General features: G+C 33.6%; 2 protein-coding genes across 2 annotated transcripts; both read left to right on the top strand.

Moving 5' to 3' along the window:
- The first annotated feature begins 20,190 nt into the window (after nt 1-20,190).
- Nucleotides 20,191-25,693, top strand: LOC126883589 (uncharacterized). Its single transcript, XM_050649240.1, has 2 exons — nt 20,191-22,021; nt 25,524-25,693. Exons 1-2 carry the CDS (start codon nt 20,191-20,193, stop codon nt 25,691-25,693), a joined length of 2,001 nt encoding a protein of 666 aa, XP_050505197.1.
- Nucleotides 25,694-61,578: 35,885 nt separating this feature from the next.
- On the top strand, nt 61,579-143,931 carry LOC114324817 (acetylcholinesterase-like). The gene is made up of 6 exons (XM_028272688.2): nt 61,579-61,677; nt 91,772-91,855; nt 111,115-111,418; nt 124,509-125,736; nt 128,440-128,568; nt 135,826-143,931. The coding sequence occupies exons 3-6, from the start codon at nt 111,131-111,133 to the stop codon at nt 136,581-136,583; spliced, it is 2,403 nt and encodes an 800-aa protein (XP_028128489.1). The 5' UTR covers nt 61,579-61,677; nt 91,772-91,855; nt 111,115-111,130; the 3' UTR covers nt 136,584-143,931.
- Nucleotides 143,932-144,179: the final 248 nt, after the last annotated feature.

The raw sequence follows: 144,179 nt of genomic DNA, 5'->3' as shown, positions 1-144,179 counted from the left end.
TCGTAGGCTGCTAATTTGTGTTGTGTAGGATGGGATGATGAATTGTGTATAGTTGTGTCAGTATGGGTAGGTTTATGATATACGGAGAACTTATGTTTGTTGTGTAGTCTGGTAATCGTTACATCTAGAAAGTTTATGGAGTTATTCTGTTCTGTTTCTATTGTAAACTCAATATTACTATGAAGTGAATTAATGTATGATAGAAATTGGTCAGGTTGTCTGTTAGTTCCTGTAAAGCATACTAGTATATCATCCACGTATCTCCACCAATATAAGAACTGTTTAAATACAAGATGTTTAGAAATTGTTGTTTCAAGTTGGTTCATAACTTGAGAAAGGCACTCTGCCGAAACAGCTGTAGTCATATAGTTGTAATAAGTTTTGTGGAAGTATAGAAAACAAACGTTTTCAGTGTTTTATTGTTAGATTTAGAAATGTACTTCTTCAATAATAAACTAAAAACTATTAAATTTTTTATTTTAATAACTAATTTACAATAAAATAAAATAAATCAAACTCATAAAACATAGAAACTGCTCAAGGTACCATCTGTCAAATGCCAATTGTCTTTTATATAAAATGATTTGACTGAATAACTTTAATAATTTTTCTTGGATCTGATTAAAAGGATTTGCCCTTTAATCACACACAAGGGGCACTACAAATGTAGTTAATTTACATCGTGATATATGGTTTGTTAGTCTCTTTTCGTCTGTGCAGTTAATAACCAACTTTGCTTTTGTCATATATTTTTTGTGTTTTTTATTGCATTGCACTAAAATAAAATAAAATAAGCTACTTTTGACTTCTCTCACACAAACTTTTGATTTGTGAGAGTAAAATCTGAACACCTAGGCAACAAAGTCACAGATTTGGATTTCCATGAGAGTTTGAAATCGAGGAACACACTGCCCAATGTTACAATTAAACATCACATTGTATACTGTATATTTCTTGTACTGATATATAAGTACCAATAATATCATTGTTAATACTTTATATATCATAATATACTGACTAAAACAGTTTACATCAGAGTAGTACTTACTGGTCTATTGGAACACCATTGTGAAACTTTCTATCACTTGTTTATTGTTAGACTTAAACCTATAACTTAACCTAAGATAACTGTATTTTGTAACAGATTATTCATTTTTAGCTTGTTCAGTTTATAAAGGGCCTGATGGCGTATAAACTGTAAACGCCGAAACCGGTCGCCCGAAATCTGTTTAAATAAAAACCTTCTATAAGATTGTGAGCATTAGACTTTCTATATCCTAACATTTACACAATGTGCTCATATCAGCAACTTTTTCATCAAATAAAATAAAATTAGGCGAACGGGCATTAAATTTTTAAATTCTCGAACTCATCCCCATGTTTATGTTTTAGCTGTAGAATATTTTCTTTAACTGCCAACTCTAGTTTCATTCTATCTAACAATTTTAAAATATCTCTACTTAACTCTTCCTTTTCTTTTCGAACTTTAAGAATTTTTAAAATCTTTCTTCTTCACACTTTTTTTTTGTGATGTGGGACTCCCAATACATAATTAGGTCTTTTACACTTTTCCGGTAGTTTAACAAATTCATTTTCAGAGCATTGTTCAAGACTACCTTGACCCTGTACTTCTTCAGCAACTTGTGCAACCCCACCTTCATTACGAAGAAGTTCATCAAATGGAGCGGCTGCGTTCCACTAGTACTCGCCATAGAATAAATATTTCTCCCCAATAGAATCTGTCTCTTGAAATTTATTTGAACCACCACCGGTTTTGTAAATTTCCACTTTTTGATTGGCCTTATCTTTTTTGGCTTTTCTTTAATGATATCATAAAGAAGTCTTAACTGGCCTGCATTTATTATTCCACTTTGTGCTGTTGCATTAAACTCCTCTCGTGATAAACTCGTGACAGAATCCTGTCCCATTAAATCAAAAAACTTCAATTAGAAACTCATGTTACAAAACTATCAATAAATTCAAAAATAAATATATTCCATCTGCTACTTCTTCTAACTTATCTAATGCATATATCTCATCAAATAATCCTAATAATACATCCTCATTCAATCTACCACCTACTTCTCAAAACACTTACTTCACCTCTTCTTTTCCTTCACTTTCAGATAAGAAAAATTTAGACCACCTCAACACCCTGACATCTATTAAAAACAAAGTCAAATCCAACAATCTTATCATAAGTAAAGCAGACAAAGGAAATTGTTTAGTGATTCTAGACCAAAATCTTTATCATGAAAAAGTCACTACTTTTCTATCTGATAATAATTTCACTCTACTTCATGAGGATCCTTCCAAAAAGTTCATAAACAAACTTAAAGACAACCTCAAACCTTTCACAGAATTTTTTTCAGAACATGATGCACCTTATTACAAAACACCCAGCAATCCTTTGACACCCAGACTGTATGGTTTACCTAAGATACACAAAGAGGGTATTCCAATTCGTCCAGTGGTTAGTTTCATAAACACTCCAGTGTCAATCCTTTCTAAATTCATACTTAACCTTATCAACACTATGACGAATTTTTCCCCTCGTTTCTCAGTCAAAAACACCAATCATCTAGTCAATAAACTTCAACAAATTAATCTTCATCCCAACATTACTATTCTTTCATTCGATGTCAGCAACCTTTTTACTTCGGTCCCCAAACAAGAAACTATTAATCTGGTACATTCTCTTCTTAGAGCCAGCTCCATTACTATGTCTACTACCAATTCAATCATCCAATTATTACAATTTTGCTTATCTCAAGATTTCTTTGTATTTAATAATACATATTACAGGCAACCTGATGGCCTAGCTATGGGTAGTTGTCTATCTCCTCTCTTAGCTGATATATTTATGGATCATTTAGAATCCACACAGATTATGAAAAATCCTGAAATTCTACACTGGTTTCGATACGTAATTGATTGTCTAGTTGTCTTAACAGGACCCTCCACATCAGCTGAGCTATTGCTTTCTAAAATTAATCAAATCCACCTTAACATTAAGTTCACTATGGAACTTGAATCATCCAATTCAATTAACTTTCTCGACCTCACCATCACCAGATTGAATGACCATTCGATTTTAGTATTTATAGGAAACCAACACAGACTGATCATGTCATACCCTTGTCTTCAAACCATCCAATGTCACATAAATACTCTGCCTTCCACAGTTACATACACCGTCTAGAAACTATCCCCCTATCTCAATCTAACTACACTAAAGAACTCAACACTATCAAACAAATTGTTTTCAATAACGGTTACGAACCAAACCTTATAACCAAACTCCTTCATAAGAGACAACTGAGGGTTCTGAGGGAGGCTGCGTTTCCCAGGGATCTGACCACCAGACCCATTTATGCTTCATTACCTTTCCATCAAGAGAGCCTTTACGGTGATATCAGTAATATTATCAAGAGAGCAGTTGACAACATACACATATCTTTTAAAGTTTCCAATAATTTAGGACAATGTCTTTCCAACTCCAAAGACCCTATCAACTACATGAATCGTAGTGGGGTTTATAAACTTCAATGCTCTGACTGTGATGCTACGTACATAGGAAGAACTTGTAGGTCACTAGCATCTCGTTCCCTTGAACACACAAAAAGAGAGAACACTTCCACCTTTTCTCAACATTTAAAACAAAACAGTCATACTCTTAACATTCCGGAAAATGTTTCTCTAATACACAAAATACCTCAAAAGAATTTCTTAAGACTGGACCTATACGAGGACTTGGAAATAATTAGAGAAAAGCAAAGAAGCCCTAACTGTGTTAACCGCCATGTGTCTTTCAATCGTGACTTCAATCCCTTACATCGTCAACTTTTTTCTTAACCTAAATTTCCAAACTTCTTTGCTGTTTCCAAACTCTTTTTCATTTATATTAACTTTTCCTCCATATTTACTTATTTAACAGATGACATTTCTAACATCAACTCATTATCCCTTAACTTCTACTAGTCTTCCAAAATAATCTACTTTAACTTTTTCCACAGTTTTTATTAAATCGACCAGTCACAACTCTAACACTATTTGATATCTTCCACCCAATTTCATAACTTATTGCCATTTGATCAGGTTTTCGTTATAGGTCCAACTAAACTTCAGAAAAATATTTATAAAAGGTTTTTATACTAATTCTTCCACTCCCTTATCCATAGGATGTGGGGTCTGGTTTCTGGGGCGCCCAGCTTTTTCATCACACCTCATTACAGTAAACAATTCTGATATCAAATCACAAATTATTCACTACCTTCTAATTTTACACATACTGCTTGTTTTCCAATACACCTTCATACATCCATCCAGTTTTAAACCTTTTCAATTCAACTCGATAACTTGGTATAAATAAAAAAAAATAAAAAATAGAAAAAATCCCTATTTCATAAACATGTTTAGTCCTAGATGCCTATGTTACATAAAAGGACCTCATACTTTTGCCAGGTTATTAGTTCAATTGATATTCTTCTTCACTTCCAATATCAACACTCAGGTACCTTAACCAATTAATTCACATATCATTATATCATATCAGTTTCCTCCTCTGACTCATACAACTTATCTTAATTTCAACACTACTTTAATATCAGACTTCCATTTACTACAGACTCTCTAATTTACTCTGCCATTGGTACAATTAAACCAAACACTCCTTTTAATTCATAGTAAATTAAATTTTCAACAGCACAGTTGGACTTACTTCAATTTGAATAGGAACATATATAGATGGCTGCATAGATTCTGGCTATTTCTCATTATAAAAATCATTTCATACTTCACGTTCATCTTACATATTCAAGGTACTTACTTAAATGTAATTATAGCCACAACTTTGTTGATGTTTGTTATTACTATGTAAATTTTCATTAAATATTTTACTAACAATTAGTTGGCTGTCGTAATACAGGGTAAATTCCACGTCACGTTGTCCATCTGTCTTTTGACACCTTTCAGAAACATCACTCATTTCGCATTCAGTTGCCATTAAGTCATTGAAATGTGATCAACTCAATTTGGATTCCACGTGTTGGGAAACCTGTATACTTTACCTTAGGGCATTATCCTGTTTGCCATGTGACCATCACAGGCCTTTTTATTGAAGTATGCACTTTTAAGGCATCTATATTTTATGTAAAGGGTTTTTACCCAGATATTTTTCTTTTGTGGCTCAGCTAGCATCCAGTTTGTAAGTATAACCAACTTGCTCTAACCTTTGTCAAAATTTAGATAATAACTTTATATTCATTAAATCGGTTATACTTATTTTTAGATCGAACACTGATGATGATTTTTTATAATAATCGAAAACGTTTTGTTGTGATGTAGCCCTTTTAAGGGATTTTTAATAAAAAAAATTGTATACCTTTTACAAAGGATTTCTTTCCAAACCCCTTTATAATTGCAACAACATGAAATACATATGCATAGTACATCTAAGTTACGTAAAGTTTTATAGAGTATTGTTCATTTCTTTCTAAAAAACTCAGTCAAACTCAGTGAAAAAATGTTTTGTCTGATGAAAATCGGTCCGGGTTAGTTGGACTTCCGGGTTATCGGAGGCCGACTTATCGGGGTTCCACCGTACATATTTTGTACACCGCCATCTGTAATTATACTAAGAAACTACAAACAGTTTTCAATAAATATGTTATTCATCAGTTAGTTATTAGACGAAGCAACGAAGCACTAAAAAGCCCAAAACCTAGGAATTTTGTGCAGTAAGATGAATCGTCATGGAACTTTTTGCATTCGATTAGAGAGAGTGTCAGGCAACTTTGTGAACTAAATTCATCTAGGGCAAAAATTTTTGTGCATAAGAAAATGCATTTTAAAAGTGCATCTCGAAGAGGTGAAAATGAAAAATTTAGAACTTGAGAAATATTGACGGACATGAGTTGAATTTTTATACTCGGGGGTTTTGGGGATCACTGAGCACGAATTTCATATCGACGATGGTCTCCAAGGTACCTGGTGCCCACGGTGGAACTCGTCGCCTAGAGTTTTATGTTATAATCATTAAAAATCAGTCAATATCCATTAGTCGGGGGGTTTTTGGGGTCGCCGGCCACGAATTTAATGTTGGCGATGGCATCCAAGATACCTGGTGCCAGGGTGGAACTCGTCGCCCAGAGTTTTTAGTTCTAATTATCCAAAATCAGCCAAAAACTATTACCCTGGGGGTTTTGGGGATCGGTGAGTACTAATTTCATATCGGCGATGGTCTCCAAGGTACCGGGTGCCCACGGTGGAACTCGTCGCCTAGAGTTTTATGTTATAATCATTAAAACTCAGTCAATATCCATTAGTCGGGGGTTTTTGAGGTCGCCGGCTACGAATTTAATGTTGGCGATGGCATCCAAGATACCTGGTGCCCAGGGTGGAACTCGTCGCCCAGAGTTTTTAGTTAAAATTATCCAAAATCAGCCAAAAACTATTACCCTGGAGGTTTTGGGGGTCGCTGAGTACGAATTTCATATCGGCGATGGTCTCCAAGGTACCTGGTGCCCACGTTGGAACTCGTCGCCTAGAGTTTTATGTTATAATCATTAAAAATCAGTCAATATCCATTAGTCGGGGGGGTTTTGGAGTCGCTGACCACGAATTTAATGTCTGCGGTGGTCTTCAAGATACCTTGTGCCTAATGTGGAACTCGTCGCCAGTAGTTTTTAGTTATAATATATATTCAAAATTAGTCAAAAACTATTACCCTGGTGGTTTTGAGGGTCCCTGAGTACGAATTTCATGTCGGCAATGGTGCCCAAAGTACCTGGTACCAAGGGTTGGAACTCGTTGTCTAGCGTTTTATGTTATAACCATTCAAAATCAGTCAATAACCATTAGTCGGGGGGTTTTTGGAGTTGCTAAACACAATTTAATATTGTCGGTGGTCTCCAAGGTACCTGGTTCTCAGGGTGCAACTCGTCGCCTGGAGTTTTATGTCATAATTATTCAAAATCAGTCAAAAACCATTAATCTGGGGGTTTTGGGGGTCGCTTAGTACGAATTTCATGTCGGCGATGGTCTCTAAGTTACCTGGTGCCTAGGGTGGAACTCGTCGGCTGCAGTTTTATGTTATATTCATTCAAAATCAGTCAATATCCATTACTTCGGTGTTTTGGAGGTCGCTAAATATATTTTTCATTAATAATTTTTCTTAAAACACTTTTATATTTATCCTAAAAAATTGCATATTTAAAAATTATTTTAAAATTTTGTCGCTTTTAAAGAAGTTGTCGTTAAATTTTGACACTAATCTAATGACATTTATGAAATTTTGACATAATTGGCATTTCAAGGGTAATTAAGTTATATCAGCGATTTTTTGTGTGTTTCTGCAATATTATTTTAATTTTTACATTTCTAGTCTGCTTTTATATATAAAAAAAGTGGTTTTTAGAACTCTTTAGCGACGTATTAGTATAATATAATGTTGATGGATTACCGTCGAAGGCCGATATGATCAACCAAAAAGGAAGATGTATATGGTGATTTTTCTATTGACTTTGTTGGGTGTGAATCTGTCTTTTTATTTTACTGCTCCTGGTTTAAATACAAAGCATAGTATATAATATTTGAATACCTCCAAGCTACACTTTTATGTAGTTCTGTTCTTTTAAAAATTTTTTATTAATTATAAAATAACATCTAAAAAGTGATACCGTATTTAAAGCAAAGTAAGATTTTAATGTTGGTGTTTTGAAAAAGTCATATATTTTATACTTATTAGTTTTGTTGATTACAGAATAAATAATAATATTATAATAACAAGCTGTTTAAGATTAGAATTAAAGAAATTTTCATTATCTACAGTCTATAGCTGCGCTGTTTTATAATTTTGATTTTCGAAATTGCGAAAGAGAGAAATTTGTGAAACTTCAAGTAAGTAAATATATTTTTTTATTTTATTTCACTTTTTTATTAATTTTTTATTATATTATACAAATAAATTGATTATGAATACGTGCACTAACATTTAATTTAACACGTATTTTTAGATTATTGTATACCTACCTTGAAGACCATCGCCAACATGAAATTGATGCCCAACGACCCCTAAAACCTTCATAGTAATGGTTATTGACTGATTTTGTATGATTATACCATAAAACTCCAGGCGACGAGTTCCACCCTGGGCACCAGGTACCTTGGAGACCATCACCGTCATGAAATTCATGTTCAGCGACCCCCAAAACTTCCCGAGTAATGGTTTTAAATGATTTGTAATAATTATAACATAAAACTCTAGATGACGAGTTTCACTTTGGGCACGAGGTACCTTGGAGACCATCGAACACATGTAATTAGTGTTCAGCGACCCCCAAAATCCTCAGAGTAATGGTTATTGACTGATTTTAAATGATTATAACATAAAACTCCAGGCGACGAGTTCCATCTGGGCACCAGGTACACAGGAGACCATCGCCGTCATGAAATTCGTGCTCAGCGTCCCCCAAAACCCCCCGCGTAATGGTTTTAAATGATTTGGAATAATTATAACAATACTCCAGACGACGTACTCCACCCTGGGCACCAGGTATCTTGGAGACCATCGACCACATGAAACTCTTTTTCAGCGACCCCCAAAACCCTCAGAGTAATGGTTATTGACTGATTTTTAATGATTATAACGTAAAACTCTAGGCGACGAGTTCCACCGTAGGCACCAGGTACCTTGAAGGCCATCGCCGATATGAAATTCGTACTTAGCGATCCCCAAAACCCCCGATTAAAAAATTCAACTCATTTCCATTAATATTTCCTGAGTTCTAAATTTTTCATTTTCACCTCTTCGAGATGCACTTTTAAAATGCATTTTCTTATGCACAAAAATTTTTGCCCTAGATGAATTTAGTTCACAAAGTTGCCTGACACTCTCTCTAATCGAATGCAAAAAGTTGCATGACGATTCATCTTACTGCACAAAATTCCTAGGTTTAATTCTTCGTTGCTTCGTCTATATTTACTTGGTAGTTTTGCTTTATAATACGGAATTAAATTAATTTGTCGATTTAGTAGTAGAGTAAATTTAATACACAGATACTTATTTAATGATTTATTTGTTATTTGTAGTACCAGCCATAATAATAATTAAATATAAACCATGTAACATACTCGGCTAGATTTCTACCACCTTTTCTCTTTCTACCTATAAAACATTCAAATATGTTGACCTATAAAACTTAAAACGTTAAAACAAAACGAGATTTAAATTTTCCAAACCTCCTCTCCCACCTACACATCCAGAGTCGCTTTCGTCAATGCCTCAATTTCCCGAAATAAATTATAACCAAATAGCATTCATGCTGGTATCGATTTCCATGAGTTTATCAGATACATCCTGGATCGGTCCGGGAACTGTTAGCACTGAAATCAGATTTTCCATTAGTAGTTACATTCCATTATAGTGCATGAGCATATTAACTAATTAATAACAAATACGTTTTATCTGATTTAAGTCAATTAGAGGTGGAGTTTTAACAATTTATCCAAAAAGCTCACTATATTTTTTGTGATTGGTGTCGATTTTTTTCACACAGCTAAGATTATACATAGTTGAAATAAAGTATAGAGCCAACCAAATATCTTTGGAACAAAAAGACGCTTGGTAAAAGATTGGTTCAACGTTTGGCTCGAAAACGATAAAAGAAATCCAAACAAGCTGCTACGAACATAAAATGTTTATGAAAAAACAAAAGATGTAGATCTTTGAAACACACTCAGTGATCAAAAGATCCACAGGTACTGGTTTGGACGACCACTCGAATAATGTGTAATAATAAAAATATATGTAATAATAATATGTAATAATAATAAAATAATAAATAATAATAAAAAATAATCCCAGCCCGAAGTAGTGGATGTGTGAATTGTTCGTAAGGGGATTTTTCAGCATTCTCTATTTCATTTGTTTGTTTTCGAACATAAAATGGTTTTATATGCACTATTCATAGATTCTAAGCAGGCCTATGACAAAATTAATAGAAAAAAATGTATGAAGCCCTACGGCAAATGGAAATACCAGAAAAACTAATCAAGTTAATAAGAATTACCTTAAATATGACATCTAACGAAATAGTGTGGAACAGTCACAAATCGGAAGAGTTTATAGTCAAAAAAGGACTTAGACAAGGTGACCCTCTATCAACTGTGTTATTTAACCTAGTTTTGGAAACAATTGTAAGGAACAGCAGAATAGAAACACAAGAAACGATCTACCGTAACGAACATCAATGCATGGCCTACGCCGACGACCTTACACTGCTAGCAAAAACTAATACCGAATTAAAGAAAATCATGAGAAGATTAGTCAGAGAGGCAAAAAAATTCGGCCTAGAAATAAATGAAGAAAAGACGAAGTATATGGTGCTAGGCAACACAGAAAGAGAACCTGTAGATATGCTAAAGTTAACAGCGTTCGATGGAAAAGAATATAAATTTAAACGAGTAAATCACTTTACATATCTAGGTGCCATTATAGATGAAAAAGGACACGAGCAAAACGAACTAAAGCACAGGATAGTTAAAGGTAACCGAAAGGTCGGCAGTTTAAAAAAATTATTAAAGTCAAATTACGTATCAAGAAAGACGAAAATTAGAATATACCAAACTGTAATAAGAGCAACAGTCACCTACGGATGTGAAACATGGGTACTAAACAAAACAGAAGAAGAAATGATAGAGAGATGGGAACGCAAGGTAGTGAGGACTATTTTCGGGGGAAAAATACGGCAGATGGTTGGCAAAGAAGAACTAATCAAGAATTAAGGATGCTTTACAAGGAACCAACTGTAACAAGATACACAAAGGCACAAAGAATCAGGTGGGCAGGTCATGTCGAGAGGATGGATAGGTCAAGAATGCCAAAGAAGATACTATTAAGAAAACCAGTTGGGACAAGGAGACGAGGTAGACCAAGAAAAAGATGGCACGAAAAGTTTCAAGAAGATATAGGATCGATGGAAATTACAGACTGGAAAGAGAAAGCGAAAAACAGGATACAGTGGAGAAACATAGTGCAGCAATTTTTACATAGACATTAAATCAAATTATATAATAAATATAAGACATTAGTATATATTGTCATTTGTATTATGTAAAATTGTTATTGTTAAGTTGTAAAGCCCTAGGCCTCCAAGGCCTGTAGAGCATGTTAAATAAAATAAATAAAATAAAATTCCATTATAGTGCATGAGTATATTAACTAATTAATAACAAATACGTTTTATCTGATTTAAGTCAATTAGAGATGGAGTTTTAACAATTTATCCAAAAAGTTCACTATATTTTTTGTGGTTGGTGTCGATTTTTTTCACACAGCTAAGATTATACATAGTTGAAATAAAGTATAGAGCCAACCAAATATCTTTGGAACAAAAAGACGCTTGGTAAAAGATTGGTTCAACGTTTGGCTCGAAAACGACCATCAAAAATGTAGGAAGATGAACAATAAATTAGGATGACGGTCTTACTACCATTAGAGCGGAATAAGCAATGTAATAAATTACAAAAATTGAAGAAAAAGATCTTCTGTGTAAAAGGTATATTAGTTTGAAAACCCCAATAAAGGGCTACATTAAAATACAGAACGTTTTCGCTCTAAAGAAAGCATCATCATGGTTCTAAGCAAGCTCTACATGCTAAGCCACCAAAAATACATGGGTTAAAACCCTTAAAATGCCGACCAAAGGTCTTACATTGGCATATTATTTATTAAACCCTGGCGATGGGTGAAATTTAAAGGGTATACCTCAAGGCACCACATGACTATACCACAAGCATGTGGGTGGTTGAGTTGATTTCTCTTTTAGATGAAGCAACGAAACATTAAACCTAGAAATTTTGTGCAGTAAGATGAATCGTCATGCAACTTTTTGCATTCGATTAGAGAGAGTGTCAGGCAACTTTGTGAACTAAATTCATCTAGGTCAAAAATTTTTGTGCATAAGAAAATGCCTTTTAAAAGTGCATCTCGAAGAGGTGAAAATGAAAAATTTAGAACTCGGGCAATATTGATGGAAATTAGTTGAATTTTTATAATCCGGTGTTTTGGGGATCTCTGAGTACGAATTTCATATCGGCGATGGTCTCCAAGGTACCTGGTGCCCACGGTGGAACTCGTCGCCTAGAGTTTTACGTTATATTCATTAAAAATCAGTCACTATCCATTACTCGGGGGGTTTTGGGGTCGCCGGCCACGAATTTAGTGTTGGCGATGGTCTCCAAGATACCTGGTGCCCAGGGTGGAACTCGTCGCCTGGAGTTTTATGTTATAATCGTTCAAAATCAGTCAATAACCATTACTCTGAGGGTTTTGTGGGTCGCTGAACAAGAGTTTCATATGGTCGATGTTCTCCAAGATACCTGGTGCCCAGAGTGGAGCTCGTCGTCTGGAGTATAATTATTCCAAATCATTTAAAACCATTACACGGGGGGTTTTGGGGATCGCTGAGCACGAATTTCATGACAGCGATGGTCTCCTGTGTACATTACTCAGGGAGTTTTGGGGGTCGCTGAACATGAATTTCATGATTGTGATGGTCTCCAAGGTACCTGGTACCCAGGGTGGAACTCGTCGCCTGGAGTTTTATGGTATAATTATACAAAATCAGTCAATAACCATTACTATGAAGGTTTTAGGGGTCGTTGGGCATCAATTTCATGTTGGCGATGGTCTTCAAGGTAGGTATACAAAAATCTAAAAAATACGTGTTAAATTAAATGTTAGTGCACGTATTCATAATCAATTTATTTGTATAATATAATGAAAAAATTAATAAAAAAGTAAAATAAAATAAAAAATATATTTACTTACTTGAAGTTACACAAATTTCTCTTTCTTCCGTAATTTCGAAAACCAAAATAATAAAACAGCGCAGATATAGACTGTAGATAATGAAAATTCCTTTAATACCACTCTTAAACAGCTTGATATTATAATATTATTATATATTCTGTAATTAACAAAACTGATAAGTATAAAATATATGACTTTTTCAAAACACCAACATTAAAAACTTACTTTGCTTTAAATACGGTATCACTTTTTAGATGTTTTTTTATAATTACCTAATTAAAAATTTTTAAAAGAACAGAACTACATAAAAGTGTAGCTTGGAGGTATTCACATATATACTATGCTTTGTCTTTAAACCAGGAGCAGTAAAATAAAAAGACAGATTCACACCCAAGAAAGTCAATACAGAAGTCACATCTTCTTTTTTGGTTGATCATATCGGCCTTCGACGGTAATCCATCAACATTATATTATACTAATACGTCGCTAAAAAATTCTAAAAACCACTTTTTTTTATATAAAAGCCGACTAGAAATCTAAAAATTAAAATAATACCGCATAAAACAAAAAAATCGCTGATATAACTTAATTACCCTTGAAATGCCAATTATGTCAAAATTTCATAAATGTCATTAGTGTCAAAATTTAAGGACAACTGCTTTAAAAGCGAAAAAATTTTAAAATAATTTTTAAATAGGTAATTTTTTAGGATACAATATAAAACTGTTTTAAGAAAAATTATTAATGAAAAATATATTTAGCGACCCCCAAAACACCGAAGTAATGGATATTGACTGATCTTGAATGAATATAACATAAAACTGCAGGCGACGAGTTCCACCCTAGGCACCAGGTACTTTGGAGACCATCGCCGACATGAAATTCGTACTCAGAGACCCCAAAAACCCCCGAGTAATGGTTATTGACTGGTTTTGAATGGTTACAACATAAAACTCCAGGCGACGAGTTTCACCCTGGGCACCATGTAACTTAGAGACCATCGCCCACATGAAATTCGTAGTAAGCGACCCCCAAAACCCCCGGATTATTGGTTTTTTACTGATTTTGAATAATTATGACATAAAACTCCAGGCGACGGGATCCACCATGGGAACCAGGTACCTTGGAGATCACCGCCAACAATAAATTGTGTTTAGCGACTCCAAAAACCCCCGAGTAATGGTTATTTACTGATTTTGAATGGTTATAACATAAAACGCTAGGCAACGAGTTCCAACCCTTGGCACCAGGTACCTTGGGCACCATCATGAAATTCCTACTCAGGGACCCTCAAAACTACCAGGGTAATAGTTTTTGACTAATTTTGAATAATTATAACTAAAAACTCCTGGCGACGAGTTCCACTTTAGGCACCAGGTATCTTGGAGACCACCGCCCACATTAAATTCGTGGTTAGCGGCGCCAAAAACCGCCGTGTAATAGATATTGACTGATTTTTAATTATTATTATAACATAAAACTCCAGGCGACGAGTTCCACACTGGGCACCAGGTACCTTGGAGACCATCGCCGACATGAAATTCGTACTCACCGACCCCCAAAACCCCCAGGGTAATAGTTTTTGACTGATTTTGGATAATTATAATTAAAAACTCTAGGCGACGAGTTCCACCCTGGGCACCAGGTATCTTGGATGCCATCGCCAACATTAAATTCGTGGCTGGCGACCCCAAAAACCCTCCGACTAATGGATATTGACTGATTTTTAATGATTATAACATAAAACTCTAGGCGACGAGTTCCACCGTGGGCACCAGGTACGTTGGAGACGATCGCCGATACGAAATTCGTGCTCAGCGATCCCCAAAACCCCCGAGTATAAAAATTCAACTCAATTCCGTCAATATTTCCCAAGTTCTAAATTTTTCATTTTCACCTCTTCGAGTTGCACTTTTAAAATGCATTTTCTTATGCACAAAAATTTTTGCCCTAGATAAATTTAGTTCACAAAGTTGCCTGATACTCTCTCGAATCAAATGCAAAAAGTTGCATGACGATTCATCTTACTGCACAAAATTCCTAGGTTTTGGGCTTTTTAGTGCTTCGTTGCTTCGTCTATTTGTGAAGACAGAAAAATCAACTCAACCACCCACATGCTTGTGGTATAGTTATGTGGTGCCTTGAGGTATACCCTTTAAATTTCACCCATCGCCAGGGTTTAATAAATAATATGCCAATGTAAGACCATTGGTCGGCATTTTAAGGGTTTTAACCCATGTATTTTTGGTGGCTTAGCATGTAGAGCTTGCTTAGAACACTGATGATGCTCTCTTTAGAGCGAAAACGTTCTGTATTTTAATGTAGCCCTTTATTGGGGTTTTCAAACTAATATACCTTTTACACAGAAGACATTTTTCTTCAATTATTGTAATTAATGGTATGCACAGCCAGCTACAGGAAAATTTTTCCTTATGGATTTTAATAAATTACAATTCAAAGGACCACCAACTTGGCGTGGGAATAAAAGAATACAAGCGTTCTTCTCAATGTATGATATGAGGGAGGATAAAGGATTTCTTTATTTATTATTATTTCTTTATTATTATTTTTAAAAGCAAAAACAGTCCGAAAAAAACGCTGGGGCAAGGTGTTGTGTGGCCTGTGTGTTGCTGGACGGTGTTGGTTCGGCTGGCTATCAGCGATCAGAGAAGAAAGTTTGATGGAATGTGGTGTTCTTTCCATTGACATGTGTGTACTGTTTGTGCTTTGCCTTCGAGCAATCTCCCTAGAAACCATTGTACGCTGGACAGGCAAGCCTGCAGTCTTCGTCGGCGGTCAGGAGGTGGCTTTAGACATTGCGTGGACAATGAGCGTTCAAGTGGTAGAAAATAGTTGCGGCTATTTTCTTAGGACGAACAGGTATAATTGTGCAATGAAGTTGGGAAACCGCAAAAAACCAACTTCTCCCTGTTCGGGGAAGGGAAGAGGAGTTAGACAAGGAGGGTACGGTAGGCTAGCGGGATAGCCTCGAGGATTTCTTCGTATTCTGACGGGAGTACGTCAATGCATGTTTGCATTAGAGCAGACGGTGGGTAAAGTTTTTTCCGTTCGGGCTTTCGGGGACAGAATACGTAGCCGAGAGCCATGCCACATTGTTTGATTTGCTTGTCTAGATAATGTTTAGAAGAAATGCGTTCAATGTGCTTCCCCGTTTAGGATTTTGTCCTCTTCAGGGTTTGAGGTGAATGTATTGTGTTGGCAGCAAAAGCAAACAGTCCGAAAAACACACTGGGGCAAGCGCCGTGTCCTGGTGTTCTTGGATCCTGGGTTATGCCGGACGGTGGTGTCCAGAAGGCCAGAAGTCAAGAGAGAAGAAAGTTTGATGGATTGTTGTTGGTTCCATAGACATTTACGTGTACTGTCCGTGCTTTGCTCTCGACCAGTCTCCCTAGAAACCATTGTACAACGACAGGCGAACCTGCGTCCCTCGTCGGCGGTCAGGAGGTGGCTTTGAGTTCAGCGTGGACAGTGTGCGTTCGAGTGGAGAAAATAGTTGCGGCTATTTTCTTGGGACGAACAGGTATAATTGTGCAATGAAGTTGGGAAACCGCAAAAAACCAACTTCTCCCTGTTCGGGGTAGGGAAGAGGAAATGTTAGAGGTGGGTACGGTAGGCTAACGGGGTAGCCTCAAGGATGTTTTCGTACTCCACCGGGAGTTCGTCAATGCATGTTTGCATTAGAGCGGACGGTACATGAATCTTTTTGCGTTTGGGCTTTCGGTGGAGTACGTGGCCGGAAGATGAACAGGAACATTTGAGAGATTCTTGTGTGTCGGAAGGGGGGCCGTTGATTACTTTGATTGTGAAGTTCCTGTTCAGAGAGTTTATTCTCTCGGTGATTTTGGGGGTGTTCGAGATGTTATGGATTTCGTTTGAGGGATATCGCCAGTGCTCATAGTTGCATCTACGCAAGATTCTGCGTTCTGTTCTCAGCAACCTCTCTTGTTTTTGTCTTGAACAAAGAGAGTAGATACATGATTTGTACTCCATGACGGGTCGAATAAAGGTCTTGTAAGTGTGAATGAGAGTCTTCTTGTGTGTCTTGCCAATTTTTCCCGAGAGAGCGTTGAGAAGTCTGGCCCTGTTCCTTACCCTATCTAAAGTTGCCTTTAGATCTGCGTCCCAGTTGAGAGTCCTGGTAAACAGTACTCCCAAATAGTTCGCAGTCGGGCTAACAACAAGCCTTTCTCCCAACAGTCTCAGTGGATATTGGTCGTCTTCATTGCGTATGATTCTATTTGACACAGAAGGGGCGCGAAACACAATTGTTGTTGTTTTGTTCGCGTTCAGCGTGACTCTCCACTTACAACACCATTCGCCGACGCCGTCCAACAGAGCCTGGGCTCTTCTGAAGAGGAGTCTTGGGTTGTATCGAGAGGTTGTTGAGAGCAGAGTCGTGTCGTCTGCATAGAGAAACAGCCGAGTACCTGGGATATTTTGGTTAGTGATGTCGCTGTTGTAGATGATGTACAACAGCGGTGCTAGGACTGAACCCTGGGGAACTCCAGCTTGTGGAGTGAAGGGGGTGGACTTTTGATCGCCTATTTTAACTCTGACAGTACGGTTGTGGAGGTAGGAGTGTACAATTTTGGTAAATTTTAATGGTAGCCCGATGTCCAGAAGTTTCCGAACAAGCCCGTCGTGCCAGACCTGGTCGAAAGCCTTCTGCACATCCAGAAATGTGGCTATGGCGAATGAACCATCGTTGATGGTTTGAGTGACTTTGGTAGTGAAATCTATTAATGCATGTTTAGTAGATTTACCTGACTGGAATCCATATTGGAATTTTGGTATGATATTGTGGTTTTCGAGAAAGTCATTGAGCCTCTCTTTTAGGATTAGCTCAAGAACTTTACCCAGAGTATTGATTAATGAAATTGGTCTATAGGATTCCACGTCGGTTGGGGGTTTGCCTTTTTTCAAAAGCATGATGGTGTTGGCCACTTTCCAAGGAGTAGGAAAGTGGCTGTTTTTGAGACATGCATTGAATATTTTAGTTAGAAGAGGAATGATACTCTCTGGAAGTTTTTTGAGGCACCTTCGGTTGATGCCATCAGGTCCGGGAGCGCTGTTTTTGCCGATTTGGCAAAAGCTCTCCGTTTCCCTGTCTGTGAGGGGGTCCATGATAGGATCATAGACTGGAATGTAGTGGTTGAGAGTAACATTTACAATGTATTCTGTGTTGAATTTAAATATGCGATCAAAGTTCGGGTTATCTGAAGTTTGAAAATTGTTTTGAAGCGAATTTCTGAATGCTTCGGCTTTCCCTTCTGGGGAATTGACTATGTGATTGTTGACCAACAGATGGGATGGTTGAGATAGTTTTTGTTTTGTTAGGACTTTGAATTTTTGCCAGAATTTACCTCCGTCTCTGTAGTCCAGTTTTGAGGTAGCATCTTCCCACCGGCGAGCCGTTAGGACAGATATCTCCCTCTTTATCCTGGCACAGATCCGGTTGTACTCTGTTTTGATTAGTGGGTTTCTGTTGGCCTTGTATTGACGTAGAAGACGTCGTCTTTGTTGGATTTTGGCAATGATGTATTGTGGAAGTGCCGGTGATGTATAGGTTATTTGTTTGAGTGGAATTGCGTGCGTGATCGCCTCAGTGATGAGGTTCTCGATATCGGTTGCACTGGTGTCGATACTATCGTTAGTATCGAGTTCGCCTATCATAGGGAGATTTTGTGTGATGAAGTTTTGGAATTCAGTCCAGTTAGCGTGACGATAGTCTCTTGTAGATCTTGGATGGTTTGGTTGTTTTGGAATTAGTATGTCGGTGTCGACAAGAAGAGGTAAGTGGTCTGACGTTATTGAATCTCCTATGTGGCATCTATCCCCGAACCGATCCAGAATGTTACTAGTAACTAGGATGTGGTCGACAATAGAGGCCCCATTGGCGTTCATAAACGTGAATTCAGTGTTGGTGATTCTTGAAATGGGAAGGTCTAGTAGATAATCCGTGAGGCGGATGCCTTCTGAGTTTTGACGGTGATCACCAAACTGTGTGTGTCTACAATTTAGATCGCCCATCAACACAGCTTTGCCGAGCCTCGAAAAGTACTCTAGCAAATGCCTGTTGAGTGGTTGATCCGGGTGTTTGTAGTAAGAGACTATCGTGAGGGTTTCGTTATTGGGGATATGCACGTCAATTGCCAGGAAGTCCACATCAGGTGGACGAAAATTGTGTGGGAATATGTGTGTGTTGTGCGGTATTCCGTGTTTCACGAGAATACCATTCCCACGTGAAACCTGACAGCGGCTTCGATGGATGATCGAATATCCTGCGAAGTGTGGATCGTTTTTCGACAGAGTATCTGTGAGTGCGAGGATCTGGATGTTGTGCTTCGACAGGATATTCTTGATGAGGGGTCTCTTTTTGGAGAGACCCTGACAGTTGACTGTGCCTAGGGTGAAATCCATAAAGGGAGGGTGTTTAGTGGTTGGAGCGGAATGTCACCGTGACATTGCTCCCGTACCCGTGGACCACTGTCGAGTGGTCGTAGACTTGGCTAATCAGATTAGCCGTGATTGCTGTTAAGTACATTGACTTTGAAATTTATTAGACTCTGCCAATTATTGTACAAGTGCGTATTACCGAAGATTGCCGAACGAAGTGACCCAAGTTCATTTGCCAGGGTTACTGGGTGACGAAAAAGTACATAACGACGAGAACACACAAAACCAACGTTTCGATGAACGAACATTTTTACTCCTTACATTCAAGTTATTGTAATTTGTTTTAGATCTGTTGTATTAAAATTTACGTGAAATTCTGAAAATTCTTCACCACATCCACAACTATTGGTCCTTCGAACTGCGAATCTACAGTGCCAGCAGAACTACAAAGAAAATAGCAGCTTTACATTCTACGAACCGACGTCGTACTTGACCCGCTGTATCAACCCCAGGAAGCTACATTTACAACACTGAATACTGAATCCTTTTTATAATTTCACATTTTTTCAGTCTCTATTTGATAAATATTTTAAGTACATGAGTTTCAATCTAAATTAATATATTTATTTCGAATAGTGACATATTTGACGTTTTACCTACTCTCGTATTCATTGTGAATGTGCTAGCTGATTTTTTATTTTATTCTGACAGATCGTAACTAAACGTTAATAATAATTCTTACGTACATAATAATTGAATTACAAAACATTTATTTCCGTTTTCTGCACTTGAATAAATCATTTCTTTTTATTTAATTACATTCATCGAAGATCAAATATTTATTTCTTTAAACATCAAACACATTTTGATTGTTTATATCTGTATAATAATATACGCCACATACATACATAATATTTAATTATTTTGCATCCTCATAAATTTTGGTCAAATTGTCAAAAATGTCAGACCAAAACAAAACAAAGAGAATGGCCACTAAAGGTGCTCTTACACGTTTAACAACATATTTTCGAAGTATAGAAAATAATGAAATTATCGACCTCGTAGATTTAGAAATGCGATTATCCAAAGCCGAAGAGCTTTTAGATGTTTTTAATGAGGTTCAGCTGCTTATTGAAACTGATGATCCTGACTGCGAGGAAAATTATGACACATTACATGCCATTGAAAGGCAGACTTTTGAGGACAGATATTTTAAAATAATATCTGACATCAAAAAACTTATTTTATCTAGACGACCTACTGAAACGTCTGATTCACGTAGTGTCAATGGTTCAATAGCAGCTAGGCCTACAAATACAAGCAACATTAAGTTACCTCCATTGAATCTAGCTACATTTGATGGATCGTTTGATCAATTCCTCTTCTTTCGCGACAGTTTTAATTCTATTATTAATGATGATACTTCACTTTCAAATGTACAAAAGTTTCATTACTTACGTCTGTCATTACGTGGCATAGCTGCCGACACTATTAAATCTTTGCAAGTCTGCGATGCAAACTACGACATTGCTTGGAGTTTATTGATCGAAAGATTTGAAAATAAACAGTTACTTGTAAACAATCACATTAAAGCTCTCTTTAACCTACCACTAGTTACAAAAGAATCAAATCAAGGTCTCAGACAACTTCTAGATAATACACAAAAACATTTACGTGCTTTAGAAGTTTTAAAACGCCCCACTAAACACTGGGATGATTTGATTATTTATTTGTTAACAACAAAATTTGATAACTCAACAAGACGCTCTTGGGAGTCACAAAATTGTAAAGACAACCTACCAGTTTTAGATGATTTACTGAAATTTTTAAAAGAACGATGTCGTATCTTAGAGTCATTAGATAACTACAATGATAATAAACAGGATCAAAATTCACCACGATACAAAGGTAATAAGTCTGAAACAAGAGCCTTTGTTTCTAACACAGAGAATAGGTTTAAATGCAACTTTTGTAATAAGGAACATAAAATATATTATTGTCCTGACTTCTTAAAACTAAATCCTACTAATAGGTTAAACAATGCAAAACGTCTACGTTTATGCCTTAATTGTCTTGGCACATGCCATCGTACTAAGGATTGTCGTTCTACTGGTTGTAGAAAATGTGGAAAGATCCATCACACTCTGTTACACTTCGAGAATTCACAATCCTCAAATTCAGTTTCCACAGAAAACAATTCTTCTCAATCTTCATTACCTTCCAATGTTCCAAACACTGGGCTGCAGTCAAATAAATCTACTTCTACCTCTAACTTCTCTTCAACACATCATATAAGCTCAAGTGTTCACACTGCTATTAAACCGTATATTCTACTCTCAACTGCTGTTGTTAACGTTTTTGATAAGTTCGGCAACTCACATAAATGCAGAGTACTCTTGGACAACGGAAGTCAATCCAACTTTATATCTGAGAAATTTTGTGATATTTTACAACTTTCAAAGGAAAAAATCAACACTTCGATCTCGGGAATTAATCAATTAACTCACAATATTAACTTCCGGACATCACTAACATTTAAATCAGATATTAACAATTTCTCGAAAAAAATATCTTGTCTAATTTTGCCCAACATAACAAGTAATTTACCTTACATACAGATCAATCGTTCCCAGCTCAATATTCCAACAAAATTACTTCTAGCTGACCAGAATTTTGAAAAACCTGGTCCAGTAGACCTTCTTATTGGAGCTGACACATTTTGGGATATTTTAAGCGTGGGACAAATCAAATTTGGTCCTGGGTTACCGATCATTCAAAAAACCACTCTTGGTTGGATAATTTCTGGCCCAATTCCAACAAATATTCAACACCATCCCCAACATAATTGTTACTTTTCTTCTACCAGTGAATTAGATTCACAGCTCACAAAGTTTTGGGAACTAGAGGAGTGTCCTAAAACTAAGTTTGTTTCCGAAGAAGACATCTATTGTGAAAATCATTTTAAGCAGCATATTTCTCGCCATTGTGATAGTCGTTTTATCACTACTCTTCCACTAAAGGAATCTCCATCAGTTTTAGGGGATTCTCTAACTACTGCCAAAAAACGTTTTTTAAACTTAGAGAGAAAACTTGAAAATAACATTCAATTGAAATTAGAATATCATGACTTCATACGTGAGTACATTAAACTTGGTCACATGTCCCTAATAAATGACACTAATGATAATTCTGGATTCTTCTTACCTCATCACTGCGTTTTAAAAGAAACTTCAACCACTACAAAGTTAAGAGTTGTATTTGATGGTAGTGCGAAAACTACCACAGGCTACTCATTAAATGACATCATGTATGTCGGCCCTCATTTACAAGATAATTTATTTTACATTTTACTTAGATTTCGTCAACATAAATTCGTACTGGGTGCAGATATAACTAAAATGTATCGTCAGGTTTTCCTTACTCCTGAACAACGTTACCTTCAAAAGATCCTTTGGAGATTTAATAAAAATGATGAAATTTCTGCTTATACACTGAATACTGTTACCTACGGTACTGCATCAGCAGCGTTTCTTGCCATTAGGTCTCTTCATGAAATTGCTCATCGACATATTTCCGAATACCCAAAAATTTCCTCTATAATTTTGCACGATTTTTATGTAGATGATCTATTAACTGGTTGTGACACATCGGAAGAACTCCGAGAAATCAAGGAAACTATTTCATATTTATTATCTTCCTACGGTTTTCCTCTGAGAAAATGGACTACCAATGATTCGTCTCTACAAAATCATTCTGATCCTGATTTTTTGCATTTTGGTTCTGACGAACATAACAAAACACTAGGATTACTTTGGAATCCGTCTTGTGATTCCCTACAATATTCTATAAATATCTCCACAATTAACTTAAAGATTAGCAAAAGACAGATTTTATCCTGTACAGCACAAATATTTGATCCTTTGGGGTTACTTTCACCCGTAACAGTTACATCGAAAATTATTCTTAAAGAGCTCTGGAAACTCAAGATAAGTTGGGATGAATCTGTTCCTGAAAGTATTTACACACTTTGGTCGAAATACTACTTCGAACTTACAAAATTAAACACTTTAAAAATACCTAGACATGTACTTTCTTCTAACCCAGTTTCTGTTCAACTTCATGGGTTTTCTGACGCCTCGGAGGCGGCTTACGGTGCATGTATTTACATATGCTGCACAGATACATTTGGAAATTACACTTCAAATCTTTATTGTGCTAAAACTCGAGTTTCTCCTATGAAACTTGTAACCATTCCAAGACTCGAACTTTGTGGGGCATCACTACTTTCTGAACTTGTCGAAAAGGTCACTTCATCTGTAAATGTCTCCTTTAAAAACATTACGTATTGGACTGACTCTAAAATTGTTATTTCATGGATAAACACCTCTCCCCATTTACTTAAGACTTTTATAGCAAATCGAGTCTCACAAATACATAAACTGACCAACCCTGAATTTTGGAAATATATTAATACTTATGATAATCCAGCAGATCTACTGTCACGAGGTATAAGTCCTTCTTCGCTCAGTAATTCCCACATATGGTTTCATGGCCCTTCTTGGCTCACTTTGCCTCAAGAAGAATGGCCTCAATATACAAAACATCAAGAAGTTTGTATAACTTCTGAATTACCTGAACTGCGTAACAAAACTCTTGTGTTTCATCACATCAACAACGAATTTACCTTTTACTACAAATATTCTTCATTAAATAAACTAACACGCGTCTTTGCTTATGTCTTAAGATTTAAAGACAATCTGTCGATTCATAAACATTTACGAATAACAGGTCCCTTGACCACAATAGAACTCAATAATTCCCTTTTAACCTTAATTAGGTTCGTACAACGTCAGTCATTTCCATATGATTATGATGCACTTTCCAATTCCAACCAAATTGACAAAAGAAGTAAACTTCTTGGCCTAACTCCATTCTTTGATACAACAACAAAATTAATACGCGTTGGCGGTCGTTTACATCATTCGTCATTTGATTTTAACAAGAAACACCCCATAGTCCTACCTCAGAAAGATCACCTCACGATACTCATTGCTCGCCATGAGCATTTGAAACTTTTACATATTGGTCCTCAAGCACTTCTTGCTTCCTTAAGAGAAAATTACTGGCCAATATCAGGGCGCAATTTGGTTCGAAAAATTGTTCGTGATTGTGTCCGATGTTTTAGATTTAACAATAAACCCGAACAGTATCTTATGGGCAATCTTCCGGAGTCACGAGTTACCCCTTCACGTCCCTTCACGGTTTCTGGTGTCGATTATGCTGGTCCCGTTTTATTACGAGATAGAAAGGGTCGTAATTACAAAACTTCTAAAGCTTATATTGCTCTCTTCATTTGCTTCGCCAGTAAGGCTATACATTTAGAAGTTGTCAGTGATCTCACGACAGAATGCTTCTTAGCGGCATTACGCCGATTCACGGCACGACGCGGTAAATGCTCCGAAATCTTTTCAGATAACGGCAGCACTTTCGTGGGAGCAAATAACGAACTCAGACAATTTTTTAACACAAATGCTGATCACATTATTACAGACCTCTCAATCGACGGTATTCAATGGCATTTCATTACTCCACGTGCTCCCCACTTCGGTGGATTATGGGAGTCAAACATTAAATCAGTTAAGCACCACATGAAACGTGTAGTAGGTAATGCAATTTTAACATTTGAAGAATTTACCACGGTTTTATATCAAATAGAGGCTTGTCTCAATTCTAGACCACTCTATCCTCTTTCTAATGACCCAAATGACCCTAACCCTCTTACTCCTGCACACTTATTAATTGGATCTTCATTGACGAGTATACCACAACAAAACTTAATGGACATTAATGAAAATCGTCTTTCAAGATTCCAAAGGGTGCAACAGATATTACAGCACTTTTGGACAAGATGGTCCAAAGAATATGTATCCCATCTTCAGCAGCGGGTCAAGTGGAAGGAGAATTGCCAACAGCTGATCCAGCCTGGACGCATGGTTCTAGTAAAGGATGATGGACTTCCTCCCTTGAAGTGGCAGTTAGGCAGAATTTTAAAAACTTACACCGGAAGTGACAATATTGTGCGGTCGGTTGTGATAAAGACAAACTCTGGTGAGATTAAACGACCGGTTGTGAAATTATGTGTTCTGCCTAACCAAGATCAATAACTTTTGTTTGAAAACTATAATTAATATGATCTTTGACTTTTTCTTTAAGACTTTTTATTGAAACCCGGTCTTTGGGGTTTCAAGGTGGGGGAGTATATGTTAAGTACATTGACTTTGAAATTTATTAGACTCTGCCAATTATTGTACAAGTGCGTATTACCGAAGATTGCCGAACGAAGTGACCCAAGTTCATTTGCCAGGGTTACTGGGTGACGAAAAAGTACATAACGACGAGAACACACAAAACCAACGCTTCGATGAACGAACATTTTTACTCCTTACATTCAAGTTATTGTAATTTGTTTTAGATCTGTTGTATTAAAATTTACGTGAAATTCTGAAAATTCTTCACCACATCCACAACTAATTGCAGCGATATGTTCACGAAGTTCGGGCAACAAGTTCAGCAACAGAGCAGTCTGAATCGACAAGATGTTCTTTGTTTCTGTTGGGAGTTCGAAAGGGGGGAATGATCTTTCGATCGTTAGTGGCTGTATTTCGTGTTGGGCGGAGGGGATGGTGTGTCTTTGTGGACACTTGTTGGAGTATGCGGGGTGGTCACCGCCGCAATTCGGGCATTTGGGTTCCTGCTGTTTGGTGCAGGCGCTGGATTTGTGGTTGCCGCCGCAGTGGGGGCAGACGAATGCTTTTTGAGGGCATTCGTCGATGGAGTGTCCGTTAATGCAGCATTTGCTGCAATATTTTGAGGTGGGGATTGTAGGGTCGGAGCCATGAGGAAGTTCGGCATTGTAGATTTCACCATCTAGAGTTATGCCTCGGCTCAATGCTGACGTGAATTTCTCCAAGGATTTGGTCACCACCTTGATCACTTTAGAGTCCTTGCCTGTTTTGTAAGCTTTGACTCTCCACAGTCTTTCGACTGGGAATTGCTGTTCTGTGAGCAAGTCGGTGACCTCCTGCTCGGAGTAATCCACGTCGATTCCAGTAATGCAGAGGAGGTAGGTGGGCTCTTTAGTGGAAGTGTTAGCATTTCTGCTACGGCTGTGAACCGTAACCATGGTTTGGCCAGTTGCTGTGTGGATAGCTTTTTCTATATCCCCTGCATTTATCGGATTGAAGAAAAGTCGAAGGTGTGCGATTCCATGAGAGAGTACTTTGCAAGAATGGATTTTGTTGGCTAAGAGAGTGGTGGCATTTATTTGCCGAAAGAAGGTGCGTTTGTTACACAGATCTTTTGGGAGATCTTTGATGAGATATTCGGACAGTGTAGGATCGTTTATGGCGTTAATGACGTTTTGGTTTCTGGCTTGGGTTTTGGGGCGTGGATTGGCTGCGGCGTTGGCATAAGACATTGTCTTAGTTGTCTTCTTTGGAAGACGAAATCGTTGGGTTCAGGATTGTTGGAAGTGCTGATGGATGCTTGTTGTTGAGAAGAGGGTTGCTGTTGCGTGGGTTGTTGTTGCGATTGTTGGGGTGCTTGTTTAGACGGTTGGGTTGGAATTTTTGGTATAGCACCATGCCTATTCCGAGTGCTCTGACGCTGAGGACCAGCCTGTGCTGGTGTCAAAGGCGGAAAATCGTTTGCATATCGCTGCAGAAGGGGGTTGGAGGCGTCGTCCCGCTCGATGCGGAGGTAGGCCTCGCGATACTTATCGCGGACGATTTGCATCTCCGCGCTAAGCGTCTCGAGGTCCAGCTCCGCCGTGACACGGTTGTAGCCTCTGGATGGGGGTACAGTGCCTTCCTGTTGCAAGGAAGCGAACTGGTTGGCTGTATTGGTGGCTGTAGTGGTGGTGGTAGTGGTGGCAACTCTTGTCGAGGTCGTCGTCCGAGGACGAAGCGACCGGGTGGAACTGACGGACCTTACAGATGAAGGCATGACAAATGGGAGGATGCAAGTCTAGCGATCGGAGGGCACCTCAGCCTCAAGGTGTTCTGGGGGGGGTAAACCCCAGGGATAAAGGTGGCTTGTCCACCCCTCCGTACTTTTCCGGCGTTAGACAGTGACTATTACTACCTGATGGGTGCAGTTTACCCTGCTGCTGGTGGGTCCCTCGTTGAAAGCCTTTTTCGCGGTTAGTTTGGCCCCCTTACTCGCACTTGTTCTTGGGTAGCCGAGAGAAGAACAGAAACATTTTATAGATTGTTGTGTGTCAGAGAGGGGGTCGTTGATTACTTTAGATGTGAAGTTCCTGTTCAGAGAGTTAATTCTCTCGATAATTGTGGGGATATTAGAAAGGTTATGGATTTCATTTGAGGGAAATCTCCAATGCTTGTAGTTTGCTCTACGCAAGATTCTACGTTCCACTTGAAACAACTTCCGTTTTTAAAGTCTATTGAATAGACAATATAGACCTGATTTATACTCAATGACGGGTCGAATGTAGGTCTTGTAAGTGTGGATGAGAGTTTTCGTGTGTGTCTTGCCAATTCTCCCAGAGAGAGGGTTGAGAAGTCTGGTTCTATTTCTTACCCTATCTAAAGTTGCCTTTAGATCTACGTCCCAGTGGAGAGTCCTAGTAAACAAATAAAGTTGCCAAATAAGTTGCAGTCGGGCTGAGCAAGAGCCTTTCTCCCAACAAACTCAGTGGGTATTGGTCGTCCTCATTTCTTATGATTTTTGGTGACAAAGTGGGTACGCGAAACACAATTGTTGTTGATTTATTCGCATTCAGCGTAACTCTCCACTTACAATACCAATCTCCCAGCGCGTCTAACAGAGCCTGAGCTCTTCTGTGGATGAGTGGTGGATTGTATTGTGAAGTTGTGAGCAGAGCCGTATCGTCAGCATAGAGAAACAACCGGGTGCCTGAGATATTTTGGTTTGTGATAACACTGTTGTAGAGTATGTACAACAGTGGTGCTAGATCTGATCCTTGGGGCACTCCAGCCTGTGGAGTAAATGGGGTAGATTTTTGATCACATACTTTCACTCTAACAGTTCGGTCATGGAGATATGAATGTACAATTTTTGTAAATTGTAAAGGAAGCCTGATGTCAATTAACTTCTGAACAAGTCCGTCGTGTCAGACCTGGTCAAAAGCCTGATATACAAGCGTTAAGAAATATTAATTACATAACGAGTAACGTTGTTACTGTAGCTAAATTATTAAGATCTGGTTAAAGTTCTTTCGTAGAGTTCTTATATTTAAATTAAACCGCCGATTCACTGTTCCATTTACAATAGTCCGCGAAACACAAACAAAATAGCATTGTTACAGTTTAAAGGTCACTAATTACAACATGAACTAAGGATGTTTTTTTAACTATAATATACAGCCAATCACTGGGATTTTCCCTTTAATTTGTAAGGATGTTTTCTTTAGTTTTTATAAACTTAATTAATAATAAGCGTTTGCGAAACGAGTAGCTTTTAGACTAAAAGTTAGACACACAATAACTATATAAAATTCGCGAGAGTTTTCACTCTAAACTAATTACCTACAGCATCCAGACATCGCTGGATTTAAGTGAATACTAACTAATAAACGCAGTGTCCACTCTGGGTGGATTGTAACTTCTGACTTCAAATACGCGCGAGAGTTTTTCATCCAAAACTCTAAACTAAAGCGACGTCCAGCTACTCTAGATTACAAATTGATATTGACTGCGTGACTTCTTAAAATTATAATTATAATGCCTGCCAGGGGGTTGACAGGGGACAACTTAGAAATTTGTTTTAGTTAGATAAAACCACCTTTTGAATGTTTGTTATCCTGGATTTCCTGGGTACAAGTTTTCGGTGGGTAAAAACATCTTTTGAAGGTAAAAATTATTTTACTACCAGAGTCGTAACAACACTTGGATAAATTTCATACATGAATTTTTGCATTCAAGTACAATTCGGATTTCACCGGAAATACCCTCAACCTAGTTAATTTAAAATGGGACACCCTGTATATTTTTGCAGATTTTAAAATAACTGTTCCTAATTCACATATACCAAGTTTGAGAGAAAAATTTGTTAAATCGAAAAATAATGCTTGGTTGCACCAACAGATCTTAAGCTTAAGACGTGCCTTAAGCTTAAATATAAATATAAATCCTTAAAGTATCAGCTGAGCTGCACTAAGCTGGAGCTTAAGATCTGTTGGTGCAACCACGCATTATTCACTTTACAATTAAAGAATAGGTGAATTTATTTACTAAGACCAATGAGAATAATAATTTTAAAAAAATCACTTCAAGTGTTTATAATACTCGTTGTTTACCTCCTAACAATATCAAAGCCTATTATTAAATTCGTGAGTTACTATTTCTAGGATTTTTCACGAAGATATTAGTTCACATTCATCAATAATTCTTTGCAAACTTTGAAATCCTGCAAACATGTTGATCGTCTAATGCAGCGTTTCCCAAACTGTGCTCCGCGGGGCACCGAGTGCTCCACGAAGCATCTACTGGTGCTCCGCTATATGGCGATAATAAACGGTTCAACATTAAAAAAATAAGAGTTTCAGAATTAAAATACTGGTTTGAAATGTGCTCCTAATATTCTACCGGCAACGTTTCACGGTCAAACGGCACTTCTGAACTGGTTTAAGACCGCCATCTCCTTATTAAGCCAAACAAAGTGTATTTTATTAATACCTACGGAGTTGCGGACGGAAGTGATTAGTAGATTAGTCATGTTTCATTCTTGTATTGTGCATTTGTGCGGCCACTCGATCCTTGCGGTGTCAGTTTAGTTCGCGCAGTATTTGCAGTTATTCGCCACTTGTTATTTGAAAAAAAATCTTAATTTTGTTGTTCAGCAATTGATCGCTGGTTGAAGACTGGATCCTTCAGAAAAATAGTTAACACCACTGACACAGTCACTCCAGTAGATGCAGTGGCTTCAACATCGAACAGGTATGTGTATTATGTTAAAAAGTTAAAAATATGGATATTTTGATTATCCAGAACCAGATTTGGATGATACAATTTTGGATGATTCAATTGCAGTGTTCCCACTTCAGGGAAATACAATAACTGTCTTTAACGCCAATGATAAAATACAAGTGTATAGGAAGAACATAACTTATTGGACAGAATCGCTGAAAAATACAAATTTGGATAGCTTTCCATTTATCACAGAATTTAGAGAAGAACTAGAATCGGACATACCTGAAGCTGTCCTTAACGAGTTCCACACTCATCTGCTAAATTTACTTGATTATTTCATTCATAGGAGATTCTGACCAATAGAAAGCTACAGACATGCAAATTAAGGTGATAATTTTTGATAATCTCCCATCGTTAAGCATATTACGTCAGATGCCCTTCGTTGCTACGAAAAAATACATTCAGTGACATTAATGACAAATGTTTTAAAAATTATAAAAGTGATGACTTTCAACCGTCAAATACATATTTATAACAACTGTGTGTTTAATTTCACTAATTGGTACTTACATATATAAATTACAATAAAATTTTGGTTTTGAACAGTTTTATTCATGAAATAATCGCAACAAATTGCACTCGAACTCTAAAATTAATATATAGTATTTTTACTACAAAAGCGATATTACGTAGGTTAAAATTTTAGAATGTGACTTTCCATTATTGTCATGTTTATTATAAACATGGCAATAATGAACAGTTACATTCTAATATTTTGACAGTTCTCTTACGTCAAAAATTTTGACCTACGTAATATCGCTTTTGTAGTAAAAATACTATAGAAGTTTTGCCCTCGTGACACTTTGACATAATTTCACTCGCCTTCGGCTCGTGAAATTTAAACTACCAAAGTGACACTCGGGAAAAATTCAATAATTTTAGAGCTCTTGTGCAATTACTACTGAAAACTTCCATAATTATTTTCCTGAGTAATTCCACGACAAAATTAAAGAAAACTTCTGGGTTGCAGATCCATACCTTGGAATGTTAAAAAAAACAGCTTTCTTAACATCTCAGCAGTATGATTGCCTGATAGATTTGACATCGGATTCTGCGATAAAAAAAACATTTTGAAAGTAAATCGCTAGTAGATTTTTGATGTCAACTCAAAGACGAATTTAAAATTTTGTCAGATAAAGAAAAAATTATTCTTCTCCCTTTTGCAACAACATACTTACAATAGGAAAAATGAAAGAATACCCATGAACGAACATATAAAACACGCTGTATTTTCCTGTCACCGTGTCACACAAAAAATTGGCCACCGCAAGTACATGTAATAATTATTGTTACAATATGTATTACAAGCATAAAGGGACATTATTGCTTTCGAGTTATAACCGCGCTCTGCTTCGCGTCGCGCGGTAACTATTATATTACTCTCAAGCAATAATGTTCTTAATATTATATAAATAACTATTATATTCTAAACGCTCGTTCATTAACCCAATTAAAATGCATTCACTTAACTTGATTTCTTTAAAAAAAAGTCTTGGAGCAATCTTTGTGCAAAGAGTTCTTGGCGTATCGACTATAAGCGGCCCTCTATAAATGGACAAACAGCAACCGCAACGCTCTCAAAGCCTCGCCTCGCACATTTTAATCGCCAAATTTTGCCCTTTTAACTAATTAAAAACCGCAACGTTTTGGTTTTATAAACGTGTACGCCTCGTCGAGATTTTTATCGAAATTGAAAAACCTATAAACCGGCAGTAGGAAGCGTACTTCAAAGGGGTACTTGCTTTTATATTTGGTTGAGAAACTAGGATAATAAATAATATTTGAATTTTAACCTTTTAAATGCCAACGTTCCCATTTTGGAAACACAATAAAAAATATGTTGGTTTCAAAAAGTATTGAAATATTTAGTACCAGAGAACGGCAGTTCTCGCAAGTGGCGCACAGCTACACCCCCTACACGCGACACTATATATACACGAAATTTTCGATTTTCTAAATCTGAAGATTGAATATTGGGCCAACTCCCATCTTAAAGTTCAGTAAAAGACTCACCCATTCATATGCCAACCATCCATTTTGGTCCAAGGGTGTGGATTTTACGGCCCTTCCTATTTAGGGTCTGTTTATCGTTCTCGTCCCCAAAACTCCCAAAAACTTCGAAAATTTAACTCCGAACTTTGCGGCTTCTAATAGAAGCGATCATTACCTTTCCAACGCATGTCTAATTTTGAAAATCGGATATACCGTTCAAAAGTTACCGAGCTCATAAATATGAGTCGGTTTTTATTTAAAAAGGGGAAAATGTTTGTGAATATTTATGTATGTATGTGTGTGGAAAAGTTAAACCGATCTGAATTTTTTTTCTGTGTTTGAAGAGGGGGTGAGGGCCGATTCAGAACCGGTGTAGTTTGTGAGTTTTGACTACCCATAAGCCAGCTATAGGACTTGGTAGGTACAAAACGGCATATTTTTGGCGGTATATATCTTCGGTTCAAGAAGAGACCGAAGAACAGTAAATACACCAAATCAATAGTATTGAGTTAAGCTTTCAAATGGTGTCTTAGTTGTCAGGATCAGACATACACACGGCTCAGTATAGCCGAAAAACTGAAAAACTAAACTTTGAAAATTTTGGTTTTTCGACAATTACTCAAAATTTCAACCCACGAATTACGCCAATAACTAAGCGTTTGTAGAAGGACTCTAGACGAATCTAACAGTGTATACTTCTAATCCGGGAAAATTCGAATTTTTAAGTTATAGGCTTCATAAGTATGATCAAATACATTTCTTATGAGAAAAACGTTTTTCAAGCTCAATAATTCCTGTAATAGTTTCAGTTATCATACTTGACCTTAGATGCATAAGATACTACTTTTCAATACGTTTCAAACTTATGTTTAGTGAACAATATCGGTTAAGCCGTTTAGAAGTTATTATGCTACAAAAGTATAATCCAATTAACGATTATTCCCTAAATGGTTTATGTAGTTGTAGTGGTTACGACGCTAATTTGATCTGGCAACGGGCAATCCGAGTTCATTTACCGGCCATCCCAATATTTTTTTCAATTTATTTCGAATAGAAAAAAAATCTAGTGTACATTCGATGGACACTAGATCATTTGGGAGATAATGTGACAAAGGCGACCATTTATAAACCTTAACGTGTAATCGAGAAACATTGCATTCATACATTTAATTTATAAATAACTTTGAAAAACTCCTGATACAAGAATAAAAAACCGCTAAACGCCGTAAAAATGAGTGGCACATACAATATTCCAGCTACAAAAGTTCTGATATGAATATTGCGTGGGGCAAAAATGTATTTTCATTTTGATCCAAAACAAAATTCTTGTTTTATTTTAAAAGATTTTTTCATAATATTTGCTAAATTTGAAGTAAACGCGCCACACGCGTTTGTGCACACACAATGTGTATGTATATACTGGTATGGGTAATACACGTTACGATTGTACCCGTTGCTAGTGTTACAATTGTACCACAACGACATGCCAATGGTTTGTCAGAATTTTATAACACATCACGAAATCTAATCTCAATTTAATAAATATATTGATAAATGTATACAGTCGGAAAAATGAAAGAATACCCATGAACGAACATATAAAACACGCTGTATTTTCCTGTCACCGTGTCACAAAGAAAATTGCCCAGCGCAAGTACATGTAATAATTATTATTACATGTACTTGCGCTGGCCAATTTTTTGTGTGACACGGTAAAAGGAAAATACAGCGTGTTTTATATGTTCGTTCATGGGTATTCTTTCATTTTTCCGACTGTAATATGAGTCAATTGTTATGCCACCCTTTTTAAAAAATAACTCTAAAACTAGAGCGAGTATCCAAAAAATACAAAACGTAATTAAGTTTACTCGCGAGGCGTAAAAACCAATATTTTTCTCTAACAACTTGACTCCCTCACTACGTTCAACATTGTATCACTAAACCCTTTCTCACATGCACCGTTGCCAGCTCTAGTCGACCAGAAACAAGATGTTTATAAGTAATGTTACATTTGTACCGCATTACAATTGTACCCGCTCTCCCCTACTAAACTTATATTAACTTCGTTTTTATTTATTACACATATGATAACTCTTTTATTATTACTTTTACGAAAAAAAGGTATTCTTTATAAAAAGCTCTGTATGTCCTAAGACCTAAGATGCAACTATCAGATATTACATTTTATTAATTTTATACGAGGTATGTCAAAAAATATGAATTTCACTCATAAGTAAAGTACCAGAATTAAAAACTATGTTTCAATATGCAAAAACATTCTTCTGATTGAAATATTGTGGAATATAAAGGTAAAATTCATATTTTTGACACACTTCGTATAAACTTAATAAAAGTTGATATATCATGGTTGTATCTTAGATTTTGGATCATGTTGAGCTTTTTATGGAGAATTACTTTTTTCATAAAATGAATAATAAAAGAGTTATCATAATTTTTATAAATAAAAACGATGTTGGGTATTCATAAATTTAAGAAAAATTTGTAATTTTTTTAATTAGAAGCATGTAATTGCATATTTGGTATTAGTTTTTAATTCCAAACAACTTTTCATAATAAGAATGTTCGATATTCAAAGAAATAAAGGTTATTGATCGAAATTCATATTTTTTGACCTACCTCGTATAATACTGATAAAATTTGATATCTGATTGAATCTTAGGTTTCAGAACATGCAGAACTATTTATGAAGAGTAACTTTTTTCGTAAAATTAATAATAAAAAAGTTTCCCAAATGTTTCCAACTTAAGTAGACACGCTGTATACATATTCGACTGCCTCTTATACCCATAGGTGTCGAGGTTTCTTCTTTTATATGCTACTCTCTGCAAATTTACGTCACTTTTTCCTATCTGCTGCTAAAAATTTTGCTTCTTGCCACGATGTTCCTATTTTCTTAAGTATTTCGTTTACACTAGTGTTCCAGCTTTTCCTAGGTGTGTCCCTCGTGCTTTTACCCACTGCTTTGGCCTCCCGTGCCATTTTCACTTGTCTGTCACCACTCATTCTTATCATGTGTCCAGCCCATTTTAACTTCTTCTTCAACTTTTTCGTTGAGCGATTTCATCTGTAGTTCATGTCTTATATCTTCGTTTCTTCTTTTGTCTAATATTCTTGCTCCCACCACTTTTCTTAAGTATCTCATTTCTTTAGGCCCTTAAGATGGTAGAGATGACAATATTGAGAAGAATTGCTGGAAATACTCTGAGAGACGCAAAGAGGAGTGACGGCATCAGAAGTCCATGTAACATACAGGTAATAGACCAGTGGATACGAAACGAAAAAGAATTGCATAAGTGTATAAGTAGTATAGAAGACCCCACTATGGTCCAAGTAATAGGAGCTGTTCACGTGGGCTCAACATGGTTTTTGCCCAGTATCCATGTACTTTATTTTACCGTTTAGCAATTGCTCTTCTATGAAGGTTTTATAAGAGGACGAAGCTCTGATGATGACACGTTATGTGTTGAAAGTACTTAGCTGATAATAAAACATTTTTTACACACTATCAAATTTTTTTGAGAACATACACCTGTTTGCCGTTTTGACCTACTTAGAAGTGTGTACAAGTCTTACAGTCTTTTCCAATTCAATAAATTAATAAGAGTCAAATCACCAACCATATCTAGGACACATAATGCGCCATAGGGAATTTGAGCAGCTTCAGGTAATATTAAAAGGCAAAATCGAAGGTAAAAGGGGTATAGGAAGAAAGAAAAAATCCTGGCTCCGAAACATCAAAGATTGGACCCACACAACAGGGAATGACTTAATCCATCAAGCCCAGAACAGAGAGAAATTTGCCATATTGATCGCCAACCTCAATAGAGAAGGCATTTAGGAGGAGGAAGAAATCATCAACCGGTACAAAAAGTATCGGCTGACCAAAAGATGGAGTGACCTTATTTTATAAAGAGGTTAGCCAGGCAATAAACAAGTCGAATTGCTTATAACGGGGAACAAGAAAAAGCATAAAACAGATTGGATTGAGACTTCAGATAAAGAGAATGTCAAATATACAGAACTTCCTTTATTAACAAAGTTTTCAAATGAAGTTCTTGAACCTTCTTTCATGAAGACAACTTCTATTGAGCCCCTTTATGTTGAAGCACTTGAGCCTCCAATTTCTCTTAGAAGACTTTTCCTGGCCGAAAAATTTTTACTGAAAATTAAACACCAGAACACTTTCCTTTATATCGAATTAATAAATTTAAACAATTATGATTTAACGAATAAATATTGGATAAAGAAAAACTCTCCAACCCTATGTGAAGCTCTTAGAGAAAACACAGTTTCTGGTGATGAAGCTATTAACTTAAAATCACACACAGATATAAATGATTTTGAAACATTTTTTTATGACGTTAAATTTATTAAACCAAATTATGTAAACACTGCAAGAGCAAATAACAACATTATAACAAGCATCTTATCCAATTGGGATTACTACAGTACTATCTACACGGATGCCTCCAAATCAGAAGACGGTACAGGATGTGCCTTTTACATCCCCATGGAAAAGGTAGAAAAAATGTTCAAATTAAAAGCAAATATTTCCATATTTAGTGCGGAAACAATTGCCATATATCAAGCCCTAGTTTTTGTTTGTAACAGGGAATCCTCCGTTATTATTGTTACAGATGCGATGTCAGTTCTCACAGCTATTAACCAACCTTTTTTTCCAACCACATACTCCAATCCCTATATAATATTAATTAAAAAATTGGTGAAACAATTTAAAGAAATTAAAAAAGATGTGATATTTATATGGGCCAAAGCACACAGTGGGATTAAACATAATGAGCATGTGGACCAATTAGCCAAATTAAGTATTTATTCAGGGGATACCACAGAATATCTACCAAGTATTTCTGATTTGGTTGCCACACGTAAGGCAATCTTGAAACATAAATGGAGTGATCTATGGTCTGATTTTTGCTTTACCAAACCAAATAGATACACTTCTTTACACACAACTGTCCCTGTTTCACATTGGCATAGAACCTATAATGTCCCTAGGCGTTATATAACAACTATATCTAGGCTAAAGTTTGGACATGCTTGCTTTCCTGCTCATCTTGCAAGAATTCATGTGGTTGAGAGTAAAAACTGTCTGGAATGTGGAGGAGAAGGCGACCTAGATCATGTAATTTTTGGTTGTGCCAAATATAATCTGGAATCCACCTTATTATATAGGGTGTCCCAAAAGTAGTGGAACGGTCGAATATTTCGCGAACTAAACATCGGATCGAAGAACTGAAAAATACGTGTTCAATCATTTTCAAAGATCTATCCAATGACACCAAACATCAACCCCCACTACACCCCCTGAAAGTGGGGTGGGGGGTAACTTTAAAATCTCAAATGGAAACCCCTAGTTTTTCTTGCAGATTTGAATTTATTACGTAAAAGTAAGCAACTTTTATTCAAGACATTTTTTCGAACTGTGGATAGATGGCGCTATAATTGGAAAAAACGATTTATCCTGATACCATAGGTAAATTATAGAAACGATCTAATATCTCGAGAAATACACTTCCAAATGAGAAACCAAAAAACAGGTTTTTAATATTTTTCGAAAACCTATCGACAAACACCAAAAATGACCCTCCAACCCACCCCCTGGAGATGGGGTGGGGGGTAAATTTAAAATCTTAAATAGCAATCCCCACTGTTTATTGCAGATTCGAATTCGTCATGAAAAACTAAGCTACATTTATTCGAAAAAATTTTTAAAATTGCTGGTAGATGGCGCTAATAAATCGTATTTTTCCAATCAAAGCGCCATCTATCAACAATTCTAAAAAATGTTTCGAATAAGTGTTGCTTAATTTTTCATGACGAATCCGAATCTGTAATAAAAAGTGGGGGTTGCTATTTAAAATTTTAAAGTTACCCCCACCCCACCTCCAGGGGGTGGGTTGGAGGGTCATGTTTAGTGTTATTCGATAGGTTTTCGAAAAGTATTAAAAATCTTTTTTTTTGGTTTCTCATTTGGAAGTGTATTTCTCGAGATATTAGACCGTTTCTATAATTTTCCTATGGTATCAGGATAAATCGTTTTTCTCAATTATAGCGCCATCTATCCACAGTTCGAAAAAATGTCTTGAATAAAAGTTGCTTACTTTTACGTAACGAATCCAAATCTGCAAGAAAACTAGGGGTTTCCATTTGAGATTTTAAAGCTACCCTCCACCCACCTCCAGGGGGTGTAATGGAGGTTGGTGCTTGGTGTCATTGGATAGATTTTTGAAAATGATTGAACACGTATTTTTCAGTTTTTTGATCCGATGTTTAGTTCGCGAAATATTCGACCGTTCCCCTACTTTTGGGACACCCTGTATAATAATATAGTTCATATTACTGGTAAATCTCCGTTTAACGTTTTATCTGCCCTAGCGACTCAAAATAGATTAATTTACGTCTGCATAATCCATTTTTTGACCAAATGTAATATTTTTCTTTAGTTGAAAAAAAAAAGAAAATAATAATAATAATAGTAATTTGTGTTTACTGTTTACCTTTGTTTTCTCTCCTTTATATGTTTAATCCTATTTACTGTGGCCTAGTTTTCCTGTGTATGTTTTATATTATTATGTCCTGATGGGCCCCTGGACGTGAAGCGAGTGACCCATGTTAATGTGTAAGTATATATATATATATATATATATATATATATATATATATATATATATATATATATATATATATATATATATATATTTTTCTCTTCTTTTCACAAATTGTTGTATTGATTTCCAACTTTAAATGTATCTATTCTAGTCTATTCATAAACTTTTTACTGCGCCTAATGAGATTAAACGATCATGGAACTGGCTGTATGGCAAACTGCCGAAGCCATTAAAAAAAAAGAACCTTCTTTCATCATTTTCGTCAAATATAGAACTCCGCATCTTAATTTGAAAAGTTATCGAATATCTCCAAAATTTTCCATTTCGAATAGGTAATGTATGTTTACTCCTTCTTACCGAAATTTTTTGTAGTATTTACAACATTTTGATTCGAGCGCCTTATTCTCAGCTTGACACTGTATCTCTGCCTTCTTCTTATCAATCATACTCTCAATCGTACTAACTTTCTCTCCATAATCATTTAGGAATATATTTATATGGGTTAGCTTCAACAAAATCTTGTTATATAGGTAGCAATAGGTGATATTGCAAAAACTAATAATACTTTACTATTCTGCAGTATCGGAATTAAAAGCTTAACTAGTGCCTAATGGTAGGGGAGCCCAAGCGGGGATTTTTGCAGTTACTCGAGCGCGTCAGATTATCACATAGGGAGAAACATTGTACCCTGTAAATATATCTTTACCATATATTGGCTCTTAATACAGGGGAGTTCGTTAAGGGGGGGGCGAAAAAAAATATATCCTTAGAAAAACTCGAAATCGTTAAGATAAGGTAAGTTAAGTACATGCAAAACAGTGTATATTTCAAAAATCTGATGATTTGAGCCGGGCATAAGGAAATGGGCGAGTCACAAAGTTTCACAAAAAAAAAAACGAATATTTCGCGAAATAAACGTTAGACCGAAAAACTAAAAAATACGTTTTCAATATTTTTCAAAAATCTATCGAATGATACCAAACACGACCCCCACGGAGAGAGGTCGGAGGTAAATTTAATTGCTATTTGTATAACAAGGGACGAAAGTGAAGAGAATGAAGTTTACTGCCCGACGCGTAGCGGAGGTCAGTAATCATTCAAGGGAGGAAAAGGCACTTTACTCGCATGTTATACATATGGGTTTTCCACCTTCCTCAAATAACAAGTCATTTTTTCATTTTTACTTAATTTATTTATGTAACTAACCAACAAAATTTATTAGAACTAAAACTAACAAGTAGGTATAATATAACTGTCAACTGTCAAATATAAGTCAAATTAATTATGTAAACATTGTTAAATCAAAATAACAATTTACTGTTTTTTACCATTTTGCAAAATACAGGGTGTTTTTAAATAAACGCTAAAATGTATAGATACTTACGTAATAGAAAATAGATATTGTACAGGGCGTCAATAAGTTATATTTCATGAATGAAATACCATGACGTCACTTTTACTTTTCCTCCCCCCCCCACGGAGGTTTAGTGGGGGGTTACTTTAAAATCTTAAATAGGAGCCCCCATTTTTTATTGCAGATTTGGATTCCTTACGTAAAAATAAATAACTTTTATTCGAGATATTTTTCGAATTATGGAAAAATGGCGCTATAATCGGAAAAAACCATTGTTGGTAATGGAAAATAAAATCAAAAAATGGAAAGTCCCTCACTTTACGGAAAACTTAACTTAATTTTTTTGGTTTTAGGACCTACTCTTCTTAACCCAATGGGTCCCCATAACGCTCAAGTAACTGCAAATTTAGCATACTGTCCTCCCCTACTATAATGCATTTGCAAAATATTAAATTCGAATATATTACGTGTTATTTCTGTGATTCTGATTGGCTACTAAAATTTGCATTTCTCGCTGGACTTTTAAACCACTTAAATAGTTAAAATAAAGGTCATATCGTAGGAGATATCGAATTTTTGCCGTCGAGTTACTACAAATTTTATTTAAAAAAAATTGATTTCGCGCGCGTAACTTATATCCAAAATCGCCGAATGATTCTATCTACATGTAGTCTAAGAGCTAGTGAACCTTTTGACTAACGGTCGTCCTGTAAGGCTAAAAATTTGTAGAGTGATAATTCATAGCACACCAAAGCTAAAAACCATGACCTGGCAGGCCTCAGTGGTGCACGTGTATCTACCAGGTGAATCGAAAAGTGCAAATTTAGGGGGTAAAATAAACTTTCTCCTGTAAGGTTTAAATTTAAGTATGTGTTTGAGTAAGTCATTTAGAAGAAATGTGTACAATGACAGGCGATTCTGAAGAGCATAAGACCTTGCCAGGCGAGGGGAAAGATTAGGGGTTTTTCCTAAAATTATTCTTTTTGCATCGAACAAATTTTTTTTAGGCTTTTTGAATCATTCCAAACAGAAAAGGTCCTTAGTTATTTTTCTCTTAAGTTAATAGTTTTTGTTAATATAAGCGATTGAAAATTTTGAAAATTGCGAAATCGGCCATTTTTAACCCAAATCGGACATTTATCTAAAAATTTCAATATTGGCAAGGTACGCAGATATTCCTTAAACATTGATTGATGAAATCCCGAAGAGTTTTTTCAATAAAATATCGAAAACCGCTTTGTTTTTTTAATTGCTAATCAAGCGGGCGCTACACTGTAGTATAATTGAGGACGTTTGAGCTTGCATAAATTCATTATCTCGAGAATGGGCAAATTTGAAGAGAAATCCTCAGACAGGTCGATTTTTATTTTTGAATTAGGACTTTTTGGTATATATATAATACTAGTGACGTCATCCATCTGGGCGTGATGACGTAATCGATTATTTTTTTAAATAAGAGTAGGGGTTGTGTGATAGCTCATTCGAAAGGTTATTTAATTCTCTATTCAGTAATATAAACATTAACATAATTATTTATACAGGGTGTACAAAAAAAATTTTCTTCTATTTGTCAAATTTAATCAAAGTTAATTTAATAAAAAAAAATTTTTTGTACACCCTGTATAAATAATTATGTTATTGTTTATATTAGTGAATAGAAAATTAAATAACCTTTCAAATGAGCTATCACACAACCCCTACTCTCATTTAAAAAAATCATCGATTACGTCATCACGCTCAGATGGATGACGTCACTAGTATTATATATATGCCAAAAAGTCCTAATTTAAAAATAAAAATCGACCTGTCTGAAGATTGCTCTTGAAATTTGCCAATTCTCGAGATAATGAATTTATGCCAACTCAAACGTCCTCACTTATACTACAGTGAAGCGTCCGCTTGATTAGCAATTAAAAAACAAAGGGGTTTCCGATATTGTATTGCAAAAAACTCTTTGGGATTTCATCAATCAATGTTTAAAGAATATCTACCTACCTTGGCAACTTTGAGATTTTTAGATAAATATCCGATTTGGGGTTAAAAATGGTCGATTTCGCAATTTTCAAAATTTTCAATCGCGTATATAACAAAAACTATTAACTTAAGAGAAAAATCACCAAAGACCTTTTCTGTTTGGAATGATTCAAAAAACTTAAAAAAAATTTGTTCGATGCAAAAAAAAATAAATTTAGGAAAAACCCCTAATCTTTCCCCTCGCCTGGCAAGGTCTTATGCTCTTCAGAATCGCCTGTCATTTTACACATTTCTTTTAAATGACTTACTCAAACACATACTTAAATTTAAACCTTACAGGAGAAAGTTTATTTTACCCCCTAAATTTGCACTTTTCGATTCACCTGGTAGATACACGTGCACCGCTGAGGCCTGCCAGGTCATGGTTTTTAGCTTTGGTGTGCTATGAATTATCACTCTACAAATTTCTAGCCTTACAGGACGACCGTTAGTCAAAAGGTTCACTAGCTCTTAGACTAATAGCTTCGCGTTGTTTCTGAATGAACGATTTATTCCACACGTTTAATTTATTTATGTTTTGTATTTTGATAACGATTTGCGAAGTGGAAGTCGAAACGTCAAATGAATTTAATTTCAAACTTAAATTGTGGCTTTCCCCAAATAAAATAGTAAAATGCATAAGGTTCCACAAGGAAATAGCTTCAGGGCAATTTTAAACTGACCCTTTAGGTACGCCCGTGGTGGCTAATGGGCTTAGCGTAAACATGGTAGAGCGAACTTTTAATTTTGAAGAGCTAAGTGTTTGGATCTGTAGTGTAACTTTCGCAATCTTATTACCATATTTTAGTGGATGGCTTTTTGTTGAAACACACACAAGGCTAGGGGAGGAATAATGCGGACGAGCCATTAACTAGGAATAAATTTTGTTAAGGGATTATGCGGTTCTCAGTCAGTTCGTCCCTAAACACATAATTCGGTTCCGGACCATTTGTCCCAAATGTAATGGAGGAAGGTCTGTAAAATTATTAGTGATGAGACTCATTTCTTTTGGAAAGTTATTCGACTTGATCTTTCTGTCTTCCTTTTTCGTTGGGAAATATTGGAAAAGTTTGATATATATTATTTGATATATTTACTATGAGATATAAGTCTAAGAAGCTTAATAAGGAAGGAGAGGTAATTTTACACGGTCCACTGATCGTAGATAATAATGATATCGACGCTTGAAAGAAAAACAGCTAATTCGCCAATTATGAATTTTACAGGAGAACCGTTTAAAATTTGAAATTTTAGAAAAAAATTCATAATTTTTGTTGTAAGGTTACTTACTATCTTGACAAATCTTAGGAATATAAATGTTAGATAGTACAATGCTTTCATTGTATAAATTTCTAAAAGAAATATTATCTAGTTTTAAAATTAATGGCGCATTATACAAAGTCATTCTTGAATGCAAACAGGAGATATGTATTATAAGCATAATGCATTTTATAACCAGGTAACTGAAAACGGCTAATTTACCAAATATGAGCAATTCTATGAGAAGGTGAAATGATTTATAATGTATTTATCTTTGAGATGCATGGTATTAGAAGTGTCTTTTGTGAAAATTACAAGAATATAAGTTCTAAATTCTCGGTTCTGAATTCTAATATTATTTTATTATATTTATTGCATCATTATTAGATATTATAGACATTTTACATCAAAAAACAAAAAGAAATAGTTTAAGTTACTGGAAAATACTTTATGTGTACGAAAAAAACAATAGATTCATGACATGAGGTTCATGACAAAAACAATAAAAAACACATTAGCAATATCAAAGTTGAACTCCATCTTCTTCGTCAGTTTCTGGAAGGACATAATTTACACTATTACCTCTAGGTAGATTTGAATCTTGATTATGATAGTGCAAGGGTATGACATTCGAATGGCACAATTTATTCAGATCGTTATATTTTTCTTTGGAGATTGATAAAGGGGTTGGATATAAGAGGCAATTTGGCGGATTCTTTACTTTACCGCTGATTTGTATGATCTCCTCTTGAGCATCTGAAGCCATCGAAAACTTTGCATACCTACATCTTAGTTGCATCAGACTTCTTGAATGTAGCGACTTTAATTTTACTTATCTTTCCTGCAGGATTTTCCTTTAAACTATTTGTCTGATATATCAATTATCATCCCATGACGTGAAATCTTTATGAAGCATGGGGTGAGCTGCATAAGGTTTAGGAATGTTACGAACTAATTCAAAAACAGTTTTATCTTTGGGAAGACCGTCTTCAAAGTGGAGAATGTAGCACGCTTGATATTATTTTAAACAGATAAAATGTATAATACTCCACCTGTACCTGTAACTGATGTAAACAAAACTGTTTAAGCACCACTATGCAAAAATATTCTGCCATATAAAATGAATAACACGGCTTTAAGGCTCTAATATCTGAAGGTAAAATTGACTTACTTGCTAGAAGTAAACTTGGTAGGTGTATTATATGACAGATAACATATTTTTGTATTAAAATTTGGCGCATAAGACATAACTGCTTTCAAAACCAACCCAAAAATAAAATGTTTAATACGCCAAAAAGGTAGTTCAAACAGCCTAAATCCCCTTTGTACACACATAGAAAAATTCACTGAATCTAATGGTATATAAAGTCTGTTTTACAAAAAGTGGCATATTATACATTTTACCTTTCAAGCGTCGATATATAATATTGAATGTTATTATTCGATATAGTTGTTCCATTTTATCTTTGCTCATAAGTCATGATTCATTTTCACACAAGGTAAATCAAAACATAAACTGAAACGTACGTCGATGTGTAGTATCATTGATACGTACTGTCAGTGAAAATAATAGGTCATTCCAACATAATGTCAAAATTAAATCAATCTGACAGCGGGGAGGCAAACATAAATGTTATTTTATCACTTCTTAATGTGTTTTAGATCATTGTAGTTGCGTTTCTTTGTATTTTTTCTTTTGTACAAAGATTAATTCTCACTAGAATAATTAATTTAAAAAGATAATATATGCCTCATTTCTGTTGTGTTTTGAAGTATGGAATGAGAAGTATTCATGATAAAGTTCAGTTTTATCGGTTACCATCAGTACTACATTTTAAGCGTAAAACAACTAAATAAGTTATCGTCTGAGAGACAAAAACATAAAACAACTAAATAAGTTATTATCTGAGAGACAAAAACAATAGTTAAATGCTATAACACGTTCTCTAAAAATGCTGAATAACTAACTATATACATGTTACTTACTCTTGGAAAACGTCTACACCGTCGGTTAACTCAGACCCCTTGAGGGAAAGTGGACCTATATTATTTATTTTGACAATATTTTGCTTGTACCTAACACTGTGCATCTAGGTACCGACTAGCAACATTTGTATTGTCTACCAACAACTTTATATGCACTCATGTTTATACAGGGTGTAACGAAAATACAGGTCATAAATTAAATCACATATTCTGATACCAAAAATAGTTCGAATGAACCTAATTTACCTTAGTACAAATATGCACATAAAAAAAGTTACAGCCCTTTGAAGTTACGAAATGAAAATCGATTTGTTCGAATATATCGAAAACTATTAGACATTTTTTATTGAAAATGGACATGTGGTATTCTTATGGCAGGAAAATCTTAAAAAATAATTATAGTGAAATTTGTGCACCCCATACAAATTTTATGGGGGTTTTGTTCCCTTAAACCCCCCCAAACTTTTGTGTACGTTCCAGTTAAATTTTTATTGTGGTACCATTAGTTAAACTCAATATTTCTAAAACTTTTTTGCCTCTTAGTATTTTTTCGATAAGGCAGTTTTTATCGAGTTGCGGCTTCTTTTTTAATATGTTTACATAAAAATTTTATGGGGGATTTGTTCCTTTAAACCCCCCAAATGTTTGTGTATGTTCTAATTAAACTTTTACTGCGGTACCATTAGTTAAACACAGTGTTTTTTAAACTTTTTTGCCTCTTTGTATTTTTTCGAGAAGGCACTTTTTATCGAGATATTACTTCTTTTTTAATATGGTTCAAAATATACCTAAAAATGTAAATCATAAATAAATTTTCATATTATTACCAAGTCTCCATAATCGTACTTAGCCATATACATGTGGTGGATTTGACAAATATTCAAAATATCTCTATAAAAGCTGACTTTTCGAAAAAGTACTAGGAGACAAAAAAGTTTTAAAATATTGTGTTTAACTAATAGTACTACAATAATAATTAAATTGGAACGTACACAAAAGTTTGGGGGGGTTTAAAGGAACAAAACCCCCACAAAATTTTTATGGGGTGTCCAAATTTCACTATAATTTTTTCTTAAGATACTACTACCATAAGAATGCCACATGTCTATTTTCAATAAAAGATCTCTAATAGTTTTCGATATATTTGAAAAAATCGATTTTCATTTTGTAATTTCAAAGGGCTGTAACTTTTTTTATGTGCACATTTGTACTAAGGTAAGTTAGGTTCAATCGAACTATTTTTGGTCTCAGAATATGTGTTTAAATTTATGACCTGTATTTTTGTTAGACCCTATATATTCACTGCTTAAAACTAAATAAAGTCGTTCAAGTACTTCTACAACTTAAAACTACAACAAAATCTACAACAAAATGTTCGGCAAATACAACTAAAAAACTGTTAACGGTAAAAAACTTAAGAAACATGTGGTGTAAATTTTTCTTCTAGCTCATTTTCTAATTTATTTCTAATTTTTATCCCGTATTTCCGGGAATTTGTTTAAATTAAGCAGAAAAAGTGTTAACAAGATTAACTAAATCACTTAATTGTAAACTCCTTTATTTTATCCACTTTATTAGATCTGGTAAAAAACTAAACTTAACTTTTATGAACATAAGTTCTTTAGAAAATTGTACGTTACTTAAAAGTTCTTTACTTTCAGTTACACACTGTGAGGCATTTTGAATATCTAACACAACGTCTTTTATGGCATCAAAATGATTTGCGTAGAAAATTGCTGCTTTAATCCATGTTCCCCATTTTTTAATTATTACGGGCTTTGGAGGCAAGTTTACTCCTGGTAATTTTTCTTTATAAATTTGCACAGGTAAATGGGCTTCCAAAGATACTTTTTTACTTTTAAAATTAATTTATTACCTAACTGAATCAAATACAATTCAATTCAAAATTTATTGTCAATTTGATTTTTTCCTAGTTTACCACTTTTTCGTCCAGTCGATTACTGTAATTCAAACGATAAGGTTAAATTTGTGTTCGAGCGAGCTAATTACGGTTAGATACAAAAACTACACTCTTCTCACTGTAGCTACCAAAATAATGGCCAGAATAATATTGGAGAGAATTAAAGATCCCATAAATGAAAAATTAAGAATTAACCAAATAGGATTCAGACCGAACAGTTCCTGTATTGACCATATAAATACCCTAAGAATCATCCTGGAACAATCAGCAGAAATGAATCAGGAAGTTTATATCAACTTTGTAGACTTCGAAAAAGCGTTTGATTCAATAGATCGTAATATGATGTGGAGGATATTAAAACTCTATGGAATACCAGACAAATATATAAGAGTAATAAGGCTTTTCTATGACGAATGTTTTGCCAGAGTTGAACATGAAGGGAAACTATCCCAACAAATAAGCATAAAAAAAGGAGTAAGACAGGGCTGTGTCTTGTCACCGACATTGTTTATAATAGTCATAGATTGGATAATGAAACAAACTGAAGATAAAAAAACAGGTATACAATGGTCACCATTTACAAAACTAGAGGATCTAGAGTTCGCTGACGACATATGTCTCATAACATCAAACAGACAACACATGCAAAACAAAATCACCAGATTGAACAACATAGCAAAAACAACCGGCTTAAAAATAAATCCGAAAAAAACGAAAATACTATCAAATGGGGAAACGAACGGAAACAATATATATTTGGAAGGGAAACAAATAGAAGAAGTAAAAGATTTCTGTTATTTGGGCAGTCTGCTAAACACAACAGGAGGCACAGAAAAGGACATAACACAAAGAATAAGCTTCGCACAAAACGCTTTCAACTCTTTGCGCAAGATATGGGCCTCGACAAACATCAGCAGAAGAACAAAGTTACGATTATTTGAAACTAATGTAAAGTCTGTCCTGTTATATGGAGCAGAAACATGGAAACACCATAAAAAATTCTTTCAGAAAATACAATCCTTCATTAACAGGTGCCTACGTATTATACTGAGAATATTTTGGCCAAACAAAATTACTAATGACGAATTGTGGAGAATAACAAATGAAGAAAGGATAGAACATACAATAAAAAAACGGAAATGGAAGTGGATAGGACACACCTTAAGACAACCAGCAACAAATATTGCTAGACAAGCTCTACATTACAATGCTCAAGGCAAAAGAAGAATGGGTAGACCATCTTATACGTGGAAAAGAACAATAGAGAAAGAACTCAAAGAAAATAATTTAACATGGAACGATGCAAAAAAGATAGCAAAAAACAGAAGAGAATGGAGAAAACTAGTAAACAAAATTGGACGGAACTCAACAGATGATGCGTGGGACTAGCAACCTCACCATCATTCCTCATGCTACTTGAAACACCGCAAGGTGCCCTTTGCTCCACTTGGAGATGTATGATATATGATGATGATGACAAAAACTTTCGGTGATTGGTGTTTTTGAAAATGCCTAAAAGTCTAAAAAGTGATCTATCAGATAGAGGAAAAAATAATATAGATGAAAACAACACGGAAATGATGATTACAGCCGAGGAAAGTAACAGGAACAAGCGACCACGTATAATAATTAATCAGGTAGAAACAGAAAATACAAACAAATCAAGGAATAGCCAAATACGGGTTAATAATAATACATCTGAAAAGCCAATTAATTTTTATTCTTCATCGGATGCCGGTCCGTATTATGTAATCGTGTAAAACAAGGAGGGTAACATTGGTAAACTTCACCGAATCGGCAAGGTTGATACTGGAAGCGGTCCCAGAAATTAAAAATAATATTTAAAAAATGGTTGTGGTAGGTATTAAAAAAATCAAAGTTAAATTAAATTCCTACAGTAGCGCTGATTCATTATTAAAATCAAAAAAGTTGAAAGAAAAAGGATACGAAGCGTATGTACCCACATTTTTTACCCAAAAAAAGGAGTCATTAAACAAGTGGGTATTGACTTATCAGAATCGGAATTAAGCCAGATCATTAAACCTAAATTTGGAAATAATTTTTAAGTTTTATATGTAAAACGATTGAAAAGAAAAAATGGTGAAGAAGAAATTATTACAGCGACAATTATTGTTAGATTAAAAGGAAAAATAATGATCCTCTCACAAGTAATTGTAGAAAAACTTATTTATGATGTAGAAAGATATATATTCCAAGGGTCGTTCAATGTAATAAATGCCTAAGATATGGACATATTGGATAATACAATGACATTAATTAACTACATCTTTTGTTTTAAAATCGATTTACAGATTACGAATTTAAATAATTATAAATTACGCAAAAACTATGAGACCTAGGTATAGGACATCCATATACCATTCGAAAGAGGTAAATTTGTTTAGTATAATTATTTACTAATATGCATGGTGTTCTATTAAAAATAAGCATCATAGGACACATTGAATAATTCAATAATGAAACTGTAAATTTTAAACACCCTGTAAATACATGTGTAATAATCAATTATGGAGTACATTCAACCAATATCCAACTATTTAGATATAAAGGTTTTTTTTTATTATTTGAACAGAACACTCTGTACATAGGTATAGGGAAGCTTTATTAAACTATACCTTATTTTTTGCGGACAATTAAAAAATACAATAAAATATAGGGTGTGAAAATACACTGTAATAATCTTTACAAAAATAAAAATAAAAAAATGTTAATCATAGTGGTGTGGACGGACCAGATACCTCTTTTCTTTCGGACTCAGGAAAGTGCATCCTAAAGAATCGTCATTCTCGGAGCTGTTCAATTGTTTAATTGCCATCCTGTGAAAAAAAATATTATTTTGGAAATCACTTGAATGTCGAAATCTTCTAATGAATTAACAATTATCTAATGGCCGTATTCTCCCTAAATATCCAGCTCAAACGGCTTTATGAGTTAATCTAGGGATAGATGGGAGTGCTGTATTTATTATGCAATGATTGTATACATAGATTTAACAAATCAGCTTACAATAATCAGATTCAGCATAAACTGCGTACATTGACTATTAGTAAAGCAAAGCAAAGTACAAAAGCAAAATTTTTATTCCATTTACTATCTATCTAAACGGTGTTTTTCTAAATACTAGTTTTGAAAAATTAAACGAACTAAATGATGTAGAAAGAAAAATGTTTACTCGATCAACCAATCAATCCTTTTTAAGTTTATTAAGTCTCTTAAATGATGTAATTTTTCTTAGACAGTTATTGTATGTACACTTGGTACAGTATAAATCTCGATGCACGTCATCCGCGTCATAGCAAGTGACGTCACATGATACCAACACAAAATATTTAAGTCGTAGTTCTGTTCCTTATTTTCTTTTAGCTAAGTAGGTATGTACATTGGAATTATATACACTAGACAGATTTTATTATATACGCGTAGAAATAATATTTGAGGATTTTTATTAATCTAAACTTAAACAAATACACCATAACTTGTTTTAATTTAATTTGTATAAGTGGATTATAAAGTGTTTTTATGAATCACACTTGTTCGGATCACACTGTAACTGCGATCGAACGAAGGTGACATTTTGGCTTATATTGGTAACACTTATTTGATAGTTACGGTGTTGACACTTAAGAGTGTAGGCGCAAATATTTTATTTTCTACATTTTCTATATTTACACGGCAAATTACGTGTAGTAAAATTATCACTGGTATGGAAACTGCAGATGTAAACATTAGTAGTTGACAATGACATTGTCATTAGCATTATAGAGATTTTCGTTCAGTTTTTTAATGTTCTTGGATAACCGTTACTTGTGTAATCGCTTAATAATAGGATTATTTTTTCACTAACTATGTAGGTCAGTGATTACAATAATTTATACCTACTATACAATAAAAACTAATACTTAATCGAGAAAAGAGAAAAAGTGATAAAGTAATTTTTTAATAATGAATTGTTTCTATGGAACGCTTATATAAATTTTGAATAGATTTAACAAAAAAATACTTGGATCACGGAATATATCCTGGTTTATTCTCTGCTTGGATTTTCCATAAATAATAAACAATAAATAACCTTTTATTAATTTCACATTTTATATCAATTATTTATCAAGTACACTATCAATATTATTTAATAAATAACTCAAAATATTCCTGAGACCGTGTCAAATATTTAAAATAATTGTCACTATCTTGTCAGGACATTATATTCGACTGAGTGCGTTGTATGACAAAGATAGCGAATGTTCGAAAATATCACCACGGATCACGGTTATTAGACTTTATTACGGTTGTCTTGTCCGACGGTGGTGGGGAGACTTATATTTTTGACTTTACGTCACAAGAGTTTACATTCCCGTATTTTTAAATGATTTTCGATCATTGAATGTGTGTTATTGTGTATATAATGTGTATTATTTATGTTATTATGAAATAATTAGACAAATAGTACACATTTTATCTTATACCGGGTGGTGAATCGTAAAAAGGGCCACAGGAAACTCAATGTAAAATTCTGAATTGTTGAATTCTTGCTTCCCTAATTATTTTACATCAAAAGTCATGAGAGAATACTTGTAGAGAATTAAAATCTGTAAATCAAAAGTTAAAATTGTTCTACGATTTAAATGCATTCCAAAATTTTGAAAAATATGATACATTTGCCACAATAGGTATGCGTGTAAAAGTAAGGCCACACGTTACTATTTAACTGACAGTGCTCACACCATTGACTGAATAAAAAAATCTTTATTATTAATCCTCTCTCCGCAACTGAGGGTATCTTATCAACTGTATTGTTTTTAAACAATAGATGATAAAATAAAAATATTGACAGTTCAAAAATGTGAACATTACTGCATTGTGTGTGGCCTAAGTTTGGGCTGAAAACTAAAATGTGTTATACATTTCTACAAAATTTTGGAATATGTTTAATTACGTAGACCAATTTTAACAGTTATTTCCAATACAGATTTCAATCCTCTACAAATAGTGTCTAATGTCTTTTGATACAATATTGATACACTGGTACAATAATTATTAGGGAAGCTGGAATTCAACAGTTCAGAATTTTTACATTGAGTTAATGCAAAATTTTGACGCATGTCAAAATTCTCAATGTGTTTTAATTGTATTCATTTTTTTCGAATCCTGAGAAAACTAATAAATATTCTTGAAAAATTTAAACTCAGAATGAAAGACTACATTATTACCGAGGGCTGAAAGTCCCTGAAAACTTCTATAATGTTTATTTTAATAAGTTACAGGGCTGAAAATAAAAGAGAAGTGTGATATTTAATTTCAAATATTTCATTCAATAGAATCTGCTTCTTTATTCTAAGGGGCTTTCCGCCCTCGGTAATAATGTAATCTTGCATCCTGTGTTTAAATTTTTCTAAAATACTTGGTTTTCTCAGGATTCGAAAAAAATCATATTACGATTCAAATGACAGTAAACTCTCGTGACGTAATCTCACCCTTAATGTTCATTGGTTAGTCGATTTAGGCAACCGTAGTAATGTCTGAGAACCGTGACCACGGATATGGTGTTCATTTTTATCGAATCCTGGAAAAACTAATAGATATTTAAAAAAAAATTAAACGCATAATAAAAGATTACATTATTACCGAGGACCGAAAGTCCGGTAAAATAAACAAAATGTTTCTTTTGAATTATATATATATTTGAAATTAAAAATCACACTCAATTTTCTCTACTTTTTCACCCCTGTAACTTATTAAAATAAACAATATAGAAGTTTTCAGGGACTTTCGACCCTCGGTAATACAGTAATCTACGTTTAATTTTTTCAAAAATACTTATTATTTTTTTTCAAGATTCGAAAAAAATGAATGCATTTGACTATTATAAATGTGACATGACAACATCATCATATATTATCATGTAGGTCTGCATCCCGCGTATGAAAAAAAAGTTGATTAATAGCAAGCTGAAAATTTGTTAAAAGCTTAAGGGTGTCTAGTCGGATAAAGTTTGATATATGGGACCACTGGAACAGGGGCAGTTTTAATTGTGGAACAGGTTAAAAATTTGGAACGGTCAGAACACGAAAACGGCATATTTATTTTGTCCGACAGAACAGAATTAAACTCTCCGAACATAGATTAAACTCTCATGCCAAAAACAGACTGCTATTTATCACCTGTCATAATTCCTGTCATTTGACATATTCTACATGTTCCACTCATTAAAACGCCCATTTGGTGATAAATAGCAGTCTGATTTTTGCATGAGAGTTTAATCTCTGTTCGGAGAGTTTAAGTCTGTTCTGTCGGACAAAATGCATGTGCCGTTTTCGTGGTATGACCGTTCCAAATTTTAACCTGTTCCACAATTAAAACTTCCCCTGTTCCAGTGTTCTCATATATCAAAGTTTGTCCGACTAGACACTCTTAAGCTATTAACAAATTTTCAGCTTGCTGTTAATCAACTTTTTTTTTCATACGCGGGATCCAGACCTAATCTCTTCAATTGTTACATGCTGTACAAGATCGAGAGACATATCGGAATATTCTCATAGAGACTCCATAGAACACCTTAATAAGGGCATGGTACTGAAAGAAAAAGACGACAATTTCATTGAAATTGTATTTGTATTTGTAATTTAATTAATTCCTTATGGTAGGGGACCCCAAGCGGAAATTTTGCGAGTTACTCAAGCGCGTCAGAAAATTACATGGAGAGAAACCTTGTACCCTGGAAACGTATCCCTATCATATATTATGGACTCTTAATACAGGGGCGTGCGTTGGAGGCAGTCCGTAAAAGAATATATCCTTAGGAAATCTCGAAAACGTCAGATTAAGACAAGGTAAGTTATGTACCGGGTGTCCCAATAAGAATGGCTCTCGGCCACATCTCAGGAACCGTTTATAGTACAGCTTTGAGAAAAAAATATTTATAACAAATGTTGCCTCGGGAAAAGCCTGGAAATTTTTACTCGGGAAAAGTCGGAAAAGCTCGGGAAAAATTTACCTAATGAAAGGGCACTGGAAATCCAATCATCGTATTCTTCATAAAATGCTGCGCATATTTGATTTCACAAGTTTAAGTCTACCTTTGCAAATAAGAGGTGGGGGTGAGTGGGAACCGGCTGTAAGTCTGGTTCTGCTAAATCAAATTTTGTATAGTTGTTCTTGGTGAAATCAGCTCTTTTTCGTCAATGTAAGAGTCTTATTTTCGAAATAGCCCAATAAGTAATATGGAGATACTTCTTTGGACAATATTAAATACAAGTATGCATTTTTAATCCTGTATTACAAAATTAGACCAAACTAGCAACATAATGCCGAAAACCGCATGTCGATACCTTTTTTCTATCTCGAGATATCTTAAGAAACGTGTAAATTTCAAACAACTGTTAATGTCACCGGTAAACGAAGTTAAGGAAAAATAGTATGCTATGAAAAAAACAAAGAAACATTTTTCAGATGTAAACGTATATAATTAATTAAAACAAAAATAAGACAAACAACACTATAAAATTTAACAAAGAAATAAAAGCAAATACTTACTTAGTGACGACCTAAATGTTCAAATTGTTGCCCATCATTTTTGATTTTGGTTTACTATTTCAAGATTAGATTGAACAGCAGTCTCAATTTTTGCTTTCGCAATGCTTTGAATGGCGTTTCGTATTCTCTAGATTCTAGATCATATTTTCTCGAGTAGTGGGCCTAGCGGCAAAAAAGAGGTCTTTAATCAGTCCCCATAAATACAAGTCTAAAACAGTTAAATATGTTGCTATTCAATCTACTCTTGAAAGAGTAAATGCTTGCATCGAAAATGATGGGCAACAATTAGAACATTTAGGCAGTCACTAAGACTAAGTAAGTAGTTGCTTTTATTTCTTTGTTATATTTTATAGTGTTGTTTGTCTTTTAATTAATTATAGACGTTTACATCTGGAAGTTTATATAAAAATTTATTTGTTTTTTCCATAGCACACTACTTTCCCTTAACCTCGTTTACCGGTAACAGTAACAGTTATGTTTAAAATTTACACATTTCTTAAGATATCACGAGATAGAAAAAAGGTATCTCCATGCGGTTTTCGGTATTATGTTGCTAATTCGGTATAATTTGGTAATACAGGATTAAAAATGAAAATAATGTAATAACGCCTCCTAGCTTGCATATTGCTTATTAGACTACTTCTAAAATAAGACATTTACATTGAGGAAGAAGAGCTGTTTTCAACAAGGCCAAGTATGCAAAATTCGATTTAGCAGAACCAGACTTACAGCTATTTTTTTATAAGAAGGTTTCCAGTCACTCTCACCTCTTATTTGCGAACTTAAACTTGTGAAATAAAATATGCGCAAAATTTTATGAAGAATACGATGATCGGATTTGGAGTGCCCTTTCATTAGGCAAATTTTGTAAAATTTTGATTTTTTAATATTTGATATTTAATTACGCCCTCTAGCGGTGGACCTACAATTTTGAAAATAATTTTCAGGCTTTTCCCGAGGCAACTTTTGTTATAAATATTTTTTTCTCAAAGCTGTACTATAAACGGTTCCTGAGATATGGCCGAGAGCCATTCTTATTGGAACACCCGGTACATAAAGAACAGCGTATATTTAAAAAATCTGACGATTTGAGAGGGTCGTAAGGAAATGGGTAAGTCAGAAAGTTTCGTAAAAAAACGAATATTTCATGAAATTACCACCAGATCGAAAAATTGAAAAATACGCATTCAATATTTTTCAAAAATCTATCGAATGATACCAAACACGACCCCCCACGGAAGGAGGTGGGGGGATAACTTTAAAATGTTAAATAGGAACCCCACGAAATAAACATCAGATCAAAAAACTGAAAAATACGTGTTCAATATTTTTCAAAAATTTATCGAAGGACACTAAACATGACCCCCCACGGACGTGTTACTTTAAATCTTAAACAGGAACCTTCATTTTGTATTGTAAATTTGGATTCCTTACGTAAAAATAAATTTATTCAAACCATTTTTTCGAATTATGGATAGAGGGTGATATAATCGGAAAATCCCCACTAAAATGGAAAACTTAACTCTCTTTGGATTTAGGACCTAATCTGCACAACCCAATAGGTCCCCATGACGCTTTAGTAACTACAAATTTAGCATCCAAGGCTCCCCTACTATTAGGCCGAGAGCGCCTATTAAGCTCTAAATAAATAAACAAATAGATAAATATTTTCGTTACATTAACTATACTAAATTTACATTCAAGATGCATTAGAAATAAACAAACCAAATGCTACTAGGAGCACTCCCGAATCATAATTTACAATGTATAAACTTTGGAAATAATGATTTGGGATTTACAATGTATATGTTACAGTTCAAGTTGATTATCCAGTTGGAGTTGACTATTCCTAGTTCGAGTCAACTCAAACGGCAGGTTTCAGTAAAAGTTGATTATAAATATAAAAAGTATATAGTAAAAGTAGACTCCAACTAGTTAAAGTATACTCTTCCCAATGCCATTTAGTAAAAGTTGATTCACACAAACAACCGATTCTAGAAATTAAATAATGCTATTGGATATTAGGCCAGGAAATGAAGCATTTTGGAATTTTTTCGTCCAGCATGGAGTTACTTGAAATTTTCACAGAAGGTAGGGAATAGCCCAAGGATCAGTTTCTATATCATGCCGCTGTACGCTAAAAGCTTAGGGGTGGTTGCCACCCATCTCAGGGGCGGAAATTTTTCATTACATTTTGACCATGGAAATCGATAAAAAATGCAATTCTAAGAAAAAAATGTTCTTTACGTTTTCTTTGTAAAACTAATATTTTTCGAGTTATTCGCGGTTGAAAGTAACAGTTTTTGCCGAGGAGATCGACTTTTTTAGAGGGTGAGAATAACTCAAAAAGTATACATTTAATAAAAAAACTGTAGCTTTAAAAATTTTATCTTTCAAAAACACAAACCAAATCCTTTTTTATAATCTTTCTTAAACCAATACAAACTAAGATATGGCATGTTAAGGTTAGCTTTTTCGACAAATGCATCATTTGAAATATTCAATGCCAAATAATGGAAAAACTTTGCATTTTTCCCATTTTACAGACGGAATTATGCTTTAATGCCCATATTAAGGTTTACAATATTTTTATATAATTTTTGATCATAAGGGTTACTTTACACCCCTAAAAATAATAAACGCCCTTGAGCATGATAAAGAATATAAAGTACAGGGTGAGATGATCCTACTCCCAAATTTTTATGCAAATCGATGCAAGCCGAAATCATTTTTTAGGATAAATAAACTTTTAATATATAGCTCCAACAAGGGTGGTTTTAAAAGTTTAAATATGATATTATCTATATCCTAAAGCATAAATAATCATTATTTAAATAATAAAAACCCAACATTGACCATATTAAAGTTTAAAATGTTATTTTATAATTTTTTTACCATTAGGGGTAGTTATCACCCTTAAAAAACCAAAAGCGTACAACGGCTCAATATAGAAAAGGAACTAGAGGGTAAAATGAGCCTAATTTCAATTTTTTTGTACAAATCGATTTTGTACAAAACGAAAAAATTGCGAGCTTTTGCCATTTTTTCAGCTTCATTTCCTGGCCAATATGTTTAAATCATGAAAAGTAGTTGAAACGGTCAAAACAAAGACCCGTGTTGAGCTGGCCCCCCCCACTTGCAAAAATTAAAAAACAAATAGCCCTGATTTATGAGCTATTTATGAGCTCTCATATTCCGCAAACTAAAAATTTTGAGCTCGTTCCACTGAGCAGGAATTTAATACCCTAGTGGGGGGGGCTGAGTCAGCCCCCCCCACTACTTAAAAATAGGAATATTGAATCGGTTTTTGCGGCAGAATTACGAGCTATTTATGAGCTCTTGAAATTATATAGTTTCGATTTTTGAGCTCATCCCCTTCACCCCCAAACAACCCTTTAATTGATTTAACTTAAGAGAAAGATGCTGAGAAAACTTAAAATATATCGTATTGCGGATATAATTCATATAGCTTATATACTCTAAGAATAAACTATTAAATCAAGAGCATTTCGATTATTGAGCTACAACCCCTTCGCAAGAAAACCACCCTATCTTCCCGGCTTAAGAGAAAGTTGTACTTAAAATGCATTAAACTAATTATTTGGCGACTACATATCATTTAATAATTTATAAGCTTCCAAATTACGCGCATTTAGATCAGTAGATTGCAATTTATTTTGTATAGTGCAGTCACTGAAGGTAAAAATCAACGATTACCTTCAATTTCGGTGAACCTTCATCGATTTTCACGAAAATTGGTCAGTAGTTAGAGGATACGTCAAGAAACAAAGGTGACATGGTACCACCTTGCGCCTTTACCCTGAGGGTGGATACCGCCCCTTCTCGGGGGTGAAAATTATTTTATAAAAAATAAATGCACAAATCAATAAAAGAACAAATTAAAAGCAAAATTTATTATATAAAGTTAATAAAATAAGTCAATACTTTTTAAGTTATTAAAGATCAAAGATTTTAATTATTTGTGAAAAAAATGCATGTTTTGAAAAGGTTTTTTGTAAATCACTGAAAAACTTTAAGTTTTTACAAAAAAGGTAATAGTAGTTTAATTCGTATAGCTTATATTCTAAGAATAAACTCTTAAATCACGCGTCTTTCGATTATAGAGCTACAACCCCTTTGCAAGAAAACGACCCCATATTCCCGGCTTAAGAGAGAGTTGTTCTTAAAATAATTTAAATTAATTATTTGGCGACTACATATCGTTTAATAATTTATGAGCTTGCAAAATATACGCATCTCAATTATTGAAGTGCCATTTTCTTTGTATAGTGCATTCACTGAAGGTAAAAATCAACTAGTACCTTCGATTTCGGTAAATCTCCATTTATTTTCACGAATTGACAATAACAACTTGGGGTTTTAGCCTGGGGTATATGTCACCCCTTCTCGGGAGTGAAAATTACTTTATTAAAAATAACCCCACAAATCGAGAGAGGGACAAAGTGTAAGCAAAATTTGTTATATAATGTGATTAAAATAAATCAATACTTTTTGAGTTATTAAAGATCAAATATTTTAATTTTTGGAAAGAAAATGCATGCTTTACAGCGATTTTTCATAAATGACTCAAAAACTGTAAGTTTTTACAAAAAAGTTTTCATCACTAAAATTGAAGCTAATAAAAAATATAATAAATTGCTTACTTGAAAAACCCTTTAATGTTAATTTAAAGTAAGTTATTGGTAATTAAATGTATATTTTTTCCGCGACTGTTAAAATCTAAGGGTTCAAGCTTAAATAACGGGAAAAAGATGCATTTTATAACACTTAGGTACTAAATACTTGTCAAAGTACTTAGAAATACCTATGAAAAATAAGATGCAGAAAAAGTTGATAGTATCAAAATCCGCTCACCAATTTTCGTGAAAATGAATGGAGATTTACCGAAATCGAAGGTACTAGTTGATTTTTACCTTCAGTGACTGCACTATAGAAAGAAAATGGCAATTCAATAATTGAGATGCGTATATTTTGCAAGCTCATAAATTATTAAACGATATGTAGTCGCCAAATAATTAATTTAAATTATTTTAAGAACAACTCTCTCTTAAGCCGGGAATATGGGGTCGTTTTCTTGCGAAGGGGTTGTAGCTCTATAATCGAAAGACGCGTGATTTAAGAGTTTATTCTTAGAATATAAGCTATACGAATTAAACTACTATTAACTTTTTTGTAAAAACTTAAAGTTTTTCAGTGATTTACAAAAAACCTTTTCAAAAGATGCATTTTTTTCACAAATAATTAAAATCTTTGATCTTTAATAACTTAAAAAGTATTGACTTATTTTATTAACTTTATATAATAAATTTTGCTTTTAATTTGTTCTTTTATTGATTTGTGCATTTATTTTTTATAAAACAATTTTCACCCCCGAGAAGGGGCGGTATCCACCCTCAGGGTAAAGGCGCAAGGTGGTACCATGTCACCTTTGTTTCTTGACGTATCCTCTAACCACTGACCAATTTTCGTGAAAATCGATGAAGGTTCACCGAAATTGAAGGTAATCGTTGATTTTTACCTTCAGTGACTGCACTATACAAAATAAATTGCAATTTACTGATCTAAATGCGCGTAATTTGGAAGCTTATAAATTATTAAATGATATGTAGTCGCCAAATAATTAGTTTAACGCATTTTAAATACAACTTTCTCTTAAGCCGGGAAGATAGGGTGGTTTTCTGGCGAAGGGGTTGTAGCTCAATAATCGAAATGCTCTTGATTTAATAGTTTATTTTTAGAGTATATAAGCTGTAGGAATTATATTCGCAATACGATATATTTTAAGTTTTCTCAGCATCTTTCTCTTAAGTTAAATCAATTAAAGGGTTGTTTGGGGGTGAAGGGGATGAGCTCAAAAATCGAAACTATATAATTTCAAGAGCTCATAAATAGCTCGTAATTCTGCCGCAAAAACCGATTCAATATTCCTATTTTTAAGTAGTGGGGGGGGCTGACTCAGCCCCCCCCACTAGGGTATTAAATTCCTGCTCAGTGGAACGAGCTCAAAATTTTTAGTTTGCGGAATATGAGAGCTCATAAATAGCTCATAAATCAGGGCTATTTGTTTTTTAATTTTTGCAAGTGGGGGGGGCCAGCTCAACACGGGTAAAACAAAGAGAAGCACAGTCATCAAAAAAGCACGTGAGATTATACCCGTACAATCAACATTAACTGAATCGATTCAGGAATAGTCAACTCAAACTAGTAAAAGTTGAATTAAATTTTTCAAATCAACTTTTACTGCTCGTTTTAGTTGGAGTTGACTCGAACTAGGAATAGTCAACTCTAACTCAGAATCAACTTGAACTGTAACATATATACATTGTAAATTATTATGATGCGAAAGTGCTCCTAGTAGCATTTAAAATGTCTTGGTTTGTTTATTTCTACTGCATCTTGATTGTAAATTTAGTATAGATACTTAAATTTAGTTATAAGAACTTTACCTAAACTAAATTCCAAAAACTTATAAAATAGTTACTTTCGGATATACATGTTTGAATTTCCATAAAAATGTATTTAATTAAAGATAAACTTTTAACCTCACAGTAGTTATTTAGGGACACAAATAATAATTAAACATCGTTGTTTTTTCACTTTTCACTATCTCGTAGTACGTTATATGAAGTGTAAATTCAATAGCACATCAATAGATAAATACGTATTTACTCGAGGTATTTGCAAAATAGGTAAGTTTTTGCTATAACTTATAAATAAATGTTGCTTTAATATTGCTAATACCAAGTCAATTTTAAAACAGCTAGTACCAGGGGACTACTTATCGCATCAGTGTTTGTTTTTGTATAGGTATATACATATTCAAAATTAATATAAAAGCGGTAATATTTTGAGATAATATAATTTCAAAGACATTTTTACCAATAACTGTTACTAAAAATAATTTAAACATTAAGAATCATAATTTTATTCAAAAAATTTTAATTAACAAATCAACTCTCACATTTATTACTTGTTTTAATTTCTTGCTGTTTATATCACATCACCTCAAATTACATTAAATGGTACTCTGCTCACGGTATGTAATGAACACAAAATACTAGGTTTAATATTTGATAATCGACTAACATGGAAACCACAGATTACAAATGTCAAAGTTAATTGCTCAGCCAGATTAAATTTATTAAAATCTCTAGCAAACCATCACTGGGGAGCTGATGAGGACGTCCTAATTAAGGTGTACAGATCTCTCATTCGCTCTCGTTTAGATTATGGATGCTTTGTATACATGTCAGCATCAAAGTCTTATGTAAGAACTCTTGACACTATTCAGAGTACCGCATTACGAATCTGTCTTGGAGCTTTCAGATCCAGTCCCACCGAAAGCCTTCGTTGCGAGGCAGATGAACTTCCTCTTTCACTTCGTAGGCAACAATTGCTTCTGACATACTTTGCTAGGGTGTTTTCGAATCGAAACAACCCTGTATATGAGCTAATTTGTAAACCCTATAACTGCACGCCCAATAATAAATATCAGACACTACCTGAAATTTGACTTCCTCTTTCACGACCTGTTGATTTATCAGTAACAGATACTCATATAATATCATCAACTCCTCCCTGGATTAACAACATCCCAAAAATTAACCTTTCGCTTAACAACTATCCCAAAAAATGAAACCAATAGCCAAATTCTGAGGCAATCGTTCCTAAAGCTGGTCAACACAAACTCATACGACGAGATTATCTACACAGATGCATCTAAAACTACGACAGGGGTTGGATATTCTGTAACAACTGCAAATAGTGTTCTTCAGAAGTTCTGCGTTCCAGCATCCAACTCCATCCATACAGGAGAGCTATATGCCATCCTCCAAGCATTAAAATGGTTATCTAGCCAAACTAAAGCCAAAAATACTGCAGTATGTACTGACTCGATGTCCTCTATCGACTTAATTAAAAATATATACTCCCAGCATCCATTAGTTCACGCCATACACGAAGAAACAAACCGTCTCATTTCTTCTGGAACAAATATAACGTTAATCTGGACTTCTTCACATGTTGGAATTTCAGTCAATGAGACCGCCTATACTGCTGCAAACGAAGCAATTACAGCCAAATCAGACATCAAACCCGTTTAACTAGCATCAGATCTAAAACCACTTTTCAGGTCCCAAATAAAAAAATCCTGGCCAAACCAATGGCAGAGATCAACCTCGAAATTATACAAAATACAACCTACTGTCGAAACCTTTCAGCTACCTAACTTAAGCAGAAGAGACAAGTTAATCATTCGCAGGTTGAAAATTGGTCACACACGGTTGACACATAGACACCTCATGGCTTCAGAGAATACACCTGTTTGTAAAAAGTGAAGTGAATCGTTAACTGTTCAGCATATTCTCACTCAGTGCACCGGGTTCAAACAAGAACAAAAAAAAATACTCGATACAGGGTCTTACGAATGTGATCCTCAGTGACTTAAGACATGTTCAGAGTGTACTTGACTTTCTGCGAGAAACAAATCTGTACTATAAAATTTAATGTTTCTTTTTTAGGTATTTTTCTCTCTATTGTAAACAATAATCTAATGTAATAACTTATGTAACAAAATTGGCCCAGTGTCAATAACCCTGTTGTAGTTGAGACACAATAAACGAAAAAAAAATTCTTGCTGTGTGATGGACACACAATATTATTACATTTAGAACTTTTACTTTAATACTTTCAATCTCTCTTCCTTGTGCAAATATGGCACTTTCTTTTTCTTTTTGGTTGTGGTAACTTCGTTTATTCCACGTTTATTCTTCTTCTTTGTAGTAACATTCTAATTCTTTCATTATCTTGTTGATACTTTCTTCTGTTTTGTTAGTTAGACGAGATTTTATTGTTGGGTCACTTATTCTTCTTTTATTGTCTAGATCTAAAATCCTTTTGCCTACTTCTAACAAAAACGACCTTCTTCTGTCTAACCATGGACATTTCCATTCACGGTTGAGATGAAAAGCATCTCTAAAGCATTTACTGCTGCAATGTTAATAATACCGGAAACGATTTTGTATATTACATTTAGTAATATAATTTTCTCCTTTCTCCATTCTTATATACCTACCTAGATAAAAATACAATTTTTTAAAAATAGTTGAAAAGGATAATTTGTTTTCTTTAATCTATTATAAATAAATTATTTACGAAGTTTATTCAAGAAGTATATATATATATATATATATATATATATATATATATATATATATATATATATATATATATATATATATATTAATCATAAACATTTATGTTTTATAATAAAAATTACTCCAAAGATTTCTAAAAATATAGAAAATTGAAAAAAAAATGGTTGAAACAAATTAGATGGTTTATTTAACAATGTATTTATTTATGAAACAAATATATGAGGCTGGAAGGGAAAGTACGCATATACAAATCATGTGTAAGACCGATCATGACGTACGCGATAGAAACAAGATGTGGCACAGCAGAAACCAAGATGATACTGAGAACATCAGAAATGAGAACGCTGAGGTCAATAACTGGGAAAACACTGAGAGACAGAATACCGAACGACAGATTAAGAGCTCTCTGTAACATACAAGATATAGTACGGTGAGGAAGACAGAGACGACGAGAGTGGAATCAGCATGTGACGAGAATGGACAGCGAGAGAATAGCCCGTATAGCCAGGGATTCGAAGCCAACAGGCAAGAGACCAATAGAAAGGCCCTTTAAAAGGTGGCGAGATAGCTGGCAGTGAACATCACAGCTACGAATACAAGTTCAAAATCGGTAAGGAACAGGCCAAGAGGCCTATTATAAGAAGAAGAAGAAGAAGAAGGAGAAGAAGAAGAAGAAGAAAAAGAAGAAGAAGAAGAAGAAGAGGAAGAAGAAGAGGAAGAAGAAGAGGAAGAAGAAGAGGAAGAAGAAGAAAAAGACGAAAAAGAAGAAGAAGAAGAAGAAGAAGAAGAAGAAGACGACGAAAATGAAGAAGAAAAAGAAGAAGAAGAAGAAGAAAAAGAAGAAAAAGAAGAAGAAGAAAAAAAGAAGAAGAATAAGAAGAAGAAGAAGAGGAAGAAGAAGAGGAAGAAGAAGAAGAAGAAGAAGAAGAAGAAGAAGAAGAAGAAGAAGAAGAAGAAGAAGAAGAAGAAGAAGAAGAAAAGTATTTATTTATACATATAATACATATTCTTAATATATGCAAAATGTACACACAAATTAAAAAAGGAAACGTCGCCATCCATAAACAAAAACCAGAAATACAGTTAACAGCTCCTCCCTCCTCCATAGCTCTCGCGAGTTTCAAAGCTCTCAGGTTTTGACTATATTTTGGAACTTTGTGGACCATTCCGTTGAAAGGCAATCTGTTTTTAAATTGGCACATCGCGACTTTAAAATATGTTCTTTCAAATGAGGTTAATTAGATTTCTTAGTTGTTATAAACAAAGTTTTCCATGCATAAAAAAAATAATTTTCCTATAGTCGTTCGTTAAAAAGTTATTATAAATGTTTGTAAGTAAAAAACGACATGTTTTTGCAATATTTAAAATTGTTTTTCTTCATTTTTTTTTATAAAATTGATATAATAAATATTTTTCTTTCATAAACTATATCTAAAATTACTATAACTTTCATTATTTTCTTACTTATATTGTTGAAAAAAAATTAATTTGCAATAAATAAATAAAATAATTTTTAATCGCTTTAAAATTTTGAGCATATTTTAACCATCACAAGAATTAACATTGCAGGTAATATGAAGGTTCCAAGTTCATTTTTTCAAAAGTTGTTAAAATTTATAAAAAATCGAAATTTCTGAATTATTTTGAAATTTTCTAAGCAACAAATAAGGATAGAAACATTTAAAAATTGTTTGTTTGTTTATTTGGGTTTATATGACCGCGGACACTAAATCCATTCGCCAATTTTACTATTTTTTATTTTATTAGTAATTTTTTCATTTAAAAATGTGAAGCCGTTTGTGAAAAATGTGAAATGTGTTACCGTTTTGAAGGTTTTTATATGACTTTAAGTTTCTTATAATACTCTGAAAGTTTCAAATGCTTCACTTTTTGCTTATAGACGAAAAAACGAGTTTGCGGTTTTTGGAACTTAATTTTTTAATAGTTGATTCAGTCAAAAAGTCGACTGCAGGAAACATATAGATTGTTGATATAGAGGTCCATACTACTCAAAACAACTATAATTTGCCTAGCCGGGTCAATGTCACAAACAGGGTACTGTTTTGCTTATTTTCCTGAACTTTTAGGGAACTATTTAGATACACCTTGCTCTTCAAAATAATAATAAAGATTCTAGTTTCCTATTTACGTGGTCTTATTTACAAAACATAATTAGAGGCCACAATTTTTAGTAAAAAGTTTTGTAAAACGGTAACAAAAATCGAATTATTGACTTACAATTAAGAAAAACTCCTGAAAACTACTTATTTTTTCCTACCTTACATTTTTACATAACCATCGAAACGTGAAACGTAACATGTAAAGTTTTTGTCTTATTTGTTGATTTAACACAATTTACATAATAATTAATGTTGCGTGCTATGTATTTGATAGTCACATGTCAACACCTTTGATTAATGGCTTTTTCATGCAAAGATCTAAAGATTGCCGTTGCATTGTCATGTGAAAAGATGAATATATTACTTGTCGGCGCACTGATAATAACCTTTAATGTTGAAGGTAAATCGAATAAAAAAACGTTTAAAAATAAAATTTATTAAGTTACATATGTTTGAAAATTTTCAAATAATTGCCCTTTTAAAGAAAATATTGTGCAATTTCTTTCAAGTTGCTTGTGTATATGTATTTAAAAATTGTTCAATAATGTAAAAAGTCAACGATAATTGACCCACATTCTACTATTTATAGAACTTCGGTGGTTTTTATATTCTATAATATATAATATGTGTTATTTACTTATTACCTATATTAGTGACGTGCAATCTTATGGAATAAATTCATTTTTTCGAGAATCGACGACTTTGGAGACAAATCCGGAAAAGGGTCGTTTTTTATTTTTAAATTATGATGTTTTGGCATATACCGGGTGGTGATCGTCAAACGGGCCATAGAAAAATCAATGGAAAATTTTAGATTGTTGAATTCCTGCTTCCCTAATTTTACATGAAAAGTCATGAGAAACTATTTGTATAGAACTGAAATCTCTATTAAAAACAAATGTTACATTTATTGTTCTAGGAATTAATAGTGCAGTCACTCGAGGTGGATTTGAGCTATTACCTCCGATTTCGTTGAACCTCCATAGATTTTTATGAAAATTAATGAGTAGTTAGAGGATACCTTAAGTAACAAATGTGACATAATGCCAAATTGCGCTTCTTGCATTTTAGGGGTGAAATCAACCCCAGTTTTAAAATTATTTTTTATATTTCGGAAAGTGCAGTCACCGAAGATTTTCACCTTCGATTTCGTTAATCCTCCATTGATTCTCATGAAAATTGGTTAGTAGTTAGACGATACTCCAAGGAACAAAAGTAATATACTGTCAATTTGTACTTCTTCCATTTTAGGGGTGAAATCAACCCCTGTTTTAGAATTATTTTTTTATATTTATGAAAGTGCAGTCACCGAAGATTTTCACCTTCGATTTCGTTGAACCTCGATTGATTCCCATGGAAATTGGTGACTAGTTAGAGGATACCTCAAGAAACAAAGAAGAAATGTCTTTCCTGTCCCGTTTTGAATGCCCCGCCACGCCTCGTGTCAAAAGAACACCGATGTCTTGTTTCCTGTTCCACTGAAAATGAAGCCCCTGTGTCGAAATGAACCCCTTTCCCCCCGTGTAGTGTTTGAAGTGTGACGATTGGATTTTATTAAAAACCAGATGTCTAATGCAACTGTGTAAGTTTTAGGGTAGAAGAAAAGGAATTTGGCATAGAAGCCAGTGTTGAGAAAAAGTAGCCCAGTTTAACCCCAACGAGGAATCGAAGATGAATGTCCCCCTATTTGGTATCCGTAAGTACGGAATATGTCCAGTAAGTACCCATATGTGGACCAGAGGATTTGTTTCGAACGGCGTCCTTTTTTTTTAAATAGTAGAAAGATCCTCTAGTCTGAGTAAGTACCCTTTTGTATTTGATTATGGGAGTTTAGTCTTCTTAACACCCCCTTTCCCCCCTAACGAATCTGCGACCTAGCTACCGCATAACCAATGAGCTGCCGTCTTGCAACGAGGCTTTATGTGTCTGTTCCTTCTACTAGCCCCATTTCGACCCCCCAGTATCTATGTAGTTAGTCCTATCCCTGTCCCCATATGAGCAGACATGTAAAACGCTTCAAGAGATGCAGCTTGATCCAATTGATTATGCAGGGAAAGATTCAAGGAAAGAGAAGCATAGGGAGACGCAGAATATCGTGGCTGCGCAACCTGAGAGAGTGGTACGGATGTACATCAAATGAACTTTTTAAAGCAGCCGTCTCTAAAATACGAATAGCTATGATGATTGCCGACCTCCGCCGCGGAGATGGCACTTAAAGAAGAAGACGTAAAAATAAGCAACTTTTATTCGAGATATTTTTTTTAATTATGGATAGTTGACTCTATAATCGGAAAAAACGATTGTTGGAAATGGAAAATAAAATTGAAAAATGGAAAGTTCCCACTAAAGTGGAAAATTTTACTTAACTTTTTTTGGTTTTAGGACCTAATAATCACAACCCAATAGGTCCCCATAACGCTCGTAACTGCAAGTTTAGCATACTTTGCTCCCCTACCAGTAGATTTCATGAGCTACAACTTTGCTTTTACTCAGTTTATAGACTTTACTGATACTGATCGTTTTTGTATGAGCTACTTTTGCTAAGAATATTTTTTTCAGTCAAAAGTTTACTTTTTGAGTTATTTGCGAAAAACCGTCTAAAAACGTAGTTTTTTTGTAGAAAAATAAACATTTTCAATCGCAAATAACTCGAAAAGTATTGACTTACATAAGAAACTCTTTTTAACGAAAGTTGCTTATAATCAGTCAGTTTATCCATTTCCGGGCTTATTTTAAACAAGCCTTTTTTCACCCCCGAGAAGGGGTGACTGTCAGCCCCATGTAAAACAACCACCGGCACAAATTCAACTTTGAAGTGGAGGGTAAGTATAACCTAAATCCAAATTTCAATGCATTTCGGAATTGCCCCTGAAAATTACACTCAAAACGGTCATTTACTGGGCTAATGTTTAAGCCTCACGTTACTGCAAACTACGATCAAAAGTTCTACGTAACGTAAAAATAGCTTATAATTATCAAGAGTGCACTTAAAACAAACGAATACTTCTTCATCCAATTTACACAAAGCTTCCATTCTGAAGGAACGTCGTAAAAGACGTGAAAACTTTGAAAATTTTCCGGGAGGATCATTCCAGCTCTAAATCCTTATTTTCTAAGAAATATGCGCACTCGGTTTTATTAATCAAATTTACCGTAATCTCATAGCTGACTCACAAAATCGAATTGAACTCTTTCGAAACTTTTAATGATATGGAGTGAGAGCACAATGTGCTTCAAACTTTTTTACATCTAGTGTATGCCCCCTGTAAAAAAAGTTCTTTTCCTGAGAAATTTGGAAATAGCTAGCGCCTCTTTTAGCTTCCTTCAGGGTTGGATTTATACGGCGAAACATATGATTTTTAGGGGTAGGTAAAGGTAATTGAAATGCAATTTATTTATTACTCCTAATGTATGGAGAATAATAAAATCTGACTAAACAACTATTAAAACTAATACAAAAAAATAATAGAACAAAACAGAATACCACAAGAATGGAGATCAAGTATGGTAATACCTCTCTTCAAAAAAGGAGACAAATCGGACCCGGATAATTACAGAGGAATTAACTTATTAAACAAAACATTAAAATTAACAGCCAAAGTGGTAACAAACAAACTGAATGAAATTATAACATTAGCAGAACAAGAACAAGAATTAAGATCAGGAAGATGATGCACCGACGCTATATTTATAATGAGGTAAGTTCGAAAGAAATCGTTAGAATACATCAAACCGGTATATTTATGTTTCGTGGACATTAAGAAAGCATTTGACAGGGTCAAATTAAAGGACGTTATCCATTTGTTACAGACAAGAGAAGTACCTCTAGGAATAATTAAAACGATCCAAAATATCTACCTGAACAACACAATAAAAGTAAAAGTAGAAGACGAACTAACTGACCCAGTTGAAGCCGGCAATGGGATAAGACAGGGGGATTCCTTGAGTCCTTTATTGTTCAACCTGATCATGGATGAAATAATAAAAAAGTAAGAACTAAAAAAAGATACCAAACGGGAAAAAACAACTTAAAATAATCTGCTATGCAGACGATGCACTACTAATCTCTCAATGAAGATTATTTACAACGTATGCTGCACCAATTTAATATAACTGCCAGAAAATGTAACATATTAATTTCCCCAAAAAAGACAAAATGCATGGTTATAATAACAGCAAATCCAATAAGATGTAAATTGGAGCTGGAGGGTCAGATAATAGAACAAGTGATGGAGAAATATTTGGGCATCACACTATCTAACTACGGAAAGCTCGAACCAGACGTGGAAGATCAAGTGAATAGAGCAAACAGAGCCGCAGGTTGCCTGAATGATAATATATGGAGAAATGAAAATATCGGAAAAGAAATGAAAGGCAGAATTTGCAAAACAGTCATCACCAATAATGGCATACGCGGCTGAAACACGACCTAACACAGAAAGGACAAAAATATTGCTCGAAACAGCGGAGATGAAAACACTTCGAAAAATCGATGGTAAGTCTCTATGTGGCAGAGCTAGAAGTATAGATATACGACGGAGATGCAAGGTGGACAACGTTAATAGCAGGGTAAAAGACAGAAGAGTAGAATGGATTGACCATATAAGCCGAATGACAACAAATAAGGACAGCGAGGACAAAAGGAATCCGATCAGTGGGAAGACCGTGAAAACCATGGAACGACGACTTACTGGAGGCACATTGAAAAAACAGACAGAGTCATGTCTATACAAAAAGAAGAAGAAGAAGAAGAAGAAGTAATTTATGTATTGTTCAGTTACTGGATATTTCATTACACTATAACAATCGAATTTCAGAAAAGTCATAACGATTAAAAATAGAAAATAATAGAATATAATTACTCTTACGTGGACCAAGAATAACTTCAGGTGGTAATAATCCGATTGTATACGTACGAGAAAGATACTGAGACTTTGTTGGTTAGATTCAGTAGCTCTATTATGGCTCTTTTATAGCTCTATAAGTCTTGATTTGAGAATTAAAATTATCTTACAGGAACATATCAGAGGATCATATAAGCAACACTGCTATAATTGACACATTTAAGTCCCTTAAAAAACAATATATATCATAAATAAAATACTTTGAATCATTACTCAAAAAAAATAAACTTCAAGAAAATGTATATATTAAATACATTAAAAATACATACTAACATCAAAAATCTTATTACTAACTGTCCTTGATTAAAACTACTTATTCAAAACTTAAATTAAAGCAATGCTTAACATTCCAAAGTTAATGAATAGGGACTACAACCTGTTAACCATTAAAAGCTTTTGGGTTCCTCATTATAATCTATTACTTACAGAATGACACAATATTCTTGTTATAATAAAATAAGGTGCGTAAATTTTTACTAAATTTTAAATGAATCATGTTCTTTAATTGTTTTTGTGTTTTTCTACCACTAAAAAACTTAATTAATTAACGTCGTGTGCCATTTTCGCTTGTCGAAGTTAGAATGGAATAAAATTCGTGTTGCCCAAAATCGGTGTTGGTCTTTCAGTCTTGGTCTTGTTCTTGCGTTTTCACAAGACCAAAACCAAAACCAAAACTGACCGTGCAAGATTTGAACAAGAACAAGACTAAGCCTGCGAGACTCTTGTGTCTTGCAGTTATAACAAAAATTTGGAAAATTAGACTTATGCGCATTACTAACAATACCATAAACATACATAGCGAATCAAAATATCCATTAACCTTCCGATGACCAACCTTCTTTTGTTTTCGGCATTTAAATCTTCACCTTACAATACATCCTCGTTTTCTGATACGATTTCATCTTCTATATCATCATAAAATCGCTAGCAGTAACAATTTCCTGTAACTCAGCCTCAGTAAGATATTTGCGGGCCATATCTTATATGTACATGTACACAAAATACTAAGAAACTATAATAATATACGCCAGGAAATAATAACAATGACTAACTGTAGCAGACAGGAATGTCATGATTCGTACATAACAGGCACCACAGTCTAAAAATAGATTTTGATAACGCGCAGTGTAAAACTACTTGGAATTCCACATAATAGACGGTATTTTGCTAAACATCAACTTCAGAATATATTTTTTATTCGTAAAATATAGGGAATTCTATTTATTTCAAAATATGAGGGTATCTAGAATGATATTAAAGTCAAATAAAAAAATAATGAGTTAAAAATTGAAAATACTTTTGAATTTATTAAAGAAAAACATACGCTGGGTTCCAAATTTACCGCCCTTAGTCATTCGAAGCCTAAAAGAACACTTGACATATTTGACACGTACTCAGAGATCATAATTACAATGTAAAAATAAAATATTTGTTCCCAGCAGACAACTACTTCGTTCCAAAATTAATTGTCCAGATTTTGAAAATAGCCACCCTCTAGTCATAAAATAATCTAAGAGTAAAAGACGGTTTTGCTGGTTTTCGTTTCAGAGGGATGTACAATCGCTGGACAGCTGTTTCCGCCATTTCAGGCTTCCTCAACAGCGCTAGCGTGCAGTCTTCTGAATCGAAAAACAGCTCAACCATCTATTTAAGGGAATTTCAAAGATCACTGAAATTCCCATTGGGACGCGATCCAGCGACATCTCTTAAACAAATTGAAAAGTCTCAGATGCAGAATTCGCCACGATAATAAAATTAAAATGATAAATAGTTATTAAAATCTGAAACTTTTCATGTTGAAAGTTCTTTCTGGTACATCCTTAATCTGCGACTTTTACAATTTATAAGACCGCAGACGACGAATAAAGAAAACAAAACACTATATGCAATCACATTCCGTTTTCATTCGTTTAGGAAATGACAGAAAGAAATTTCCTATAGTACTCAAATCTGAGTGAAGATAGAAAAGTAAAAGATGGTTTTGCTTGTTTTCGATTCAGAGGGATGCGCAATCGCTGGACAGCTGTTTCCGCCATTTCAGGCTTCCTCAACAGCGCTAGCGTGCAGTCTTCTGAATCGAAAAACAGCTCAACCATCTATTTAAGGGAATTTCAAAAATGATTGAATTTCCTATTGGGACGCGATACAGCGACATCTCTTAAACAAATTGAAAAGTCTCAGATGCAGAATTCGCCACGATAATAAAATTAAAATGATAAATAGTTATTAAAATCTGAAACTTTTCATGTTGAAAGTTCTTTCTGGTACATCCTTAATCTGCGACTTTTACAATTTATAAGCCCGCAGACGACGAATAAAGAAAACAAAACACTATATGCAATCACATTCCGTTTTCATTCGTTTAGGAAAATGACAGAAAGAAATTTCCTATAGTACTCAAATCTGAGTGAAGATAGAAAAGTAAAAGATGGTTTTTGTTTTCGATTCAGAGAGATGCACAATCGCTGGATTAGTCCAGAGAAATAAGGTTTTTCTCGTGACACATCCCCCTCCAGGCCGAAACCAAATTTTTTGAGTAGTATGGACATCTATATTATTAACCTATATGTTTCCTGCAGCCGATTTTGATGATATACATAGTTATAAACAAATGAAGATCGAAAAACTGTAAATTATCGCTTTTTTCGTCTATTATCAAAAAGTTAAGCACTTTAAACAAATTTGAGAGTAAGAAACTCATAAATCGTATAAAAAACTTCAATATGGCATTCGCTGAATATGTCCAACCTTATTGGTTGCTTGGAAAATTGCAAAATAAATCATAAATATTGAGTTTTTATAAATATTCGTAACTTAGGCAAAAATTAACTTAGAATCTTCTTATTACACGGAATGCCGAGACTTCTTGTACTTAAATTATATTTTAAATTTCAAAGCAATTGGTCAAATAGTTTAAAAGTTATTTAATTTATTTTTCCCACATTCATTTTTTTTTGCAACACTATAAGTCAGAAAATTATGAGGTTACAATAATACTTCTGACAGTTTATAAAAGAAGAACATTTATACTATTACCTTAATTAAAAATAAATGACAAAAAATAATTTTAAACAGTGTAAAATTATTTTGCAAAAACATGTCCATTCTTTGCTTACTTATAAACAATTAGAATAACTTTTTAACCGTTACCCGTAGAAAAATTATTTTTTCATATTTAGAAAGACTGAATTTTTATACACATTTAGAAAGAAAAACAACTGTTCTAGGACATTTAGGGATAAAGTTAGCCCCCCCATTTTTTTAATTCACATGTTTTTGCAAAATTATTTTGCAATATCTATAATTATTTTTTGTCATTTTTTTTAAATTAAATTAATACTGTAAATTTTCTTCTTTCATAAACTATCCAAAATTTTACTGTAACTTCATCATTTTCTGACTTACAGTGTTGCAAAAAAAATTAATTTTGGATAAACAAATTAAATAACTTTTAAACTATTTGACCAATTGCTTTGGAATTTAGGGTATAATTTAAGCACCATAAGTCTCAGCATTCCATGTAATAAGAAGGTTCTAAGTTAATTTTTACGAAAGTTATGAATATTTATAAAAACTCAAAATTTATTATTTATTTGGCAATTTTCTAAGTAACCAATAAGGATAGACATATTCAGCGAACGCCATATTGAAGTTTTTTATACGGTTTATGAGTTTATTACTCTCAAATTTGTTTAAAATGCCCAATTTTTTAGTAAGAGACGAAAAAAGCGAAAATTTACCGTTTTTTGATCTTCATTTGTTTATAACTATGTATATCATCAAAATCGGCTGCAGGAAACATATAGGTTATTATTATAGATGACCATATTACTCGAAAAATTTGGTTTCAGCCTGGAGGGGGATGTGTCACCAACATGATATATTTTTTTCCACCTACCTCTACCGAAAGTATACTTTTCCGGACCTGATTGTAGGGAGCAAAGTTGTACTTTTCCTCCCTAGGGAGGAAAATATTTTTCCTCCCTAGGGAGGAAAAGTAAAAGTGACGTCATGGTATTTCATTCATGAAATGTAACTTATTGACGCCCTGTACAATATCTATTTTCTATTACGTAAGTTTCTATACATTTTAACGTTTATTTATAAAACACTCTGTATTTTGCAGAATGGTAAAAAACAGTAAATTGTTATTTTGATTTAACAATGTTTACATTAATAATTTGACTTATATTTGACAGTTGACAGTTATATTGTACGTACTTGTTAGTTTTAGTTCTAATAAATTTTGTTGGTTAGTTACATAAATAAATTAAGTAAAAATGAAAAAATGACTTGTTATTTGAGGAAGGTGGAAAAACCATATGTATAACATGGGAGTAAAGTGCCTTTTCCTCCCTTGAATGATTACTGCCCTCCGCTACGCGTCGGGCAGTAAACTTCATTCTCGGGAGGAAAAGTAGCACTTTCCTCCCTTGTTATACAAATAGCTATTCCTTATTTCTCTGAACTAGATATTTGTTTCCACCATCGCGCATCGTCTGCTGTCTTATAAATTGTAAAAGTCGCAGATTAAGGATGTACCAGAAAGAACTTTCAACACGAAAAGTTTCAGATTTAAATAACTATTTATCCTTTTAATTTTATTATAGTGGTGAATTATGTGTAGTAGCGGATAGATACACTTATACGACCCCGGTGTAAGTCAGATCTATTTCAGGGATACCCAAACCCAAATAGGGGAGGTCATGTCCCGATCCAAGTTTCCTACCAAATATCCAAAAATCCTTTCCGATTATCCAACCCACAGGAGTAAACCTAATGCACCAGAAAAATCATTGGGGAAGGCAACGGGAAACCACTCCGATTATTTCTCCCGAGTGAAGTTAACATGGCGCAATCCAAACATAATCAGAGTATTATGGTAGGGGAGCAAAGTATGCTAAATGTGCAGTCACTCGAGCGCTTTGGGGACCTATTGGGTTGTGATTATTAGGTCCTAAAACCAAAAAAAGTTAAGTAAAGTTTTCCATTTTAGTGGGCGCTTGCCATTTTTTAATTTAATTTTCCATTTCCAACAATCGTTTTTTCCGATTATAACGCCATCTGTCCATAATTCAAAAAAATGTTTCGAATAAAAGTTACTTATTTTTACGTAAGGAATCCAAATCTGCAAAAAAATGAGGGCTCCTATTTAAGATTTTAAAGTAACCCCCCACCCCACATCCATGGGGGGTCGTGTTTGGTACCATTCGATAGATTTTTCAAAAATATTGAATAAGTGTATTTTACAGTTTTTCGATCTGATGTTCATTTCGCGAAATATCGCGGGATTCGTATTTAAAATATTAAATTTACCCCCCACCCCTCTCCGCGGGAAGACGTGTTTGGTATCATTCGATAGATTTTTAAAAAATATTGGGCACATATTTTTTAGTTTTTCGATCTGTCATTCATTTCGCTAAATACTCGCTTTTTTCTTGTGAAACTTTGGGACTCACCCATTTCCTTACGCCAGGCTCAAATCGTCAGATTTTTGAAATATACACTCTTTTGCATGTACTTAACTTACCTTATCTTAATCTGACAATTTCGAGTTTTTTTAAGGATAGATTTTTTTTTTCGGGCCCCCCTTAACGAACTCCCCTGTGTTAAGAGCCAATATATGTTAGAGGTACATCTGCAGGGTACCAGGTTTCTCCCATATGCTAATCTGACGCGCTCGAGTAACTGCAAAAATCCCCGCTTGGGCTCCCCTACCATTACTGATCATGGATCTCGGAAACCAAGATCCGGCAGGGAAGGGTGCGCACCAGACTGTAGGGCCTTCCCGGTCGTCACCACACGAAACCCCTACAATTTAAAAAGTACGACAACTTTAAAAATGTCTAGCAGTACAATCAGATTAGGCACATGGAATGTTAAAAGCCTCTATGCAGCAGGCAAGCTCAGTAACTTAGTTCAAGAGGTTAAACGCTTAAAAATTGATATAATGGGCATCAGTGAGCTCCGCTGGCCTGGAGCGGGAACATGTGAACAAAATGAAGGCACACTATACTATTCTGGAAGTGTAGAAGATGACGTACATCATAGGAATGGAGTTGGCATATTTATAACATCTAAATTCAAGAAATATGTAAAAAATTTTGTGCCTGTAAATGACAGACTAGCGATACTCCAATTAAATAGTAAACCATTTAATGTCAATGTTATCCAGATATATGCCCCTACTTCAGAAAAGAAATATGACAATGATGTTGAATCATTCTATAGTCAATCAAAAAAGACACTTAACAATCTAAAAAGGAACGAAATCACATATATTATTGGAGATTTTAACGCGAAAATTGGTCAAGGACGAAGATCTGACCTGATAGGTGGATATGGACTAGGGGAGAGCAATGAAAGAGGCGATAGATTATACCAGTTCTGTCAAGAACATGACATGATAATCGCAAATACATGGTTCAAATTACACAAAAGAAGATTATATACATGGAAGGGACCAGGAGATAACTCGCTTCATATAATTAGAAATCAGATAGATTATATTCTAGTAAACAAGAGATTTAAGAATGGTGTCAAGAGATCAACGACATATCCTGGTGCAGATATCGGTTCAGACCATAACCCTCTAATAGCTGACATCCAAGTGAAGCTCAAAAAAGTCGAAGAAAACCCCAAAATACCAAAATTACATATATCAGCATCCAACAAAACGCTAATAGAAAATGACCTGAATAATCAGCTAAAGAATTCAACAAATGAAAACAATACAGAAATATGGAACACGTTTAAAGATCTTACCTGGAAAGTAATGGAAAAATATACGACAACGATGCAGAGGCACAAAAAACAACAATGGATGACTGATGAAATCCTGGAATTGATGGAGCAGAGAAGAAAACTGAAAGATAACAAAACAGAATACAAAGAAAAACAAAAACTAATTAAACGAAAAATAAAGGTAGCTAAAGAAAAATGGATGGAGGATAAATGCAAGGAATTAGAAAAGTTGAATGAAAAACATGATACGTTTAATATGTTTAAAAAAGTTAGAGAAGTAGCTGGTCTTTATTATAAGAAAACTCCACATACTATAACCGATTCGTCGGGAAAAATGATAATAGACGAACACGAAATCCGAACTACCTGGTATAATTATATAAATGAACTGTATAATGATGATAGACCCGAAGAACTGGACACTTTAGATGAAGGTGAAGGACCAGAAATACTAAAATCAGAAATATAACATGCTATAAAATTGGCAAAAAACAAGAAAGCCGTTGGTCCCGACAACATACCTACAGAAATGTTGAAGCTCATAAATGAGGAAAACATTGGAATACTAGTTAAACTTTTCAATGATGTTTATTCGACTGGCGATATCCCTGAAGATTGGTTAAAGTCCGAATTCATAACCCTACCAAAAAAACAACGTCCGAAAAACTGTAGCGACTATAGAATGATAAGCCTTATGAGCCACACCTTGAAAATCTTTCTACGTATCATCCACAGTAGAATTAGAGATAAATGTGAAGAAGACCAGGATGAAACACAATTTGGCTTCAGAAATGGACTGGGAACCCGGAACGCACTCTTTGCACTAAATGTGTTATTGCAGAAATGCCGAGATCAAAGGAAAGACGTCTTTGCTGTATTTATTGACTATGAGAAGGCCTTTGATCGAGTACAACATCACAAATTAATTAAAATACTAAAGGATAAAGGAGTTGATAGTCAAGATGTACGAATCATAGAAAAATTATACTGGCGTCAAACAGCGACAGCTTGCATAAATGGAAAATCAACAGAAATGTGCAAAATACAAAGAGGCGTCAGACAGGGTTGTATACTGTCCCCACTGTTGTTCAATTTGTATTCAGATATAATATTTAAGGAAGCGCTGCATAATTTGGAATGGGGTGTGAAGGTTAATGGAATTCTGATAAATACAATCAGATATGCAGACGATACAGTTATTTTAAGTGATGATATGAATGGATTACAACACCTTTTAAATGCCATTGACAGAGTGGGAAGAGAGTTTGGCCTAAATATAAACTGTTCAAAAACAAAGTACATGGTATTTAGCCGTTTGGCCCATCAAGATTCACGGTTATATGTTGATGGTCATATGATTCAAAGAGTACCCAGTTTTAAATATCTTGGTTGCCATATTACTGAACAACTAGATCCAGATAAAGAGATAAAATGTAGAATCGAGATAGCCCGCACGACATTTTTAAAAATGAGGTCATTCTTCTATAATGATACCTTGCAACTTCAACTTCGAAAGCGCATGATTAAATGCTACATTTGGTCAGTCCTCTTGTATGGTGTCGAAGCATGGACATTAAAAATATCCACCATTAACCGTTTGGAGGCCTTTGAAATGTGGCTGCACAGACGTATTCTAAAAATACCATGGACGGCTATGCTGACAAATGTAGCAGTCCTTAAGAGAGCAAATGCTACCCGCGAGCTGCTTGATAACATCAAATATAGAAAGATGGCCTATTTTGGACACGTAGTAAGGGGAGACCGGTATAATATTCTTCAACTTATTATGATGGGTAAAATCGAAGGACGCAGAGGAATTGGTAGAAAGCAGGCCTCTTGGTTGAAGAATATCCGGGAGTGGACAGGAATAAAGAAAGCAGAACACCTATTTAGAATAGCTCGAGACAGAGACAGTTTCGCCATGTTAATCGCCAACGTCAAGGGGACTTGATAGGGTACGTTAAGAAGAACGTCTGCTGTCTTATAAATTGTAAAAGTCGCAGATTAAGGATGTACCAGAAAGAACTTTCAACACGAAAAGTTTCAGATTTAAATAACTATTTATCCTTTTAATTTTATTATAGTGGTGAATTGTGCCTCTGAGACTTTTAAATTTGTTTAAGAGATGTCGCGTCCCAATGGGAATTTGAATGATCTTTGAAATTCCCCTTAAATAGTTGGTTGAGCTGTTTTTAGATTCAGAGGAGTGCACGCTAGCGCTGTTGAGGAAGCCTGAAATGGCGGAAACAGCTGTCTAGCGATTGTGCATTCCTCTGAATCAAAAACAAACAAAACCATATTTTACTTTTCTATCTTTACTCAGATTTGAGTACTAGGAAGTTTCTTTCTGTCCTTTTCCTAGACGAATGAAAACGGAATGTGATTGCATTTAGTAAAGTCCTTTTTGTTTTCTATATTTTTGTCGTCTGCGGTCTTATAAATTGTAAAAGTCTCAGATTGAGGATGTACCAGAAAGAACTTTCAACACGAAAAGTTTGAGATTTAAATAACTATTTACCATTTTAATTTTATTATAGTAGTGTTCTGCATCTGAGACTTTTCAATTTGTGATAAAATAATCTGCTTGCGTTGCGACGCCGGCAGTAATATTGTGTCGAAACTTTTTTAAAAATATGTCACCTTAGCTGATAAAAATATAATAAGGTTAGCATACCTACTGTCCCTACTGTTTATGTCAATAATTTGGTTTTTTTGTGTTTTCACCATGTTTTAGCACATGTTAACTTACTAAATGCAAACTTTTATTAAGAAATAGACTGACTCCCGTGGAACCTGGAAGATAACTCAGTTAGTTGTTAGAGTTAGAGCATAGGCACGGATCGCTTATATCGTGGGTTAAGCTCCACCCGGTGTAAGTTGTTTAGACATTTATTAATTTGGTTGGTTTTTACTATGGCCATATTAATTCAAGCTCAAAATGTACCTACTCTGTTACGTTGTTTTCAGATCTAAAGGAGGTAACGTTTAATAAATAGCAATAGGCTAATGGGTAACTGCGAGACTTGCAAGACTTTTGCTGCACGACCCAGACCAAGACCCAGAGCGCAATACCAAGATCAAGACCAGGTGTATAGGCGCAAGACCAAGACCGTCTAAGTCTTATTATTTATATCTTTTGCCCGATTAATTAAAAATTGAGTGCTAACATTAAAACATTCCTAGTTAAAATTGGAACTTGTGTGTTGATACTGCTCGATGATTTTTCAACTTAAGAAAGTGGCTACAGGACATCAATATTCCACATTTTTGTAACTAGAATAAACACACGCCAGTTAATAATATTAACACTCAAAACATAATCAGCCCTGTGATGAATCACACACGTTAAATATAACGTAAAGTTATCCTGTAGTTAAGTTATAACCATCGAATTGGTGTGATGTATCATATGTATTTAACTTGAGGTGAAACAGTAGCGATCAACAGGTAGCAAAAACGCGTTCCAAGATTGCGGCTGTAATTTTGAATATTTTTTCGAGATATTTGGCACACGTATTCGTAATATATCAAAGAATGGCGGTACAGAGCCCAATTTGAAAAATATATTAATATGTGGAAATTACTCTGTAATTAAATACAATATTAAAAGAACGAGCCTGTACCGCCATTAAGAAGAACAAAAAATACACTTTCTTCAAATAAAATTTTTTATCCGATGCCTAGATTTTGTGTAATTTTGGAACTACTAATGAAATAAAAAAATTTAGTAGTTCCAAAATGACACAAAATCTAGGCATCGGATAAAAAAGTTTATTTGAAGAAAGTGTATTTTTTTGTTATTCTTAATGGCGGTACATGCTCGTTTTTTTGACATTGTATTTAATTACAGAGTAATTTCCACATATTAATATATTTTATATATGGCGTGAATTTTTATATATGGCGTGAATAACTATAGCAAAATGATAGATAGTTTAGCGCAAGCAGTACAAAAAGAGACTTACTATACTAAAGTAACAAACAATACAATAAAAATTTTCCCAAAGACACCTGAATCCTACAGAAAACTAATACACCACTTACGAGAAGAAAACATCGTCCACCATACATATCAACCTAAGGAAGAGACAGCCTACAGGGCAGTTATTCGAGACCTACATCATTCCTTTCCGATAGATGAAATAAAAGCGGAAATCCAGAAAAAGGGTCATAAAGTAAGGAACGTTACAAATGTCAGACACAGATTGAGCCGTGAACCATTGCCTTTATTTTTTGTTGACGTCGAGCCTCAAACGAACAATAAGGAAATATTTGAACTGCAGTATATACAACATTGTAAAATAAGGGTGGAACCACCGAGAATTAAAAGAAATATACCACAATGTACACGATGCCAAGAATTTGGCCACACTAAAACGTACTATGCAAAACCATACAATTGCGTAAAATGCGCTGGATCACACAACACAAAGGATAGCAAGAAACCAAAAAACACGCCAGCAATTTGCACTCATTGCAACGGAAACCATCCTTCTAATTATAGAAGATGTTCTGTTTATCGTGAACTACTAAATGCCAGATACAATGACAAATCAAAACAAATCACCACTCAAAATCCTGTCAATACTCCCAATGTAAATATACCTACCCAACATCATAGCCATAATTTCAACAGGATGAGTTATAGAGATGCTGTCATTGGAAACACAAATGAAGATAACAAAAATAACAATGAATTAGCAGATCAACTATCAAATTTCCTAAACGAATTCAAAAATATGTTCTCTTAATTCTTAAACCAAAATAGCACGATTTTAACCATGTTAACCACAGTCATTAACAAAGTAACAAAATAATGACAAAGTCGTTACGAATTGCGTCGTGGAATGCTAATGGCATTTCAAACCATACACTAGAAATATCACTATTTTTAAAAATGAATAATATAGACATTCTCTTAATATCTGAAAGCCATGCCACAGAAAGAACGGTTACTAAGATACCTTACTATACTGTGTACTACGCAAATCATCCAGACGGAGGAGCACATGCAGGTTCTGCCGTTATTATTAAATCAAAAATTAAACACTATGCAGTCCAACCTTACATCACGGAAAAAATCCAAGCAGCCATCATTAAACTCGAAACAAATACCTCTCTTAGTGTAGCATCTATCTACAGTCCACCTAGACATCCCATTTCAAGCGAAGAGTATCATGATTTTATACAAACTCTTGGATCCAAATTCATAGTAGCGGGAGACTGGAACGCCAAACACACTACACGGGGTTCCAGATTAATCACACCTAAAGGTCGAGCATTAATGAATACTATTCAACAAAATAACTTAAGATATTTATCAACAGGAGAACCCACATACTGGCCTACGGACCCCAACAAAATCCCAGATTTGGTAGATTTTACTGTAACAAAAAGGATATCTGACATCCATAGTGCAATAGAGTCAAACTTCGATTTAACATCAGACCACAGCACAATAATAATAACTTTAAGCACACACATAATATGGAGAAGATTACCACCCAAACTGACAACTAAAGAAACAAACTGGGATATTTTCCAAAATTCTGTAAATACAAATATTAGACTAGATTTTAGGATAAAAGAAAACCAAGAGGTAGAGGAAGCAGTAGACTATTTAACAACAGTTTTACAAACAGCAGGGTGAGAAGCAACACAGCAGCGTCAAAGAAGTGTGCAAGAAAACCATAATATTCCCCTCCATATAAGAGAACTTGTAGCAGAAAAGAGAAGAGCTCGACGCATATGGCAACAAACGAGAAATCCATTAAATAAAACGTACCTTAATAGGATAAGTCATAGACTAAATAGAGCACTACATGAGGAAAAAAACGACTCCTTCCAGTTTTATGTTTCGAACCTCTCACGTGAAGACCACTCTATATGGAAAGCTGCAAAAAAATTTAAACGGCCGAAAATAACAAATTCACCTTTAAGAAAAACAGATATTACCTGGGCCCGCACAAATGAAGAAAAAACCACCGTATTCGCAGAGCACCTTTTAACTGTATTCCTAGCACCAGAAAACAATGACGATGAAGATGTAGATATAAAAAAATACCTCGAAACTCCATGTCAACTATCTCTTCCTCTGACGACATTTACTCCGACAGAGGTTCGACAACAAATAAAAATGCTAAATCCTCAGAAAGCTCCTGGCTATGATTTGATAACAGGAGAATTACTTCAGAAACTACCGAGAAAAGCAGTGGTGTTATTAACAGTAATATACAACAGCATACTACGTCTTCGCTACTTTCCAATACAATGGAAATTAGCTCAAGTTACTATAAATCCGAAACCTGGTAAACCCGCAACACAAGCAAATTCATATCGCCCGATAAGCCTACTCCCAATAATGTCGAAAGTATTAGAACGGCTACTATTACATAAAATCGAGCAAGTTGTCCCCATAAACGAAATTATACCACAACACCAATTCGGATTTAGACGTGAACACTCAACCATACAACAATGCCACAGAATAGTAAATATAATTAAAACAACTCTTGAAGAAAAAAAGTTTTGCGCTGGAGTGTTTCTCGATATACAACAGGCATTTGATAGGGTATGGCATCAAGGTCCCCTCTATAAACTAAAATTACACATGACAGACCAACTATACTTTATTCTAAAATCGTATCTGACTGACCGATATTTCCAAGTCAAAATTGAAGACAACTCCTTAAATTACCACATCATCCAATCTGGCGTACCACAGGGTAGCCTTCTCGGCCCATTTCTCTATCTGATATTTACAGCCGACGTTCCAACCAGAAATGATACCTTATTAGCTACTTTTGCCGATGATACGGGAATCTTAGCAGTGGATGTCGACCCTAATGTAGCATCACAAAAAGTTCAAAATCATTTAGACCAATTACAAAACTGGCTCAAGCGATGGAAAATAAATGTTAATGCCAGCAAATCAGTACAAATTACTTTTACAACTAGAAAATCTACATGTCCTCAAGTTTCTATAAATAATACTCCGATTCCCATCAAGCCAGTTGTCAAATACTTGGGATTTCATCTGGATGAAAAACTCATATGGAAAACGCACATTAAAATTAAACGTAAACAATTAAATCTTAAACTAAAAAATATGAACTGGCTATTTAATAAGAAGTCTCAGTTATCTCTTGAAAATAAACTGCTTCTGTACAAAGCTATACTTATACCAGTTTGGTCTTACGGAATATAACTATGGGGCTGCAGTAAACCTTCAAATACGAAGATACTCCAAACATTCCAATCCAAAATTCTCCGTATGATAAGTAAAGCTCCATGGTATGTATCCAACCAGACACTCCACAATGATCTGGACATCCCACTAATCAAGGACTTAATAAAAAATCGTTCAATAAAATATCAAAATCGCACCACTGACCACACCAACGACTTGATAAATAATTTATTTACCCAACCACTTGCTGAAAGAAGACTAAAGAGAATATGGCCAGACTACCTACCACAATAAAGAATAATACTTAGAGAACCGTCACTGGATGGTACCTAACTTAACGTTAATTTACTTTCAGACTATTTACTTATTACTTTATGTTTAGAGTGGATTGTAAAAATGCAGTGTATCAAAAAAAAAATATTAATATATTTTTCAAATTGGGCTCTGTACCGCCATTCTTTATTATATTTCGAATACGTGTGCCAAATATCTCGAAAAAATATTCAAAATTACAGCCGCAATCTTGGAACGCGTTTTTGCTACCTGTTGATCGCTACTGTTTCCTCTTAACGACTTGCGTTATTAAATTTCTTGACAGTTTTTGAGTTTATCTGATATATCAACTGTCAACGATGAACGCTGCTTCAGGTTGTCCTAGGATTTTGTGCGGCATTTTATTAATTTAATATCAAATATAAAGCAGTACAAAATTAAAAATATCAAAAACATAGACCTAAAATAAAAATTAAAAGCACGTAGGTACGAATAAAATTAAAACAATAATTAAAAATAAAAAATAAAGCTAATAATTTAAGACTAGAAGGGCAATACAATTTTAAAAATTATACAAAAATGAAATGGAGAGATATAAGTTGAAAATAAACATAGGTAGGGATTTTAAGTACCTACTGTTCTTTCTCCGAACAGTAGTTTGTTGTTCGGTCATCGACGGTGGCCGACGGGGAGGTATACCTTCTCATGATTATCTTTATCGCGCTCTAACTTATACTGATTTTACATAAGGTTATCTTTGTTAGAGACTTCAAAACTGTCTTCCTTTTATAACGTTCGAGAAATAACTCATCTCATAGCGGTGAATGATCCATCACACGGAATTTATGTTAAAAGTTATGGAGACAGTTATCTGTCTTAGTTATCTTAACTTTAACGTAAACATTAAAAATAACTTCAGTGATTCATCACAGGGCTGATTGTCGCTTAGTACAGCTCTGACCAAAAGTCTTAAGGTCTAGAAAATTATAATGTCACAACACTGGTCAACAAACATTTTGTGACAGGGAGACTGTTGGTATTTCTAATAATATGTTTCGGCATTCTAAAATTAAAATTAAAACCAAAATGTATTTGTGACTCACCAATCTTGAGAAACCAGCAATTATAAGTTGAAAATAAGTAAATATGTGACATACATCAATATTGGGCCGTACCGTTACTGTGTATGTTGTCTTTGCAGCGACAAATATATTATCATGTTAAGAGAAATTAAATCTTGTCTATTTCCATTATATGCAAGATGTACATAGTTCATCTAACGGTATACATTAGTAGATATATTACTTATCGGCGTATTAAGTTAGTACATTTCCTATTGTCGTGGCGTGAAACTTAGGTACATGTTTGTGTTCTACATTTTGTTTTGTTCATTTTTATAAGTAAACTGTGGCTGGTGGTGTTTTTTTAAATGGAACACCCTGTATTTTATTTTAGATTAGAAATCTTCTTAACTTCTCCATTACAAAAAATATAAAGGTTTTTTATGTTATAACCAATTTTATATGAAAATCGTAACAAGTTCAACTCAGTGTATAAATAAAAATAAGCACAAAAGCAATGGATTATTAATGCCATATTTTTTATTTATTGCCAAAATTTTCCTAAATGATTTGTATTGCTAATTGTCTTTATATTGAATACAGGTGAGTCAAAACGCAAGTACATTATTTTCTCAGTAATTTTAAATAGAACACCCTATATTTTATTTCACTATCGAAAAGTACCATTACCGTACTTTAATTTTTATATAACATACCCTATGTCTAAATATATTAGTTTTCGAGATATTTTCATTTTTCAGAGCAAATTATTAATTACGGGTGTAAATCTTTCCAAATTTTAAGTAAGCCATGACTGAATTGTCTAAAACTGACAATTTACGATTACTGATTATCAATATGGTAATAAAAGAAAGAAATATAGTTTATTAGTAATAAATTTTACAAAAAAAAAGGACAACCACAGCATACCTACAACATTTTTGAAACAATTAAAAACTACTTTTGTATGTAAGTGTAACAAATAAAGAACGAAAAAAAAATTATTAGTTATAAATTTTACAAAAAAAAACACAAAAACAAAATATAACATTTTGTGAAACACATTTATGCATGCCCAAAAACGGTCATTGAATGAGTTACTTACACTACGAAGCATTTGTAAATTAACACTTCAAAATATACTTTGTATTCTATTTTTCATCTCATCTCTTGTTGGAGGCATTTCATAACCTTCATTCTTTAAGTAACCCCAAAAAAATCGGTCCAATTTATTAAATTCTGGTAATCTGGGTGGCCACGCTACTGGTCCATGGAAAAATGAAAATAGCTCAAAAATTAATAAATTTAGACATAGGGAATGTTGTATACAAATTAAAGTACGGTAATGGTACTTTTCGATAGTGATATAAAATACACGGTGTTCCATTTAAAATTACTGAGAAAATAATGTACATTCGTTTTGACTCACCCTGTATTCAGTATAAAAAATTAGCAATATCAATCATTTATAAAAAAATATGGCATCAATAAACCATTGCTGTTGTGCTTATTTTTATTTATACAGGGATTTTAACTTGTTACGATTTTCATATAAAATTGGTTATAATTTTGTAAATACCCTGTATAACATACCAAACAGCTATATTTATTTTTGTAATGAAGAAGTTAAGAAGATTTAGAATATAAAATAAAATACAGGATGCTCCATTTAAAAAAATATAAGGTCTGCCACTGTGTTATGGAACACCCTGTAACATTCTAACTAATTTTTTAATGTGAAGCTCAAAGTTGGCTACAATTTTTGTTATTAACTGTTATCGCTATCTATTACTTTAACGGATCTACGGAGCTTTACCTCACTAATCAATCACCCTGTATTTGTTTATCCCAGAGACCTATTTTTCCCAATAACATAAGACAGAAAATAATGAAGATAGGGCAATTCTGCGAAGACCAAGTGAAAGTAGAAGACTTATTCTATCAATATGTATTAAAAGAGATAAAAAATTACTTATAGTCAAAAATCCCAATGCCAAATTTTTAAAATTTTGTAGTTTATAAACATTTAGAATAACTTTAAAAATATTGTCCACAGAAAAAATCTTTTCACACATTTGCAAAGCTGGCATTTCAACACAAATTTTCAATTAAAAAAATTTGGCCTAGGTTAATTTGAGCCAAAGTTAGCCATGTTTTTTTAATTCACAGCTAATTAATGCCATTTTAAAGAATGGGATTTGTATTTTTTGTCAAAAAATGTTCACAAACATTGTACTTTCAAAGGACCCTCTACGAATTTTCAAAAATTTAATTCGAATGGTGACTAGGGGGAACCGAGTTTAAATACCGAATTAGCAATTTTAAACTACTAAAATGTTCTATATCTTCGGTTCTACTCAATGGATTTTGGTCTTTCTTTTTTTAATTTGTATGCAATTTCTACGTACATTTCAATATGTAATTGTTTATAAATTTATTAATTACTATACAGTCTAATTTAAACAAGTTTAAACAATTTTTGAAAAAATAATTTTCTTCCAAAAATCAATTTTTTTATTAATTAATTTTATATTTAAAAGTTAAAGTACACTTTAATAAATAAATTATTTTTAATAATGATTTGTTGAAAATAATTTATTCAATAAAGAGTATTTTAAATTTTTCTATGATTAATAATGATAATGATAGTATCGTTAAAAAAATTGATTTTTGGGAAAAAATTATTTTTTCTAAAAATTTGTTAAAACAAATTGGACTATTTATTAATTAATAAATGTCTAAACAAATTGCATATTTGTAATGTACACAAAAAGTATATACAAATAAAAAAAGAAAATTCAAAATTCATTGAGTAGATCCCGAGATATAGAAAATGATATTAGTTTTAAGTTTAAGTTGCTTTTTAAGTTTTTGAATTTGTGGATTTATAGGCTTTCAGCTCCCCCTTCACTTATCACGACCACGACAAGTCACCATTTGAACTACATTTTTTTTAATTAGCGTAAAATACCAGCTTTTCGAATATATGTAAAAAGTTTTTTTTTGCGGACAATATTTTTAAGGTTATTCTAAATGTTTATAAACTACAAAATTTCAAAAATTTGGAATTATAATTTTTGACTATAATAAACAACTTTTTTATCTATTTTTAATACATTTTGATAGTATAACTCTTCTACTCCTACTTTTATTTGGTATACGCAGAATTGCCTTGTCTTCATTATTTTATGTCTTATGTTATTGCAAAACAAAGGTCTCTGGGATAAACAAATAGATTAACTTTTATAGTTATTAAGATACCAAAGTTATTATAAGGATAATAACGCTTGAGGTCAATGGTATATATACCGAGGGCCTATGGCCCGATGTATATACGTTGACCGAAAGCGTTATTATCTATAATACCCGTGGTGCCTTCAACGTTTAATGTCCGACTAAATTATTTTTTATATGCAAAAAATTTGAATGAATTTTGAATTAATTAGTTTTTAAATAAGTAGATTTAGCAGCAATAGTCATAACGTAATTGTGGTAACCACAGTTTTACTTAGGTTTTTATTTGTCAACTTGACAGTATTTAACTAGTTATTTAAATATAACGCCCAAGGTCGTTATTTTTCAAAATAACGCCCTAGGGCATTACATCATACTTAACTGACTTCGAAATCATGTCATTATTTGTCAAATAATATACCAGTCGGACATTAAACTAATTAATGGATGGGCCTCAAATTTTGAGGGTTTGTTAAGTACCTCAATACCTAACTTTGGATGAAACACCAGAGTTATACGTTAGTTTTAATAAGAGTTATTAGCAAATAACGATTTGCACTTATTTTGCAGTGTGCGAAGCAACAAATGGAATTTTAAATTTTCAAAAATCAGCATTTTGAGGCTTTTTCAATGTTCTGAAAAATCAAACTTTGTAGTTTTATGTCAACTATTTAGCTTTAAATAGGGTGCAAAAAATCGAAAAAATCGCGAGTTTTGCACTAAATTGTTAATTATTAAAAAACGGCCCCGAACTCTAGGCATGAAAGAGGTAGGCTTTTTTCCTATAAGTCTGAAATAACTAAAAAAGTTCTCATTGTCAGATACCTGGATAATGCAGTGTCCCGAGCATGATCTATTTTTTGCTTATTTCCCTGGAGTATATAATATTGGAGTATATGTCGTCTTGTAATAATTGTCCTTCTCTGCTAGATCTTGGTATTCGATGCCTGTGATGAGTAATATTTTGTTACATCATTTAGCATGGCCATGTTAAGTGTGCTAGGGGTTCTCTTCGAGTCTTTAATCCAGTGGTTCCCCGTTGCCTTCTTCATGCTTAAAACCGTTGACCACTATTATTATAGATTTATCTACCTTCGAGACCGATTTCTCAGTCTCAGGACAAAAGTACCCTTTCACTTACCAGCTTGCCCTGCCAGAGCCGATTGGTGAAAATGTAGTCTGCCACTTCAACCCTTTTGTTCATTCGGATCAGATCGGTATCACGATATCTTACATATTGTTTATAATTATCTTACTATATTTGAATATATGGAATACGTACCATATATTTATACTTATTTAGTTTTAGTCTAATTTTACTGTATTCTTTTTTTTTCGGCACGTAATACTTAATATAATATAAATGTTTACTTTAAACCTCTAATGGCCTGTTTCACCAAAGACAAATAGTAGTTTATTCTATGAATAAAGTTATTGGACCAATAAACTGACATTTATCCATTTTACCAACGTCAAATAAGACTTATTTTATTTATTTCTCAAATAAATATTTACTCTTCGCATAAATTGTCAAGTTAATCTCGCTGTAAATATTTATAAGAAATTAAATTCGTCGGTTTAACTTTAAATTATCAGTAGTAATTGCACAAGAGCTCTAAAATTCTATATTAATTTTAGAGTTCGAGTGCAATTTGTTTCGATTATTTCATGAATAAAACTGTTCAAAACCAAAATTTTATTGTAATTCATTTATGTAAGTACAAATTAGTACAATTAAACACAAAGTTTTTATAAATATTTGACGATTGGAAGTCATCACTTTTATAATTTTTAAAACATTAATTGTCATTAATGTCACTGAATGTATTTTTTCGTAGCAACGAAGGGTATCTGACGTAATATACTTAACGACGGGCAATTATCAAAAATTATCAATTTAATTCAGATTTCTGTAGCTTTCTATTGGTCAGAATCTCCTATGAATGAAATAATCAAAATTATATTGAATAAAAATAAAAATATAAACGTCTAATAAATTTTATTCGACGAATACTATTCATTGATTTGTTTGTTGTGGCTGAAACGGGACCTAACTGATTTGTTTTATTTTTAAATTTAATATGTATTAATTTTTTGTTTCAGGAACATCGGGGTTTACGTGTTAGCCCTACAATGCGAGAAAAAATGCCGCCATTAGCCTCATACTGTTGACAATTATTTTGTTCTGTAAGTATTTTGTAACCAAATATTATAAATAATACTCCGTATTAAATGTTATAGATGATATTTTTCCGACTGCTTTTACTTACACGGTAAATTGGAGTTCCCCGTGAAATTAATCCATCATCATTTTTACCTCGTGAAAATAATTTTCTGAAACATCTATATTAAAAGAATGTTTTGAATAGGTCTGTAAATTTCTGTTAATTCTCCGAAAAAAATTCTCTTTTAGCCTTTAGAATTTCATCATTCATTTAAACTCAATACACGCCTTGTTATTAGCTTTTCCTCATATTTTCGTTGAGGAGAACACTTAACCATTTAGAACGCTCATGTGTATACTGTACCTACACGAGAGTTACAGATCTCAACCGATGAGTGAGTAAAAATGAGATGGACGAAGTCAGTGTTGGATTAGGTAATTCTTTAACTGAATGAATTCAAGTATTTAGTGTTAAAAAATATTTTTTCTAGAATATCAATTGTTATCGTCTTCTTCTTTAAGTTCCATCTTCTATGGATGAAAACCCTCTCTAGCCGTCTTTACGACTCAATTTGTTGTCATTCGACTTATGTGGTCGTTCCATTCTACTCTTCTGTTTGCTTCTTACCCAGTTATTAATAATGTTCACCTTGCATCTCCGTCGTATATTTGTACTTCTAGTTCTGTTCCATAGTGTTTTACCATCAATTTTTTGAGGGGTTTTATCTGCTGTTTCTAGCATTATTTTTGTTCTTTCTGTATTAGTTCGTGTTTCTGCCGCCTGTGATTTTTGGTCTGATTACTGTTTTGTAGATTCTACTTTTCATTTCGCTTTTGATATTTTAAAACGTTTTTATATAGGCTTGGTTGTTGTCACGGTCTCCGCAAATTTTGTGATCCATTTTAAAAATAGTTCTAGGCTACCTAGGTACCTGAAATTTTCAGAATAGCTTACAACCCGCTAACAATACAATATTTAACTTCTATTATACAGGGTGATTGATTAGTGGGGTAAAGCTCCGTAGATCCGTTATAGTAATGGATAGCGATAAAATTTAATAACAAAAATTATAGCCAACATTGAACTTCACATTACAAAATTAGTTAGAATGTTACAGGGTGTTCGATAACGTAGTGATAGATCAAAACTATGTTTTTTTAAATAGAACACCCCGTATTTTATTTTACAGTTAAAATCTTCTTAACATCTCCATTACAAAAATATAATGGTTTAGTATGTTATGCAGGGTATTTACAAAGTTATAACCAATTTTATATGAAAATCGTAACAAGTTCAGCTCCCTGTATAAATAAAAATAAGCACAACAGCAATGGTTTATTGGTGCCATATTTTTTTGTTCATTGTGAAAATTTTTAGGAATGGTTGACATTGCTAATTTTCTTTATATCTAATACAGGGTGAGTCAAAACGCAAGTACACTATTTTCTCAGTAATTTTAAGTGGAAAACCCTGTATTTTATGTCACTATCAAAAAATACCGTTATCGTACTTTTATTTTTGTATAATATTTTCTATGTCTAAATTTATTAGTTTTCGAGATATTTTCATTTTTTAGAGCAAATTATTAATTAGGGGTCTAAATCTTTCCAAATATTAAATAAGCCATGACTGAATTTTTTTAAATTGATAATTTAAGATTACTGATTTTCAATCCGGTAATCAATGTAACAATGTAGCAAATAAAGAAAGAAAAATAATTTATTAGTAATAAATTTTAACTCCCTGTATAAATAAAAATAAGCACAACGGCAATGGTTTATTAATGCCATATTTTTTACTTATTGTCAAAATTTTCATAAATAATCGATATTGCTAATTTTATTTATATTGAATACAGGGTGAGTCAAAACGCAAGTACATAATTTTCTCAGTAATTTTAAATGTAACACCCTGTATTTTATATCAGTATCAAAAAGTACCATTACCGTACTTTAATTTTTATATAACATTCCCTATGTCTAAATTTATTAGTTTTCGAGATATCTTCATTTTTCAGAGCAAATTATTAATTACGGGTCTAAATCTATCCAAATTTTAGGCAAGCCATGACTAAATTGTCTAAAACTGACAATTTACTATTACTGATTATCATTCTGTAATTAAAGTTGGTTACAATTTTGGTTATTAACTTTTATTGCTATCTATTACTATAACGGATCTACGAAGCTTTACCCCACTAATCAATCACCCTGCATGGATAAATCGATTTTTTTTTATTTCAAACTATTTTAAAAATGTGACTAATGCAATGATATTTTAAAGTACGTTAAAAAATCGATATCTACAAATTGATGGAGGGTCAGAGGCATTAGACTGCAGATCGAGAGTTCCCTAGTTCGAACACCGCTGTTGCGTATATTTTTTTAATTTTTTTAATAAATAATTAAAAGTTGATTTACTTAAAGTTCATATTTTACTTAAAGTTAATTATTATATATACCATTTTAAACAACCGTGGTATTATAAAAAGCACTTTTTTATACTAGTGTAATTTTTGGAATTATAATTTTAACAGTTAATACACCTACTAAAAATTCATATTTTATTCTTTCGAAACATGTTGTGTCCTGTATATAACAAAACCGTGTTATTATCTCTCTCTTCAATCCTGCCCCCCAACCCCCCCGGAGGGAGTGTAGTGGTCGACGTGATGTCGTGTATTGTCCGTCTCCAAAGATCTCTGTCTCTGGTCATTTCTTTTAACTCATGCATAGGTCTTTTGCATATTCCTGTAATTTGATCGATCCATATTGTTGGGGATCTTTCTCGTGATCTTCGGCCTTCCACCTTTCCTTGTATAATGAGTCTTTCCATGTTTTCTGTGTTTGCTCTCATAACATGTCCAAAGTATTTTAATTGTTGGAGATGGACTTTACTGGAGAGTCGTTGGCTAACTTTTAGCTCTCTTAAAATTGAATTATTTGTTCTATGGTCGGTCCAAGGAATTCGTAGCATTCGTCTCCAACAGAACATTTCAGTGGCGTCTATCATTCTTCTTTCCGAATTTCTCAGGGTCCAAGATTCACATCCGTAGGTCAGTATTGGGAATATTAAGCGGTAGATCAAGCTCATCTTCCATATTGTGGGCATTTTTGCTGTAGCAACTTTTGCTAGATCACATCTACGTTTCATTTCTTCCTGTAGTGACTCTGTGTTTGTGATTAATGATCCCAGATATAAGTATGAGCTTACAACCTCAAACCGATCAATTGGGGTTATATGTGGATGATTGTTATGTAGTCTATCCACTATCATGATCTTTGTCTTTAATATGTTTAATTGCAGACCAAATATTTGACTTTCGTTTTCAACGAGTCGTATAAGATCAATCAGTTCTGCTTGACTATTTGCAAGAAGGGCTGTGTCATCTGCGAAACGTAGGTTGATTATTTCATGACCATTTATGGAGATGCCTTTTTCCCATCCTTCAAGTGCTCTTCTCATAATATGCGTTATTATAAAAAGTACTTTTTTATTATAGTGTAATTTTTGGAATTTTAAGCATTTTATATCGTCAAATTATTTTATATTCTGTCCTATAAATAATAAAAACGTTTTATTATAAAAAAAGTTCTTTTTTATAAAAGTGTAATTATTTATTTCTCCATATTGTTTCTTTTTTGTTTGCGCCATTCACTTGATCTTTCACTTCTGTTTAGAGCTTTTCGTAGTTAGTGTGATGTCTGGATATTTCCATCATTCTTTCTATTATCTGACCCTCCAGCTCTAATTTAGATCTTAGTAGATTTGCTGATATATCCACGCATTTTGTCTTTTTTTGGGATACTAACATATTAAATTTTCTGGTGGTTATATTAAATTGGTGCAGCATAGGTTGTAAATCATCTTCACTTTGAGAGATTAGTATTGCATCGTCTTCATACTAAACTTAAAAAAATGCAATTTTGCAATCTTTACTTTTCTACTCTTTTTTTTGTTTGTTTCCGTCCAGTTCCATGTAATATTTATAAGAGTAAACTTTGGGCTTCGACTTTAAGGATTAGACTAATTCGTATCTATTTTCTGTATTTTCGATTCGATTCGAGGGAAAACGAATCTCTGGAATGGTGGAGGAGTTTACCAGGTGAAAACAGTTCAATACAGAACATTCGCCAAAATTTACGGCGGACCTACTAATCAAAGATAGCAAAACAGTCAAATAGCCCGATCAAAGAACAATCTGACCCCCAAAAAAAATAAAGGAAGAAAGAAAATTTGGGAATAGGTAGTTGAAATTGTCTATTATTATATAAGAAAAAGTTTACAATTCTACATCTACAAAAATGGAAGGGAATGCCCCCCTCTTGAAGGTAAAAAATACATTCAAAATAAGACCGGAATCGGATAAAATGACTAATTCTAAACAACTTTTGTTCTATAGAGTTTTTTTACTAAGTCAATACTTTTCTAGTTATTTTCGAGTGAATATGTTCATCTTTAACACAATAAAACATGATTTTGAACGGTTTTTCGGAAATAACTCAAAAAGTAAGTATTTTATCGAAAAAATATTCTTAGCAAAAATATAACTCATAAAAAATTGAAAAAAATAGTGTATACATGAGGTCTGTAGACCCAGTAGAAGCAGAGTTGCAGCTAATGAAAAGTAGGTTCTTCTTCGTCAAATTCCAAATCGAATATTTCAATATGAAATAACCCAAATACGAAGCACTTTTCGGGGAAAATTCATTTTAACTTTTTTAAAGCGTTTAAAAAAAGGTTTATTTTTGTTTTTTAAAAAAACTTGTAACATTAAAAGTAAGTGAGTTAGGCTCAAAATATTGTTGGTCCCTTTTATTTTTTGGTAAAAAAATCATTAAAATCACCCCCTAATTAATATCACAAATAAAATTTAGCATTACCACTTCACAAGTTACTTTGTCTATCTTTCATTTATATGATCTGTAAGTTTTATCGGTTCAAAGTGCTTCTTTTTGAAAAAGATGTAGTTAGAATGGCTTGAGCGAGTAACTAATCACGAGTTCAGGCGAAATTTGGAACAGCCCTAGCATAACCAATATTTGTGTAACGAGAAAACAAAAAATCAAAATATTCAGAAAAGCAAAAGGTACATTTTATTACTCTTTGAGATTTTTGGTATTACTAATAATTTTTAAGTTAATTCCATAAACAATTCTGATTTTTTCAAAGTAAAAGAAAATGTTTTATTTTAAACACTATTTTTTTTTTTTTCAAAACTGAGCACTTTAAACCGATGAAACTTACAGATAATATAAATAATACATAAATAAAGTAACTTGTAAAGCGGTAACGATTAATTTTATTTGAGAAGCTAATTAGGGGGTGATTTTTGCCATTTTTTACTAAAAAATAAAAGGGACCAACAATATTTTGAGCGTAACTCACTAACTTTAAATATTAGAAGTTTTTTTAAAAAACAAAATTAAACCTTTTTTAAGCACTTTAAAAAAGTTGTAATGAATTTTCCCAGAAAAGTGCTCCGTTTTTTGGTTATTTCACATTGAAATATCCGATTTGGAATTTGACGAAGAAGAACCTACTTTTCATTAGCGGCAACTCTGCTTTTACTGTGTCTGCCGACCTCACGCATACACCATTTTTTAAATTTTTTATAAGCTATATTTTTATTATATATTTATACAATATTTTTTTCGCTAAAATACTTACTTTTTGAGTTATCTCCGAAAAACCGTCCAAAAATATGTTTTTTTTTTGTTAAAAATGAACATATTCACTAGCAAATAACTCAAAAAGTATTAACTTTGTAAAGAAACTCTATAGAACAAAAGTTGCTTAGAATTAGTCATTATATCCAATTCCGGACTTATTTTGAACGTATTTTTTTTTCAGCCCGAGAAAAAAATTTTCACCCCGTATTTTCCAATTTTTGTAAAATAGAGGTGATGCAGAATTGTAAACTTTCTCTTATACAATAATAGACAATTTCAACTACCTACATATTCTCAAATTTTCATCCTTCCTTTATTTTTTTGGAGGTTTTCGTAAAATTTTGTGTTCCTTGATCGGGCTAAAAGCCATGGTAGGTCTGCTAACAGGGTACTGTAAGCTGAATAGGCAGTTAAGGAAGAAACAACAGAGCATATTTTAAGTCAGTGTAACAGCCTGACATATTTGCGGTTATATGCATTAAGCGAAGAAAAGCCATCGTCAAACAGCTATGTTGGTAGGGGAGCAAAGTATGCTAAATGTGCAGTCACTCGAGCGCTTTGGGGACCTATTGGGTTGTAAAGAGTAGGTCCTAAAACCAAAAAAAGTTAAGTAAAGTTTTCCATTTTAGTGGGCGCTTGCCATTTTTTAATTTAATTTTCCATTTCCAACAATCGTTTTTTCCGATTATTGCGACATCTATCCATAATTAGAAAAAATTTTTCGAATAAAAGTTACTTATTTTTACGTAAGGAATCCAAATCTGCAATAAAAAATGAGGGTTCCTATTTAAGATTTTAAAGTAACCCCCCACCCCACATCCATGGGGGGTCGTGTTTGGTGCCTTTCGACATATTTTTCAAAAATATTGAATAAGTGTATTTTACAGTTTTTCGATCTGATGTTCATTTCGCGAAATATCGCGGGATTCGTAAATAAAATATTCAATTTACCCCCCACCCCTCTCCGTGAGAAGTCGTGTTTGGTATCGTTGGATAGATTTTTAAAAAATATTGAGCATACATTTTTTAGTTTTTCGATCTGCCATTCATTTCGCGAAATATTCGCTTTTTTCTTGTGAAACTTTGGGACTCACCCATTTCCTTACGCCCGGCTCAAATCGTCAGATTTTTGAAATATACACTCTTTTGCATGTACTTAACCTACCTTATCATAATCTGACAATTTCGAGTTTTTTTAAGGGTAGATTTTTTTTTTCGGGCCCCCCTTAACGAACTCCCCTGTGTTAAGAGCCAATACATAGTAGAGGTGCATCTGCAGAGTACCAGGTTTCTCACCATATGCTAATCTGACGCGCTCGAGTGACTGCAAAAATCCCCGCTTGGGCTCCCCTACCATGTGGAAGGTTCAGTCTATTAGACTTAGACCATTCAAAAAAGGTCGACCTACAGAATGTAATTTGGGATTAAAAGACAACAATACATCTAAAAATGTCGCAGTGGAATAGGCCTAAGGCCACCTCGTTGAATATATCTAAGCGATGTTCCAGAGAGCTGGATAACTATAGGAGAGCATAGTCTCATTACAATAAGAACTTACTGTCGTGACTGAAAGCATTTTACGCCGTAACAAAAATGAAAACGAGGCAAAAAAGAAGAAACGTTTTCGCCTCAAATATTTGAATTAGACGGTACGCGGTGTTACGAGAGGAATAGACTGTGCTAATTACATATGACTAATATGAGCGAGTTTTAATGAAATGGTTCTTCTTGTTCTAGAGGTACTAGTCTGATAAATGGACTCAATACTGTTGATTAGTGTTGATAGATATTATTTAGTGCTAAAAAAAGATTATTTTTATAATATCAATTATTTTACATTTCTATAAAAAGTAAAATAATGTACATGTAGTCAATGGGTTTTTCTTTTAAGTGATTCGATAATTTTCGGCATCTGTCACCAGAAAAATTTGTAAAATGTAAATTTTTTAAAGGAAGTATGGCGTCTTGTAGCCCTTTTACTTTTCTCGTCATCTTTTATAAAGAGTAGTGTGTATTTTTGAACGGAGTCAGATTTTCTAAATGAGGTTTTATCCTCCTGTTTTTTCTTCTTTTAACAGATTTTTAACGTTTCTGCTAATTCTGTTTAGGTTTACTTTGTCAGTAGGTGCGTATGTGTTTTGCCACTTTCTCCTAAGTTTTCTTTTCTCGTCAATAAAGTTTTGTTGTTCTCGGTGAACAATTTATGCTTTTCTTCCATATTATTTATTCAGGAGTAGCACCCCATCCCGCCTGTTGTATGGAAGTAGAAGGATGTACTGTGTTTTTAATTTGTATTTCGGTTTTAAGTGGCAAGTTCGTTTCTATTTCTTCTGTTAATGCACATCGGAATATGTTATAATTTGTTTGGTTATTGCTTAGGACTGGAGGCTTATTTCTGAGTATCTCTTTGGAGTCTAAGTTAATTAGAACAGGAGATTAGTTTGACATACCCAACATAATTCTACTACTAAATAGTTAAGAGAGATACCTTTAATCACACAGAAATCTAAGAAATCTGGTGTTTTATTTGGATAAATAGGCCAATATGTTGGTTCTCCTGGTTGTAGATATTGTAAGTTGTTTATCATTTGATTTCAGCACTTGTCTTCTCCTTGTTGCAGGGGCGTGCAGTCCATGGAAGCAAGGGAAGCATTGCTTCCCTTGGTTTCCGTAGTAATGCCGTACCAACTGAGTAACTGAGATAATTTAAAAAAAATTGAACAAACACATAATAAGCAGGATTTTAAGTTGCATACGAGAATATTTAATTATGTAGTACAAGCAGCAAGTACCTACCTAATAAGAAAAGACAAACGTATTTTACTCTATTTTTGTCATACAGTAAATAACAAAGCAATGAAATAGGTACTCATACTCGTATAAGCAGCGCTGCATGCTGCATCCTTCCGTACTCGGACCATGATCGTATTTCTACGGTGGTATTCGGAGTTATATCGGAATAATCTGATTTTTAAGTTGCTTCTCTCCAGCGACTCCAGCCTATGTAAAAATCATCGGGGTTACACGGTGAGCGGTGAGTTCAAATTTGGGGTATATCTTTAGCTTATAAGCAGTTTTGTCAGTTGCATACGAAGATGTTTTTGGTGAATTTAAATGGGATTTACCAGCATTTGACAATGACGGGCTTCGTTGACTGATTTTTTGAAAGTATGAAGATGGATTTTATTGAATTATTTATATAAATAAATACATAGAATTATTTATATTATAAATACTAAATATAAATATTATTTATATAAATAAATTATAAAATATGTATTAGTGTTTTGGAAAATGGTGAAAATGTGAAAAGTGGGATACAGAAACCATAAATAGCTCGAGAGGATTTTTGGATAGTTTAGATTATTTGAATTTTATTTTATAACTTAGCTTTTTTCAGAAATATTTCTATTCTCAGATAATTTATTTAATGTATTGCAATGCAAGATAAACGAGATTGGTTTCTGTGTAAAAAAATTAGCGTATTTAAAGATATTATTAACAAAAAGAGATGACTTTGAAAAATGCTCAAATAATATGATGGCAAGAAGTTTTGAGCCTAAAAGGAAACGACTAGGTACGCACTGATAATGTTTGAGATGTCGAATCGTGCTACCGCCGCGCCGACTCGCCGACTATACTATTTACCAGATTTTACATCAAATATGCCAACGAATGGAAAATAGGTTTTAAGAATTTTGATGACCGAGACTTTCCTTAGCTGTGCAATTTTAATACATTAAGAAAAACACATTTTCCTGAATAACAAACAAAATCTTTGATGCGTCTTTATGGACAATATTTTGACTTGATTTCATTACCTTCAGAACAGCTTTATATGAGACTGAGAATATTGAGTATTGACACAATAAATATTGCCAGTGAGTTACTAATATTTTTTTCCACCTACCTCTACCAAAAGTATACATTTCCTGACCTGATTGTAGGGAGGAAAGTCGTACCTACTTTTCGTCACTAGGGAGACAAAGTACTTTTACTCCCTAGGGAGTATACAGTATACCTAGTAGTAAGTATACCTTTTATAAAGGATTTTTCTTGTTTTCTTTTTCAATTAAATATAATCTGATTAAAGAAATGTCACAATATCCACGTCTGTACAAGGAAGTTATAGACAAGTTTTCGAAAAATGGTAGAAGAATTGAATTACATTATAAATAGATGTTTTTACAATTTTTTTATAAATTGCTTCCCCTGTTTCAAATTTCACCGCACGCCCCTGCCTTGTTGTAATTGCCCTAGAGCCTCAGTAGTGATGTTTGCAGTTAGTCTAAGCAATAAAGCACTGAACCTCCGAAAAAAAACGACAAGACGGATCTTAATAAAGTGATGTCCGAAGTACCTGGTGCCCAGGGTACCTACTGTTTACCTCGTCTTGTGGAGTTTTCGGCAAATTCATTAAAAAATTCGTCAAAAATCATTACTCGGGGGGTTTTTGGGGTCGCTAAGGATGAACATGACATCGGAAGTGATTTCCGGAGTACCTGCTGCTCAGGGTACCTATTGTTTACCTCGTCTTGTGGAGTTTTCGGCAAACACTTTATTAAAAAATTAGTCAAAAATAATTACTCGGGGGTTTTTGGGGTTGCTAACGACGAATATGACATCGGAAGTGATCTCTAGAATACCTGATACCCAGGGTACCTACTTCTTCTTCTGGAGTTTTCAGCAAATTCATTAAAAAGTTAGCCAAAAATCATTACTCGGGGGTTTTTGAGTCGCTGACGACGAATATGAAATAGGAAGTGATCTACGGAGTACCTGGCACCCAGGGTACCTACTGTTTACCTTGTTTTCTGAAGTTTTCGGCAAATTTTTTAAAAAATTACTCAAAATTCATTACTCGGCGGTTTTTAGGGTCTCTGACGACGAATATGTCATCGGAAGTGATCTCCGGAGTACCTGGTGCCCAGGGTACCTACTTTTTATCTCGAGACTAATGATTTTTGACTAATTTTTAATGAATTTGCCGAAAACTCCAGAAGATGAGGTAATCATTTCCGATGTCATATTCGTCGTCAGCGACAAAAAACCACCGCGTAATAATTTTTGACTAGTGTTTTAATATTTTTTTTTGCCGAAAACTCCACAAGACGAGGTAAACACTAGGTACCCTTGGCACTAGGTACTCCGGAGATCACTTCCGATGTCATATTTATCGTTAGCGACCCTAAAACCCCTTAAGTAATGATTTTTGACTAATTTTTTAATGAATTTGCCGAAAACTCCACAAGACGAGGTAAACAGCCAGTACCTTGGGCACCAAGTACTCCGGAGATCACTTACAACATCATATTCGTTTTCAGCGACCCCAAAAACCCCCCGAGTAACAAAATTGAACTCATTTCCGCCGATAATTGAGTTCTGAATTTTTTATTGTCTATTTGAGATGCACTTTAAGAATGCATTTTTTGTATGCAGTTTTTTAATATTATATCATGGCTCGGGGTAACAAAGTTTCCTGGCGCATTCACGAATCGAGTGCAAAAAGAATTATTAAGATCCGTCTTGTCGTTTTTTTTTTCGGAGGTAAGGCCGATTTTAGTGCTTTATTGCTTCTCCTAAGTAAGGAAAGGAGATAATCTAAATAAAATTTAGTTTCACATTGAATTTTACAATTAGATAGGTAAACAGAAGGCGATATTTCATGGGATACGTAAAGTAATCCACCAGCAAATCCTTTATCGTCGTTCATCCATATTTGCATCCTGAGATCTGTATTATTTAAATATATAGCTTAATAAAATAAAAAAAAAGTCAATATGTAAATTCGTACAGGTTAAAACAAATTTTATATCAAAGTTTAGGTGGGTACAAAAGATATTTTCAAGAAAGTATCCAAATCATACAAGGGGATCATTGTTTAAATAATTAAAAAGGGGTCAATTTTGCAAAAAAAATACTTTTTTAACTGCTGAGGTCATTCAATTACCAATGAACGTCTATAGGATTTTTTCTGCAAAATTGAAGGGTAAATCTTTCTCATAAGACTTACTAAATTAAATTTGAACCCCCATTTTTTTAAATAATTATATATAAAACTTTAAAAACAAATTTGCAAAAAATTATTTTTAACGTTTTAAATAAGCACTATAAAATATCTTATTTTACAGACTAAGTTGCGCTATGTTACCAGTATCAAGCAAAAAAAAATTAGTTAAAAAATATTTAATATTTTTTGAGATATTGAATTTGTTTTTTAAATGTTACTATATTTTCAATTGCAAAAACGTGGTTGTTGCCAAAGAAATATTCACCTGCTTAAGATTTTATTATTTTTATTTTTATGTATATTTTCGATAAATGTATTGATAAATTCAAATTTCAGTTAAACTCCCCCCTAAAATGGCATTTGAAAATTATTCAAATTTGTTTATAATTTCTTTTTTTAATAACGTCGCGGGGATTAAGTATTTTGAAATGCCGTTTCGATCATTGGGTTCCTGGAATTTTTTTACTAATTAACAAAATTTTTTTGTCGTTTTTTCTTCTTCTTTTTCTTCTTGGAGTTATATTACTACGGGCCCTTTTATAGTTAAATTTTATTAAGGATGTCGAATCTCTGAGTTGTAGATTCTAGGCCTAAAAATATTAAGATTTAACTAAAATCTTTTAAATAAAATGTGGCTACTTACTGAGTTACAGGGTGTTTTATTTAAAAATTTAAAATTTATTGTTACCAAGTACTTTAAAACTATTTGACGTATCCTTATCACACTTAGCAGAAAGTGTGGCTATTATACACCCTATTAAATTGTGATTAATAAACGTTTCTAGCTAGTGCCAGAGGCGTACGACAGGGGATAGTGAATGATTGACCCTCCCAAATTCTACGCCACTGAGTAAATTACTATTGTAGCGAAATTTTTCGATTCTCCAATACTTTGTATGTAAATAACTTTATTGGTATTGATAAAGTCATCAGTTTGAGAGATATTGGAAGTTTAAAATTAATGAATGAATGAATCAAAATAACTATGCCGTTTCATTTTTAACGTCCAATATCTCGAAAACTAATGACTTAATCATTACCAGTAAAGAGTATATTATTTACATAGAAAGTATTGGAGAATCGAAAAATTTCGCTAAAATAGTAATTCCCTCAGTGGCGTAAAATTTGGGAAGGGTCAACCATTAACTGGCCCCTGTCGTACGCCTCTGGTGGTAGCTAGAAACTTTTGTTTATCACAATTTAGTAGACTATTTAGTACTCACACTTTCTGTAAAGTATGATAAGGATACGTCAATTAGTTTGAAAGTACTTGGTAAAATTTTTTTAAATTTCTAAATAAAACACCCTGTAACTCAGTAAGTAGCCACATTTTATTTAAGTGATTTTAGACCAATCTTGATATTTTTAGGTCTCGAATCTATAACTTAGAGATTCGACATTCTTAATGAAACTTAACCCAAAAAGGGCCCGTAGTAATACAAGCCAACAAAAAAAAAGAAGAGGAAAAAAGGCAAAAAAATTTGTTAATTAGTGAAAAATTCCCAGGAACCCAATTATCGAAACGGCATTTTAAAATATTTAATCACCGCGACGTTATTAAGAAAACAAATTATAAACAAATTTGGATTATTTTCAAATGCAATTTTAGGGGGCAGTTTAATTGAAATTTGAATTTATCAATACATTTATCGAAAATACACATAAAAATAAAAATAATAAAATCTTAAGCAGGTGAATATTTCTTTGGCAACAACCACGTTTTTGCAATTGAAAATATAGTAACATTTCAAAAACAAATTCAATATCTCAAAAAATATTAAATATTTTTCGACCAACTTTTTTTTTTGCTTAATACTGGTAACATAGCGCAACTTAGTCTGTAAAACAAGATATTTTATAGTGCTTATTTAAAACGCTAAAAATAGTTTTTTGCAAATTTGTTTTTAAAGTTTTATGTATAATTATTTAAATAAATAGGGGGTCAAATTTAATTTAGTAAGACTTGTGTGAAATATTTACCCTTCAACTTTATAAAAAACAATCCCATAGACCTTCATTAGTAATTTAATGACCTCAGCAGTTAAAAAAGTAATTTTTTTGCAAAAATGACCCCTTTTTAATTATTTAAACAATGATCCCCTTGTATGATTTGGATACTTTCTTGAAAATATCTTTTGTACCCACCTAAACTTTGATATAAAATTTGTTTCAACCTGTACGAATTTACATTTTGATTTACATGTAGTGTAATTTTATTTTACTAGACTAATATGTGTCTGCATCTAAAATATATGTTATTTACACAATTGCTGCCTCAATTGGCAGTTTTAGTTAAATCGCCCTTAAGTTATACGTACATCGAATACTTGGAATACTCGCTTGAAGCCTAATGGGCCAGTTCATTGCTGGCAACTTCGAAACGGACAGGACAATGCAAATGAGAGGGTAATGCCTGCCGGCGGTGGCTCTACAACTGCTCTAATTACAATTTCTCGCTAATTGGAGTCCAGGGAGCATAATAGTTGACCGGCCGGCATACACTACACGCCATACGGTCTCTGTAGGCTGCATACGCCTGCTGTATTAAATTATGAGTCCCTGGTTGGATACTACGTGTGTATGCGTAAAAATGGCTAGCTTCTTTGTGGGTATAGTGATTTTAAAGTGATTTTTTAAAAATTTTCTAGTCTTCTCGTTCGTTAACATGGAAGTAACGATTTTCCCAAGGCACTCTTTGATACAGGTATACAACAACGGCTTTTCACAAATTTTGTGACAACAATTTACACAGTAAACAAAATATGCAAAAGATTAAACGTCATTTTTATTTATAAACAATATATAAACAATGTAAGATCGCTATTTGATTTTAAATATCAATCATGAAGACCTGTAAATTATATGGAAAAGTACACAATTTTACGGAAAAAGTATAGAAAATCCTTTAAAATAATTATTTCATTCATATATATTTTGACCAATAGAAACCTACAAAAATCAAAATTTCAGCGATTATTTCATTCATAAGAAATTCTGACCAATAGAAAGCTACAGAAATATAAATTAAAACGAAAATTACACTCACCCATTTATCTACTCGACAATATTATCGCTTTATTACAGCGATTATTTCATTCATAGGAGATTTTGACCAATAGAAAGCTACAGAAATAAAAATTAAACTGATTATTTTTTGATGATGTTAACTTCCAATCGTATAGTAAGATATTTGATCACGTGTTTAATTCTGTCCAATCAGATTAAAATTATACTGAGAATTATCTACTGTAGAAAATTACCGATAGAATTTTTTTAAGTAGATTGTTTCTGTTTAATGGCAACCAGTTTCCTAGTTTTGACAACTGTCACATTTAAGAAAATATCCATAATATACGTATTAAAAAATAATCTTACGAATATCACACGACAGTAAGAAAAAATAAGAAAATAATGCTTCATTTTTACTCAAATTTGTTGTCATTGGGCAATAGCCACTCGAGCCATGCGGGCTCTCGTGTCTATTGCCAGACAACAAATTTTCGAAAAACTGTCGCATTATTTTCAATTTATTCCCACTCTCTTGTGATATTATACCCGATAATTTTTGATAATATCCCGTCGTCAAGTATATTACGTCAGATGCCCTTCGTTGCTACGAAAAAATACATTCAGTGACATTCATGACAATTAATGTTTTAAAAATTATAAAAGTGATGACTTTTAACCGTCAAATATTTATAACAACTGTGTATTTAATTGTACTAATTTGTACTTACATAAATAAATTACAATAAAATTTTGGTTTTGAACAGTTTTATTCATGAAATAATCGCAACAAATAGCACTCGATCTCTAAAATTATTATCGAGTTTTTGCCCTCGTGACATTTTGACATAATTGCACTCCCCTTCGGGTCGTGAAATTAAAACTGTCAAAGTGTTCACTCGGGAAAAATTCGATAATTTTAGAGCTCTTGTGCAATTACTACTGATTATTTCATTCATAGGAGATTCTGACCAATAGAAAGCTACAGAAATGCAAATTAAGGTGATAATTTTTGATAATATCCCGTCGTCAAGTATATTATGTCAGATGCCCTTCGTTGCTACGAAAAAATACATTCAGTGACATTAATGACAATTAATGTTTTAAAAGTTATAAAAGTGATGACTTTCAACCGTAAAATATTTTATATCAACTAAGTGTTTAACAGTATTAATTTGTACTTACATTAAATAAATTACAATAAAGTTTTGGTTTTGAACAGTTTTATTCATGAAATAATCGCAACAAATTGTACTCGATCTCTAAAATTCATATAATTACTACTGATAATTTTTGATAATATCTCGTCGTAAAGCACTACGTCAGATGCCCTTTGTTACTACGCAAAAATGAACATTCAATGACATTAATGACAATAATTAATGTTTTACAACTTGTCACAGAGAACACCAAGAATCAGGTTTAGCAAATATTCAGGTGAAGATATCAATAAAATATTAGTTAAAATGGTTTAAAAAACAGTTTTATTCATGAAACAATCTCATCGAATTGCACTCGATCTCTACAATTATTATCGAATTGTTGCCCTCGTGACACTTTGACATAATTTCACTCCCCTTCGGGTCGTGAAATTAAAACTGTCAAAGTGTCACTCGGGAAACAAATCGATAATTTTATAGCTCTCGTGCAATTACTACTGATTTATTATTCGTCTTTTTATTTTCCCTGATGTGTTATTATTGGGGTTAACCGATGTCCCTAGATATATGAACTCTTTGACCGCTTCGAAGTTTTGATCATTCATGATTAGATCTGCGTCAACACTTTCAGCTCTTGTGTTTGTGTTAGTCGCCATGAATTTGGTTTTATTTCGATTTAAATGTAACACCATTCGTTCTGCTGCTGCTACTAGCTCAGTTAGGATTTCCGCAGTTCTCGCTCTGGTCCTTGTTATAATGTCCACGTCGTCTGCATATGCTAGAATTTGGACAGATCTATTGAATATTGTTCCCCTGCTATCTAAATTAGCGTCTCGTACGACTTTTTCTAATGCTACATTAAAAAGTTGACACGCCAGCGCATCTCCCTGCCTTAACCCCCTATGTATTTCAAATGGGGTTGACGAGTCGTTTTGAATTTTTACTGCTATCATCTTCGCCATTATCACTTTTATCATACATATGAGTTTTATTGGAATTCCTAACTCATTCATACCGTTGTAGAGACTTGGTCTTAAGACAAAAATATGGTACATATCTATGTTAACCTCTTCCGCTTTTTCCAGGATCTGTCGTAGTATAAAGATATGGTTAATATAATGGTTGAACGTCCACGCCTGAATCCTGCCTGATATTCTCCTAGAAACGTTTCAGTATAAGGCTTCAATCACTCGTGCAAAATGTTTGACAATATCTTGTATGCTGTACATCTTGCTATCTTGCTATGTACCTTGCTATCAGCAAGGTGCTTACGTGGGAGTCCTGGGTACATGGACACCCACACGAAATCCTACCCCGATCAATGCAGGCCAGCGTGAGGCGCTCTATTCGCACTCTAGTGATTTATCTTCGGTCTGTATTACTTTTTTTGGGGTTTAGTAGTATTTTTTTGTGGCTTGCGCCTATTGTTTTATGGATTTTTTGGTGGCCGAAGCCGATTTTCGTGTTTTTTGTAGATTTTTTTGGGGGGTGTCTGAAACATATAAAATCAACATTAGTAAATACCTTATGATAACCTTATTATATTTGAAACCGGTTAGAGTGCTTATGAGGCTCTCTGAACGAACTGAATAATACGACGGCTCTTTAGTCGAGGAATATATGCCCAATACATGCGTTTTAATGTATTCTACGTATAGTCGAGGAAATGAAGCATTTTGGCTCGCAATTTTTTCGACCAGCATGGATTTACTTGAAATTTTCACAGAAGGTAGGAAATAGTCCGAGGATCATTTTCTATATCATGCCGCTGTACGCTAAAACCTTGGGGGTGGATGTCACCCCATCTCGGGGGTGGGAATTTTTTATTACATTTTAACCATGTAAATCGATGTAAAAACAAATTCTAAGAAAAAAATGTTTTTACATTTTCTTCGTAAAACTAATATTTTTCGAGTTATTCGCGCTTGAAAGTAACAGTTTTTCGTCGAAAAAATCGACTTTTTTAGAGGGTTTTTTTGAGAATACCTCGAAAAATATGCATTTAATGAAAAAAACAGCAGAAAACAACATTGTATCTTTTAGTAACAAACTAAATTCTTTTTCTATAATATCTTTAAGACCAATACAAGCCGAGATACGGCATGTTAAACGTTAGCTTTCCTCGTCAAATGCATAATTTGAAATGTTCAAAGCCAAATAACGGGAAAACTTTGCATTTTTCGAGGAAAACTTTAATTCTATTTTTTCAAGTATACAATTAAACCTTTCAAATGATAATAATAAAAATTTTCTAACGTGAAAATAGAGCGACTTATGATAAGAAAAAATGTCTGTACCTGCTTTTCTCTACGAAAAAATCAGTGAAAATATCCCCCTAACTACCCTCCTAATTAAAAATTGGTCTTCACCTTTCTGTAAGTCCTTGTATATTTGTATTGTCAATATACTCAAGAAGTTTGACCTATTTAAAAAATATAATTTTAGAAAAATTGCACTTAAAAAAAATCATTTTTTGCAATTTCGTATTTTTCACCTTTTACGTCCAAATATCTCCGAAAATCCTGGAGATACGAAAAAAATCATAAACTACTAAATGGTATATTTTTTTAAAAACTAAAATTATATTGTGCATAGATTTTCATTACAGTGAATAGTTAGTGAGATACAGCTGTTTAAAACCTCTATTTACGAGCAAACACCCCCTTATTCCAGCTCTTTAAACCCACTCCAATTAAAAAGTAAGGGATCTAACGGAATTTAATTTACACAGTCTTATAGTTCTTTAAAAATCCTACAAAATCATTTTTTTAGAAGCTATGTTTTTAAAACCAAGTTTTTTTTCGAAGTATTCGAATAGTCCGCTTATGGAACATTTTCAATGCATGTATAATACTACAGAACTGGTACGTATACTGGCAGATGACTTAAAAACTAATTGTAATTGTACTTCTACATATTTGTAAATTTGTATTTTTGTGTAAATAAATGTTTTTGTAATTCTTTAATTCTACTTTTTTTTCTATATAGATCTAGTAAATTATCTACTTATAAAAATTGTAACGTTCTTAAGGGTTGTTTTAAAGGGTTGAAATATTATGATAGTATATCTTAAAGCATAAAACAATCATGATGTAACTAATAAGAACCAAATGTTGATAATATTAAAGTTTAAAATGTTGTTTTATAATTGTTTACAAGTAGTTTTTTTAGGGGTAGTTTTCACCCTTAAAAAACAAAAAGCGTACAACGGCTCAATATAGAAAATGAACTAAAGGGTGAAATGAGCCTGATCCCAAATTTTTGTACAAATCGATGCTGAACGAAAAAATTGCGAGGTTTTGCTATTTTTTCAGTTTCATTTCCTCGACTATTGTTTCGTTTTACAACAAAATGATTATTTATTTATTTAAGAATTTAAAGAGTTTGTTTTTCTAAAATCGGTAAAATAGGTAATGATATATTATTTTCTTAGGTTACAGAAACAGGCAATGATGTTACCTTGGACGATATATCTTCTGACAAGTCTTCTCGTCCCGCCATGTTTGCCAACTCCACATCGAGGACGTCATCATCCCTCGGAACCACATGCCGAAGCCTATCACATATCACGTGACCCCTTCGATCCTCACAGGGACTCGGAGGAGTTTAGAAGAGATGCCACTGACGATAAGCGGGAGTTCACAAGAAGAGACTCTACCGAGGAAGATCCTCTAATTGTTATAACTAAAAAGGGCAAAGTAAGGGGTATGACAGTAACGGCTGCAACCGGTAAAAAGGTAAGTTGAATAAATTAACTTGTCTAAAATATTCTATTATGTATAAGACATGGGTGCGCGCATGAATAGATGCGCCCACAATAGAAACTTTTGCCAATAAAATATCCTACCAACAATAGCGGATTTAGAAACTCTGAGACACATTATCTTCAATCATACACAATATACACATTAACCATTTAGATGGGAAATAAGCCACAACTAAATTGAAAAAAATAATTTTATTAACGTTTCGACGCCCAAATCGGGTGTCGTTGTCAAAATACAAAATACTACTAAATTAAACAAAAATGTTGTTGCTTAGTAAAAAATTTATTTAATCTGACTCATTTATATCGGCAATTCAGACATATATTATATAGTTTAAAGTAGAAGACTTTAAAACGATATTGCCAATATTTATGAGTTGCGTTCCTGGGACGACTTTACTGAAAGATAGTTCATTCGATTACATGAAGTCAACCCCAACTCAAGAATATCCGACACAAAAAAAATCATAGCATGTGATCTGTCTTTAAAAAGACAACCAAATGCAACGGTGACAGTAAAATCGTCCCAGGAACGCAACTCATAAATATTGGCAATATCGTTTTAAAGTCTTCTACTTTAAAATGTATAATATATGCCTGAATTGCTGATATAAATGAGTCAAATTAAATAAATTATTAGAAGAATTTTTTACTAAGCAACAACATTTTTGTTTAATTTAGTAGTATTTTGTATTTTGAAAACGATACCCGATTTGGGCGTCGAAACGTTAATAAAATTATTTTTTTCAATTTAATTGTGGCTTATTTCCCATCTAAATAGTTAATTGTAAAAATTCCGCAAGGAAATAGCTTCAGAACAATATACACATTGTTTCAAAAGTTATGCGTCAAGTAAAATTATGCACATTTTCATAGTTGATTTTTTCGTGAACAGGCAATGGATTCCGCTAATTTTTTTTATTATTTTAGATTTTTCTTTGGTATTTACACAGTTGAGCAAAGATTTACAACTTTCTTTTTAACTTATATCGGGTGGAAGAATAGAAATGTTTTTCTTATGTTAAGTTTCAGACACCCTGTAGGAAGGACAAGGTATAGGTATGGGTATATGTACATCGAAATCGTATTCGTCTTACGTTTTGTGAACATTTTGTTTTTTGAATGTTCCTAATATCTTCAGAAACAAAGAAAATAGCCGGTTTTATTCTTTAATATGGCGTGTTTTAACTGAAACAAAACTAAATCGTCCTGTTAGAGGTAAAACTCACTAAATGCACCTTTTTGAGAATTTGACATTTTCATCAATTTGAACTAAATACGGTACTGCCCAGCCCTGGAGAAGTCACCTGGGGCTCTAACCCTTCTAATTGCTAAGATAATTTATGGTACAATTCATTAAGTGCATTACTGTGAATTTCGATTTCAGAGCAAAACTCATTAAAACGTATTATTGCACTTAGTGAATTTTTCCTTCCAATCTGGAATGCCGAATCGGTACTTAGTGATCTTTTAAACAATACATTAGATAACATTATCTATTTTGCGATTAAGCAAGTGACTTGTGTGTTAAAAGCCGTCTACACTCTCGCCGAATTCAATCGAAGTTCAGTAAGTACGAGAGTGTAGACGGCCACTTCTTGCAACCTTGCCTCGCTTCGTTCTACTTCCGTTCTCTGTCGGTCTGGCGCGTCCGAGTCAAAGGGATCTTTGTCGGTATCGCACCGCTTGAATGTGTTCCTCGCGAAGTAGAACGAGTGTGTAGAGAGGTACTTCGGACTTCGGTCAACTTTGGCGACGTAACTTCGCCGAGAGTGTGGAGCTCGCATTACATTGTATTGTTGAAACTGTACATTACATTTTTGTGCATTATCTGTTCAGCGATTGATTAAAAAAATATGAGCTTAAATTTCTTTGTAACAGTGATAGATTATATAAAGGGTACCTAACATAATCTATTTTTCGATTAAGCAGGCGACTTTTGTGGCTGTCGTAAATGCCGAAAGAATTGCATTTATTTTCAAAGAACGAAACTTATTGATCATTTTTTAAATAATAGACTGTTATTTCTGATATGCTTTTTCTCATGAGGATCTTTCAGTGCGTCACAGTTTTCGATTTATTTCTAACGCATTAAATTGTATGTAACAGAAAAAAACGCACGTCGGTGATTACATTTCGTCGGTGACATTTATAACATTTATTCTAGTTGTCAATAGATGGCGCTATAATCGACAAAAAATTATTTACTAATTATATAAAATATATCTACGAATATAATCTGTACAATTTATAAGACTATAGAAATCAAAGAAAATACCATTTTATAAATGCAATAAACAATAATTGATTTGTTTTTATGCCAAGTTGCAAATAAAATGTGAAAGCTGTCAGATTTAACTAAAATGTCATGTTAGAAGAAATGTCATAAATGTGTGTTATTACGGACTTACCTTTTTTTCTATCATTTGTGACGCACTGAAAAATGCTCATGAAAAGAAGCATAGTTCGTTTGTTGTAAGTCAACGAAATTTTGTGGAGACAAATTCATTAACTTCTCAATATCCAATAATTGTGTTCAAGGAAAAACTCATCAAGTACAAAGTGTAGTTAGTGAGTTTTACCTCTAATAGGATATTAATATCCAATAATAGTGTTCATGGAAAAAAAGTATCATAGTTCCTGTGACGAAATATGGCTTAAAATATCTGTTTTTATTTATTCTTTTAAGTTGCATTACAAAAATTCCAATATTCAAGTCAGGTGAATTTAAAAAACAATTTGTACCTTTAAATCGATTTTTCTCAACTTTCTGAAAAGTGTAGTTAGTGAGTTTTACCTCTAATAGGACGAAATTAACAATAAAAAAAACAGTTAACAAAACTTTATAAACAAAAAGTGACATACCGTTAACAATTCTGGTCGACACCTTAAGAGTTATGTGTCGACCAAGTGAGCGGTATGCACAATGCAATATAAGAGAGACGAGATTGTTTAATGGAGGCTCTGTGATGGTTTGGGGTGGAATTTCCAAGAGAGTAAGTACGAATTTGGTGTCTACGTGGAGGTTCTTTAAATAGCGAGAGGTACATTACACAGATTTTCTATCTTTGAACACTTTGTTCCTTTAGCATTATATATAGGAAATAATTTCACCTTGTATGAAACACATGGCTTCCTCACGTATTGCATGTTGTTAGTTAAAACACTTATTAAAGAGTAAAAGCGTTTAGTTTTTTTTTATTAAAAATATCAGAGAAATTAAAAAAAATAAAATGTTCCCAAAATATGAGACTACAACATAATTTCGATGTATACCCACCTTTGTACCAGTTCCCCTCTACAGGGAGTCTCAAACTTTTATTTCAGTTAAAACACATGTTGAAGAATAAAACCGTCTATTTCCTTGTTTCTAAAGATATCGAGGATATTCAAAAAACATAATGTTTACAAAACATAAGAGTATAATACGATTTCGATGTATACTCATATGTACTTGTCCTCCCTACAGGGTATCTCAAACTTAACATAAGAAAAACATTTCTTTTCTTTCACCCGGTATAAGTACAAAAGAGAAATTTGAGGAAATTTTTGCCCAAGTATGTAAATACCAAAGAAAAATCTAAAATAATAAAAAAACACAGCCAAAATTCAACATATTTGTAGTTAATTAGATTACCTAACTTGATACCAGGTATTTAAATTAGGTGGTACCAAAAATAATTAAAAGAATTTTGTGATACATAACTCAAAAAGCATATGCAATACGCATTTGCCACGTTTAACTACCTATATTATCTTATTTCGATATTGTAAGGTTTGTCGAAGACAAACTTAGCGCATACTAAGCTCTTCAGAAACGACATCTAGCTCTACCATCCAAGTGAGAGTTCCATGTTAACTTCCTGTCAAGGGTAATACCAAGGTATTTCACCTCTTCAGTAAAGTTTAGACCGCAGCTTAGAATCCTTGGGGGTATTAAGCCCGCGATCCTTCTTTTTCTGGTGAAGTGGACAATCTCTGTCTTAGGATTTATAGACAGTGAGATATATGTAGACACTCTCACATAGTGTATTCTCAAACTTTGCAAAACAGCTATGTCGTCTGCATAGGCTATTGTGTAGAACCCGTGCCTGATGAGTTGGTCAACCGGAGTGTAGAAATATTTTCCAGATGAGTGTTAATAGCACCCTTTGTAACAAAAACTTATTTTTCAGTAGTTTTGTATATGGTAAGGAAAATAGGATGAGAGTAGTTAAACTACAAATAGACGTAGGAATAGAAAGAGACAAACTGAATGGAGTTGGCTAGCAAGAGATGCAAGAGAACGACAACTTGACACTCAAGGATGGGTACGGCCAGTTTGCATGCCTGTCAAAGACGGTAGCTCAAAGTAGATAGTGATGATGACTAAGAATGAAAATATTAAAATAAGAATACTATACTGAAAATGAATAAACATGAATAATTGCTAATGAAGAACAAACTGAATAAAAACAAACAATATGGGCGCCAGTAAATGATCTTTGATCACTTTCCCAGGTATCTTACACTGCTGTAAAGTATATCTATTAAATCAGTAAGTAAATGTAAACATAAAGGAATAATAATAAATGATATACCAAATAAACAAAATTTATTAAATATAACTACTTAGATTTTCACAATCTCTGAGTTACACACAGTGAATATTAGGTATGTGACGCTAAAATGACAAAGTTATAATTACAATAGGTATATTATATCCAAGATAACAACAATATTGGTACCTGTTACAAAATTAAAATACCTCTTACTTATATATATATATATATATAGGGTACAACTCACATGTGACTACCTTTACCAAAGGGTTATAGTACGCTTGCTACGTACTACTAAATTAAAAACCGACAAATATAAATAATAATATAAATAAGCAGGCAGAAGCCTGACTAAGGGAAATACAATACCATGAATTAAGTAGAGTTAAATATGCAAGTGAACGCTAAATAAATTAAAGTTAAGATAAATACCTAGAGAAACGACTTAAAATGGCCGAATAAATGAAGTAAAGCGAAAAGACCACAAAATATCTGGGAAACAAGCAATTAATATTACAAACTAAATTTACATAATGAAATGAAATCGACCAAATTAACAACAAAATACAACAATACCTTTCTGGCCAATACGCAGAGCTCAACGTACAGTACCGCAAAATTATACATGAGTTTTGGAACTTACTAAACTTATATGTATATTTAAAAAACCAAATAAATGCAAGCTAAATCTTAAAGATTATAATTACCAAACATAGTGTGTTAAACCAAAATGTCTGTGATATGAAGCACCATATAGAGAAAGTTACTCATCACAAAAACTCATTGTTCCCAAACAAACCCAAACGACTCCTAAAAAAGGTTGCTGCTGCATCCCCGAAAATGAGCACCAGGGTGGTGTCAAACTGTACCTCCTGTAGGTCCAGGTGTAAAATAGAAAATGGAGCTGGAACGCTCCAAAAGCTTGTTCCACAAGTGACTAATGGTTGGCTCTCGGTGTTGTGAGATGTGTGAAATTTTCACATGAGTGGCAAGTGACACGATGATTTTATGCAGAAAACCCCATTGGATGGATTCCTGATTTCTTCCCAAATACTCCTGAATACGTTTGGTGATCCATACTTCGAAATTCCAACAATTTAACTATAAAACGAGGTCTTAACCTCTAAATTTGACCTAATTTTGTCACATGCCACTCGTTGAACCTTCAAACCAAAAGTGACGAGAAATGTCTCTCTCCCTCAAAATTAAGACTCGGAACACGAAGCCATATTCACCACTAGGTGGCGTATATTACAAACCAACCAGTGATACCACAACATAATTAGGTGTGGGATCGTTGCAAGAAATTTTAAATATAAAAGAATAAATAGTTAATTACGAGAAAATTAGAGAAATTAATTCAGAGATCAACAGAAAATAAATATAAAAATAATTAAAGAGTTCAAAAACACTTTCGTAACGTGTCGAACTGTTACACCCTCTCTGATCGCTCAGTTTTTGTCATAGTTCAGGTTTCTGAGGCATACATAACTATTGCTCTTATTACAGTTTTATACGTTCTTAATTTAGCTGCTTTGCTAGAGTTAAAAACCTGTGTAGCTAAAATATTGGTAAAGGTAATCGCTTACGTTTAATTGTAGCTGAAAATGAAACGTTCCTCATATTTGGTGTTTACAAATTTGAGTATTATTTTTTAACTAGAGACTACACTAATTTGTTTTATTTACTTTAACAGTTATATACCAGTAACTAATGAACGATGTTATTATAACTAATAATGATTCGCTACAGCTTACACATTACATCCATAATAACCCGTTATTGAACCTATTTATATAAAAGCTGGGAATTAAATTTGAACTATGCTTATTAATGGCATCGCTATTTCTATGTCCACGCTATATCCACTGTACCGATAAAACCGTCAACGTCCAATCACAAAACGATTTGACAGCCATAATCTGAATAATCCGGTTATTTACAACTGAAAAATGATACCTGCTAACTGGTTGGTTTTTATAGGATTAATCGCCATAGAAATGATATTTATACGTAACAAAAATGGATTAAAATTTCAAATAAGCAGAGTATTATGCACTGTTATATAATAAAACAGAATAATAACTTTAGCAGAAGTTTATGGATCGGAGTAAGCAGCTTATCCAACATATAGCTACAGTATATTTCACGAATTTGTGGCTGTGTTGGATTATGGCTAGATACTCAACAGCCAAGGGTACACTCTACTGTATAGCATAAGTAAGGAATATATATCATCATTCTGTTTGCCATACCCCTATGCGGGATAGGCTTCCCTAATTGCATTTCTCCACACAACTCTATCTTGGATCATATCAATATTAATCCCCTTTACCAACATGTCGTGCCTAATCGTCTCCCCCCGGGTCTTCTTTGGTCTTCCTCTCCTATTTCTTCCAGGAATCTGCACTTTAGCAATTCTTCGTATTGGGTGACTAACGTGTAGACGTTGACCATGACCAAACCATCTTAACCTATGCTCTCTTATTTTGGCACCAATAGGGAACTTGCATAAAATTTTAAATTCGAAAAAAATGTTATAAATCACAACAGAACATAATTTAGAACCTGTATCAAAGATAACAAAGTTTTTTTTGTCTTTCGTTTGGCCCCTAAAGGCGACTGAAAATTTAACTTATACCAGCCACTCCAAAACGCGTCGTGACGTCACACCATTGTACGTTTACATTCTACAACAATTATATAATTTTGGATTGGACATTACAAACGTCAGTACTTTTGCAAAATGGTTTTATTTTCAATAGTAAAGCTTCTTTGCTTGCCTTCAAAAACAGTATCAAACTCCAATCTCAACAAACTGGTATATATTATTACAACGACATACGATAAATGTCATTAGAATATACATATTTTTCCTTTATTCCTCGACGACGAGCTGGCCAAATACCCAAGTAGGTGGAGGCCAATAAACTAAAGAAGGAGAAGAAGAATATACCTAAATATAACGATGTGTCTAGGTACACGCTAACGTGTACGCAAATAAAAAAGTTAGAGTGTCAGAGTGCTGGAATTTGTTTAATCGCGTTGTGTTTACACTTTAATTTTAATATTGATTAGTAAAGAGATTTCTTATTTTTTATTTGATTAGTGTTTGTTTTTAAATTAACTATGCAGTGTGGACAATTATTTAGTTGTTTTAATTAGTTTAACAACATTTTAAAACAGTATGAAAAAGTTAAGAGACTATAAATTAATATATATTTTTTTAGTTATAAGTGAAATAGTATTACCGTCCAAAATTAAAATAAAAGGAAGACATAAAGCTTTCACAATAATATTTAACTTGTTCTGAAGCTATTTTCTTGTGGCATTTTTGTAGTCAACTATTCTAAATGGGAACTAAGCCACAATTTAACTAAAAAAATATTTTATTAACGTTTCGACGTTTAAATCGGATGTCGTTGTCAAAATACAAAATATTATTAAATTAAACAAAAATGTTGTTGCTTAGTAAAAAAATTTTTCTAATAATTTATTTAATCTGACTAATTTTTGTATTTTGTCAATGACATCCGATTTGGACGTCGAAACGTTAATAAAATCATTTTTTTAGTTAAATTGTGGCTTATCTCCCATTTAAATAGTTGATTATAATAATTAACTGACGTATAAAAATTATTTTAACAATATTTTGTACGTGTCATGTCAACTAAATACATATATTTATTTTGCTAACCTAAATATATACTTTTATATATATATACATTGATTTATTACAATCAAGTTTGAAACATCTGAATAGTTCTGCTTCCCTCCCCTTAACAAATATTTTTCTATCAAACAAACACTAAACATATCAAAATAGCATGTACCAAAATATTATATACAGTCACTGCGCACGCTAAATAATGACGTAACTGGCTTGATGAAGTTTAATTCGCGTGTACCTAACTTTTTCATTTGCGTACACGTTAACGTGTACCTAGACACAGCGAAATATAACCATAATAATAACTAATGTAAAACTATGTGACGTCACGGGTAATTTGAACTATTTTATACCGCAGAAGACTTTAAATATGTATTTCTAAGTTATTATGAGTTTTTGAAGCGAGAAATTTTGGAAATCTCATTTTTAAACAAAACTGAACATTATTATGTAATAAAAAAAAATGTGCAAGTTCCATATTGATGCCACACCTAAACTTCTATTTCTCCATTACTCTGTAATACCGATCCTAGTTACTTAAAACTATTGCTTTTCACAATAATTTCACCATCCAAAGATACCATTTTATTTGTAGTAACTCCATCTTTAAATGAATATTCCAAATACTCTGTTTTTGTCCTACTAAGCTTTAAACCTTTTTCCTCCAGAGCTCCACAGTCTCCACTGTTTCAGTTTTTGTTCTAAGTCTCTTTCACTATTTCCTACTAACACTACATCATCAGCATACATTAAGCGCCATTGAATGTTATCCTGTAGTTTCGCTGTTATCTGGTCCAAAACTAATGAGAATAAATACGGACTAAGCACCGAGCCTTAGTGCAATCCTACTTTCACATGAAATTCACAATTTTCAATGAAAATTGCATCTGTTGTTGATCTGCCCTGCATAAAGCCAAATTGATTATCGGATATTTCGGTTTATTCACGTATCCGTCTATCAATTACTCTCTCCCATATTTTCATGATGTGGCTAAGTAGTTTTATAGCCTCGTAGTTTGTAAAGAATATATGAAACAAATAATTTCCAAATTGAATTAAAAAATCCTTTTATAATCTTTTTCACAGTACCTATAAGAAGTTATTTAGCGCAAATTATTTTGATATCTTTCATGTGCACTGCACATTTTACACGGAAATGTTTGTTTTCCTAGCAGTTTTACCTTTCCTGCTCAACATTAAAGATTATGTTTTCCATGCTTTCCATGTTAACAAGATTATGAAAAGATTTAGATTGTTGAAACATATTTTATATTACGTTTACCTACAAAATATTTATTACAATATTTAATGTGGTTTTTATTAACATAAGCGTAGATATTTATTGAATCCCTAGTATCATGTACTTGGGTATTTAATCATTCGGAGAAACTGATACCTTACTCAAGAGATACTTACAAACCGGCTGCAAATTAATGGTGGCCTAATAAGTTTGTCATACTACTCAAGTAATAGTTTATTTGCACGCCGAATTTTATTACATATTTCACTGTGAAAAAGCAAAATGTAGACCTTTGCGATCAGTTTTGCATATTCCCGAACATTTTCAGTGGGACTACATAGGGCTTTTCATTCACAGTCATTTGTTTCGAGCTTCTGTCATGTGTCACATAATATTAATATATCTACGTCATACGTTTTTGGTATATAACAATAATACAAAGCAAAGACGTATGGCGTAGATATATTAATATTATGTGACACGTGACAGAAGCTCAAAACAAATGACAATCGATGAAAAGCACTATTCAAAACGGTCAGTCTTAACACATTATGTCCAAAACTATGTAGAATCTTGTCTACTATAAACATTTTTGGTTTATCATTCCTTTTGGTTAACTGTAGTAATTCCGGCTTGAAAAAATCCTAAGTTAATGAAAAACGTTCATTCGTTAACCATTATTTTATTTTATGTACTGTTCAGCAATTTGTTGGTCGCTTATTTAAAATTTCCGAATGATATGGGAAACTTTCCAAAACTATAGCAAATGGTTCATGTAAACTTGAAAGCAGTTTTTTTTTCAACCATATCACAAACATCTCCGTATTCACGTTATCGTTATCATAGAGAGAAAAGTTTGCCGGCAATATTTTCGACTGGTATGAAAGTTTGATGCCTGGCAATTTGCGCGAATTAAATTTTGACAGTTAAATTACGAGACGTCAGTCGAGTGATTTTGTCAAAATTTCATAAGCGAAAATTGCCAAAAGGTAACGGTCGCTAGTTTCAAGAAAGCTCTGATATAATTCCTCGCTATTTTCTGACCAGCCAGGAATACATTCTTTGCGATAGCCTCTTGGTATGTGTTTTTTGGCTGCACTTAGCACGGCACCAACAAATCTGTGGTAGTTTTTGATATTAGGTGTAATCCACCCTAGGCATTTATCCAGATCCGCAGAGAAGTCAATCCAGTTGGCCTTTTTAAAATTCCATCTTGGACGTGGGATAGAACTAATTAAAGGGATTTGCGTCCCTACTTCTGATCCGTAATACCCGTCGATAGATCCACATCTCAAAGGACTCCAACTTTTTTATTAGTATATCTGTAAGGGTTCAGCTCTCCATGCCATACAGCTATGTGGAGAATATGTAGCAGCGTATTAATCTTATTTTAAGGTTTGACGTGATATCTCTATTAATATCCGTATTCCACAACACGTTAATTTATCTACGCAAAACTATAACGAATTTAATTCTTAGCACTCAATATGTAAGTAAACGAAAGTAAAGAAAGACAGTTTAATATTTAATTTCGATCAAGAGACCACCAACATTCGCTTATTAGTCGAAGCAATAAAGTACTGAACCTCCGAAAAAAAACGACAGGACGGATCTTAATAATTATTTTTGCATTCGATTCGTGAATGCGCTAGGAAACTTTGTGACCCCGAGCCATGATATAATGTTAAAAAATTGCATATAAAAAATGCATTCTTAAGGTGCATCTCAAACAGACAATAAAGAAATTCAAAACTCGTCAATTATCGACGGAAATGAGTTCAATTTTGTTACTCGGAGGTTTTTGGGGTCGCTGAAAACGAATATGACGTCGAAAGTGATCTCCGGTGTACCTGGTACCCAGGGTACCTACTGTTTACCTCGTCTTGTGAAGTTTTCGGCAAATTCATTAAAAAAAAATAGTCAAAAATCATTACTCGGGGGGTTTTTGGGGTCGCTAACGACGAATATGACATCGGAAGTGATTTCCGGAGTACCTGGTGCCCAAGGTACCTATTGTTTACCTCGTCTTGTGGAGTTTTCGGCAAAAAATTTGTTAAAAAATTGGTCAAAAATAATTTCTCGGGGGTTTTTGGGGTCGCTAACGACAAATATAACATCGGAAGTGATTTCAGGAGTACCTGGTGCCCAGGGTACCTATTGTTTACCTCGTCTTGTGGAGTTTTCGGCAAAAAATGTGTTAAAGAATTGGCCAAAAATAATTTCTCGGGGGTTTTTGGGGTCGGTAACGACGAATACGACATCGGAAGTGATCTCCGGAATACCTGGTGCCCAGGTTACCTACTTCTTTTGGAGTTTTCGTCAAATTCATTAAAAAATTAGACAAAAATTATTATTCGGGGGTTTTTGGGTCGCTGACGACGAATATGACATCGAAAGTGATATACGGAGTACCTGGTACCCAGTATACCTACTGTTTACCTCGTTTTCTGGACTTTTCGGCAAATTCAATAAAAAATTAGTCAAAATTCATTACTCGGGGATTTTTGGGGTCTCTGACGACGAATATATCATCAGAAGTGATCTCCGGAGTACCTGTTGCCCAGGGTACCTACTTGTTATCCTGTGACTATTGATTTTTGACTCATTTTTTAATGAATTTGCCGAAAACTCCAGAAGACGAGGTAAACAGTAGGTACCCTGGGCACCAGATACTCCGGAGATCATTTCCGATGTCATATTCGTCATCAGATACCCCAAAATCCCCCGAGCAATGAATTTTGACTAATTGTTTAATGAATTTGCCAAAAACTCCAGAAAACGAGGTAAACAGTAGGTAATTTGGGTACCAGGTACTCTGTAGATCACTTCTGAAGTCATATTCGTCGTTAGCGACCCCAAAAACCCCCCGAGTAATGATTTTTGACTAATTTTTTAATGAATTTACGAAAACTCCAAAGACGAGGTAACCCTGGGCATCAGGTACTCCGGAGATCACTTTGGACGTCATATTCGTTTTCAGCGACCCCAAGAACCCCCGAGTAACAAAATTGAACTCATTTCCGCCAATAATTGACTAGTTCTGAATTTTTTTATTGTCTGTTTAAGATGCACTTTAAGAATGCATTTTTTGTATGCAGTTTTTCATTATTATATCATGGCTCGGGGTCACAAAGTTTCCTGGGGCATTCACGACTCGAATGCAAAAAGAATTTATTCCGGTGGTGTGTGTTGACGGAATTAATTAAAGATAAGTGTAGCAACGAACAGTAATATATTTATTTATTTTGGGTAAACAAGCGTGGTGTTTTGCTTATATCTCGAAAGGGTATTGTTAGCGAGAGCGAGGGTGTGTCTGAATCGTTCGCATGCTGTGTAGAGACTGGCTTGCCGGACCACCAACTATTATGTCAAATATTAAGGTCCGTCTTGTCGTTTTTTTTTTCGGAGGTTCAGTGCTTTATTGCTTTTTTTCGGAGGTAAGGCCGAGTTTAGTGCTTTATTGCTTCGCCTATATGCACATTTCATCCTCTTGGGCTCCTCAGAACGACTCGTGGTGTGCTCTCTGCATCGAATTAAATTTTCTTAATTCGGTTTAATTTCTATAATTCTATAAAATTCAATAATTATTGATTAAATTTTTCTTTTTTAGGTGGATGCATGGTTAGGCATTCCCTACGCCCAGAAGCCAATTGGAAATTTAAGATTTCGTCACCCACGCCCAATAGAGAAATGGGAGGGTGTTCTAAATACTACTGAACAACCCAACTCCTGTGTACAAATCATAGATACCGTATTTGGTAATTTTGCGGGTGCCACTATGTGGAATCCAAATACACCTTTAAATGAGGACTGTCTGTATATAAATGTAGTGGTGCCGAAACCGCGACCTACGAATGCTGCTGTAATGGTGTGGATATTTGGTGGGGGATTTTACTCGGGTACAAATACTTTAGAAGTCTACGACCATAATATTATAGTCTCAGAAGAAAATATTATATTATGTTCTATGCAATACCGCGTCGCTTCCTTAGGGTTCCTATACTTTGGTACTTCCGATGTTCCAGGCAATGCTGGTATGTTTGACCAAATGATGGCACTACAATGGATCAAGGATAATATTGCTGCCTTTGGTGGAAATCCTAATAATATAACTTTATTTGGTGAATCTGCGGGAGCTGTATCAGTATCCCTTCACCTTCTTTCGCCATTATCTAGAAATTTATTTTCGCAAGCTATAATGCAGAGCGGTAGTCCTACCGCTCCTTGGTCGATAATCTCAAGAGAAGAAAGTATCCTTAGAGGTCTCAGATTAGCAGAAGCTGTCAGTTGTCCTCACGATAGAAATGATTTAAGCTCAGTTATCGACTGCCTTAAGAAGAAAGACCCCGTTGAACTTGTCAACAACGAATGGGGCACATTAGGAATATGTGAGTTTCCCTTTGTGCCTGTAATTGATGGAGCGTTTTTAGATGAGCATCCAGTAAGAGCTCTAGCTAACAAGAATTTCAAGAAAACTAATATATTACTCGGTTCTAACACAGAAGAAGGAAACTATTTTATTATATACTACTTGACAGAATTGTTTCGTAATGAAGAAAATGTTTACGTGAATAGACAAGAATTTTTGCGTGCTGTCACCGAACTTAACCCTTACGTTAATGCAGTAGCAAGACAAGCCATTATTTTCGAGTACACTGATTGGTTGAATCCAGAAGACTCTGTAAGCAACCGAAATGCACTAGACAAGATGGTGGGAGATTATCAGTTTACTTGCAATGTTAACGAGCTAGCTCATCGATACGCAGAAACTGGTAACAATGTATATATGTATTATTACAAGCACAGAAGTGTAGCCAATCCTTGGCCTTCTTGGACAGGTTAGTACTATCGCTATATATACCTAATCATTGTATTAACTATATAAAGTTATATTTATCGTACTATTTATCTATAAAACTATGTACTGGTTGTATATTGTGTGTATGTGTATGTAAATTATATGTTACGGTACCTTTGATGATAAATGTGTGTTTCTTCTTTCTCTAATGCACTGGAATCTGGAATTGGGCTGAACTGTGGAATCTCGTTTCACGTGGGTGGTGATTATACATATAGAACCGTGTGTTATTTTCACGGGGTTGTACAAAGTATTGAGTTGCTTGCGTGATGATTATACGATTACTGAGTGTGTGTGCAGACCGAATAAGCTTCGCATTCGCATCCCTTAAGTATGTTAGGGGCTATGTCTACAGGACCGTATTAGTGACGTAGTAGAAACGGGTCAACCCCAAAATCCCGACAGCCAAAATCGCGACAGTCCACAATCCCGACGGCCAAAATCCCGACACGCCAGAATCCCGAGAGACCAAAATCCTGACAGGCCAGAATCCCGACAGGTTTGATAACTTTCTTTTTAACACATAATTACATTTATTTTTTGTTTGTGGCCATCTGTTTTTATTTTTTGTTACTAAACAAAAGTATTTACCATTTAATATGAACTAATTTTCTAAATAAAATTTCTACCATGAGTATATGAATTAAAATAATTTTTTTTTGCCAATATAGTCCAATAATATAATATATGTAGGTATAATCAAATCCTGAATTCAAGTTTACTTTCATATTATAGATATTATCATGTCACTTACAACCTTCCATACAATTATAGATTTATATTATAAAATGAAGTGTTTAAATAATTTTTTCTTTTAAAATACATAATAATTATTACCCGTACTTGTGTGTGTGTGTGTGTGTCATCGAATTTCCTGACTGTGGACTTAATCCATTAGCCGAACTTATTTTAGTACCCGTACTTATTAGTAAGTATAATAATTTTTCAATTTCAATACTCTATAATATGATTTGGTATTGCATTTGAAATGGAAACAATACATATTCAAAATGTAGTGGTCGGAATTTTTACTTATGCGAGGATTGTTGCATGTCGGGATTTTGGTCTGTCTGGATTCTGGCGTGTCGGGATTCTGGCGTGTCGGTGTTTTGGCCGTCGGGATTTTGGCTGTCGGGATTTTGGGCGCCACCGAGTAGAAGCATACAGTTGATAGAAAAATATAGGAATAAATAAACAAACGCTCGGATGGTATTCATTGATCTTGAGCAAGCATATGATAGGGTTCCTCAGAAGATCCTGTGGTGGGCACTCAATAAGAAAGGAGTCCCGGCGAATATGTAAAGATTATGAGAGTTTAAGCTTAAGGCTCGGTGCTTAGTCCTTAATTATTCTCATTATTTTTTAATCTGATAACAGCGAAACTACTGGGTAATGTTCCCTGGTGCTTAATGTTTGTTGATCATGTAGTGTTAGTAGGAGATAGTAAAAGCGACTTAGAAGAAAGAACTGGAACATTGGAGACAAGCTCTTGAGGAAAATGTTTTAAAATTAAGTGGAACAAAACAGAGTATTTGTAAGGTTGATTTAAAAAGGAGTTATAAATAAAATGATATCTTATGATGAAATAATTTTGAAAATGAATAGTTTTAAGTACCAAAAATGGTATAAAAAAGTTACATAGCAAAGGGGAAATAGATGGAGATTGATACAGTAGGACTTGGATTGGACGGAAGAAGTGGAATAAAGCGAATGGAGTGTTGTTTATCCTTTAAACTATAGTTAACAAAATGTTTCTTCTTCTTCTTTAGAGGCCTCTGAATTTTTGCATACCTACTCTAACCTAGTATACATGTGAAAAATGTATGTGTAGGTACCAATCTAAATCTGCTCGGAATCAAAAATATGTAAAGATAGTTTTTTATTTGTAGGTTAGAGTATGCAGAAATTCAGTTTAAAATGTCTCCTGTAAAATTGTCTATAAAATGAAATATCAGGTTTTCGTACTAAGCCATCGATATTGAATAATTGCCCTGCATTTGATATCTCAGTCCACTCACGAAAGTTTTTTAACCAAGCTACTTGTTTTCTTCCTTCACTTCTACGGTCCTCTATTTTGCCTTTAAGGATCAGTTATAATTCTGTCCGAAAAAAGACATTTTCTAATATTTAACAGTCTTTAGCAGTTTTCTATTTTTGTTTATCCTCCTTAGTACCTACTTCCTCATTACTTTTTCTTACTCTCCAAGGTATCTTAAGCATCCGTATATAAATCCACATTTCCAATGCTTCAATTATGTTCACGATCGATACTTTTAGTGTCCACACTTTTGTACCACACAAAAGTACAGACCAAACATAGCACTTAGCCATTCTTTGTCTCAGTTCTAAACTGAGATGGCTATTGCGGGTCTAGGACGTTTCATCGCCGCCGTTTCGATGCCGCCAGTTCGATGCCGATGCCGGCCGATTCATCGCCAGTCAATTAATCGCTATCTGATATATTTCCGAATTTTCGACAGTTAAAATTATTAGTTATTTTTAGTATTAATTAGGAATTCTAGGAAATGCGAGATATGACGGCGATGAAATGGACTGGCGATGAACCGGCGGCATCGAAACGGCCGGCGATGAACCGGCGGCATCGAAACGTCCCATTCCGGGCTATTGCAAAGAAATAAATAGAAAAATTTATTTGTAATTTACAGAAATTTATTTTATTCAGGTGTGATGCATGCCGATGAAATAAATTATGTCTTTGGTGAGCCGTTGAACCCAACTAAAAGCTACACCGCTCAAGAAGTTGATCTCAGTAAACGTATTATGCGATATTGGGCCAATTTCGCTAAAACAGGTAATTATTTTTACATAAATTTTGTTATTAACAGCTGTTGTGTTATGTTTTTTTGATTAATCTACATAATTTGTCTAAAAAAATTTTTGAATATCTGAATTTGTTTTTAAGATATCAGTAGCCTATTTTCTAGTCCTTTTATGTACTGTATGTAAACTAGCAAATTATTAATAAGAAATGAATTACTACAGGTCGATTTTTGATTAAAGGCGTGTGCATTTTAACAATTTTAATAGGAATGGAGGTTAAATAATATATCATTTTAAATTATTGTACCTTGTAATCTTATTACAAACCTCTTATCTTATCTGTATTATTTAAAATTTTAAATTCGGTCCAATACTTTATTTTATTGATCTGAAAAGACCTTTAGACTTTAAATTGAATGTACCTGTTCAACTACTTAGTTGATTTATTACGAAAAGGGTTTAGATTTTAATTTCTTTCTTCGTACAGCTTTTTGGTCATATAAAATATACATAAAAAGCATGACACTAGAGGGCTATTTTGTGAATATCAGCTATAAACATCAATTTGTAGTCTTTGAAAATATATTGCCATTGTTTATTTCATTCCGAAAGGGTAGATATCATTTCGTTGTATTTTATGAAAAATAAACTTGTAAATATGATAGCTCAGATGAACGTCATCAAGATAAACACGGCATTAGGAAGTACGTTTTGGAGTTGGTAAAAAATATCAGGAAACTGGGAATGTAGGTAATAAAAATCAATAAACGGGAGGGCTTGTAGTTAATGAATCTAGTGAAGTTGCAGTATAAAGACTGCATGAAAATGATGAAGACCATTTGATTTTTCAACAGGACGGTTATCCTCCGCATTATGTTCTGACTTGTTCGTCAACATTTAGACCACAATTTTCCACGGCATTGGATTGGGAGGAGAGGCAGCATCGAATGGCCTCTTCAGTCACCAGATTTGTCTTTCCTGGATATTTTTGTGGGGACCCTTAAAAAGTAAAATCTATAGAATATCACCTGTACATCTTTACTTTAGATGATTTAGGTATATCAACGAACTGTCAACGAATACCTACGAATCACTCAGCAAATGCTTCGGAATGTGGCAGAACGTTTCGAACAGACTATTATCATTGTATAGACGCCGGAGGTTATCAGTTTGACTATTTGGTCAACTAAGAAATAGGAACTGTCTAAAAATATTAATTTTAAAATGTATTGTTTTACTAAATTTTAAATCTTTAAAGATTTAAAGACTAATTTACAGTGAATTGCAAGGACTTTAAAATGATGTTTTATTTAAAATTAGTAGTGACTGTTAAACTGCAGATCTTTTTCTTCTTTTTGTATAGATATGACTCTGTCTGTTTTTTCAATGTGTCTTCAGTAAGTTGTGGTTCCATCGTTTTCGTGGCCTTTCCACTGATCGTCTACCGTCTCTCGCTGTCCTTACTACTCTATTTGTTGGCATTCTGCTTATGTATGTGGTTATTCCTTTCGACTTTCTAGACGAAGCAACGAAGCACTAAAAAGCCCAAAACATAGGAATTGGGTGCAATAAGATGAATCGTCATGCAACTTTTTGCATTCGATTCGAGAGTGTCAGGCAATTTTGTGAACTAAATTGATTTCCGGCAAAAAATTTTGTGCATAAGAAAATGCATTTTCAAAGTGCATCTCGAAGAGATGGATAATGAAAAATTTAGAACTCAGGAAGTATTGACGGCAGTGAGTTTAATTTTTATACTTAAGGGGTTTTGGAGGTCACTTAACACGAATTTCATGACAGCGATGGTCTTCGAGGTACCTGGTGCCCAGGGTGGAACCCGTCGCCTGGGACAATCGAATAATTCGCGGGACGATCGAATAATTCGCTAAATGAAGATTGGATCGAAAAACTGAAAAATATGTGTTTAATATTTTTCAAAAATCTATGGAATGACACTAAACACGAACCCCCCACTGCATCCCCTGGAGGTGGGGTGAGGGTAACTTTAAAATATTAAATATAAACCCCATTTATTATTGCATATTTGGATTGCTTACGTAAAAATAAGCAACTTTTGTTCGAGACATTTTTTCGAATTGTGGATAGATGGCGCTATAATCGGAAAAAACGATTTATCGTGATATAGGTAAATTTAGAAACGGTCTAATATTTCGAGAAATACACTTCCAAATAAAAAACCAAAAAATAGGTGTTTAATATTTTTCAACATCAAACACGACTCTCCACTCCAGCCCCTGGAGGTAGGGTGGGGGTAACTTTAAAATCATAAATAGGAGCCCCCATTTTTATTGCAGATTTGGATTCCTTACGTAAAAATAAGTAACTTTTATTCGGTTAAAAGTCTGTAAAGAGACCGAAATCATTAGACCGAAAGCAGCAGACCGAACTCATTAGACCGAACTCATTAGACCGAAAAGTACTTTACCGAAACCTCACTAGAACGAACAGCAGAAGACCGAAAAGCAGTTCTTTTTACTTGTCGCAGTAAAAGAGATAAGACAAATGTAATTACAACTAAATGTTATTTGGATGGTTATTATAAACAGTTAAAATGGTGTTAACGTCACTCTATTCTTAATTTATTTTTATCTTCACTAATTTGTTTAACGTTCTTTATATCAGATTGTACAAAGTAACAATTTACACAGTCTATATTATAAACTAGTACAAAAAAATACAATAAACAAAAAGACAGATATATAAAATATTAGCATAATTTACTGCAATCTTTTTTAATTTATGTACCATTTCGGTCTAATGCTGTTCAGTCTAGTGAGGTTTCGGTAAACTGCTTTTCGGTCTAATGAGTTCGGTCTACTGCTTTCGGTCTAATGATTTCGGTCTAATTGTCGTGTACCCTTTTATTCGAGACATTTTTTCGAATTATGGATATATGGCGCTATAATCGAAAAAACACTATTTATTATCGCCATCTATCAACAATTCTAAAAAAATGTTTCGAGTGAATATTACTTATTTTTTCATGGGGAATACAAATCTGCAATAAGAAATGGGGGCTCCTATTTAATATTTTAAAGTTATCCCCCTCCCCACCTCCAGGGGGTGGAGCGGAGGGTCGTGTTTGATGTTATTCGATAGGTTTTTGAAAAATATTAAACACGTATTTTTTGGTTTTTTATTTGGAAGTAAGTGTACTTCTCGAGATATTAGACCGTTTCTATAATTTACATATGATATTACACTGGAATTAGAGCATGGAGAAGAGTTGCCAGAGACAGGGGCGAATGGAGGATTGTTCTGAAGAAGGCTTTGGCTCATAAAGAGCTGTAACGCCACTGATGATGATGATTACGCTAAATCATTTTTTCCGATTATAGCGCCATCTATACACAATTCGAAAAAATGTTTCGAATAAAAGTTGCTTATTTTTACGTAAGTAATTCAAATCTGTAATATCAAATAGGAGTTTCTATTTAAGATTTTAAAGTTACCCCCAACCCACCTCCAGGGGGTGCAGTAGAGGGATCGTGTTTAGACTCATTAGTTAGACTTTTGAAAAACATTGAACACGTATTTTTCAGTTTTTCGATCCAATCTTCATTTCGAGAATTATTCGATCGTCCCGCGAATTATTCGATGGTCCCAGGCGACGAGTTCCACCCTGGGCACCAGGTACCTCGGAGACCATCGCCGTCATGAAATTCGTGTTCAGTGAACTCCAAAACCAAAAATTATAAAAATATAACTCATTTCCGTCAATATTTCCTTAGTTCTAAATATTTCATTTTCCATCTCTTCGAGATGCGCTTTGAAAATGCATTTTCTCATGCACAAAAATTTTTACCCGAGATCAATTTAGTTCAAAAAATTGTCTGATACTCTTTCGAATCGAATGCAAAAAGTTGCATGACGATTCATCTTACTGCACAAAATTCCTAGGTTTAATGCTTCGTCGCCTTGCCTACTCCTGTTTCTTTCTCACCCAGTTATTAATATTGTTCACCTTGAATATCCGTCGTATATCTGTACTTCTAATTCTGTCTCATAGTGTCTTACCATAAATTTTTTAAAGGGATTTCATCTCTGTTATTTCTGGAATTCTTTTTGTTCTCTATATCAGGTCGTGTTTCTGCTGCATATGTGATTTTTGGTCTGATGACTTGTTGTAAATTCTGCCTTTCATTTATTTTTCGATATTTTTATTTCTTCATATTGTTTTATTTTTCAGGCAACCTGTGGCTCTGTTTGCTCTATTCACTTGATCTTCCACTTCTGTTTAAAGCTTTCCGTAGCTAGATATTGTGATGCCTGTATATTTAAACTCCATCACTTGTTCTATTATCTGACACTCCAGCTGTATTTACATCTTATGGTGTATTCCACGAATATACATCCGTTTTGGATTATCGCGACAACGAATATTTTAGTGTGCAACATAAGAAGTACGAAAGTATTTTGCTCTAATAATTACTGCAATAAACAACAATATAATTTGCAATTTACTTTCATTCTGCATATTTTGCACAGTAAAATATTCGTTGTCGCGATAATCCAAAACAGACGTATATTCGTGGAATGGGGTATAGTAGATTTGATGACATACCGTGTATTTTGTCTTTATTGGGAAAATTAACATGCGAAATTAACTGGCGGTTATCTTAAATTGATGCAGCATACGTTGTAAATCATTTTCACTTTGAGAGATTAGTATTGCATCGTCTGCGTAGCAGATTATTGTAAGTTGTTTTTCTCCCATTTGGTATAGTTTTTTAGTTCATATAGTCCATTCTTTCACGGTTTTTGCTCTAAATTTTAAAGAACCGCTTGGATTGACATGAAATTTGGCATACGTATAGCTTACATGTCAAAGAAAAAAAGTGATATTGTGACGATGTGTGCTTTTGCCCTGGGGGTGCCTTTCACCCCCTCTTGGGGGTGAAAAAATATATGTCCAAAATAAGTCCGGAAATGGGTAAACTGACTAATTTTAAGTAACTTTTGTTCTATAGAGCTTTTTCGCCAAGTCAACACTTTTCGAGTTATTTGCGAGTGAATATGTTCATTTTTCAACAAAATAACCACATTTTTAGACGGCTTTTCGCAAATAACTTAAAAAGTAAGTATTTTGTCGAAAAAAACGTTCTTAGCAAAAATATAGCCTATAAAAAAGTAAAAAAAATGGTGTACGCGTTAGGTCTCTGGATCTCGTAGAACCAGAGTTATAGCCAATGAACAATAGATTCATATTCACCAAATTTCAAATAGAATATTTCGACGTGAAATATCCAAAAAATTAAGCACTTTTTGGGAAAAACTCATTATAACTTTTGGAAATTTTTAAAAAAAGCTTTATTTCTGTTTTTACAGAAAGTTTCTAGCATTAAATTTAAGCAAGTTACGCTCAAAACAAAGTTGGTCCCTTTTGTTTTTTCAGAAAAAAATTGGGAAGACCACCCCCTAATTAGCAACTTAAATGAAATTAATCGTTACCGCTCCACAAATTATTTTACTTATGTTGTGTTTATATGATCTGTAAGTTTCATCGATTCAAAGTGCTTATTTTTGAAAAAATTTGGTTTCAAAATAAAAATTTTAAAAATTTAAATTTTGAAAAATATGTTTTGTTTCAAAATAACTTAAAAATTGTTAGAGATACCAAAAATCTCGAAAAGCAAAAAAATTCAGATTAGCTTTTCTGAATATCATGTATTTTTCTGTTTTTCTGTTAGACAAAAATTGATTAAGATTTGGTGTTTCTAAATTTGCATACATTCGTGATCAGTGACCCGTTCAACCCCTTTTAACTACAGCCCTTTCAATAATAAGGACTTTGGACCGATGAAACTTACAGATCATATAAACAATATATACACGAGTCAAGAAACTTGTGAAGTCGTAACGATTAAGTTCATTTAAGATACTAATTAGGGGGTGATTTTCTCGATTTTTTTACCAAAACCAAAAGGGACTAACTTTATTTTGAGCGTAACTTGCGTAACAAAAATGAAGCTTTTTTTAAACAATTTAGATAAGTTGTAATGAGTTTTCCCCGAAATGTGCTTCATTTTTGGTTATTTCACGTTAAAATATTCCATTTGGAATTTGATGAATATGAACCTATTTTTCATTAGCTATAACTCTGCTTCTACTAGGTGTACAGACGTGATATATACACCATTTTTTTAAATTTTTTACAGGCTATATTTTTTCTAAGAATGTTTTTTCGACAAAATACTTACTATTTGAGTTATATGCGAAAAACCGACTAAAAGCGTGGTTATTTTGTTGAAAAAATGAACATATTCACTGCCAAATAACTCGAAAAGTATTGACTTAGTGAAAAATCTCTATAGAACAAAAGTTACTTAAAATTATCCAGTTTATCCATTTCCTGACTTTCTTTGGACGAATATTTTTTCACCCCCGACAAGGAGTGCAAACCACCCCCAGGGCAAAAGCACATATCGGCACAATATCACTTTTTTTCTTTGACTTGTTAGCTATGTGTATGCCAAATTTCAAGTCAATCCAAGCGGTTCTTTAAAATTTAGAGGTTTTGCAATATTTTACCGTTAAAGAACGGACTAATACTTTTTTTATTATTTCATTCATAATCAGGTTGAACAATAAAGGACTCAAGGAATCCTTCTATCCCATTGCCAGCTAGAACTGGGTCAGTTAGATCATCTTCTACTTTTACATTTATTGTGTTGTTCTGATAGATGTTTTCGATCGTTTTAATTATTTCTAGATGTATCCCTCCTGATTATAACAAATGGATAACGCCCTTTAATTTGACGCTGTCAAATGCTTTCTTAGGTCCACGAAACATATATTATGCCCAAAAATAAAATAAAAATTCTATTTTTATTCAGTGGCAATGCGAAGGCAAAACTATCTTATTTTTCACTTAGAACAGGGAGCGCAAACCAGCGCTCTAAATCGACGATTTTCGACTCTATTTGGAGTCATCATCAGAGAGGCGTAGGTTTGCTGCTCTCTGCCCGAAGTGACAAAACTACGAAAGCTTATCCCCGCATTGCAACTGACGTTTATGGAGTAGGTGACTAGCGTCATCTGGCGACTGAAAGGCAAAGTTTTCAACCTAATAGAAACATTAATAATATTGAAAAATATTAAAAATATTACTAAAAGATTTTTAATTGAAAACTTATTGCCCGTATAAATATGCCCATTTGTTGTATTCTGCCGATTTCTCTTTCACTTGCCCAACCTATTACCTTGTTATTCTTCTGCTGCTATAATTTCATTTATATTATTAAATGTATTCTTTTTTGTCTATTAGGTAACCCCAGTTTAAGTCCGAACGGCGTCTGGACACCGACTTTCTGGCCATTGCACACAACGTATGGAAGAGAGTATCTTACTTTAGACGTCAATTCAACTGCGACCGGTAGGGGGCCCAGACTCAAGCAGTGTGCCTTTTGGAAAAAGTACCTACCTCAGCTGCAGCAAATGACGGGTGAGTTAATAGAAAAAGCAGAGAGGTTTTCAGTGCAGAATGAATATTATATGGAGTTGTATAAATCGAAAGGACGGACACACAATACCACTAACAGTACCACGAATAACACACCTGCGAGCTGTACAACTGAAAATGTATCGGAAAATACAACTCCAACTAGTACTATTGAGCCTTACGCAGAAATTATTGAAAATACAATTGAAATAGAAAATGAAAATGAGCTCAGCAAATCTGGAAATAATGTTTCAACCGGTGTAGCGAATGTTTCATCAGATTCATTATATCTCACTACAGAAAATAGTAGCGAAAGTACAACTGAAACAAAAAATAAGTTCAGCAAATCTGAAAATGTTACAGCTGGTATAACAATTATTACAACAGATAACTCAATATATGTCTCTACAGAAAAACACTTAGAAGATAGTAGCGAAAAAGAAATTTTAAGCAATATTATTCCCAAAAGTACAAATAGAACAAAACTCAAAAAACCTAATTTAGATCTTACTAATGTAGGTTTAAATTTTAATAAAGACCGCATAAAAAATAAGACTGATACTGGCAGCCAGTTGACGTTGTGAATCGATACTGGCAGCCCGAATTTTCATTTCTTCAAAGATAATCATATATGCGCTCTCTGATGATAACCTAATAAGGTTTGAAACCGGTTAGGCTGCTTGTGATGCTCTCTGAACGACCTGAAATATAAGACGGCTCTTGTTTATTTTTACAATGAAATGATGATTTCATTTATTATTTTATTACGAAATAAATTTTACCGCGCTGGACAGGCTAGAAATGAGATGCAACTTTTAGATCTCCCTCAACCTTCTTTGCTCCAGCAATTCGTTGGTTTGCAAATTTTAGCAACCACTAAGGTGTTGCCAGAAAATTGGTCCCAATAAAGTTTTATTTTTGATATTATTTTAATTTTATTAAAAAGAAAACTTTCGTTTAATTTTTATTATGTTTTATTTTTTATTTATACTAAAGCTAACTACTTTTTTCTATATCACCCTGTATTTTCAATAAAGAACTGTCTAGTATTAATAGGCAAAAAACCGTTATAAAAATTAGACAACAATTCTCTCTTCGGTATTGTAGTCCAAGTGATGAAGCTTACAATAGAACAAAACCTCGCAATTTTTACAGAATGCATCGATTTGCTTGAAAATTTGAGAATAAGTAGTGGATAGTCCAAGTATCAAAATCTATATGATGTCGAAAGGCGCTTTTACTATGGGGGTGGTTGCCACCCCATCTCGGGGGTGGAAATTTTTTATTATATTTAGACCGCAAAAGTTGATAAAAACATTTATTCTAAGCAAAAAACGTTTTATACATTTTTTTGATAAAATCAATACTTTTCCATTTATTTGCTATCGAACGAAAGTGTTAGTTTTATATCGAAAAAATAAATGTTTTTATTTAATCAGTTTTCTGCTAATGACTCAAAAAGTTTTCGTTTTATCAAAATAACTTTGCTTAACAAAAATGTACCTTTTGAAAAAATAAACAAATCTGTTTTTTTTAGTTTTTTTTAAACCAATAGTAATCGAGCTATACTTTTTTATATGTTAGCTCTTAATGGGAAATAAGTCACAATTTTACCAAAAAAATGATTTTATTAACGTTTCGAAGCCCAAATCGGGTTTCGTTGTCAAAATACAAAATACTATCTCAGTGGCGTAGCCTAGTGGGGGCGGCAGGGGCGGCCCGCCCCGGGCGGCACTTTTTAGGGGCGGCAAAATTTAACAATAAATAATAAAAATATTTTGTAAATATTTGAACCATTTTATATTTTTATCGCAACTGCAAATTCGGACCGATTGAAAGGAGCACGGAATTTTTCATTACTTATTTTGTGACGAATTCGGGAAATTCCTTTTCTTTGAATGATATTTATTGCGACTGGCAACAACGTCTATATTGACTTGCGGGAATTCCCCGTTTATGAATAACAATCAGCACAACTTTTTTCGGCACTTTAGAACGTTGCTATTCTTTTTTTTTTTTTTTTTTTTTTTTTTTTTTTCTCATCGACACATCGTTGGGAAGTTCTGATAGCAGCTACAGGCAAAAGAAGGATTCAAGACACGCGGTGGAGTGCAAGAGGCTATGCCGTAAATGTGACCTTGCATCATTACAAAGACATTCTCGTCACTTTGGAAAAACTGACAGAGGAAGGTGAAAGCTTAAACACTAGAACAGATGCAGGTGCTTTACTAGTTTCGATGCAGTCATTTTCCTTTCTTTGTTTTTTGGGCCTATGGCAACCGGTGCTACATGAAGTGAATGATGCACAAAATTATTTACAAACAAGGGGACTTGACATAAGATTTTGCGCTCAGAAAGTAAATGCTTTGCAGATGATATTGACAGAGAAAAGAGAGAAATGGGCAAAATGGCGCTGTAGGTTATGCAAAAAATATGTGTGAAGAACTTGGAATTTCCATAAAACCTAGGAGGCGCATAACAAGAAAGCATATTTTCGATGACAGAAAAATGAGTTGAGACGAAAGTTGTTTTCTTCGTTAGATAGAGTTATTGTAGCAATTCGTGAGCATTTTCAACAGCAACAACACTGAATGTAATCTAGACTACGCATCTGACGAAATTGACGAGCAGGGTTTCAACCTGGAAAAACTTCGACTGCGGACTTTCGTTGCTGCTACAGGCAACAAAATTGATTAATACATACTCACTTGAATTATTTAAATTTATTGTTAAATCCAAGCTGGAAGATACTCTGCCCAATATTTTAATAATGATCCGAATATTTTTCATAGTTGCTATAAGCAATGCCAGCTGTGAAAGGAGTTTTTCAAAACTGAAAATCATTTTTATGATCGACAATGAGTACTCTAAGACTAACTAATTTGGCTATTTTGTTTATTGAGCAAGAGGTGTGTGATGCGATAGACATTGATGGTGCAATAAAAGACTTTGCTCTTAAAAAAAGTAGACGTCTAAATTTTTAATTGAAGACGGAAGTTTTGTTTTTAATTCTAACAAAAATACTCATATTACTTTTCAATAAAAATAAAAATATAACATTATAGTATCGTTCTAGTTCTAATTAAAAATTGATTTTATTTAATTTTGTCGACCGTCAAGGTGTACCCAATCTTAAGTGATAGGTAATAAGTTATATCAATATATATAATTGGTTAAAGTAAAAGCATTTTTGTATTAATAAACGTGATTGTAAAACTTAGATAAACTTTTTTATTTAAAATCCGACCTATACAGGGTGTCCCGAATAGATTGGTCATAAATTATACCACACATTCTGGGGTAAAAAATAGTTTGATTGAACCTAACTTACCTTAGTACAAATGTGCTCATAAAAAAAGTTACAGCTCTTTGAAGTTACAAAATGAAAATTGATTTTTTTCAATACATCGAAAACTATTAGAGCTTTTTTATTGAAAATGAACATGTATCATTCGTATGGCAGGTACATCTTAAAACAAAATTATAGTGAAATTTGTCCACCCCATAAAAATTTTATGGGGGTTTTGGTAACTTTTAAAACTTTTTTGCCTCCTAGTATTTTTTCAATAAGCCAGTTTTTATCGAGATGCGGCTTCTTTTTTAATATATTTACATAAAAATTTTATGGGGGTTTTGTTTCTTTAAACCCCCCAAATGTTTGTGTACGTTCCAATTAAACTATTATTGTAGTATCATTAGTTAAACACGGTGTTTTTAAAACTTTTTGCCTCTTAGTCTTTTTTTGATAAGTCACATTTTATTGAGATGTGGCTTGTTTTTGAAAATATACCTAAAAGTGTAAATTATAAATAAATTTTCAGATCATTAACAGGTCTCTATAATCGTACTTAACCATATATACAAAAATATGTGGTGGATTCGAAAAATATTCAAAATATCTCGATAAACACCGGCTTATCGAAAAAGTAATAAGGGGCAAAAAGTTTTAAAAACAGTTTGTTGAACTAATGGTGCCACAATAATAATTTAATTGCAACGGGCACAAAAGTTTGGGGCGGTTTAAGGGAACAAAACCCCCATACAATTTTTATCGGGTGCACAAATTTGGCTTTAATATTTTTTAAGATGTTGCTGCCATAAGAATGCCACATGTCTATTTTCAATAAAAAATCTCTAAGAGTTTTCGATATATGAAAAAAAGTCGATTTTCATTTTGTAATTTCAAAGGGCTGTAACTTTTTTTGTGTACACTATTGTATCTAGGTAAGTGAGGTTCAATCAACTTATTTTTGACCCCAGAATCTGTGGTATAATTTATGACCAATCTTTTCGGGACACCCTGTATAATGCAAAATAATGATGACTGTTCTTGACGAAAAATTCTCTATAATTAATGTATGTAATGTTATACAATAAATTAAAATACCTAAATAAGAGGGCGGCAAAATTGTCTTTCGCCCCGGGCGGCCGACACTCACGCTACGCCACTGTACTATCTACTAAAATAAACAAAAACGTTGTTGCTAAGTAAAAAAATTCTTCTAATAACTTATTTAATCTGACTCATTTATATTGGCAATTCAGACGTATATTATACATTTTAAAGTAGAAGACTTTAAAATGATCTCGCCAATATTTATGAGTTGGGTTTCTGGGACGACTTTACTTAAAGATAGTTCATTAGATTACATGAAATCAATCCCAACTCAAGAATACCCATCACAAAAAAATCATAGCATGTGATCTGTCTTTAAAAAGACAACCAAATGCAACGATGACAGTAAAATTCTCGCGGTAGAGATTCCATAGTAAATCATTCCATAAAAATGCCACAATAAAATAGCTTCAGAAGAACATGTTCTCTTCTTCGTCAAAAATGCTAAATATTGTAGATTCAAAGTCAAACGACGAGAAAACTATGCATTTTTCGAGGGTAACTCGTTGAAACTAATTTAAAGTATTTAAAAATATCTATCTCTAAAAATAAAAAAAAGTCTCTAGCTCAAAAATTAAGTAACTTATCATAAAAAGAATGTCAGTCCCTATTTTTTTTCAGCAAAAAATTTATCGGAAACAACCCCTTATCACCAGCCCAATTAACATTAGTCATTGACCCTATTTGGCCTTCTTTATTTATGTATTATTAATAGGTTCTAGACTAAAAGTTTGACCGGCTTAAAATTATTAGTTTTTAATAAAATGGAGTTCAAAGCGAATATGTAATTAATTTTTGTAATTTGGTAAAAAATTCCCTTTTCTTCGGAATAGAAAGATTAGCATCAGAGATACGAAAAAATGTTGAAATATGAAATTGTAGTTAATTTAATTCCCAAGAACATGGTATGCAGAAATTTTTCCTACGGCAAAAATTAAGTGAGCTATTGACAATTAAAACTTGTAATAACATGCAAAAACCACCTTTACCAACTCTTTCAAAGTCACCTCTTTTTAAGACTGAGGATTTTAAAAAGAATTAATATTAATAGCCTTATAAATCTCATAAAAGCCTATAAAACTCTTTATCACCAAACTTTCTAAGATAAAAAAATAAAAAGTTGCGGTTAAAAAATCAATATATTTTTTTGAAAAAAAAAAGAAATCCAATTGGAAGCATAATAATGTAAGTTAGCGGTGTTTTAGTCATTGGCCGTATTCATTCTTCTTTATTTATGTATTATTAATAGATTCTAGACGTTTTACTGGCTTATAATGATTAGTTTTAAAAAAACTGGAGTTAAAACGAATAACGAATTTTTGTAGTTTGGTAAAAAATGCCATTTTCTTCAGAATAGAAAGATTAGCATCAGAGATACGAAAAAATGATTCAATATGAAATTGAGATTATTTAATATTCAAGAACTTGGTCTGAAATATTTTTTCTGTTGCACAAATTGAGTGAATTGTACATGAGTACCTATACCAAAAAACATTGATTTCTTAGCTATAAAACTAACACTTTCGATAGCGAATAAATCGAAATCTATTAATTTTATCAAAAAACTGTATAGAACATTTTTTGCTTAGAATGAATGTTTTTATCAACTTTTGCGGTCAAAATATAATAAAAAATTTCCAACCTCAAGATGGGGTGGGAACCACCCCCATAGTAAAAGCGCCTTCGGCATCATATAGATTTTGATCCTTGGACTATCCACTACTTATTCTCAAATTTTCAAGCAAATCGATCCATTCTGTAAAAATTGCGAGGAGAAAAGCTTGAGTTTCTCGACTATTGATTTTGCTGTTCACACATAAAATTCTACTGAGTTAAAAAAAATTATTTATCAATGGTTTTAAATTTTTTCAACAGAAAAATAAATTTTTATCGTTCATAAACTTTGAGAAAGCGTTTGATTGAATAAGACCTGATCTACTATTAAAACAATTGCAAGAAGTCGATTTAGATAGGAGAGCAGGTTCCACGTCCGCAGAAGTAGAAATTAGGAAGAGAGTTAGACAGGGACGTGTTTTGTCACTCCTGCCATATAATCTTTATTCTGAGTTTCTATTTAAGCATACACTGGAAGATTTAAAGAATATATTCAAGGTGAATGACGTAAATATCAACAGCATCAGATACGCAGATGATACGGTATTAATTGCGGATTCCGACTTGGATCTACAACGACCCATCGACAGAACCAATTTAATCTGTGAGAAATTTGATATTAAAATAAACGTTAAGAAAACCAAAGTGATATCAAGCTGAAGAAAGTAGAATGTAGCTCAACCTTGCAAACTAAACTGGCACATTTTACAACAGGTCGATAAATTTAAGTACCTGGTGTGTTTGATCGAATGCAGCCTAAATCTTGATCTCGAAATAAGATCGAGAATAGAAAGGCTAGAAAATCCTTCAGAAAAATCAAAAGACTGGTATGTGATTCTCAAATAAAACTCGAAATTAGACTACGTTTGTCGAAATACTACGTCTGGTCGACTCTTCTCTGTGCAGTTGATACATGGACACGTAAAACATCAACCGTAAATAAATTGGAGGCCTTTGAAACGTGGATCGACCAGAAAATACTCCAAATTTCATGTATATCGCATACCTCATAGGAAGAAGTATAGAATAGGTAGAGAACTTTTCAACACGATGAAAGTTAGAAAAACATCTTTCCTAGGCCACATACTAAGGAATAATAAGTACCAACATGCTCAACTTATAGTGAAAGGAAAGATCGAGGAAAGAGAACTAGGAAGAAAAAGCCTAAGAAACAGCCGACAATGGACAGGGACAAATTTTGAACAGCTAATACGAACAACTGAAGACGGACAAAAGTTTTCAATTGTAGTAGCTCAAACTAAAGCAGAGATACGATAGGTCTGGATCCCGCGTATGACAAAAAAGTTAATTAATAGCAAGCTGAAAATTTGTTAATAGCTTAAGGGTGTCTAGTCGGACAAACTTTGATATATAGGAACATTGGAACAGGGGAAGTTTTAATTGTGGAACAGGTTAAAAATTTGGAACAGTCAGACTACGAAAACGTCACATGTATTTTGTCCGACAGAACTTCCAATTGATTTGTTACCCTTTCATTAAACTCTCATGCAAAAATCAGGCTGCTATTTATCACCAAATGGGAATTATAATGAGTGGAACACGTAGAATATGTTAAATGACAGGTTAAATGACAGGAATTATGACAGGTGATAAATAGCAGTCTGATGTTACCTGTTATGTTAAAATGTTAAAACCATTTTAAATAGAAAAAAAGCAATTACTTTATAGCAGTTTGCTCAAAAAGGAAAAAAGTAGTTTGTGTCTGTACATATTTCTATTTTATTTCGATTTTTTACATCTCATTTTTATTTTGTAAACAGTATTTCTGTTACTATTATGTTTAAAAACAATATTTTGTTTTGATTGTAAACATCATCATCACATCACTTACTCTGAATGCATGTTTCAGCTTATTGCACTTATGATTTGTAAAGAATAATAAATTATTTTAAAAAATTAAATTGTGTCGATTTATTTATATTTTGGTTCATTTATTATTCAGCTTATTGCACCTTGCTGTTATGATTTGTAAAGAATAATAAATTATTTTAGAATTTTAATTTTTTTTTATTTATTTAGATTTTGATTTCTGCGTAATACTTTAGCCAAGCCGCACACCAAAGAAACATGAAGCGAAAAACATGAAACATGAAACGAAAAACATGTTTCATGAAAAGAAAACACTGCTAAACAAATCTCAAAGTCCGCC

This window comes from Diabrotica virgifera, chromosome 4, assembly GCF_917563875.1.
Source record: "Diabrotica virgifera virgifera chromosome 4, PGI_DIABVI_V3a".
Taxonomy (NCBI): Eukaryota; Metazoa; Arthropoda; class Insecta; order Coleoptera; family Chrysomelidae; genus Diabrotica; species Diabrotica virgifera.
This window is presented reverse-complemented; position numbering and strand designations above follow the sequence as displayed.

Excerpts from the sequence above, each read along its gene's own strand:
- LOC126883589 (XM_050649240.1), top strand. The coding sequence starts at position 20,191 with ATGTCAGACCAAAACAAAACAAAGAGAATGGCCACTAAAGGTGCTCTT. Across the intron at positions 22,022-25,523 it reads CATTCAAAAAACCACTCTTG|ACTCTGCCAATTATTGTACA; the intron begins GTTGGATAATTT and ends GAAATTTATTAG.
- LOC114324817 (XM_028272688.2), top strand. The coding sequence starts at position 111,131 with ATGATGTTACCTTGGACGATATATCTTCTGACAAGTCTTCTCGTCCCG. Across the intron at positions 111,419-124,508 it reads CGGCTGCAACCGGTAAAAAG|GTGGATGCATGGTTAGGCAT; the intron begins GTAAGTTGAATA and ends TTTCTTTTTTAG. Across the intron at positions 128,569-135,825 it reads GGCCAATTTCGCTAAAACAG|GTAACCCCAGTTTAAGTCCG; the intron begins GTAATTATTTTT and ends TTTGTCTATTAG.